At 39.6% G+C, this 144,179-nt stretch overlaps 1 protein-coding gene, 1 long non-coding RNA gene and 1 pseudogene across 3 annotated transcripts; all 3 read right to left on the bottom strand.

The window, feature by feature from the left end:
- Positions 1 to 9,566: 9,566 nt before the first annotated feature.
- LOC309607604 (large ribosomal subunit protein uL1-like) lies at positions 9,567 to 15,950 on the bottom strand (annotated as a pseudogene). The gene is made up of 2 exons: positions 15,642 to 15,950; positions 9,567 to 15,328 (listed from the first exon to the last, which is right to left on the bottom strand). The product of its transcript is annotated as a large ribosomal subunit protein uL1-like (transcript).
- Positions 15,951 to 27,037: 11,087 nt separating this feature from the next.
- Positions 27,038 to 78,322, bottom strand: TFAP2D (transcription factor AP-2 delta). The gene is made up of 7 exons (XM_082346308.1): positions 77,707 to 78,322; positions 74,177 to 74,237; positions 64,348 to 64,513; positions 64,052 to 64,170; positions 48,672 to 48,813; positions 42,678 to 42,791; positions 27,038 to 27,267 (listed from the first exon to the last, which is right to left on the bottom strand). Exons 1-7 carry the CDS (start codon positions 78,253 to 78,255, stop codon positions 27,048 to 27,050), a joined length of 1,371 nt encoding a protein of 456 aa, XP_082202434.1. The 5' UTR covers positions 78,256 to 78,322; the 3' UTR covers positions 27,038 to 27,047.
- Positions 78,323 to 84,481: 6,159 nt separating this feature from the next.
- Positions 84,482 to 114,751, bottom strand: LOC309607607. The gene is made up of 2 exons (XR_014232463.1): positions 114,721 to 114,751; positions 84,482 to 86,299 (listed from the first exon to the last, which is right to left on the bottom strand). It is a non-coding gene; the product is annotated as an uncharacterized lncRNA (long non-coding RNA).
- Positions 114,752 to 144,179: the final 29,428 nt, after the last annotated feature.

The following is a 144,179-nucleotide window of genomic DNA, read 5'->3' as shown; positions in this document are numbered from 1 at the left end:
GGTCTATGAAAAAGGTAATTCAGATAAGGAAACCAAGGCCCAAAGAGATTAAGCAACTTTGCCAAATTGTCACAGAACGAATAAATGTTGCAGAAAAAGGATCTGAGCCCAACCTTGACTTCAAAGCTGTCCCCTTAGCCTTATAGTCATTCTATGGGTGCTCATCAAGGCCCAGAGTCAGCTTCTCTCTGACCTCCTAGTGCCAGTGGTTTGGACAATGGAAAAGCTAAATCAGATGCAGTAGAGACAGAAAAAAGAAACAGAGAAGAATAAAAGGAAGAGAAAAAAAGAAATCAAATGGAGGAAAGGGAACAAAGATGAATAGGGACAGAAAGTTAGAAAATGGACAGAAAGGGAGGTAAACAGATACAGCCAGTGGTGGGCTGTTGACTTTCTGTCTAGGAAGTGGTCCTCAACGTGGAGATGATCTTAATCCCCCAAAGACATTTGGAAATGTCTGGAAACATTTTTTAATTGTCATGATTTGGCATGTAGGGGGTGATACTGGCATCCAGTGAGTAGAGACCAGGAATGCTGCTAAACATTAAACAATGCATAGGACAGCTTCCACAGCAAAGAATCATCAAAAGGTCAAAAGTGCTGAGGTTGAGAAACAGTAGTCTACGGTTTGCTGGTCCAACCATTAAGATGGGACATTTTGGAATGACTTTGTAATTTTCTAAGAGATTTAAAATCATAATCCTCAAAGAAGTCTAGGGCACATAAAAGAAAGAAGCCTTAGTACTGTCAATCTCTTTCTTTTTTTTTCCTACAGGATTTGAAAGAAAAAAATTCTGTAGTGTAGTTTTAGAGTGATGCAGTTTATATTTTTAATATAAATTGAAAATATGTATTATTCCATGTAAATTTCAATTCAACTAAATCTAGCCAGCTCTAAGGAAACAGCCCTGGGTTGAACAATTAGTTCTAACTGTTCTGTGTGAGGACTTTGGGAGGTCAGTATTAGAACTGAGAGGAACATAAAGAATCATTATGCCAGGCCCTTCATTTTACAGGGGAGCAAGTTAGGGCTCAGAAAGATGAAATGCCTTGCCTGAGATCTCAAGTGGCTGGGCTGCGACAAAACTCCAGTTCTTCCACCTTCTAATTCTCAGTTTTTCACCTTCACCTAATTTGCTTCTGTAGTTCATTACTAACCCTCACATGGAAATGACTTTTTAAGCATCTTTCTCTTTAATTCCGCGGGTCTACCGGTTAAAAGCATCTAAAGACAAAAGCACGTCCCCTAACACACACATTAGCATTGGCACGCTCTCTTAAAAGTTTTTTGATGATGGATACAATATTTGCTCTTTCTTCTGTGGAGAGAAATATAAGAATAATGAAGTACTGCAGTTGATAGAACCAGATTACAGTTTTGCCATGACTGTAGTTCATGAACTTTTATAACTCACAGTAACTGATGAAAATACTACTTGAATGTTTCTCTTCATTTAATGCAGTTTTCAAATGTGTCTGACTTCCGTATCAGTGTAACTTAACCACAGAAGAATGAGCTCAACAATTAAAATCAAATACATGAATGAACTGTGCATTAATATGTAAACATTTGTGAGATGCCTATTACTTGTTGTCAGCACTTAGGTGGTGATAAGGATGGCTAACACTTATTAGGTGCTTCTCTGTGTCAGGCAAAGCTCTAGGTGTATAGGTGTTATCCCATGTACTGCACTAGCCACTGGGTGATCTGGAAATGATAAGAAATAGAAGTAGGATTCCTTTGTCCTTTGGGAATATGTATTTAATTAGAGAAGCAATGCATATGAGACTGAAACCCACTTATATATGTAAATGCCTGACCCAGGGAAATGGGTAGGAGGGAAAGCTAGTACCAGTCAGAACATGATTGTATTCATAAAGAATTTCTAGGAGAATGTAGATGTGCAGCTAAAACTTAAGGGAAGCCAAAAACAAAACAAAACAAAACAAACACAAACAAACAAACATGAACAAAAAACAACTTAAGGGAAGCAGAGGAGAAGGAAAAACACAAAGAGAGGCGCAGGAGGAATGGGTGCCAGGCATTGTGAAAATATAAAGACACCCCCTCCCAATGGCAACTGAGAAATCCTGTGAATGATACTGGAACGTGCCCTTGATTGATCTTTTTCCATGGTTATATCTGAAGGTGGAGTTCTAAAGCTAATGAAATGATTTAAGATGGATCTAATTCAACTCGACACTCCTGAACTTGGGACCTGAAGCCTTTGTGTGTAAGCCAGAGGCAGCCAGAGCTGGGAGGGGCTCCAGCAGGGGGACTGAGCTCTTCTTGGATGCAGAAATGGATGTAGTTTGTTTCTTCATCCAGCTAACAATCTCACTCAGTGGGAGGAAAAAAGAAAAAAAAAATTATCTATTTTCCCGGTTGACCGGAAATGTGCATAGGATGGTGGATAATTGGCTTACTGATGTAGTCAAATATTTTTGTTCAGTGGTGTAACTCATTCAAACCTTATATATATGAGTTGATTTTTAAAAAGCAGCAATAATACCACCTTTGGTTTAATAACACTACTTAATTACTTTAAAATAATTTTAGAGACGTAACAAAATCCTAAAGCCTAGGTGTGAAATTTCATTACGTGGTTTATTAAAAATATGTTTAAAAAGAATGGTTTTGGTTAAAAAATATAGTCTACTAATTTACTATAATATTTTTGGGGAGAGCTACCTCCAGCTGAACTAATGCAAGAGAGGCCTGGTTATCTTTTTTGTTATGTAAGGAAATCAGGAGGAATGGCAAGGTTCAGGGACACTCCTGGGTCCATGCAGTGACTTGTATCATTAGGGAGTAGACTGTTCTGTTTGGAAAGCAAATCTGGCTCTACTTTTACTTACTGATTTATGTTTGCTTTTACCTCTTTGATTTTTTTCCCAGCAGTTCTCACGTGCCTATTCCCGGGATCATTACTTTTGAAATCTTTAAAAGAAAGTTATTATAAGCCTTTGACATTCCCTATCCACAAGATCTCAAGTTAGGAATGAATTATATTAAAAATCATATTTAGGCAGTCCAGTGGTTAAGACTCCACGCTTCCAATGCAGAGAGCACAGGTTTGATTCCTGATTGGGGAATTCAGATCCCACATGCCACGTGGCATGGCCAAAAAAAAAAGAAATCATATTTAAAAAGTTTTGTATAAAGGGGATTTGTCATTAAAATGAGACATTTCAGGGGCTTCCCTGGTGGCGCAGTGGTTGAGAATCTGCCTGCTAATGCAGGGGACACGGGTTCGCGCCCTGGTCTGGGAAGATCCCACATGCCGCGGACCAACTAGGCCCGTGAGCCACAACTACTGAGCCTGTGCGTCTGGAGCCTGTGCTCCGCAACAAGAGAGGCCGCGATTGTGAGAGGCCCGCGCACCGCGATGAAGAGTGGCCCCCGCTTGCCGCAACTACAGAAAGCCCTAGCACAGAAACGAAGACCCAACATAGCAATCAATCAATCAATCAATAAATAAATCTTTAAAAAAAAAAAAACATATATATTCAACAACAACAAAAATAAAAATGATTAAAAAAAAAAAATCAGACATTTCAGATTAATCCCTGATACAAAATGAAATAAATAAAATGAATGAAATGTGGTGAAGGAAGATAAATAGCAAATGCTGATAAAGAAAATATTTCTTTTCATTAGCATGTAGCTTGGGTTTCATGAGGAATGAAACTTCATATGGCTCTGAAGATTTGAACTTTGGCAGTTTGCTATTAGACAATGGGAAAAATATAGCTTTCAATTTCTACGCAAATAATAGCAATATTATACTTCGAGCATTCATGGGAAAAGAGAAAGAAAATTTATTTTAACAAATATTTTAAAAATATTTTGGGCCTTTTAATCCAAGTGAAAAAGTCTATACCAGCTTCAAGGAATCAGATAAAAAAATAACATAATAAGCAATCTTTTTTTTTTTTTTTTTCAAATTCTGGAACATTGGATAGGAACTAAATTTTCACTTCAACTCTCCAGATTATGGGTGTACATATTTACATACAGAGAAATAGTGAGAACATAATTGGTTAGATACAAAGGGTAGAGGAAACGATGGGAGCCTTGAAACCCAGATGTGATTACAAGCGAAAAAAATATACTTGGAGTTGTCTTTGTAGCACTCACCCTTTTCTTGCTCTCTAGATCATGAAGTAAATAAGGTGGTAGAACTCAGTCCTTGTGATCTAATGACACATGGTTTATCCTGCAATTATGACAGTTAGACAAGGGTAGAACGCAAGTAGAGACATTTTGCTTGAATGTTTTGGGCATATTACTAGACATAAAAGAACAAAATTAGATTCATGTTATGAATTTTGGGTAGGAATAGCACAGAAATTATGTGTTCTCATTGCATCCTATCAGGAGGCAAATGATGTCAGCCTGTGCCATGGTTGGTGCTATTAACGCTGATTGCTTGGCTCCAATGGTGTCTGCCACTTGTCTCTACTGTAAAATTACTCCTTTTCCCTTATGAGGAGGGAACACGGGGCACATGCAATTTGAGAGATATATGACAAAATAATTGCTCATATAATAAAAGAAAGATGGAGAAACTGTTCCATATTAAAGGAGATTAAAGAGATAGGACAACCGAATGCAGTGCATAATTTGATATTTTTTTTTCTTTAAAAGACCTTATTGGTATAATTAGCAAAATCTAAATAAGGTTGTAGATTATAAATAGTATCCTATCAATACTAAGTTCCTGACTTTGAAAGTTGTGTTGTGGCTATATAAGAGAATACCTTCACCTATTATATATAAAACAGATAACCTAATAAGAACTTACTGTATAGCACAGGGAACTCTACTCAATACTCTGTAATGACCTATATGGGAATAGAATCTAAAAAAGAGTGGATATACATATATGTATAACTGATTTGCTTTGCTGTACAGCAGAAACTAACACAACATTGTAAATCAACAATACTCCAATAAAAATTAATTTTAAAAAAAAAGAGAGAATACCTTTACACTTAGGAAACACACACTGAAGTACTCCAGGATGAAGCAGCATTATGCCTGCAGTTTGTTCTCAAATGGATATATAAAAAGCAAATGAGGTAGAATGTTAATATTTGTTCTTCTTTAGGTTTATAGCGGGAGGCTGAGTCAAGACTTTTGCTTCACCTTTGGATCTTCCCAAATAGTTGCAGGTGGAGGGCCTAGAGGTATAGTGATGACAGTTTTCTTCTGGTGCACAAGGGGTACATATATTTCTCCTCTTCTTCCAAGACTTCAGAAGTTCACTAGGTCTGGAAGAGGAAGGCTTCTGATCCCTGGGAGAGGCGGACAATGTCAGGACATGCCTATTTTTGAGGGAAACTTACAGCAGACTCAGTATCTAGCTTAGACCCTCCTAAGACAGCACTGTTGGCATCTCCCCTTCATGCTTGAGACTTCCACTCTATTGCATCAAACTCTCTGTCTGGACTTTAAGGCCTCCAAAATGTTTCTCCATGCCCTTCATAGGGCTTATTGTTTCTCTCAGTCCTTATCAAGCAATTTTCATAATTGTACATCATTACATAATTGTACATTTCATAACTGTTACATCATTCCAATCCCCATTAGTGACTTTTGTTACTCTCTTCCCAATTTCAATATTATTTAGGAACCAGTCCAAGTTTTACCTTCTCCTTGAATCATCCCCCTGTAGTTAGTGCTCCTTGATTTCTCCAGCTGCAGTTAAAGTCAGCAGCACGCAGTTTAGTGATTAATCATTATATATCTCATGGCACAGCCATCTCCTTGCACAAGATTAACTCTTCCTTGAGGGAAGACAATACAGCTTAGCCCTTAGTGTATCCCATAAATGCCTCCTCTATTCTTTTGTGTACGTGGCTTTCTGTATCCTTGCTGTTTTAAATTTCAAAACACTCAAATGAGGTGGATAAAAGGTATCTTAAAAAACAATTATTTAATAGGAAGGAAAGCCATAAGGCTAACAGAAGTGAAATGATCAATGGAGAATAAATTGGACAGTAAAGATTCAAACTCAAATCTTGTTTCCTAGATCTTCCATTAGGTAACACAAGTTAGAATGTAAGCTCCATGAGGGCAGGGACATCAGTTTGTTTTATTTGCTTAATATACCCCCAGTGCCTAGAAGAGTGTCTGGAACACAGTAGGTCCTCAGTAAACATTTACTGATTAACTGATGGGAGCTTTTGAGCCTAGATAATAATTTGGTCTTTATTTAAAAAGACCATATGGACAAATAAGTGTTGGTGAGGATGTTGAGGAAAGGGAACCCTCCTGCACTACTGGTGGGAATGCAAATTGGGGCAGCCACTATGGAAAACAGTTTCCTCCAAAAATTAAAAATAGAACTATCATATGATCCAGCAATTCCACTTCTGAGTATTTACATGAAGAAAATAAAAATACTGATTTGAAAACACATATGCACCCCCATGTTATTTATAGCATTATTTACAATAGCCAAGCTATGGAAGAAACCTAAGTGCTCATCAACAGATGAATGAATAAAGAAGATGTAGTATGTATATATGTATACACAATTGAATATTATTCAGCCTTAAAAAAGAATGAAATCTTGCCATTTGTGACAACATGGATGGACCTAGAGGGTATTATGAAAAAAGTCAGATGAGAAAGAAAAATACTGTATGATTTCATTTTAATGTGTGGAATCTAAAAAAATAAATAAATAAACAAAACAGAAACAGACTTATAGATGCATAGAGAAAACAGGTGGTTGCCAGAGAGCAGCAGATGGAGGGGGGAGGGTAAAATAGGTGAAGGGGATTAAGAGGCACAAACTTCCAGTTATAAAATAAGTCATGGGGTTATAATGTACAAGATAGGAAATATAGTCAATAATATTGTAATAATTTTAAATTACGGTAACTAGACTTATGGTGTGTATATAAATGTCAAATCACTATGTTGTACACCTGAAACTAATATAACATTTGTACTTCAAAAAAAAAAACAAAGACCGTGGACATATAAGCTATTTTCCCATATATTCAAGAAGGTGTCAGAAGAAGTTCAGTCTATTTAATGGCAGGAAGCAAATAAAAATACAAGGTATGTTTAAAACAAAGAAAAATATGCATAAATATATATGAAGCACCTATTTCTCTCACGTTCTTAATTAGCTGATAAAATGAGACTTCAAAAATCAGGTTAGTAAAATTGCTATTTTTTGTGTTTACAAAACAAAGCATATTTTTAAGACACTAAAAGATCATTTATAAAAAAGGAAACTGATAATATATTTTGAGAAGTGAAGAATTCTTAAATGTGACTTTACTGCCATATAAATTTGTATTATATTTACAGGAGTAGTTATTTAGAGTATTTTTTAAGAAATAAAGATACCACATGCAGTTGGAATGTACTGATTAGTACCATGGAAATTAACATGAAGTTAAGTGGAAATCCCCTCAAATTTTCCAACTTAGAGTCATAAAAGCCTGTTTCACCAGAGGGTTTATGAATGAACCATATAATTTCGTGGCTCACAAGTAAGGTGTGGTCATGGCACCGTCCCATCTGTTACTTACTTATGCAGGTTGGAGCCGCAGACACATGAGGAAAGATTTGAAGGATAACATTTTGATCCTTTGGAGGAACCACTTCTGCCGGTTAAGGCAACCAAGGAGTGTAAACATTCTGTACAGGGGAGGACGTTATGGAATGATTAATGGAGTAATCTGGGCTGAAGACATGCCTGCTGAAAGGAAACAAAACACATCTTTCCTGAAGCCATTAAACCTGCAGGGAGGACACCTCATTGCCCAAGAGACTCTGTGAGTCAAGAATGACAACCTAGTACATCTCTACTGTGGTCCCCGGATCTCACGTTGCTTCTAAATAATGACTCATGAGAATGGATTGGTTTTCACTTGTTCTATGCATTTGGGACATGTAGATTCTTATAATAAATATCAAGTTCAAATAGGGTGAGCTGGTCCAGGTCTCGGTAAGTCATGGGATTACTCCATTAGTTAAGATGTGAGTGCTGGAAGTAGGAAAACCTCACCTTCATAGCCGCTCTGGTTGCGAACACCATCTCAGTTAGGTCAGAGAAAGGGAAACCGTCTTACGGCTGGGTCTGACCAACCTGGTCACGAATAGATAAGGGGGAAAGAGCTGGGGAAGCAATAGCACATGTAAAAAGAAGGGTATTTCTCTCTCTCTTCCGATTCTCTACAGGGGCTCCAGTTTCTCCTAGCTGGTCACATGCTCTTGGGTCTGCACCCTCCAAATGGAGGGTCTAGGAAAGGTCATTTTTTGCTTTTCTTCTAACACTGAATTCTGCAGAAAGACTCTGCAGTGGCTTTATTGAGTGATTTACTGCTGTTGGAAACTGGATAAATGTCAGGTAGTCCATAAGGACCAAGCCATTAAGGGACAAAAATACCAGCAACAATTTTTTTCAGCACCTACTAGGTACGAGGATCTGTGCTTCACACTCTGTATACATTTTCCCTCATCCTGCCCCAAATCCAGCAAGCTGGGTCTCTTTACTCTCATTTTATAAATGAGGATAATATAATTCAGGGAAGAGACTGCATGACTTACTAACTCTGGGGCTCAAGTACGTGAAAGTTACTTAACACTTCCTGTGCCTTAGTTTCTTCATTGGTAAAATTGACACCTCTCTCCCGGGGCTCTTAAACACGGTGCATACTACACAAGTGTTTGCTCTAACAGTTATTCAATGTTTTGTTAGAGCCGAGATCAAATTCCAAGTTTATTTGAGTCTAAAATCCATGCCTGTTCCCTGATGATGGGATAACATCCTTGAGCCAGTGTTCCAGCCCAAACACGACCCCGGTGAGTCATGGACGGAGGCATCATTCAGAAGGGAGTGTCAGCAGTAACTGTCAAGGGAGGATACAGCATGTTCCCAAACTAAGACCTATCAAATTTTTAAGCCATTATATTTCACATAACCCTTCTGGAAACTTTGAGTTAAGTCTATGCTTCCGATAATACTATGACATTAAATATAGCATCCATATTTTAAGAAAATTTACACATAAGCACACACAGTTTATTTGTCACTCTCAGTGGGCTCAGAATGTTGGAGTAAAAACTTTAAAGGTGGGTGATCTAAGGCACAAAGCAATGCAGCTATTTATTAAATGTTGTATTAAGTGCTCTCATGGACTTCACATAAGTAAATGGAGATTTGACAACAATTTTCCTGTGTCTAACCTAGATCTTTCCCCTGTCCTGAGCATCTTAAGCTTATCAGTTATCTGTACATTGGTTAGGAGCATCTCTTTCCACATTCCCTACTTGTCAAGTGCTTACCATTTAAAAAGTGTTATCCTAGTTTTATTTTGCAGGTTCATAGAAGTTTGACTTAGATCGGAAAATAGATATAATATAGTGGCAGAATATACTCAGTCTTGTCTCTGAATAATAGTCTGTCTATCTATACACCTATCAATTATCTAGCATCTCTATCTATCTATCTATCTGTCTATCTATCATCTATCTATTATCCATGATCTATCATTCATCTAGTATCTATGTATCTATGTATCTATCTATCTATCTATCTATCTATCTATCTACATCTAGCAATCCATCGATCTATTCATCTATCGTCTGTCTATCTATATCTATATCCATCATCTACATTAGATGATATATTAGCTGGCTGGTGATAACTAGTAGTTGAAGGGATTATGGAGAGAGCAGCCATTTCCTCTCCAGTTGATGGGTGATAACTCCATCTTCCAGCAGAGGGCAGTAGAATACGCTCTCTTGCTTATCAAGGCCTTGGGAGCTATTGCTGATATTTGGAAAGGAAGTATACGTCTGAAGATAGAGTAATGGGAAAATTCTGGGTGCAAAAATTTAGAGGAACAGTAAGGGTTACATTAATTCCTGTTATGAGAATGAAAAATTATTTTTTATTGTAACTTTTTTCTTCTTCAGGGAATTGGTAATTGGTGCATGACACAAAAACATTCATCATGACATAACCCTGTACTTTTCCTGTATCTTTGTGAATTATCTTCTATACTTGAATAATATTTCATCTATTTTGTATTTCCTTGTGAAATGAGTTATAAGGAAAATAAATATAACCCCTATGGTTACTAGTTTATTTAGTAAGGTAAATCTGTGCCTTATAGTTCCTAAAAGATTTAGTAGTCAGATAAACCTGTGCCCTATAATTACTTGTTTGTTTACTAGTTATTCAAAAAACATTTAAAAATAACTTAAAAAAAGTTTTGGGGGCAGAAATCCTCTTCCAGAGCCCCGCCTCTATAGATTATTTTATCCTAAACCTTGTGTGTTTATGCCACTCCTGTAAGTGTGTGAAGATATGCAGGAAGTCCCCTCAGTTTTTTGATCTCACTGCCTGTTTGATCATATTTTCATTCCCTGTCACCTACATGTACACATCTCCACCATCCACAAATATCCCCACCGCCCTCATCCCTTCTTCCACTGCGGTGATCACTGTCGGTGCCAAGTTTCGATTAGGAAGACAAAGTGCAAGGAGTTAAGAAAATGGAACTGTTCCCCCAGATCACAGCTCCTTGAGGTCTCCTGGTGCTGGAGACACTCAGCTGCTTCTTAGCCATGATGAAGGTGAAACTAGAATTTGGGGAAACAATGTGGAGGAAAGGAGGATGGGCCACCATAGAAGAGATGGGAAGATTTGCTGAGCAAAGTCACAAAGTAACACAGTTCTTAGTAGCTGTTCTCGATAAGATTTAAAGTCTGTATCACCTCAAATACTGTATTCATTCTTATTTTTAGGACTAAGAGACTGAACTGTATTACACGTATGGTTCATTCCAACTCCAAATTATTTAATTAGCTGCTCTTACCTGAGAGTTTGTCTGAGTTGTTTGATGCAATATTTTCAACAAATTTTCCTGCTGTCCTAGGCAGTGTAGGAATAAGACAGATGAAGACCCTGCTCTCTCGTGGACTTTAGAGCTCATTAGAGCTCACTAGAGCTCACCAGTGAATAGATAAATCTAATCAAGAATTATAGTGTTGCCCCTGCATTTAGCCTTTGTTTATTTACTTAACTAACATGTATTGATGACCTACTCTGTGTCAGGTACCCCACTCCCATGGAGACATGAAACAAATTACTAAACAAATAAATAAGATACTTTCAAAGAGTGAGTGGTAAGTGCTATGAAAAAAGTAATCAGAGTAATACAATATGGAGTGGATGGGAGAAGCGTATGCTCTGATCGCATTGAACCTTGATTTGGGTGGTAGTTTTGGTGGTGGTGAGGGACATCAGAGAATGCTTCCCAAGGGATATAATATGTACATGAAGACCCAAAGGATTCACAGGTGTGAGAGGTAAAGGGGAAGGTGGTGGATGGAGAGTGTCTCAGCATGTGCAGGATCTAGATGGTATGACTTGCTCTTTCAGATTGTTGAAAATGTTCAGGATCTTCCCAGGATCTCTGAGTGAGTGTGGTGGGTGGTGGAATTGGAGAGGTTGACAGAGCAAAAGAATTGAAGGGTCCCTATGCCTAGTCAAGGTATTCGGACTTTGCCACAGAGTAGTGGAAAACTAATATTCACTTCAATAGAATTGCTTAAAGTTTTAAGAAATATTTTCTGGATGCACGTTGGTATTGGGTGCCATTTTCTACTTTGTGAATTCTTACTTTGGGGATGGCAGAAACAGTTTTTTGTAAGGACCCTGTATCAAATGTGTATTTTCCAAAGATTACTTTTCATTTCATTTATTCATCAATGTTTGAGTGAACACTTACATCAGTGAAAAAAACATTAAATTTTCCCACACATGGAAGTTCATTTGAAGGAATAAATTAGAAGAAACTTTCCCAGAGAATGGTTTTGTCAAGTACTTTGTAGAGTCTGAGATTTTTACCGTACTTGCAAGCCAACAAGTTAGCTTGGCTTGATTTCATATAAGCTGGCAGAAGACACGAGACTTCTGGGTCAGAGACAAAGGACTTTATTACTCATGGTAATAGCAGGAACTAGAATGTAAGCATTTGTTCCAGTTCCTACAGGTCAATGTGAAGAGGGTCCATTGATAACCTGTACATGCAGTGAGTTGTGTTATAAGAGAGGAAACCTGAGCTTATGGAACACATCATTTATAAAGGGCAGTAAACAGAAGCATGATTATCCCCTGCCCCAGAGGGAGACACTGTTTTATCTCCCACGAATGTTTACAATACAAGCAACCTCGAAGAGCTAGTTCAGACCAGAGTAGTCAGTGCAAAAGAGAGAAACACAGGAGACTCATGGAGAACAGGCTTCCAACAGATTTGTCTTTGTTTTAGTCAACTTAAAACCTGGGCCACAATATTATTACATGGCCAAAATAAGACTGAAGTTCATCTGTTCCTTTTATTAGAAACAGTATGTCTACACCTATCCTTAGTGGGTCTGTACAGGTGAGCTTTTGTGACTAGCTGGCCTCCGTACATTAGATCTGCAGAGTTTAGTCCTGCCTACAGACATGTTCTGAGGGGCTGGGAGGTTTGGGGTTTTATATACTCCCTTTTATGATTGTTGGAAGTTTGTTACACATTTTAGCAAACTTGAAGGCAGCATTTTCTGTTTATATGGCATTTATGTGTTTATATAAAAAGATAGGAACAAGGTAGGATAAAATATACCCAGAAATAAATTTCTCCTCAAAAATTAGTTAGTAAAATTGTCAGAGAGAATAGACTGGTGGTTGCCAAGGGGGTGGGGAGTAGGAGAGGGATGTATTCAGAGTTTGGGGTTAGCAGATGCAAACTGGTATATATAGAATGGGTAAACAACAAGGTCCTAGTGTATAGCACAGGGAACTGTATTCAATATCCTGTGATAAACCATAATGGAAAAGAATATGAAAAAGAATGTATATATGTATAACTGAATCACTTTGCTGTACAGCAGTAATTAACACAACACTGTAAATCAACTATACTTCAGTTTTTAAAAATTGTCAAGGTGGTAGATATTAAGGAATTGCCACAGAGAATTTTCTGGCCAAACTTTTAATAAGATATTTAAATTGGGCATCCTTTTTGATGGCTACTTTACTCTGCCAGTGCCTCTAAGTGGTTTTTAATCATATAAATAATATTTTAATTATTACTTTTAATTCTAGAACTCTAGTTAATTTGAAATTTAATGTTACAATATTTTCATACAACATATATTTCATTTCTTATGTGATAATTATTATGAATTTTAAAAATGAGAAATGATACACTTGTCAAACATACAAAACAGCCATTTTGGGGGGTTGCATGGATAAAAGTACTTTAAAATACCAAAGACGACAGGACCAATGGCTTAATTAGGTAGGCGTAGGATTTTTTTTTTTGGAAAAAACCTCACACTTGAAAGATTCATTTTGTTTAAAACCATTGATCAATCCAAAGCAACATTCAACTTCACATACTGATTTTACCCCAAGTCTCTGTCCTCTTTTTTTTAAATAAACAATTGTATGCTAAATCTAGATGACTCTTACCTATTTAAATAGGAGTGGCTTTTTCCCATTTTATCTCTAAAGAAGGTAAGGTGGGCATTTTTATACTAATGTCATCAATATTTATATTCCTTGATATCACAGGAACATTCATAGTTTTAAAAATTAACACAGCATGAACTGGAGTTCTTTAGGCTAGTCTCAGTATTTTTTGCTTATTTTGTGCATCAGTTTTGGGAACAATCTCATTCATGTGACAGTGTTAAACTTTACGGGAGCCCTGTGTTCTTGGGAAACAGCAATGGTTAAGAAATCCTCCCACTCTTCTATGTTCAGGGAAATGCCTTACTGCCAAGAAACATTCTTCCCCATATGACTTAGATAAGAGCCAGATGTCTCCTCGCTGACCTTTGGCAATGCCAGACACACACCCTCCACATTCTCATTCCTTGTCTCATAAATGATGGGTTGAACAGTTTGTACCCACTGACTAATCTGAACAAAATACCTGACTTGATCAAACTAGAGTGAAGCTGGTCTCCTTCCCCCAAGCCCTTGAACTCTGAGTTACTCTCATTCTGAGCCAGTGTACAAGCCTTCCTTAACCACTCTTCTGAGAATCAGCTGACCCAAAGGAAAGACATTCCTGGATTAACTGTCCTGCCACTCCACTTATTTCCCCACACCAGATTCCTTCTAGCCTTGTTTACTCCCCATCCTGTATTAAAGAAAAATCCTTTTCTGCTGGACCGTTGAGATCCGGCAGATCTTCCAGTTGGGGGGTTCTCCCTACTGCAAGAGGCCGCCTTCCCTTCCTCACCCTTTTGAATGACCCCTTTGAATGAAGCTTCTCCTTAACTAAGCCCAGATTAGGTTTTTTGTTTGTTTTTTTAAAATAAATTTATTTATTTTATTTATTTATTTTTGGCTGTGCTGGGTCTTCGTAGCTGCGCGGTCTTTCTCTAGTTGCGACGTGCAGGGGCTACTCTTCGTTGCGGTGCACGGTCTTCTTATTGCAGTGGCTTCTCTTGTTGCAGAGCATGTGCTCTAGGCACATGAGCTTCAGTAGTTGTGGCACGTGGGCTCAGTAGTTGTGACTCACGGGCTCCAGAGTGCAGGCTCAGTAGTTGTGGTGCACGGGCTTAGTTGCTCCGTGGCATGTGGGATCTTCCCGGACCAGGGCTTGAACCCTTATCCCCTGCATTGGCAAACGGATTCTTAACCACTGTGCCACCAGGGAAGCCCCCAGATCAGTTTTTATTTAACACATGTTTAGTGTCCAATACTGTTCTTTTCACCTCTCTGCAAGGAAATTGTCAACCTTGTTTACATGGAAAATTAAGTTCAGTTCACAGACATGTTCAAAACACTTGACTGTAGATGGTGATGGATGTTAACTAGGTTTATTGTGGTGCTCATTTCACAATACATACGAATATCCAATCATTATACTGTACACCTGAAACCAAGATAATGTTCTTTGGGTTTTGTTTTTAATGGTGGGAGTATGGTTTATTAAGCTGTGCCTTAGTACAGGCACTGGGGCTTGCCCATGGTCCTCTCAATGTACAAAGCCCGGACATTCTGCCAGTTTTCCTTGAGCAATGACACCAGGAAGTTGACAGCTAAGTGGATGTTGAACACAAGCTCATCGTGTGTCATCTTCAGGTGGCCAACAGCCACTGTCAGACACAGCACCTTCTTCACATGGAACTTGATTGTGGACTTCACTTCACCAACTTTGGCCACCATGTTCTCATTGTGGATCAGCAAGGAAGGGAACTTGCTGGCATTATTCAGGCCTGGGCCCAGGATTCGTGGGATCTGCTTGATCAGAGACTCTGAAGACAAAAAGGTATCATCGGGCTTTCCTGGTGGCGCAGTGGTTGAGAGTCTGCCTGCCAATGCAGGGGACACGGGTTCGAGCCCTGGTCTGGGAAGATCCCACATGCCACGGAGCAGCTGGGCCCATGCGCCACAATTACTGAGCCTGCGCGTCTGGAGCCTGTGCTCCGCAACAAGAGAGGCCGCGATAGTGAGAGGCCCGCACACCGCGATGAAGAGTGGCCCCCGCTTGCCGCAACTAGAGAAAGCCCTCGCACAGAAACGAAGACCCAACACAGCCAAAAATAAATAAATAAATAAATAATCCCAAAGTTTAAAAAAAAAAAGGCATCTTCTTGGCCAGCTTCTTGACCAGTTGCTTATCCTTGTTGAGTTTCTTCAGTGCCTCGATGTCCATATGCGGAATATGCACAGCCTTGGTCACATCACTACATTGCTGGTCCCCCAGAACACATACGGAGAACTTGGGGCGGGAGTGGATTTAAGCCGGACGGTGCCTGAGAGGCATTTGACCTTCTGAGGGTCATAGTTCTTCAGGCAGATCTGAAGCTACACCGTCTCCAAAAACTTCCAGCGCTTGAGCTTGTTCCCCTGCAGCACTTCCCGCACCACCTCGTAGACGGTGTCGCCGGAGACTTTGCTGCTCATGGTGCCTCGCGCTGCGATAACCAGAAAAGAGCAATATAATGCTATTTGTCAATTATATCTCAATTAAAAACAAAACAGAAACACACTTGACTATACTTTACAAAAATGCTTGGAATACATATAAAATGTCAAGTTCACTTCCTAAGGAAGCCATATACTAAAGATAAAACATGACGTGGCAAATACCCAAATATCAATTGACTGCCAGATCCACTATCAGCAAGCTCCTTCCGGGGAATTCGAAACCTCGACGTCAAAGAAAGTGGCTCTGATATGATCTTTATTTGGGTGTCTTCACTGAGGGCTTCAGCATCCCTGGTTTTTGAAAATGAAGATTATCATGCTCACACCTGTTTCTGAGGGTTAGGGGGCTGGGCAGATACTAGCGCCTCCCCCCTGGGATCTTGCCAACACTCCTTTTCCACCTGATCCTACGGACATGCACCTGCTTTTCTATCAATAATAAGATTTTAAAACACTTATTTCCAAGCTCCCAAAATCACTCACCTGTTTCCAACGGGAAAGGAGCCCTAAAAAGAAAGAAGGAGATAAGAGTTCTAAAGGGCAGATAGTAAGAGGCTTTGAGGACTGAAAACTCCAATTGGTTTCATCACTTTCTGGATTAAAAACCCTCACTGGCTCTCTATTGCACTTAATAATGAAACACAGGATCTTCAGTTGGACCGCAGGTCTGGAACATTCCTGCAGTCTCATCCCCACTCCCCCCCTGGCTCACCTGCTCCTAATTCACCCCATGGCAGCCACACTGACCTCTGACAGCTCCTACAGATGCCAAGCTCTGTCCCTCCTTGGGGACTCAGCACACGCAGTTTCTCCACCAGGAATGCTCTCCCCTCCTGCTTTGGACTGGGTAAATACCATCATCCTTCAGGTCATATTCTTTTCCATTCCTGGGGTTTGCCTTGTCTCTTCTTGTCGAAATTAAATCTTTGTCATTTTGTCTTCATAATCACACTTTACACAATTTGTCTATTTGTTAATTCATTTCAAAGGTGCCGAGGCTGAGAAACTCTAATCTGCTGAAAGAATGTCATTCGTAGTTCTTTTTCCAAAGATTCTTTTGAAAAACGTTTTTCCTCCCTTAATCTAAGTTTCAGAAATAGTTGTATTTCTGCTGACCAATTGCTTTGGCTTAGTCTTAGGCACAAATACAGTGAATTGAATAAATGCTCAATTTCCATTTTGCTATTAGAGAAAGCTCAGAGTTAAATTTGTTACTTACCTGTAGTATTGTAAATACTCATAACTCTATTTTGTTTTAGCCTTATTTCTGGCTCTATTTTATACCTTTATCATTAATTTGCCTTTGTATTTCTCGCTGTTCCTAAAATGTAGTATGTTATTATTTGTCTAAGTTTCTGAAAGCTGTATTAAATCTTATTTTTGAAGAATCTAGGGGTATACATGAATTAGTGCATAAAATAAAATACGGTATTTCTAGTCAAGGACTTACTAAAAAATAAGTACATAATAAGAATTGCTGTATAGCCAGGAAATGAGCATTAATCTCTCAGGTCTAGGACTAGAAATTAATATGAATCTTAAAGGAACAAGACGAATGAAAACAAAAAGTTGAATAAGATTTAAAGTTCTAGGGCTGAACTTATTCAGAATCTTCTATTAAATGTTTAGCATAGTGACCTGCATATACTAAGTTCTCAATAAATATTTGTTGAATGAATAAATAGATGAATAAATTTGATTAGTTTCCATTCTGATAATGACTGTGAGAGGATTTTATAAGAAAACTTTCTGGGTTCAAGAAAGTCTTTGTTATTCAGTATGATCTGTTGCTGATAATTAGAATTTTAGCTTGACCAATTTGTAACGAAATGTGGAATTCCCAAAGTTATTGTTATTTGTTCTAGGAGTTATATGTCCATGTAACAATTAAATACATGCCTTCATACTGGGTAACCAGGCATTAGAGGGAAAGCTTATATGCAGTATGCTCTGAGCATAATACTGTTCTAAGGCAGTCACAGGCAATCTTCTCCAAAACCCTTTCAATAAAACCATTATAACAGTCTTCTGTCTCAAAGCCTTTATAATAGCTTTATATCCTCTAGGATAAAAGACTATAATTTTCAGTGGAATTCTGTCATTCATTAAGAAAACAGAACTTATCTTCCACTGTAAAATGGAAGTTGACTAATTAGAGAAAACATTTAGGAAGCCAGAAAGGACATGCAGCTTCTCCATACCCTCTCCATTACCCCAGAAAAAAGAAAACATCTTAACTGCTAGTAAATAGGCTTTAAATAGATAATTAGGATAATGAGGAACAATAAGCATTTATACCCATTTCAGTGCTGTTTGGGGATATGATACTTTGTACCAAGAATGCTTTGCTGTCCATGAGACAATAAGTTGTCAGTTTTATTTTGCATTGCTCTTTTATTCAAAATCTTGGTTTTAGCAACATGCTTACAGGGTTTATATGTTGGAGAGTGAATATGACAATGACTTTCTGTGTTAATGCAGGAGATATTTTGCACTTATCACTTTTCTTTCTGGCACTGTGAATCTGAAAACACTTCTGGGGCTCCCAGTAATTTATGATTGTCTCTTTTCTTAGGAAGAACCTTACATATTTTCTCTATAGACCTTGGACAAGTCCTAGAATTTGCCTCATTTGCCCATCATTTGTGTCTTACCAGTCATATGCCGGGTAGGCGCTGGGCTAGTTGCTGAGAGTACAATAATAGGCAAGATACATGGATTCCCGCTTCAAAACCTAATGATGTTTAATACTAACAATTCCAATATTTGCAATAATATTAACAGCTAACATCATTTGGGCCCTTACTATGTCTCAGGCTCAGTTATTGAAATTTTCATTTAATCCTTATAACAACCTAATGATGTGAATGCTATAATTATCCTCATTTTACAGTTATGGAAACTGGGGATTATCTGTCTCATAGGAAAGATAATTGAGCAAATTATTATTAAAAAGTCTTTAATAAGTGACATGATAGGGATAAATGATGGTATGAGGGCACAAAGGAGAGAAAAGCAACTTGGTTTAGGGAATCAGAAAAGGCCTCTGTGGTAGGACCAGTTCTAAAGATGAACTCCCATGATTTCCCACCCTAATCCCCGGGGACTCTGAATATAATGTGATATCACATTCATAAGCATATTAACTTGGGTGATCAAGGAATTTTTCAGAAGTAATTAATGCCACTAATCAGTTGATGCTGAGTTAATCAAAAGGAAGATCACCTGGGTGGGCATAATCTAATCATGTGAGCCCTTTGAAAGCAGTTTTCTCCAGCTGGTAGCAGAAGGAAAAGTCAGAGAGATACTTGTGATTTGATGTGCTGTCACTGGCTTTGAACATGGAGGGAGGCATGTGATAAAGACCTGAGAGCAGACCCTGGGAGCTCTGAGTGACCCCTGGATGACAGCCGGCAAAGAGATGGGGACCTTAGTATGCTACAACCACAAGAAAATGAATTTGGCCAACCATCTGAATGAACTTGGAAGTGGATTCTTCCCAGCCTGGTTGCTTTCTTGAATTCAGCCTTCTGAGAGTCTAAGCAGAGAATCCAGTTAAGCCTGGCTGGCTTGTGATCTATAGAAATGTGCGCAAATAAATGGATGCTGTCTTAAGCCACTAAGTTTGTGGCAAAATGTTATGTAGCAATAGAAAACTCATAAAAGTTGCACCAAATTAGTGAATTCAAAGTTGATATCCCAAAGATAAACAAGAGCTGGCTTGTGAAGGAGGTTAGGTAGAACATAATGTTTCAAGCTAAGAGGACTAATAAGCTAAATCTTAGATCATGGAGAGTTTCAGGAATTTAAAAAAGGCTTATGTGGCTGGACCATGGAGTGTGTGTGTGGCTGGGGGGAGGAGGGAATGTGATGGGGGAAACAGAGATACTAGATAAAGCTGGAGGAGGCTGGAGAAGAGTGCAAACACTAGGTCAGAAGGATGTTGTAAATCTTCTAGAAGAGTTTGACTTTATTGTAAGGGCAACAGTAAGCCATGAAGTGTTTTATTTGCAATGTGCAAATCAGATTTGCTTTTCAGAATGATTCTCTGCGGTGTGGAGAATGGAATAAAAAAGAGCAAGGCCAGAGGCCGGAAAATCAGTGGAGATATGGATTTGGAATTCATCAGTACTGTGTTAGGGCAGGCTAACAAAAAGACCCTCCTGCCCTCCACGCCCACCTCCAATTTCAGTGGTTTAATGTAGTAGAAGTTTAGCTTGGAGTAATGTGCACTTCTCTTCCATATGGTCATTCAGGGATCCGGGTACTTTCCATCTTGTGTTTCTGGCAACTCTAAGACAGTGGTTCTTAGCTAGGAGTGATTTTCTACCCCTGGAGACATTTAACAATGTCTGGAGCCAATTTTGATTGTCACAATTAGGAGAGATGTTACTGGCATCTAGTACATAGAGGCCAAGGATCTGTTAAACATCCTACAACACACGGGACAGCCCCTCACAATGAAGGCCCAGTAGAGCCAAGGTTGAGAATTCTTGCCCCAGGGCCTCATTGTCATCTCATGCAGCAGGAAGAAGAGGACATAACATGAAGGAAAGTAAGTGCAGGGCTGCTTTTTATTGGTAAAATCTGGACATGGCAAATATCACTTCTATTCCTCCAATGGAGAGAACTTAATCATATAGCTACAAACAGCAAGAAATGCTGAGAAATTTAATCTAGGTTAGAGGTTAGCAAACTACAGGAATGCATGCACCAATCCATCCCAATGCCTATTTTTGTAAATAAAGATTTATTGGAACGGTCATGGCCATTTGCTTACATATTGTCTATGGCTACTTTCATGCTACAATGGCAGAGTAGTCGCAACAGAGATTATATGGCCTGTGTAGCCTAGAATATTTACTATCTGGCCCTTTACAGAGAAAGTTTGCCAACCCTCGGAATAGGTAAACACCCAGGACAAATGTCCAATGGACTTTCATCAGATGGCTATTGGTCTTTGCCATAAGAAAAGACATGATAGTTGAAATTATACAAGAAGATACTGCCCAGGGAGAATGGGTGTGGTAGGAAGATAATTGATACTAATATTTACGCATACAGTTAGCTTTTATTGACTACAACAACATCATGATTGAACTTGGAAGGAAGACTAAACACAAACTTAAATATCATCTTAGTGCTCTTTCTCCAAATAGCTCTTGACATGAAAGAAATAATTAGGGAAATACAATGTTAAAGAAAAATAGCTTTGAAAACTTACATTAGACTTTAACTGGGAATAACTCACTCACATGTCCATATTCCATGTTTATTTATTTTTATTTTTTTCTGCCTTTTATGGGGGGTTATTTCAAATTTTCTTAAGTGTCTTGGTCCTTTTGAATCCTCTGTGATGCACATGGGAAGTAGCTGAAATACAGTTTTTAAAAGTAGTAGGTATGAATGCCTTTGTGTCAATGTGGATATATGAGAAATGTCACTTTATTTTATATATATTTGAGCCTTCATTTTAAGCGTGGCAGAAATTTTATCTCAGTCCATTCAGGGTCCTCTTGGTTTCCATCTGTGTCCCAGAACTGGGTGGAGAGGGTTTATGTACCACCAAACTGTGTGGGGGACCACGTGGCCTGGATCGCCATCTGTGGATGCTGACAGCTGCAGAGGTGCCCACCTTTCTGTATTGCCTTTCTGAAACTATCTTTCTCATAACCCTTTGCCAGCAAGCTTCTAATTAGGTTCTGACAATGGGAGATACTGGTCAGAATTCGAAGGAAGAGGAGACAGAAAGATGCTCCACGTATTTCCGATTCCTGTCTCCATCCCTCCAGCAGAATAGGAAGGTTATGGCTCTAGCCTCCAGCTTCTTTGCAATCCCAGCATTAGCCAAACTCTACCCCCTCAGAGGTACCACCGGCATTAATCTCAGACATTCAAGCAACAACTATGGGGAGGGGGATGCCCTCCTCCAAGCTCCCAGATTCAGGTAACCTCACCTCTTTCCTTTTGTTCTCTCATCTATAGGGTAGTCACTACTTTTTCAAATTACTAGTATTTGGGTGATTCAGTGTCTCATTTTCTGCTCTTTCAACTTTCTAACACCTGTTTCACCTGTTATCTTTATTAAATCCTCTCTCTTTGAAATCCCTAAAAAGGTTTTTGTTCTCCTGACTGGACTCCAAGTGGTACATCTGAATATCCCCTCTGGTCTTTGATTGACATGTGTGTCATGTTCCTCCTGTGTGTACGTGGGTCCAACCTGCATTGCTTGCCCGCTACCTGGGTTGCTTCTGGGTGTGCCTGAAATAATACCCATTTTTTTGCTGCATCTCTATGGGTTGCAGGAGTAGCTGCTTCTTTGTTTTCTGCTCCCACACACATCATCCTGGTCTCTCCAGGCCATGTTGAGAGAATCTCCTTCGGAGAAACCCTGTGAGGTTGTCTGAGAACCATCTGCCTAGACACACCCCACATAGACAGCACCTCTGCTTCTGCATGATGCTGGGTGGTCTTCCTCTCTGGACCTTCCTCTGGGGTGAAGACATGGTTCCCTCTATCACCAAATGCACCCCCAGGATGTGGCCCCTTCTCAGAGAGATGCAACGATAGCTACCCTTTCTTCAATTCTTCTTTAATCCTCTCCTTCTTTCACCAAACTGAGAATTATTTTATGGGCTCCAATGTGTCTGTGTCTGTGTCTCCGTGTGTGTGTGTGTGTGTGTGTGTGTGTCTGTGGGGAGGAAGGAAAAAGGTCCGGACTGATATACTTTTAAACCTCAAGTCCTCCTTAAGGCCCAGGATTTTGAAACTGAAAACTTGTATAAAAGTTCAATTCCTTTGTTGCCTGCATTCCCTCGGGTCACGTTCCTTCCCTGAGGCAGTATGGACAAAATGTTAGGTGCCCTCGAAAATGGAGCGGAGGTATAGGAACAACCAGACATACAAATGGCATTGGTTAGTTTGCAAAATCGCATCCTGCCCCAAATATTTTTAATTCACCCAGAACTGTAAAGTCTCCTCTTCCTGGTTTCCACCTTTCCCTTCCCTTCCACCTTTACAACCCCTCCTTTGATTTCTCCCCCTCCCCTCTCCTCCCCTCAGTTCCCAGGACCTGGGTCTGGTTTGTGTTGGGATAACTTGTGCACATTTACATCAGGGCACTTACCATATTATAATGGCTGGGATCTTCATAGGAGACTGCAAGAAACTCATAAGAAAAATGCTTTATTCCTCGCTTTATCTTCAGTCTCTATGACAGAGCCTGACATATAGGAAGGATTCAATAAACTGAGGAGAAACTGATATCTAGATAAAAAATATGGTTTGTCCCAACTCTAAGTATTAACGACAATAGCTAACACTCACATGGCACTAACCACACCCCTATTCTGCTCTTAGCAATTTATATATATTAACTCTTTGATTCTGACAGTAGTTCTGTGAGTAGGTATCTATTATTATCCTTATTTTACAGATGGGGAAATGGAGACCCAGAGAGGTTCAGCAATTTGCCCAAGGCCACACAGAAGCAAACGAAAGATCCATGATTTGAACCCAGGTTATTTGGCTTTAGAGTCTACGCTCTTAGTCACTATGCCAGGCCACCTCTCATATATTGACTTGGCCTTTGCAGGGAGATGGCATATTCATTGTGTAAAGGATGCTGATACATTTTAACAATTGCACTGGTCAAAAATGCCTCCAAAGAAGCCCAAAAGGAAGAAAATATAGGGTAATGAAATTATATTGTTTTACTCATTTTAACAAGGATAATTCATTGACACATTTATTTTAAAAGCACCAGGTGACAAAAGGTCAAATTCTTATCACTGTCACACTAGTGTCAGGATGCTCATAAGCTAGAGGGTCATGTTCTGTCTTGGACAGTGATAAAAACACACCCTCAAAGAAGGGAAAGGAAAAAGGAACTGCAAAGCCAGAAAGGATTACCCATTTTTAAAGCATCGGAAAAGAAGGGTGCAGGAGAATAGACTAGGCATCTTCCCAGTAATCTGATCTTTCCAGAGAAGAAAATATAGAATAATTCAGAGTTTTCCTTTATTTTTCGAGAACCACCAAACTTAGGTCAAATGATAACTCTAGTGAAATAGCCATAGAAGTGGCATTTAAATTGGTTATTGAAACAGCCTTAAAACGAACATTTCTTTTCATAGGAGTTTGACTCAATTTTTCATAAGTTTAAGTATATTAATTTTGAGTAAGTATGAGAGGTTTGGACAAATTGTCTTGGCCAGTGATAGTTAATCTGGAAAGCTTTTTCATTGCTTTATTATTGACTGTAACACTGAAAATCAGATTGTGGTGACCTACCTTCCTTAACTATAAACTATGATACTGATAACAATTATAACTTTACTTTTGCTGAAATTCTGATACTCACCTAGTTGTTTTTATTGTTTTATATTAAATGCATCTAGTTGCAACTAATGTGATAGAGTGGAAATATTTCCCTATTCATTAAAATGTGTTATCCATAAATTACCATGGAAGAAGCCAGCCAGATTGAAGCAATGGGTATCAAAGAAAAAAAAAAATCAAAAGTAAAAAGTCCTTTGGCCCATTTTGGACAAAGAACACACACACATTCATTTACTCATTTATTTAAAAAGTGTTGAGTACCTTATATACAAGGCAAAAGTAGGTCTGTTAACAATGTCTATTAAATATGATAATAAATAATTACTCTAAACATGACCAGTCCATTAATTCACTTATGTCCTAATGGCTGGTTAAGTTAAATGATGGGTGCTGTCCATTTAAGGCTCTGAAGACACCCAAAATCCTGGTAAATAATATGCACTGTAGTTATACTTCTGTTTCCAAGGCTAATAAATAATAACACCCCATTGAGATGTTAAGAACCCCAAATAGTCACAACTATGGGTTGAGAAGTAAGCTGGTACACTAAGCCAGATCTAATTTTTTCTCTGATTATGGGTGAACATTTGACATGGTATATAACTACATTAAGTACGTAGCAGATATGCATATGAAAATGCCATATTAAATACATATGTATTGTTAATAATAAAAGGAATAAAAGTCAATGTGGAAATTTCATTAAGGAAATATTAGTAGCCCACATTATGTGTATATAGCTTTCCTACTACTTATTAAACTGAAATATTCATCATTTTTGTTTCACGTGTATATTTTACAGTATGAGAATTTTCATGTAAATGGAAACAATTTATTTTGTGATGAAATTTGGAACTGCAGCAGAATCTCAGCTTTATTCTATTTTATTTCAAAAAAATTTAAAGCCATGAATAATGGTAAAATTTAAAAAATGGAACTAGATAAACTCATGAAGTCACAATTCATTACTTTTAGATTTTCTTTATTTTAAATTCTTCTACTGTGTAACTATAAAACCCCTTTATTATAGAATTCCTTACTAGTGTCTTTTGTTAACTGAATTTAGTCTAGAAAATTTAGATATTCATTGATTATGTTCCTCTTTTCTGTATAAGATTGAAGATAAAAGTCGAATGATGTTAAGAATTATTGTTAGGTAAAAACATTTTTTGTGATCTCTTGATGAAAACTCTTAAGCAATTTTCTCTCAATTAAAAAAAAAAAATTCCCCATGGGGTTATAATGTGGCAGAGACATTCTGAAAGTAATTGATATATGTTAATGAGAGGAGAATATTTTCATGCTAAACAATGTCAGGAGTCCACATATTTTTTAAATGATATTTTTCATAGACGATGACCTACATCTTTATTTGCTTAGAACTTTGAAAACTGTTAACAGTAGAAAGGTTAGTACTATGTGGTACCAATCAGGTTTCTTGACACATTCAGGTTTTAATGGTCTGAACTTTCATTCAATTAGCCCTTGGCCTTGGCAGCCAGGAACCTCTTGTTTTCAGTATTTTAACTACAGGACAATAAAGCTTAAGAACAAACTATGAAAAAAGGAAGCATCTTAAAAGCAAAAGCCTTCTCTGATCATTCTGTTTTTGTTTTCTTTATTGAACACAACCTGAATGCTTCTGTGCCTCTAAAGGTTTAAAACACAGCTATCGGGCAGGTAGCAGAATCACAAAAGTAGAAAAAGAATAACGGCTGTCATTTTAACCATACAATCATTGGCCGCTGACACTTTGAGGGGCCTCCACTAGTTCCCTGGGCTCCTCTTCTGTCTCTGAGGGGCAGGGCTTCCTGGAAAGATCGCTGTTCCTATTCCCTTGCTTTTCCAGGCAAGACAATACCACAGCTTTCCATCAGGACCCCAAGTGGCAAAGCTACCCTTTCCTATATCCAGCCTGCCCTGACCCACTATATGCAGTCTGTTTCCTTGAACTGTTAGGTTGGGGAAGTGAGGAGAATGGATAGGAGAGGTCATCTCTTTTCTCTTCAATATTCTGCTGAGTCTCTTCTTTAAAACATGGACCTAGGGTGGGGTGGGAATAGTCACACAAAGAGGGGACAGAGTTTTCTGGAATTTTTAAATACCACCAAGGCACTGGTAGTTAAGTGGGCTAGCGGTGACCAAAATTTTTAAATTGCTGTCAATTCACAGGACAAAGATTCATGACTGCCCTTTTCAGTTCCCAAAGCATTTATTGATGGATTGATTTTCAGATTGGTCTATTTAATGGAAAGAGGCACTGTTTTGTTATAGGGAATTAAGTCAAGAAAGACTGGCGCTGTATGCGCTGGTGGTGGAGTCCAGTTTGGTCATGCTTTCTGATCCCTAACTACAGAGTTGGGTAAGAAAGTGCATCAGTTAGATGTGAAAAAGCATGTGCTGCCTCTCCAAAGTCCAGAAGTGCTTAAAGACTGTGATGTATATAATTCGGAACAATAAAGTACGTGCACAAAAGGAGTTTATCATAACATAAAATTAAAAAGTGACAATTTCATCACACAGTTACACTGCTCTTTTCCTTTTTTTTGTCTTTTTTTTTTTTTTTGGTTTTGTCCTTTTTTGTTTCATTTTTCATTTCCATTTTTGTTTTTTATGGAGGGTTGGGGGAGGGCAGAGATTTGGTCCACTGAAGATTAATCACCCTCAATGATATATGTATTAGAAAAAATATCAGCAGCAAGACTCTCTGGAAATAGATTCTGTTTGATGTAGCTAGTCTGTCTTTTCTGTTTTGCCCTCTTTCACAGCAGCCTCTGAAGTTTTCCGCAGGGGGGTTTTCTCCGAGGTGCCATGTCCTTGGCCAGAATCCGCCGCTCCGCCATTTTTGTGAGTAGTGTGCTTTTCCAAGTAGTTCAGCATTTCACTGAGGACTGTTTGGAAAGTGCTTAGGGCTGCGCATATTGCTGGGGTCCCAAAGCCATGAGTGATCAAACTGGAAATGAGAAGCGGTAGGAAAAAGAGATGAGCAATTTGCAGTATGATATGGGGCAACAAATCCCCCCATTTAATCCAGAACATTCCATTAAACAGGCATTTATTGTGATCCTAAACGGTGCCAAGCATTGTGGAAGGTAGACGCAAGTCAATGTATTGCTCTGAACCATAAGAAATTCAGGGACTATCTGGAAGAAAATGTCACTGATAGACTTGATAGGCACTAATTATTAGCAGGTCGGAGTGTTTCACACACGACTTGACTCTGAGTCTCATCTCGTTAAGAAAGCCAGAAAATACGACTTTCTATTGTGGGAATCATCTCGTTTTTAAGAATGGCACATATGCTTATATAAGCGTATATCACACAAGAAGAGATCAAAATTGGCTGAGTGTGCCTGATGCTTAGCTGCTCCTCTAACTTCATTCTTCTCTTCTTCAAGGTTATGGAGTTTTATCTGGGCACAAGGCCATCCCGCTGGAGACAACATTCCCAAGCTTCCCTTGCCGCTAAGTTTAGACACGGAACTAATCCTTCCACTATAGACCACAAGAGGAAGTGGTGTTTGCAATTCCCACCTGCTTAAAAGGAAAGGGTGTGCTTTCTATTTCCTCTCAAAATAGCTATGGAGCTGTACAGCTGAGGACAAAACAAGATGGCAGGAACCTACTCACCTCCAGTCTCCTAAATGAGAGAAAAATAAAATTCTATCTAATGGAAGCCACTCTTTTTGGGGGGTTTCAGCAGCTAACTAATTCATTAATAATCATAACTAGTGAGCCAGCATAGGGAGCGTTGTAGCAACCTCAGCATCGGTAGCCCTTCCAACCACAACAAATATCATCTCCAGCTGAACAAATACATAAGTGTAGATTCCCTCTTCCTGTGACCAAAACCCATCCAGATGGTTCATTTGCGTCCATTGTTTCTGGAGTGACACTGCCAGGTTCTCCCCATAACTCATATCTTGTAAAATACAGAAAAACATGACTGACATATATCATGCATATATTATTGTATCTATCTATCTACAAATAACATGGCATATATATTGTATATTCAATATATGAAGCCATTAATTGCTTACAAGCCCTAGGTTGTTACAGTTATTGTGATATTAGCAGTTTTAAAAATTAATTAATTAATTAATTTGTATTTATTTATTTTGGCTGCGTTGAGTCTTTGTTGCTGTGTGTGGGCTTTCTCTAGCTGTGGCGAGCGGGGGCTACTCTTTGTTGCAGTGCATGGGCTTCTCATTGTGGTGGCTTCTCTTGTTGTGGATCACAGGCTCTAGGCAAGCAGGCTTCAGCAGTTGTGGCACTTGGGTTCTAGGAGGAGTGGGCTCAGTAGTTGTGGCGCACAGGCTTAGTTGCTCCACGGCACGTGGGATCTTCCCGGACCAGGGATCAAACCCGTGTCCCCTGAATTGGCAGGCAGATTCTTGACCACTGTGCCACCAGGGAAGTCCCATTAGCAGTTTTAAAATCAGATAGTACCATCCTTCACAATCTGTTAACTAGCTAGTTATCCTTCTTAGGGTATGTAATTTTTAGGGGCAAAAATTACAAGATCTTAAAATATTGCAGATGAGGGATTTAGGATCTCAGGCAGCCTACTGATATGCCTCAGTGGTGATAATAATAAGATTAGCACATGGAGTTGTTGCTCTGTTAATACACACATAAGACTCAGGATGATGCCAGACTTTTAGGAAGTGCTCCAATAAATGGTAGCTATTGTTGGCTGTGGGATGTTCATGGTGAGAGTAAATTTTTCTGCATGTCCTTTATATTTTATAGGTTGACACCATCTTTCATCCAGACATTTTACAAAGCCTGCCCTATGCCTAAGTCATAATAAACATATGTTAAAAAGAAAAAAAGATTTCAGTCTCCAATTATTTAGAAAACAAGGCTGGTCAATGTTTTGCCAACTATGTATACCAAAGTTTGTAATATAAGGCATCATCATAGTTCAGGCGTATGCATATGTTGCATTGCTGAGCAAGAAAACTGACTTCAGCTCTATTTCTACAATCATATAAGTAGAGGGGAATCCAAATGTTTTAGGACTTAATCAGGGAGGAAGGACATAAATGGAATTAACTGATGTGGTAGAAGAACTAATCATGGCGGCACCCGCAAAAAAGAACCAAATGAAGCCATCTATTAGTGTCTAGATGCTTGGCCCTGGGCACAAACTGCCTCTTTTCTCTTGTTTTATTCCTGTTCAGGGCTCCTTGTACCATTAGATAATTTTTTTTTTCCTCTCTATTGCCATGTTCTCTCAGTTGTGACTCACCTTTTCATCTAGGCTGAATATACAGAATTTAGTTCCACTTGGGTAAATATTAAGGTTAATAGCCAATACTTGGGTCCTGACCATATGCCAGGCCCTGTTCTAAATGCTTTATTCTGTACCCCCTCACATAATCCTGGCAACAACTGTAAGAAGTAAGTATTATTATTTCTATTTTACAGGTGAAGAAACTGATACCCAGAAATGTTAAATAATCTGCCTGAGAAATTCCGTATTGCCTCTGTGCTTATTTATGTTCCTCTCAGGCTGTGGGTGAGTTTTACACCTTCACCATGAGAAATCACATTCTGTTGGCAGTTTTAGCTCAGCTTCTCTAACTTAACTTTGTTCTATGGGCAGACTTGTAGACCTGGAAGATCATTCTTACTCACCTTCCTGTCTAAGACCAGGGTTCTAAAAGGCCAGATACAAAGTAGATGGGTCTGTATAAATGTTTTACTTTTCCATGTTGAGAAGAGTGGTTGCCATAATGAAAAATTCTCAGGCTGGCATCCCTTCTTGACTGATGGCCTTCCTTACTTCTAAAATATATACCTGGTCTTTAGTAAACTGCACTGTCACCTTTGCCCCGGATTGAGACCTCCTTGCACAGAGTCTTCACACTGCCTTCAACCTTGGGCACTGTGTGATTTGTGGGAAGTTATGTAGCCTTGTAAGACGACAACAGTCTGATGAAAACATCTGCAAGTTTCTTTCTAGCACTAAGCTTCAGTTCACTGGTATAATGCTTATGGTGCACTTCTTAAAACCAAGGACATGACAGAAGGTTATAGATGTTGAAAAACCACTTATCTCAACAGATAAGTCTAAAACTGTGAAATAGTCAACATAAGAAAAGTAAGGACTCGCAGTGTTATCATTCAGCATAAAAAACATTATGTAAATGTTGTTAATGTCCTTGATCTCACATTACCTGCACATCAAAATTATGCATGGAACACCGCATAGGATGTTAAATGCAAGGTATAGCCTCTGTTCTAGTAGTTTTCAGTAAGGTTTATGAATCTAAATAATTAATCTAATATTATATGAGAACAACACAGAACAAAGTGAGAAATCACAGAATGATTAAAAGAATTTCTGGGAATGTCATGTTTTTCTTTTAGCCCCAGCCATTCCGGAAAAATAGGTATATATCTCATTCGCAGTGACATACAAAAAGGAGAAAAGGGATAATGTAGAGTCTACAGAAAAATATGAGAAAAACAGAAAGAAGAGGATGATTTTCAGTCCTAGACAGAAAATAAACTAAGGTCATCTATCTGTAAGGTAACACACTATAGTCAAATCTCTAAAATCTTTGATAAGGTCATTTTTTTGCCCTTAGAAAATATTATTTTTTAGCCACAGATTTAATCTTTAAGTTATATTTGGCATTTGCATCTATTTTCATCAGATTAATATCAGAGAGCATTTCACAAGTAAATATTACATGGGCTAAATAGCAGCCATGATGGTTTGAAGTAGGTTGTCAAAATATAGTCCTTCTAAATTTAAATTCATCTAAAAGTTTGTCCTCAAGTAGACAAGTTAGAGAGACAATCAGCATTGTTCTAGGTGTATCATCTTCATTCCATGTTTAAAACATTTTGCTGAACAGTGGCAGACAATACAAATGTTGTATCAGATTTCTTAGTGTATTTGCATTTTCCAGCTCTCCTTCCTTCACCCTTTATAATCATATGTTCTATTATTTTATTTTTGAAAGGCTTATCTCTTCTCTATCCTCAAACCTATGATGGTCATTCCTACTTGTGTACCTTTGTTTGTCCTCCCTCTTTTTTTTCAGCCAATCTAAAAACCACTCAACCTTCAAAGTTCCTTGGATGATATTGCAAAAAAAGGAGTTAGTTTCCTGTTCCCTTGATTAAGGTATTGAAAAAGATGTGCTCCTGCCAAAGGATAGAAACTTGCCAAAGTGATGAGAAAACTTAAATAGAATTCTGAGGAGAAAGGAGTAACATTCCCCACCAAAAATGTAAAACTAGAGCCCAGAGAAGACAATGGGAAGAAAATAAGTGAGGGCAAGATCTCATCATCAAAGTGGGAGCCATATGCAGCCATATCACTTAGAGCATAAGTGATCATTGAAGTATCCTAGATTTTAATATAAGTGGCAAATAAGATGTTATATGTATCTCCAACAATCTGTGGCTTGAGTTCTTACCCTAAACTGGTAATCAAAAGTTAGAGTCTTGGACTTCCCTGGTGGTGCAATGGTTAAGAATCCTCCTGCCGGGCCTTCCCTGGTGGCGCAGTGGTTGAGAATCTGCCTGCCAATGCAGGGGACACGGGTTCGAGCCCTGGTCTGGGAAGATCCCACATGCCGCGGAGCGACTAGGCCCGTGAGCCACAATTGCTGAGCCTGCGCGTCTGGAGCCTGTGCTCCGCAACAGGAGAGGTCGCGATAGTGAGAGATCCGTGCACTGCGATGAAGAGTGGCCCCCACTTGCCGCAACTAGAGAAAGCCCTCGCACAGAAACGAAGACCCATAAATAAATAAATAAATAAATAAATAAATAAATAAATGTTTAAAAAAAAAAAAAAAAAAGAATCCTCCTGCCAATGCGGGTGGCACGGGTTTGATCCCTGGTCCGGGAAGATCCCACATGCCACGGAGCAACTAAGCCCGTGCACCACAACTACTGAGCCTGTGCGCCCTAGAGCCCAAGTGCCACAACTACTGAGCCTGCGTGCTACAACTACTGAAGCCCGCGTGCTACAACTACTGAAGCCCGCGTGCCTGGAGCCCATGATCCACAACAAGAGAAGCCACCGCAGTGAGAAGCTGGCACACCGCATCAAAGAGCAGCCTCCACTCGCCGCAACTAGAGAAAAGCCCACGTGCAGCAACAAAGACCCAACACAGGCAAAAATAAAATATAAATAAATGAAATTAAATTTTTTTAAAAAGTTAGAGTCTAATCTTAAGAAAAGAAAAATATGAAGGGTTGTTACAAAATAAAACCAAACCACCAGGCAACAGCAACAACTAAAACAAACAGGACTGAGGTAGAGCACTACTGTCGTCAACCTACACTCTACCTGACATTGTCTGCTGCCAGCATCTGGGCATTTATCACTTCCAGGAGGCAGCAGCCTTGAGGAAGAAGAGGTGGGACTCCCGTGTATGGAATAATTGAGTTAGCAAAGACTAAAGTTTCCTCAGTTTCATTCAGGAGTCTCTGTTGCCCAGGCCTATAGGATTTAGTTTGAAGTTCTGTTCCAAGAATGAGGAAGAGGAACAATGCAGAGAGAGGCCTGGGGGAGAGAGTGCTACGTTAGCAAGTGAAAGATTAAATGGTAATTAAGAAACTTCGCTTTCTTTTCAAAGAGTTTAATGTTTAAAACTGGCAATGGTATTAATGGAACTGCAACTTTTTTTTCAAGTATAGGAAACTCCTATTTCAGGATAAAGAAAACATAGGCATGTGTTTCTGAGACACTTGAGTGGTTAGGTAACCTTTGAAAAATCATGGAAAATGGGGAGGAAGTAGTGAAATGGAACAGAGTAACGTGCCTTAATAATTAAAGCAGGAGAAAAGAGACAGATATTAGAAATTCTAGGTTATTAAATTATATTTAATTAGTCCTTAACGAATTTCTTAAAATGGGATATATTAAAAAATCAGGTATACCGACTTTAAGTTTACATACGATAATATTACCCCTTTTAGGTATATAGTTCATTGAATTTTGACAAACCCATACAGTTGTGTAATGACCACCATTACCCAAAACATTTTCTCGTGATCCCTTTCGGTCAATGCACTTTCCCCACCCCCAGATCTTGGGAATCAGTGTTCTAATTTCTATCTCTATAGTTTTTACTTTTTCCCCTGAATGTCGTATAAATTGAATCATGAAGTCTATAGACTTTTATGACTGTCTGTTTTCACTTTGCCTAATAATTTTGAGATTCATCCATGTTTTGGTGTTTATCAATAGATTATTTCTTTTTATTGCTGGTAGGTATTCCATTGAATGGGATTATTGCAATTTGTTCATGTAATGGGTTATTACTAATTTAAGGGCTAATATTTAAGAAATAGAAGTGATCGCTGAAGTGCTGCATGGCTTCAGAAATACTTGAGTTAACAAGGGCTAAAGGTGCCTCAGTTTCCAGTGGAGTGCTGCAAGACTTTCCCACTAATCCCACTCTGCTCCACATCTTAATTGACAATGTGATTGACAGCGTCATGGATTTGTAACTTAATGGCTAGTGTTAAAACAGAGAGAAAAATTCCTGCACTGGTTAGCAGAACCAAAGTGCTGAAATACCTTCATGTGGTAAAAAGCTTAGTTGGTGGGCTAAATCAATGATGGGAAATTTAGGAAAGATTAAGGAAAACATATCTGTTTGCAGTATATTGAGAGAGGGAGAGAGTTGACTCAAGCAATTCTTAGGGAAAAGGCACACCAAATCAGTAAGTCTAAACCATAAAAGGAGGATCAAAATGTGAGCTTCGGATCACAGCTAGTCAGGCTTACAACTCCATTTACCTTGAACTATTCTCTCTCTGTCTAAGCAGATTCCAGCTCATTGATTTAATTTTCCTATTACTAACTTAACCCTGAGGAGCAGGAAGGTTCTGACAGACACCTGTTGAGAAAATCCAGACTGTTGAAGTTTACGCACCTGATGTTCTAGAAAATGTAACTTATATTTAACAGTCATCTTCTTAATTTTATTCATGGTTTTAAAAACTCCTATTTTGCTAGACTTCCTTATTAACATTCTTTAGAGCATCTTTCTTCCACATAAACCATCTTTTCAAATTGGCTGTTTGTTGGATCCAGAGGTGAAGCTCTACTTTTGACTTTCCCCCTAAGTGTTAAAGTGTGTTCACATCTCAGCAACTGGAGAGATACCACAGGGTAGAACCACCCTTTCTAGGGAGACGGTGTTTGTTTGAGTGTGCATGCACATGTACATGCTGTTGGCTTACACTGTTTTTATTAACCTGAATACGTCCTATAGATATAGATTTTAACTTTTTAAAGGAAAATATATTGCAACAGTTCAAAATGTATTCTCTATCAGTGGGATTAAAAATGAAGAAATTGAGACAGAAATGAAAGAGGAAATAGAGGATGGTAGAAAAGAGATTGCTATTTGAAAAAGAATAAATTATAATCCTTTCTCCTTTTTCCCTGTGTAATTTTGCTAATAAGGTGTTATTAACAACCCATCTTTAACTCCAACAGTATTTATACTTACAAACTATTTGACTTTAATGATGAGGAGTTATCAGGAGGCTTCCATATAATAGAAATTTCACAAACTCCCTGTGATCTCTGGCTAAATGAATTTTTTTTGCTTGTGGACAAGGCCTTACGTATTTATCTTTAGACTCTCCAAAGCTTCAGTGCTTACTTGGAATATAGGTTAATATAGGATTCTGAATGAACATATACCAGAGGAACAAGAGCTGCTTAACTTTCCTTAATCTAAGTAAATATGGTTTACATTTCACCAGCTTTGTTGTCCGCTGGAGACATGGTACAAAGCTGTTTCCATATTGCTCTAATTGTCCTTCAGAAATGTTTTATCATTACTTTAATTGATTTGTCTAAATGAATTTAAATTAAACCACTAAGGCAATTTTCTAAAACATAGCCTAAAGCAAATTCCTATGGAATCTTCCCCTGAATTCTTCCTATCTTGGCAAGAGTTGGGCCTGGCACATGAAAAGATGCTCAACATCGCTAATTATTAGAGCAATTCAAATCAAAACAACAATGAGACATCACCTCCCACCTGTCAGAATGGCTATCATCAAAAAGTCTGCAAATAACAAATGCTGGTGGTGATGTGGAGAAAAGGAAACCCTTATACACTATCGATGGGAATGTAAATTGGTGGAAAGCCCTATGGAGGTTTCTCAAAAAACTAAAAATAGAGCTATCAATATGATCCAGCAATTCCACTCCTGGGTATATACCCAGAAAAAAAACGAAAGCACTAATGCAGAAAGATACATGTACCCCAATGTTCATAGCATCGTTATTTATAATTGCCAACATATGGAAGCAACCCAACTGCCCATCAACAGATAAATGGACAAAGAAGATGTGGTATGTATTAGCCACACACACAAAATTAAAGCCTGCCATTTGCAGCAATGTGGATGAACCTAGAGAATATCAAGCTTAGTGAGATAAGTTAGACAGAGAAAGACAAATACTGTATGAAGTCACTTATATGTGGAATCTAAAAAAGAATACAAACGAATGACTATAGCAAAACAGAAACAGACTCACAGATATAGAAAACAAACTAGTGGTTACCAGAGGGTACAGGGAAGGGGGGAGGGGCAAGTTAGGGTTATAGGATTAAGAGATAAAACTACTTTGTATAAAATAGATAAGCAACAAGGATATACTGTATAGCACAGGGAATTACAGTCATTATCTTATAATAACATTTAATAAAGTATAATCTGTAAAAATACTGAATCACTGTGCTGTACACCTGAAACTAATATAATATTGTAAGTCAACTATACTTCAATTTAAAAAAAAGAGTTGGGCCTGGGCTCAGACACATCCTTTCCACCTACTAAGGGAACACTGATTTAACAGGATTAAAAGGAAAATAAAAGTCTCATTCTTATTTGCCACTGAGGACTGCCTCACTCAGTTGTGTCTGACAACCAAGGACGGATTCTTCTAGCTTTCTTCTGGGATACAAAAAGCTGGAAGTAGTAGATACTTTTATGCTACAAGCTAGAAGACTGAAAATCAAGAGAAAATACTCTACCATCAGCATTTAGATAATTAGAGCAAAAGCTGATTTTTTTGGGTCAAATTTCAACTTTCTATCTGGAAAAGTTTTTGGTGTGTGTAAAGGTTGAAATTGTTTGGGCTATTGTTCCTATTATTTAGTTACGTTGCATCATTCCAATGGGTGTTTGGTCTCATGTATCTTTGATTTTCCGAATAGCATAGAGATGCCGCTGTCATCAACTTCAGTTCTGCTTTCCGGCCTCCGGGAGGCATGCAGGCAGCAAGATTTAAAGGGAAGACAAGCCTCCTTTTCCTTCTCTCCTGGATTATTCAGAGACTGCAGGTTTAGGTCCAACTGTAGCCTGAGGCTCAGTCTGTACTCCTCACTATTTTAGGTGGCAGATGGAAAAATGCCTTCTTCCACTCATGAGAACAGCCACGAGGGCAGGAGGCTGGGAGACAGACCCTGGAGAACACGAGCAAAGGATTGTGGGGCTTCTCTGCAAAACCTTAGTTCTTTTCAGAACCATGAGGGGAAGATGCTTCGTCTCTCTGGAGTGGCACAACTCCTGAATATAGGTCATGGGAAGAGACCTCAGCCTGAGGAAAGCAGCTGGGGCTTATGCACCCAGAACTTGATGGCATCTATCCTTTGTAGCCAAACTGGTTGAGGAAGCAGAGAAAAAGGAAACTGACTGATTGTGCTTATTTTCTACATAGATTATATTATCCCCTAGCCCCCAGGGCTTTTTTTTTTTTTTTGGCTGTGTTTTAGGTCTTCGTTTCTGTGCAAGGGCTTTCTCTAGTTGTGGCGGGCGGGGGCCACTCTTCATCGCAGTGCACGGGCCTCTCACTATCACGGCCTCTCTTGTAGTAGAGCACAGGCTCCAGACGCGCAGGCTCAGTAACTGTGGCTCACGGGCCCAGCCGCTCCGCGGCATGTGGGATCTTCCCAGACCAGGGCTCGAACCCGTGTCCCCTGCATTGGCAGGCAGATTCTCAACCACTGCGCCACCAGGGAAGCCCCCCACCAGGGCTTTTAAAATGGAGTTTTAACTGAGGTGCATAATTAAGGTATATGGTTCTCTGGTAGTGAGAAGCAACCCACTTGTTAGCAAGGCATTGTCAGCACCCACAAATGTTCTCTGGTTTCTTTAGCTGGTGGTTCTCAACCCTAGATACATGCAAGAATCACCCAGGGAGTTTATTTTAAAAAATGCCAACGTGCGGGTCCCACCCCAGAGATCCTGATTTAATTGGTTTGGGATGGGTCCAAAACATCAGTATTTTAGAAACAGTACTGAATAGTTTAAATGTAGCTAGGGAGTTAGGCGTGTTCCCTTAGAGCCAAGAAATGACACCTAAATACCGGGTTGGCTCTCTTCCCTGGGTAAAAGAGGAAGATGAACTTTTCCAGCATTTCCCCCAAGAACTTCTGCAGAACCTTAGTTCCATGGAATGTTAATAGGTATTCTGAGAAAAAAACAGTTTCTGTGACCAAGTTTTGGAGACAGGAAGCTAAGCATTCCTTCCATTCAAAAACAGTTTTGGGAGCTTATAATATGCCAATTGCACTGGCGTACCTCTAGAGGAGTATGGTAGTCAGTGTTTCTTGAGCCAAAAAAACACTTGACCATGACACACTTTCAGCTCATGGGACTATGAAACTCACTTTGGAGAAGTGCATTTATGACTGTCCTGAACCTCTGCCAGGTTGGGAGACGTGATTGCCTATCCACCCCTCTAAGGTCACATTTCTCCTGTTTTTCTCAGCCACTTACTCTGAGGTCCCAAAGGGATTGAGTCCCTGTGATTCCATTTTACTTCGCTCCATCTCATTAGCAAAGGAAGCTAAGGGTATAATCATTGCACACACATTAGGAGAGACTAACGTCAATCACATCCAAGTCAATTTTTTGAAGGTAAAGACATTTTTTTGGATATCTCCACTCTATTTTTTACATATGGAAATAGAGCTTTTGGGGATAAATTAACCATGTCCTTATATTTCTCCCTATCAGACAATTCATATTTTCTTTGTAGAATAGGGGAAGGAAAATGCTAAGCCGAGGACTCGTGCTCTCTTAGATGAATTTTAGTTAACTGTTGACTTTTGGGGAAATTTTTTTATTGAAGTAACCTTGGTTTATACCATTATGTAAGTTTCATGTGCACATTGTATTTCTACTTCTGTATACACTACAGTGTGCTCGCCACCAAATATATAGTTTCCATCAACTGTTGACTTTTTTAAATGAACAAGTTGCTAAAACATAAGGAGAGGAAATGAGATCACATGGAAACACAGCATAAATGATTGATTGAGCAGTAAATGGAGAATGGAATAAAGAAGCTTAGAAGGAGCCTTCAAGATCATCCAGCTTAACTGTTGTCAATTTACAGATGAACCTGCAGAGGCCAGACTGGTAAATGTCTTCTCTAAATCCACACTTCCAGCTGGAAACCGAGAGGAGATTGAGCTAGACGCCCTGACATCCATTCTGAGTATTTCCCATGATTTCGTGCTGTCTCTCCCCCAACCCACAGATCAACAAAGATAGAAATTATTTAAATACAAATTTACCAAATTATTCACATGTAATTTTTAGGGGACAATGTTTGCAAATTTTTATTAGAAACAGCTGCCTCTGGTTTCTCTTGTTCGAATTACTAGTCTCCTATGTGCTGAACCTAAAAATCCATTAAAATGTCATCAAATGACCTGCAGTAGATGTTTTTATGTTCATATCTCCTGCAGCATTTGGTTTGGGGCCACGCGCTTTGTGAAGTACAATAAATACTGGCAACTGATTTACACTTTAATTTCCCACTTAACGTTAAATAAAGGTAAGTAATTTAATGTAGATTCATGCAAGAAGGGCATCATGGTTCCACTTATCTGCTAAGGAAGTGAAAACTGTTGCCTGTTTTATTTTATAGTCTACATTTTTTTCTATTGAAAGTTTTAGTTCAAGGGAAAGAGGTTTTTTTCTCTCATGTAAATACAGGCTGTCCTTTTTTATTTAAGTAGTGAATAAGACCACTTACAGGTTTGTTTTTCTTTGCAGTTGAGAATGTAAGTGCACTTTTGGAGTCTAGGTTAAAGTTTTAAAGTTCAATTTCAGCCTTACATAAAGGAGCTTAAGTTTGGAAAACATAGGATTTTTTTTCCTTCACAGTTCAGGCCTATTATTTCCAACATTCTTAAATAAAATGGTCTTCGAAGTCCCCTTGAACTGGCAGAACATCCTGAAGGAGTCAATAATTCTCTAAGCCTAGTCATGTAATTTATTTTATGATGTTTTCTTTTGGGATTAGAGATTTAATTGAAATTTCTTTATTTCTCTTCTGACACTAAAAATGCTTTCACAAGATTAATAAAATCATCCACTCCTGATTACCTTCCCCACCATTTTCCCATCCCGAGAAAATGAAAAAATAAAAACAAAAACCAAAAACTATACACATCTTAGGCTCCTTGGAGAAGACGTGCTCACATTTAAGTAGAGACACACATCCTATCTTCAGTGTGTTGCCAAGCACATAGCACTCAGAAGATTCTAGTTGAGTTGACTGGAATGCATGTCATATGTAGAACACAAAGAGAAGGGGGATGAATAGCCCAGGAAGAGAAAATTCAAAGAGACATGAGCGCTACCTCTAGAAACTGGGAGGGAAACAGGATTAAACTGACTCTACAGGGACCCCCAAGGAGTGGGACGTTAGGGAGACAGATCTTGCCTCAACGGAGGGAAGGCATTTCTAATAGAGTTGTCAGAGATAGAAGGGATGCCGAGGCACGAAAAGAGCAGCCTATCATTGGAAGTTATCGAGCCTGGGATGGGTGACAACTTGACAGGGATATTGGAAGGAAGATCCAAATGTTGGAGGAGAGTGGGAAACTTAAGGGGTCTTCCAACACTGAGAATCAATGATGAAAATTTAATCACCAGCAAACACAGACATCTGGGACAGCCTATGCATTTCTTATTTCCAAAGTGTTATGGGAGTTGTAGGAGGGTCTATTTCTAAGAAGATGTGATGTCAGTATACTTTGTGACTCAAATAGAAGAATTTAAGCACATTGAACATTTCACTTCCCCAGCCCATGGTCCAATTAAAACACCAAGGCCCTGGGAATGAACCAGAGGAGAATATATCCAAGACATAACAGAGTTAGTATCGTATTCTACATTTAGTAACATATATATTTTGGACACATACTATGTGCTAAGTACTGTGGATAGACAGAGGAAATCCTACAAGGACCTACTGTATAACACAGGGAACTATACTCAATATTTTGCAATAATCTATAAGGGAAAAGAATCTGAAAAAAAAAGATACATATGTATGTAAAACTGAATCACTGTGCTGTACACCTGAAACTGACACAGTATCGTAAATCAACTATACTTCAATAAAAAAATATTTACAGTAAAAAAAAAAAAAGGAGGAAATCCTTTCCCAATTATCCCAGGTAATTACCTGCACTCTACTTAACACTCTTATAAACTCTCTGTGTTATATTTTAAGTCTTTGTATGTAACTGTCTTCCACTTCGGAAGTACTTAAAGATGGGACAATCCTTTAGCCATCTTTGCACCACCTGCCATTAGCACAGTAAAATACAAGAAACAGTAAAATATCAGGCTCCCAAGGTGGGTGTTGAGACAGAAAACATCCTCAATTTTCCAACAGGTTGTTTTCTCTGAACTGAGCATTAAAAATTGTCTAGCTTCCTCCCCTTATTTATGTTGTTCAACGTGCTTTTGCTTGACTTTAGATTCAAGGATATTATGAGAACATAAGACACAAAGAAGGGCAAAGTTATTAAGATTTCTTGAGATCTCAAAGAAGGGAATTCCTAACATTTCAGGAAATTAGGGCTCTGGTTTTATCTGAGCTAAGTCTGTTCTGTCCATGAAGCCCCACGCCACCTTGGTCTAATTGCCATCACCATTCTGGGGAACTGTGTCTGTGGGGACTTCCGCAGATTTCAATCAATCGTCTTCCCCTTTCCAGTAGACGCCGTGGTGTCTGCTCTGTTCTCTAAAGCGATATACACTTTGGATGGTACTCAGTAAATTATAAATAACGGATAAACCTGCCTCCTGTCATTTTCATAGAAACAAGCAGCTTTCCAGGCTGTGAGTCAATCACGAGAAGGGTCACTACTCTCCCCACAGTTTCCCAGAGCACCCTGATATGTCAGCTACCACAGAAAACTGGAAGTAGTTGTCTGGGCTTTACAAGGCCAGATCATTCCCTAGCTCTACCTAGACATATTCAATCTGCTGAAAGTAAGCCATGGTTCTCCAGGTACCAAATCAGCCACCCTGGAAGATGGAACTCAAGTGGTATGAACTGGGAAGGAGATTCTGACGAAATAAAATAGTAGCACAAGTTGATGCTACTAATTAGAGTTGTCTCTACGCTTATCCAGTCACACTCTCTCCTTACTTCTTTCCCAGCCAGCACTCAGCAAAAACAATGGAAAATCAGACTCTGCTAATGGACTGTTTTCAACGTCAGATGTGATATGTTTCCTTTCTAACACATTTTTCTCTTGAGCTGATGCTTCTATCAAATTAAAGTTACCACCGTCAGTAGGAAATTATGAAAGAGACACCTTCCATGCTAACACATTGTTACCCAGATTATTATCAGGATAATAGATGTAGAATCTCTTTAATTCATTACAGTATAAGACAGAACTTTACATAATTCTCAATGTCACTTTAAAAATGAATTAGAAATGGTTTTCTTCCCAGGGAAAAGAAGCTAATAGTCTAGGAATATCCTAGGACTGTGGTTCTTAAAGCTGTCTAATTATCAGAATCAACTTCAGATTTTGTAAATTATACAGATGCCTGAGTCCAATCCTAGACTTGAACTATTGAATCAGATCTTTAAAAGTGTACTTCAGGCCTCAAGATTTTTTTTTTTTGGCAACGCCATGCAGCTTGCAGGATCTTAGTTCCCCAACCAGGGATCGAACCTGTGCCCTCGTCAGTGAAAGCACAGAGTCCTAACCACTGGACAGCCAGGGAATTCCCTTGTGTCTTCTTTTTTTGGCTTTTTTTTTTTTTGGCCTCAAGACTTTTAAAAAGCTCTAAGGGAAATTCCACTATGAAGCCAGGTTTATACATTTTCTGATCTAAAGTGCTTCATGCTTTAGTTATTTTTACAATTTGATCTTAGGTGCTTGGAATTTCAAAAAATTCAGGCAGTCACCATATAAATATATGTTTTATCTCTAAATGGAACTGTGATAGGACTACAAACATGTCTGGGTTAATAAAGACGGTTTTAACAATTTAAAAGAGAGTCTGAACAAACTGAAAAACCAGTCTTACCTGAAATGTGTTAAGTGTCTCTGGATGTCAAGGTCTAGAATTGGAGTGGGTCTGGAGGATCCCAGCGGTGATCTATCTTGGCTCAAGAGGTCTTGAAATTCTTTACAAATTTGTCTAAAATAAAAGATTCAAAATTAAAGTTGAACTCTTGAAACGGGGCTTTAATTTCATCCCATGATATTTTTCCAAAGGCTTGTTTTCTCTTTTAAAAGAGGACTAGATAAATATCATAAAGCAACCTCTGAAGTTCCATCTACAACATACAGATGAGGTTACAATGAGTTACAATAGCAACTATGCTCTCAAGTTGGTCATGCTCTCAAGATGATCATGAAACCTTTCAAGTGAGTAACAGTCCATGACATTGACAAAACCAATGTTCATTTTTAGGTGAATATTCACAGATTAACCTCAGTATAAGGGAAAAATCTATACAACAAGATCACAATTAATAATTCCTTTTAAAAAAATTAAAATGTGATTCTGGGGGTGGGGTATCATGTCTGTAAACAAGTTTAAATCAAGCTATAGGCTTATTTCAGAGCCATGATTCAAGTAGACTTTGGGAAATTCCTTTCCCCAATATTTCATTATAATTCAGACTCTTGTGGACTTAAATTTGTATTTTTAATATTTGAAGTAGACAATCACCCAAATTTAGTCTACTAGCCTCATTTTGTCTCACAAAAATGATTACATTATGCTCCATGTAAGATAGTTCCTTGCAAAAAAGTATCAGCAAGGGCATTTTTCTGCTGCTTTTCTTAATTTAAATGATTATGATTTCTGATCATTGGTTTCAGTTTTAATTACCATATTACCATGATTGTTGGCTAACAGTAAAGCCCTTGTGATACATAGTCCAAAAGATATAATTCTGAAGAAGGAAACATATGAAGGAACTGTGTGTGTGTGTGTGTGTGTTTTAACAACAAAACACTAGATTAATGCAGAAACTGAAGAGTCAAGTAAAAGACTGCCGAGGAATTGCTCAAAAGAATCCATCAACTAAGTGAAACCACTCCATATTCAAGGCATAATACGATAGTGATTAGGCTTTTTGTCTGGATTTACAATGGGCAGTCACAAAATGTTAATAATGTAGCCCTGACTATAATTACCTATGGAGCCAAAGTCAAGGACAGAAGGGTCAAATTATTACAAGTGAAAGTCACTCCACGGGCCCAACCACTAAGTCCTCTCCAAAGCATTTGTGTCATTAAGCAAAAAACTACTACAAAGTGACAAAATGTCTTGAAGCCCAAATAATGTACCATTGAGTTAAAATCAGAGGAGCCTTGTTTATTATAAGGTACCCCATATTTATTGAATTCTTCTAGAGATCATTTGAGACTTCTTTCTTTTTTTTTACAAGCAATTAGTCTCAGTTTTAATGCCAGTGTTCAAATATTGTCATTTCACAGAATTTGCCTTACTCGTTTTGAACACAGGTGAAAGTAAAAGAGGGTCATAGGGAAAGGAAAAGCCAAACAACAAACAAATAAACAGATAAGTCTTTACCTGCTCTAAATCAAACAGGATCCTCCATACCCCCCCTGCTAATGTTTGGTTGAGTCCCAGATGTAGCATCTAAACGCATGTTTTAACAGTGCATGTGTGTACTTCCACTGAGAATATTTGATCTGAACTTCTCACTTTTTCTGTTCTGAGTTAGACTCAGTTGGCTGACTTTCAGGTGTATTGCCTATTTCTAATTAACGAGTAGCAACTTATTAAATGTTGATGTTATTTGTTGGCATCAAATGATGACATTTGGTGGGGCATCATTATCTGTTGTGCTTTATGTTATTTAATAGAGTTAGATATATTGTTATCTTTGTTTTTAGAAAATGTCTTACTAAATTTTAAAATACAGGCTCTTGCTATCATTTTTCAGACTAGCAATGTGAATTACTACGTGGTAGGGCATCAGTATGATGCATTATTACAAAGGAATATTGGAGTTGCTGAAAGACTGGTCTCTTAATTTTCTATCAGATTAAAATGTATTAAAAATTTAAATGGAGGTTAAGATATTGCTTTAGTTCGTGTGTTATATGGGAATTTCTCGGATAATTGAATAAACTAATTTATAAGTTGGCAAATCAACTTCTTTACTGTTTAAACAACAGAGCAAGTTACAATAAACTTAAAGTTGAGGAAGAAATGAGGAAAAGGCAAGTGTGGAAAAATTTAACTTATGCTAAGCAATTCAACTACTCCACACATGAAGCTGTATCAGGAGAAGTTTCAGAATTTTCAACCTTGATATTTGATTCTTCTGCTTAACTCAGTGACTTCGGACAGCCTCCAGACTTAAAAACAGATGACAATTTTGTAGATTTCCTTTAGGCAATTATCATCATCACATTATGACAGTTACAGAGTTATTATTTTTATGCTTAGTTTCATTCTTATTTAAATTTTTATTTATGAAGCTACAGTAAGAAATACCCTTATTTCTCCAAACAGAATGTCACATTATGAATTATGTAACACAAGATGATCTTCGATGAATCATAAATTCTAACTTTATCACTTACGTCATTGTCCTTAAGGATATAATTTTTTAGCTGATGTCTGAATTTAAAGTTCTGTTTCTCCTTTTGACTATTAATGTTATGGTAAAAATTAAAACTCACTAACTATTCCGCTTTACCCTAATGCAGATCAAGTGTTAATCATATTTAGTTCTAAATTCAATGAAGAGGTTTAAATGTGTTTTTCATAAATCAAATAAATGTTTTGTCCAGTACATTTTTAGATTTCAAAAACTGTCTAACTCAGTTTCTGTTCCTCCCCTTAAATAATTATCTTATTGCACGAAAATATTTGGTTAATCAACAAAGCACTGGGAATAAAGAGGAATTAGGAGGGTAGCGGCACTTAATCAATGAGCCTTTCTTACAATTGTATACTCGGCAATATAATTAAATACAACAGAATCTGTTATTCATAGAGGTAAAAAAGAAATATGTAAGCCATTGTGCAGATGCGGATCAGCAATTGGATCTCTCATCTAAAGAATTTTGAATTTTGTATATATTTTTTGATACAATTGTCACAGTCTTGTGAACAAAGGTGAACTGATCAGAATGTAACGAATATCCATGTAGATTACTTAATTTCAACACTGAGCATTTTAATCGAAAATAGCCAATGCTTTACCATTGGAAAATTTAGAAACTACTCAGAACACATGTTGGATCCATTAATATGTTGCAGAAAGGCATTTATTCCCACATACCCCTTAATTTATCTACTTATATTGATGACTACTTGTATTGAGTATGTTTGCTATGACTGCATAGTCTCCGATTCTTCAATTCTTGTTTCACATGATCTAATAAGAAGATGGAATGGATATAAATAACCACAAAAACAAAACATTTAGTCTGTCTCCTAATTTCTAGATGTTTATAGCCTATTTACTCTTACATAAAATAAGGTAATTGGAATTAGTGAATTCAATTCTTGCTTGACATTTAATGGTCTGCAAATGTCCAGCTATGGGCAAAGGGATCAAAGAGAATTACATGTTCTTGAAATATTTTATGAAATCAAAGTTCAAAATATCACCTAAAATAATATACATTACTTAGATCCCATGTAAAAGGGCAATACTAGTCCCTAGTTGAATCCACTACTATAAAATAGATGTCTCCATATAACTTTGACAAACATGAAAGTACTTCTCTTACTTCTCCCAAGTTCTTCTAACATTTACTTCTGTGAAAACAAAATCTCAACATCAGTTTGAACGCACTGACTCCTGAACACTTAAACAGAGTGATGGGAATTCCCAAGAAAATGGGAACTTATGTTTGGTAATTTAATGGTGGCCTTGCTGTGGGTGGTGGGAGTGAACAGTTCGAAAACCTGGAGGAAGGAAGACAAGAAGGATTTCTCTGGATCAGGGGATGAAAGTCTTAGAAAATGCATGATAAAACCACAACCGAGTAATTTTGAGGTAGAAAACATGAAGGTGTTTTCTCTTGGATAATTCGTATTTGGGGATAATAGTATCATTCAGAGGTATCACATGGGTATGCATGTTGGGAAATTTGTAAAATCCTACCAGCTAGAATGATATGCTTTGGGAACACCTAGGAGATACTGCCTAACTTCTAGCACTGTATATTTCTCCTGATCTGTAACAACTTGTTATAGTCTCCTGAGATTACATTAAGGATACAAACTAACGAACTACATGTACTTTCAGTTCCTTCTGGAAAAACTGAAATACAGCGGATGAAGACCCCTCTGGGTCAAAGACTGTTTGGAAGAGGGAAAAAGTAGAAGCAAAGTAGAAGTGAAGACCACCCCCACCCCGCCCCCCCACCCCCCAGGGAGATAAACTGCACAAAAAATCTAGGTTTAGGTCTTTCCAGTAGCAAGTGTTCAGCAGCTTCCCTAGCACAAAGCTCCTCTCAAAATTTAAAATCCAAGTGTTATATCCCTTATAATGTTCTTTCTCTAACTCTTGGCCTTACTTCTATCTTTCTGCTATTCTTTTCCCCTTTGTCTCCTTGTTTTGTCTTTTCTCTTCTTTTGCCACCACCTTTCATTTCCCTTCTGTTTGGGGCAAGATGAGAGAATGTATCTAGTACTCTCAGAAGAGCAATGAATAAATATATCTGAAACCCAAACAGTAACAGCCACAAGCAGCACAAACCCCAAATAAGGGACTTTACGTTTCTTGGGCAAGCCTGGTGGGTGGTAGGTATCCCATACAAAACCTTAAATTTGTAAGAAGATCTATGTTACTTTAGATGTAGTAGAAGGAGAAATATTTATTTTTGGTTTTGTGCATTCTGAGACATTTACATTTTAGCCAACATATCGTAAAGTCATTTAAAAAAATCAGTTTCTAAGAAGCAATGTTTCTAACACTATCTACCACATACTTTCTCTTTAAAAGTTTTCCCCAAATAAGAAACTAACTTATAAATGATAATTTAACCACCTGGGACTATTAGTTCTAAAATCTGAATATAGAGTTAGGAAATTAAATAAGATTATTCATGGTTTATCTGTAGCAATAACTTGTTTTAGTAAAGAGAAGAGAGCAAGAATTAGCTACCACTTGAAAGATTTTCATCTAAAGTTTTTTTTTTTTTTGTCCATGCAGCACAGCATGCAGGATCTTAGTTCCCCGACCAGGGATCGAACCCGCAACCCCTGCAGTGGAAGCGAGGAGTCCCAACATGCACTGGACCGCCAGGGAAGTCCTCTTCTAAAAATTTGAATGTGATTTGAGTAGTACTTAAGGTTCTGCTGGGTTTTCACACAGTAAATGGTAGTTCTTTCATTAATTATCAAAGAACTTTCAAGTTTGAGGGAGTTTGAAGTTATCTTATGAAAGCTTCCCCTTTTCCACATCATTTCCCTCATTATTTTAATTCACATTTTAATTGAACTTTTTACAATTTTCAGAAGCTTTCTCACACATTCTATCTTTTCTTTTTGACACTATCACTACAGGGGCTGGGGCAGTACAGGGATTATTTGCTTAATTATATACAAGAAAAAATGGGGGCACTGAAGCCAATCCTTGATCCCAGAGGTCTCTCTGTTACCTCTCATGCATCTGGGTCGTCAATTTTTCACACACTCCGAGTACTTATAGTGTTTTAAGATCTTTCTCCTCATTTATTAAGGCACAGTGATTGGCTTACACCGAATTGCATAGCAACCAACCAGCATATTTGCCTGGAATCTACATCTCCTAAACATGTTAGGCATTCCTACTATTCTGAAGAGGTTTTCTAAGAACTTTTGTCAGTGTCAGTGGTAGCGCCATCACTATACAGTTTGCAAATCTTGCTATGGGTGCAATGTTGGGGAAGTCCTTGTTTAATACATCTAGCTGCTGGTGTGTGAGACCCCCCTTAGAGACCAGGTGCTTTCTAGACTGTTTCCCTCATTCAAAGAAAATGAAAAAAAAAAAAAAAACAGGATGAACGCACACAGAGTCTTCCCCATTCTGCTTACTTGGTCGCTAGGATCATCTTTTTTCTTGCTGTCTGTTCTTTCTGTTCCATATGTTGTCTGGCAAGATGTTCTCCTACTGCTTTGGCTGGAAACTCTGTTTCACAAGTGTAGCCAAAATCTCGAGCCAAGTGTAACGCCTCCCCTGTTGGCAGACAATAAAAGTCAGTTTCTCACTAATTTCGTTGGCAGACAATAAAAGTCAGTTTCTCACTAATGTCCAAATTCAACAAGAGGAACACCTCCTCTTTCCTCAAGCCTCATTCCTGGCTGTGGTCATGTGGATCATTTTTCCTATTCATTCTAAATAATCCAAGGGAAAGGAGCTTTGGGGGTGGGGTGGGGTTAAGAAACATGGAGAAACAGAAGCTACTTACCCGGCAGGGGTATGTGGGAAATTGAGGGGGAAAATCAGAAGCGCAGTCTAGGAGTTTTGATTCCCCTGGAGGCTCTGACCATTAGACCAGCTGGACGTCTGAGATCTTACACATGAATGCCTTGGGGGAAAAGCTCTAGGGGCATGTCATTTTGTTGCTGCCCAACCTACAACCTATTCTCAATGTATCCGAAATATTCAGATATCTTTTCCACGAGACCTATCAAAACACTGGCAAAAGGTCCACATAATTTTTCAAAGAAGTTGGAACATTTTGGAAAGGGAAATAATTGAATTATATCAATTTCATAACATTATGTTGCTAAAGAGATTATACTGCCTAATTATAGTACTAGCGTTATCAGGCTTTATGGTGAGCCTCAGTACCTTTTAGTACTATGTATAGTACTTCTTCAGTACCTTATAAAAACTACAGTGCTTCTTAAGTACAGTATGATGATAAATAACTTTTGTTCTTTCACAAAATCTGAAAGAAATGGGGTAAAAATGACTTATTGGCAAGGTAAGATTTGGCCATGGACTCCAGTTTGGAAAACAACCATATTTTTAAAGCTCAATCAAGCCAATACTTACTTGACCATTAAAACTTTAAAAAAGCAAGCTCTCACTACATATGTATTGAGCACCTACTTCATTCAAGGCAAAGTGCTAGGGAGGAGTAAAGGCGGATATAAAAGGGCACCAAAGATTGTCCCTGTTTCTAGGAAGATGACAATCATATCAATGATAATAGTCACAACAACAACAAATCCAGAAACACCTTGGTAGCACTTTATAAGTTATATTGCATCTACATAAGCGTTATCTATAGTCTGCACATGTTCATTGACATTATATTGATATTATATATAATACAAGCTATTGTATTACAAGTATCAAATAAATGTTAGAGATAAAATGTTTGACACAAGTTCAAAAGAGGAGAAGGTGGTACTCATGGAGAGGTGATCCAACAGCTACATAGTCAATCAAATTTTGCCATGAAGAAATTAAAAAATTGTCAGGTTTGATGACCAAACCTCATGACACTTGTTTGGTGACTGGCCAAAGTAATGGATTTGATCCTGCTTTATATTCATAGAATAACAAAGTAGTCGATGAATTAATATTAGTAAGAAGTAAAAATGATTAATATTACTATAGAAAAGGAGGAAAAGTTTATAGATATACACAATAGGCTAGTTAATATCAATGAAACATTCCTTAGTAAAGATACTATTTTTTCTCTAAAAAAAAAAGAAATATTAATCTTCCAGATTGGGAAACTCATATTTATAAAAATGACCAAAAAATTACCTACAATGGAAAACAGGAAAACATTTTAGGACAGTATAGAGCTGAAAAAATATAATCCTAAGAGTGTTTTTCCCTTAAATTTTTCTTGGATATATGTTTTTCCCTTAGGATTTTTAGTTGTAAAAAATGTAAATAATGACGTTCAATATTTGTTTGTTTTTCTTTTTCCCTAAAAGCTTCTATCTCATAATGTTTCCCTTATATGTATTAAGGAGAAGAAGGAACAAGACTAAGGGCTCTTTAATGATGGTTTATTTATGTGATTTATGCCCACAGAGCTAATAGGTGGGGTTCTCACCCTTGTTTGTTTGACAGGAAGGCACATTTAGGCTATGGAAATCTCCACTGTGACTATGCAGATATTAGTTAACACCCTGATTTGAAGTTTCAGTGTGTACAAATATTAACCACACATTAAAATTAGACTCGAGTTTATACAAGTGTGTTTAATTTTTATTTATGTTACCATGAGACACGAACATTGTAATTCATCCTTTTCATGCATTCCCTGAGTCTTTAACAACATTTTTTCATTCACAAAATGTGAGAAGCCCTGTTCTAAGCCTTGGAAGAGTCCAATTTAATATAAAAATATGACAATGTGGTAAACGTATTAGATCAGATAATGTTTTGTGAACTATCCAATCATGATTTTCCCCTCAGTCTGTTTCAAAGCAGCAGCAGGTCTTTAGTTAAGATTTTTATATTCCTGTGGTAGAAAACATCATTTTTCCTCCATTTTAAACAGAAAGATGACAAAACTGGATGAAAAGGGTCTCTATATTGACTAGTCTAGGTAGTGCTAATTATTGGGGGGGGGGTCACATTTTTGGATAAACTGCAATGTACAAGCAATATTTTTAAAGTGCTTATTACCAGCAGTTTATCACCCTAACCAAAGAGGAAAGAAAATGTGTGCTTATTTGGCAGAAGAAAAGGCACGAAGATTTTTTTTAAAGAGACATTGTAATGCCATGTAGGATGGTTACTTTTGCTAAGAAAATGACAGAAGGGAGGTAATTCAATAAATTTCAAATTTGAGGTAAAAAGTCTTAAAGCTTGACCCATCAAAGAATGGCTACAGCACCTGACCAGAAGATAAACTCATGTGACCTTAGGACTCAGAAGAATTTTGCCCCTAACCCAATAGCACTGTTCATAATGTCATCCTTGTACAGCAAATCGAGTTATGTAAACTGATATATCTTCATATTGCAATATTGACACAGAAATAGATATTTAAATAAAAACTTAGATTATTTTACATATATACAATATATACAGGTCTCTCTCTATATATACAATATATACAAGTCTCTATATATAGAGACTATTTTATATATATATATATTTAAGAGACTATTTTATATGTATATATATATATATACACACACACATACACACATATGCATATATGTGTGTATATATATATATATATATTTTTTTCCCCTCTACTGTTTGTGCAATAGTAGGAGAAGTGAAACAGTGCAAACAGGAGGATGGCAGCATGCCTCTTAAATTTTGTGTTAAAACCTGATTCTTGAGGATCTGGCCCATTTTATGCAAACCTCTCACCGCGTGGTAGTTTTAAAAACAGTTTGAATGGAACAGCTGCTATTTACATTTACACTGACAGCCAGATCCTTCCTTCCCTTAGCTCTGTTTACTGCTTTCTCCTGCTTGCGACGTAACATTGTTACTGGATGTATAGCGATGCTACATCAAAAGAAGTGGCAAGTGAAGACACTCTGATGTGTAGTTAAAATGTGTAGACCATGCCACAAAAGCTTTGTGTGTGAGGACCCAAGAACGAATTAATTAATGGATCCATGAATTAAAAGACACATGATATTCAGGAACAATGACAAAGCTACAGTTCAATCCTGTACCACAGATATCTTAGAGTCAACAGGTTTAAGAAAAATAGAAATTTTTGGAGCAGAAAAGCATGTGAATAAGACTCTAGGGGATTTGACTGATTTGTGAAAATAAAGAACTACGAGCTTCTCTGTCTCTGTGGGGGGACAAAGTACCCACGTGAACAAGTAGGTGCAATAACCTGGGGTGACAGAGTGATCCCTGAAGGGCTAGATCCCATATAGCAAACATGGCGGCTGTTGTCTCATTTCTGTGCACGATAAGGTGGGATGCCCCGTGGTGGTTGTTTTCCAGAGAGTATTTAAGCTCTTCCTTTATTTCAATGCACTGTGCCACCTGACAAACCAGTACCGCCCCACCCCTGCTTTTTCACACCACTGAAGCAACACAGTAACTTTGGCAAATACGTCCATTGTATTTCATGTCATTCCAAAAATTACTGTTATAGAAGTAGGATACATGGGGGATAGTTTGAGAGCTTGGACAGAATATTCTAAGTGCAAGGCTTTAGGCTCTCTATGCCAAGTAGTGACACCCCCCCTTCCAAAAAAGGGGAAACCACTAAGCATTTTTCAATAGTAACAGCAGCAGTTAATGACTCATGTTGAGGACCTCTCTCTCAAAAAACCAACACAAGCAAAGTTACAGAATATGGGAAGAGCATAAAAAGAGAATTTGCTCTTTTTCGGGGCATTCATTTTTCACACTCAAAAGCAAAAAGTAAAAAACTAAGGGTAAATATTAGGGAACACTTTTATGGCAATTACTGTTGAAGCCCAGAAATGGAAAGTTAATGGAAAAAGTGTTTTCCAAGGAAAGTGGATTGATCATTTTACTGAGATTCTGGGTTCCCACATTATTTTACCTGAAGCAGGTCTAAATGCATTTTTAAAATAGAAAGAACACACCTAATTTCAACATTTTAGCCGGTCATTAAGGATTTTTTCTCCTTTTAGAATTATTGTATTTTAGAAGAAAATGTACTTTAGACAACTACAAATCAATATCTTAAACTAATTTGTACTAAAGGATACTTCTACACTGTTATTCACTAGACAATTCTCACCAACTGTCACTAAATTCATTGCCTTAGAAAGAATTTAGGTTTAACTTCTTATTGTAATACCCAATATTATTAAATGAAAGCAACAATTCATATGGGTTAAATTCCAGTCACATATCTGTGATTTCAATTTTAATTACATGTATGGAAAATAGCACATTCAAATCTATCTCTGGGATTATTCTGAGAAGCACCTATTAGATAGCAAATTTGAGAATATTTTCAAATCTGGATAAGATATTAAAAAAGTTATAAAAAAAATATCAAGCTTCAGTAAACCCTAGAGCTGAAGGACAGGTTTAATGTATCTGTTACAGGCTTCCAGAACGATTCTAAAAGGAGTGCACTCTGTAACACTATATATCATATAATCTACACTATAGGTAAGTGCCTTATAATGTGGTAGTTTCCCTATTTAACGAGGATTTTGTTTAAATACCAACACTTTGTTCTTCAAAGTGGTAGTTTTGTTCCCCATTCCATACTCTGTGCTTAGTACAGCACCCGATTCATAATAGGTACTTAGTAAACATTTGTTAAATGGAAAAGCTTTCAAATATTTTATTGGTTAATTATAACAATAATCTTGCGAGGCACCGCTTCCAAAGAATATAAGTGAAAAACTAGAGCAAAAGAGAATTGCTAGAAAGAATGAAATATATAAAAAACCCATTGAGTATATCATTGTATCAGTGGAGCCATTTAATAAAATAGATTATGCTTGAAGACAGTGTTTTTCAATCCTTGCTATTCCCATAACCTGGGAGTTTGTTTAATATGTGTGTATACACGCATGTGTGCATACACACACACACACACACTCACACACACACACACACACCAGGGTTTCACCCCCCGTCATTCAATATCTGGAGCCAGGGCATCTGCATTTTTTGAAAGCTCTTGACCTCATCTCAAGCCAGGGTTGTCCTAAGGTGAAGGGAAAGCATTATATGGGGTTGAAATATACACCTTCCTCCAAAACAAGGATTCTGTGGCTTATATCAATAAAAAAGAAAACAGTTACTATGGAGTTAATATTAAACTGTAAAGACCTCTGTGTATCTGTGTTCTTGCATACTGAGTTCTGCCTTATTTGGCTGATATAATACACACTCTAGAAACAAAAATGGCTATGTGGTGGGGTAAAGGAGAGACATTGTTAGGGGAACAAAGTCATCAGTCAATTAAAAAAGTATATTTGCTTCAGGAGATTTAGTGTAAGATGAAACTTGCTTTTCATAACAGTCGGGGAAAATGGATTATCAATAAAAGGTGTTGGGACAACTGGCTGGCCATCTGGGGAAAAAAAACAAGTAAAATTAGATCTATAGCATACATCCAACAACAACAAAAAGTCCAGATGGATCAAAGATTTAAACATAAAATATAGATCCACAAAGTAATTAGAAGGTAACATGGGAGAAATATTTTATAATCTTGGGATAAAAAAGGACTTTCAAAATATTACAATACAAATGAAAGGCCATGGAATAAAATATATGAGAAATATGATTATATCAATATAAAAAAGTTCTGCATGACATAGATCTGAACAAATAAGCAACCAAACAAAAAACTCATAATAGCAAACAGACAAACCAGAGCCAGGGGTGGAGAGGCTTTGCAACTCATATCAGAGGCACACAGCCCGTTTTCCTTATATACAATGAGCACTTACAAATGAATGAGAAAAATGTAAAAAATTACCCTATTGGTACAAAGTAAGTGAACAGACAAAAAAGCTCATAAAATTCTCCTAAGACTATACTCAACCTCCCTCATAATAGAGGTAGTCTATTTCTTTTTTCCACTCAAATTAGCAAAGATCAAAAAATTGATAGTACCCTGCTTGGGCTAGAGTATAGGGAAGTACTAGCATATCAATGCTTCTTACCCCCATCACTGATAGAATTATAAATTTACAACCACTGTAAAGAGAAATCTTCCAATAATCTTTTAAAATTACAAATGCAAATATCTTTTGACCCTGCAACACATTCTTAGGAATTTATTGAATAGATATACTTGCATATCTGAAGAATTATTTATGTAAGTGTGAGGTTGCTCATTGTAGCACTATTAGTAATAGCCAAAGATTAAAAACACCCATATGATATTTAGTAGGTCACTGGTTAAATAATGATGCACTCAAACAACGGAATACTGTGCATGTTTAAAAGAATGAACAACTTGTAAAAACTGAAAATAAAAAGAACACTAAGATAATGTGTGAAAAAATGTGTAGAACAGTGTGTATAGAATGCTATAATTTTAAAAATAAAAACCAAAACTATGCATACACATATATATCCTTGGAAGGAAATAGAGAAACCAGTAACATTTGTTTCTTCCAGGAGGAGATCTAAATGGGGAATAGAGTGAAAAGGAGACATTTCACTATATACCTTTTGTAACTTTTGAATTTTTACCATCTAACAAATTACCTACTTAAAATTATATTAATTAAAAAGCAAAACTACTCTCTGACTCAGTTCTTAGAAAGATTTCATCTAAACTCAAATATTTGTTGTAAATTAGAACCTAAGCAATTCCAAAACTTTCATTATTATTCAGTAGGAGTTAGACATCATTAGGAATAATTACAGTCTACAATTTTATTAGAATACCTACGAATTTTGACAAATGTAAACAACAGAAAAAAGCAGAAACGGAGTTTTGAAAAGCACATTAGTTGGCATGAACTTTGAAAGAGAGAATAGTAGAAAAAAGAAAAAACCTAGGAAAGTAATGCAGAGACGTGCTTCTAAGGAAGCTTCTTGATTTGCAGGAGTGAGTAGTATGCTGGATCAAAGGGGCAAAGGCAGGACTGAGCCAAACAGGCTTGGATACATCTGTTTTTTTGTGCCAGAATAGGAGTAGGAATCGAAGCACACCACAAGCACACAGTCAGACACAAGGGCATATGTGTAACAGCCTATTTCCTCTACCCCCTACACATAAACACCTTTCTCCCTGAAAATGAATGAAACCATAAGATGCAGGTCAGGGGAGTACTATTAGAAAGGAAGCAAATGATTTAAGAAGATTCCTCTGAGATGATGTCTATTTATCCATAATATTGTAGGATACTGAGATCAATTATTGAAAATTCTGATAGATATTAGTTCTCAGATATTAGACAACAATATCAAATTGTTACCTAATGATCAATTATCAAAGCAGGGTCTCTCGATAGAAACTATTCCATGACTTAGGATAAGAAATTTACAGATAATACCTATAAGTCTGAAAAAAAAAAAAGCCATTTTCCAAGAAAGACCTTAAAATGACTGACTAACATAGACTGCACTAGCATTTACTTATTGAGTCCAATTCCACTGGCAGCTCTGAAATGCAAAGCTGTCCCCGAGAAGACATTGTCAATGCTAGAGAGTTTGTGTGCAAAAGGGGACACCAGGGTCCCCTAGTGATTAGGCTCTTCCAGGTCATCGTGTGACTAAAGTGAGCACCAGTTAGAACTATTATAACAAGGGGTCAATGTATGACCCTTTTAATATCACATACAGCTTTAGAAGAAAGCTGGAAACCTTTATCCCAGAGGAGGGACTGAGGTGGAAATGTGATGTCTGGAATGGCTGGTGAAGGAGTTATGTTGGGATGATGGTCCTTTCAGACCTACAGCCATGCTGTGCGTCCTTGGAGATTAGCCCTAAGCTCCACACACCCAGAGAAACCCACTCTGGTACCTGTGTGAAGACAAGGGGAATAGCACCTTTGTCCTAAATTCCGTGAGAAGAGCAAATAATGCTGAGTGTGCCCTGTGCGTGTATTATCACTGATACTTGGCAAAAGGATTTTGGTGTTTGAATCCTACAAGCCTCAAGTAGTGAACAATACCTCTTCCTAAATTAAAAAGCCATGGACTAGGGCTTCCCTGGTGGCGCAGTGGTTGAGAGTCCGCCTGCCAATGCAGGGGACACGGGTTCGAGCCCTGGTCTGGGAAGATCCCACATGCCGCGGAGCAGCTGGGCCCGTGAGCCACAATTACTGAGCCTGCGCGTCTGGAGCCTGTGCTCTGCAACAAGAGAGGCCGCGATAGTGAGAGGCCCGCGCACTGCGATGAAGAGTGGCCCCCACTTGCCACAACTGGAGAAAGCCCTCGCACAGAAACAAAGACCCAACACAGCCATAAATAAATAAATAAATAAAATTTTAAAAGTAAATAAATAAATAAAGCTGAAAAAAAATTTATAAAAAAAAAAAAAGCCATGGACTAATCGTACGAAGAAAACTTGCTCCCTAATATCTCGTTTATAGGAAAGCGTTCATTGTCAAGTTGATCGTTCTTTTCCCTGGTTTCTTGGAAATGCAATCATATAGGCTCAGGATTAAAGACAAAGGGGAAATAGCACCAAGTGATTGCATTCCTGTCTCCTACCTTAGGTTGATTTGGCTGAAGTGGAAGGAAAAGGTTTTGTAGGATAGTCTCCTAACTAACTAACTAACTAGATGGGCACCCTTTTGAAAGTACAAGAGACACTATTGATAATTATTCCAGAAAAACAGAAAGAACCAAGATTTAATGTCATCCTAACTTTGGGGGATTAAGTGGCAGCAGATGGTGCATCAGGATGTTAAAAACAGCTTGTACTATTGGATGCAAAAAAGCCCAACAAGCTTGCCCAGGATTCCTAGCAGCACGGATGTCCAATCCATGGTGAAAAACAGGCTCAGGAACGGATAACTTCTTTCTATTCCTTAGTTATATCGTTATAACGGTTGTAACTCTAACTATAAATATATAGTCAAATTCAGAAGTAGTTCAGCAATGCAACTGTTCAGAATCCACGCCACTAACATAAATCCGAGTGGAAAACACATGGTGATGCCGCAAACCAGAAGACCTGGGTTCTCCTCCCTGCTGCTCCCATGATCCTGTGCAAAATGGTTAATCTCACTGTGCCTTAGTTTTCTCATCTAAGAATAAAGATAACTAAAAGTTATTGACACCAACTTTTTGCCGGGCACCCTATGAACTGCTTTACAAACATTCTGATTTCACTCCGACAACAACCTTATGAGGAGGGTACTATTATTAACACCCCTTTATAGGTAAGGACACTGATAAACAGAGAGGTTGTGAGTCTTTCCCTATAGCACACAGCTAGTAAGTGGTAGAAGTGGGTTCAAACAAGGTTATTTGGCTCCAGAAGCACACTCTTTAACCATGTGTGCTATGTCCCACTGCCTTAGACTACTCAATCTTCCGTTTCCCTCCAGGGTTAAAGTTTTATGATCCTGAGTAAATTCTGCTATTAAGTAACACTATTGTTTAGGGAGAAAGAGACAAGAGAACAGGTTCTAATTTTTATTAAGTGCCTCTTTGCCCCATGGTGTCAAGTATTTAATGTAGCGAATGTATTTAATTCTACAAAAGACACACAAGGCAGATGTGGCAGAAATGGGAGCTGGACCATCCAAGATTTGTCCTTTCTTTTATACTATAGAGTTGTTGCTGAGAAGATTCTGCCCAGCTAGACACTACATTTTCTGGTATATCTAATGCTTCTGGAATTAGGCATAGCCATGGGACTAGTTGTCATGGAATGTAGATGGTAGCAACGTGGGCCAATTCCTGGCCAAGTGGGTTGGAAGCTGTGTCCTTTCACCATCGTGTCTTTCTTTATTGTGAACTGAATGCATAGGGCTCCCAGGACCTAGAGGAGGGCATGGCTAGAGGCGGAAGCACTCTGGTCCCTGAATGAGACTAAGAGGAAGGAAGGGCCCGGGGGAGGAACACCCATGTCATCTGTGAAGAGTGAGAAATAAGCTTCTATTGTGTTAAGCCACTGAAAATTTGGAAATTAACTGTTATAACAGCTAGCATTACCCTAAACATCACAGATAGTGTGATCCTTATCTGTAAATTAGGAAAATGAAGCTCAGTCAGGTTAAGCAACCTGCCCAAAGTCAGCCAAATGTCAGAAGTGTTATTACTGGGGGCAGAGGTGGAGGTACTAGGCCAAGGGATGAGGTGAGATGTGCAGGACAGGGGCTGGGAGCTTACTTTAAAAAGAAAGGAAAGAAAGAAGGAAGGAAGGAAGGAAGGAAAGAAAGAAAGAAAGAAAGAAAGAAAGAAAGAAAGAAAGAAAGAAAGAAAGAAAGAAAGAAAGAAAGGAAGGAAGGAAGGAAGGAAGGAAGAAGGGAGGGTGGGAGGGAGGCAAGAAAGGAGGGAAGGAAGGAAGGAGGGAGGGAAAACTAAAGAAGGAGGCAAAAGGGACAAAAGGTTTAGATTTGAAAAGAGTGAATAGATATCACACACAATATTTGTAAATGGTCCCCTTTCTTTTGCTGATGCATATTTATACCCTTCACTGTCCCATACTGTTTTTTAAATATATATATAAACAGAATTTGATATCTGGTCATGACAAACTGAAAGCCAAGGCATTTATGTTTAAGGACTTAACTATGCTTTTGGAACTCCTGGTGTTGCCTGAGAATGCTATATGAGCTTTTGCAAATTGAGCAGAACTGTCCCAGGAAAGCACCCCACTCAAGTGAACAAAACTTCCCTCCAGCAACGCTCTGTAACTTTGGCCATCTTGGAAAACCTCAAGTGAGGTGGGAGTGATAGACAGGAATGACTCCTCATTCCTGCCATAATTGACTCCTTATACTTGTTTTAACAACCACCAACGCTGCAAAGATTGTTCTGGAATAAAATATAGAGGAAGCAGCTAATTGGTGATTCATAAATAATAAATATATAGCAAGAGTATTAGAACTAGAACAATAATATTGGCCAAACTCTTTGAATGTTTTCCAGATATAGAATTTCTCCCACTCTGGAAGAGTCTGGGATTATCCCAAGATCTCAGGAAGATCAATGAATCAGGTTAAGCAATTCTAATCTACTAAATTTTCCAGAAAATGACAACTCTCTAATGTTATAGATACCAGAGTGGACAAAGGAGAAGTCATGGCAATGTGATTAACAAGGGAAAATAAAAAGAACTCCAGGCTTATGATAAAGTGGGTACAAGAAGTTGTACCAACCATTAGTTATATATTTAAACCCCATTAAATGAAGACATATGGGTCAAAAAGGAATATGATCTAGTATTACATTCAGTGGACTCTGAATTCAAATACTCATATCTCATTGTAGGTCAAATATATCTGTGCTATGTGGACCAAAAAAAAAATCCCCACTCTAAGTATGTGCCTTACTAAAATGTTCACTTTTCAAACAACTTTATCTGGTGAAAAAAGTTAGTCAGTCTTGAGTTCTTCATCCCACTGGTTATTAGGTGCAACGCTATTTGTAACAGAAATGTTGTGAATAATTTAAATATTATAAATTTGCATGAAATAGCCCTCTCATAAATTCTTAAAATAGTCCCTAAAATAATGACTCTAATATGTTGATTTGACAATGATGCTAGAATGGCACTATTAGTAGAGTGACTCTATTTAAAAGAAATACAGGAGGAAATGATTATAAAATAATTAAAAACAAAATGATTGAAAACCCAAGGCAAACGTGGAAACCTAGGAATATCATGATGAAACCACTGTTAGGTTAGTGACAAGGGTAGTTTTTGAAAACCGTACCTTCATTTGCTAATTTCAATCCCTGTTATAAGGTACCTTACTGTTCACTGATTGAATCTTGACAAAGGGTAAATCATGTCTGCATGGAGAGTCTAGCAGCGTCCCCATACACTACTCTTTCTTTGGGATTTTTATCAAAATAGCATCAATGGCAAGGCTGTATTCCAAGCATCCCCAGAAAGTGGCAGAGACAAGTACTAAAAAGTCGCAGAAGGGTGACCTTAAGGAGCTGTATTTCTAAGTGTGGTCAATGAGGAATAAAGCCAATCAGAAGTATCTTGTTCTCAAGTGCTGTACCAAAATGGGGAAGGACTGAACCATTGCTGGACTGAACCCCAGCAATGTCTTGGGCCATCAGGAAGATAAAAATTTTCTAAATGATGAAAAAAATTAGTATTCTTTCCTACAGAACCTTAGGTTTATAAGAAAGCTGATCGACCATTTTTGACAGTTAGAAATCTCATTTTAGAATTTCTGGAAAAAATTAATCTAAAACGTCACTGGCTCCCACAAAAATGTTTGATTGAGGGGCAAAAATATTACCAAAGACATGGTCAATCCAAGGTCTATGAATACCAACCAGTAACCATGGTAAAGTTTTAATTTACCAGCTAAAATGGTATAAGCAAAACAAACTTGAAATAACTGAATCAAATCCATGTTAGCACAAAGAGGATGAAGGTCACAAAATATTAGGTTCTCCTCTTGTCCTAAAACCACTTGTAGTTTTTTAAACCGTGGGTCATGACCCATGACTCAACAGTGAGTCTTGAAATAAATTTAGTGGGCTTACATTCAGCATTTAAAAGTAGTGGGTTTACAATCAGCATTTTAAAAGAATACAAAAATATGGAATAGAATAAAAATACCATAGAACATAGTACATAGTAGTGAAACTTAAGTGTGTGAGACAGAGAGAGAATGCACACATCTGAGGGTCATAATGTAACATGCGGGGAGTTGAGGAATACAAAAGGTCCCTTTGCCCCTAAATCTCATTTCCTCAGTTCTATCAGAATGCCTGGAATTCGACCATAAAATATTTATTTCTCTACACCATGAATATTTGGGGGATTTCAAAAGCATCCAGTTAAAGTGGGATGTATCTGAGAAGGATAAAATCTTAAGTTCCATCAGCCAAGGCTGAAGTGACACGTCTGTGAGCAGAGGTGAACACAAGCCAAGCACCTTTGTGATAGGAGAGTTTTGCTGGAAGAGTAGATGGCAAGACCACGAGATTGTCCTGGGATTTCACGTTTTAACCTGTATCCTTTCTCTTAGCATCCGTCAATGATTCCCACACAGGGTGCTCTGGTGTTTTGGGCTAACATAAAAATCAATAAGAAGAATTTTGAATATACCCTTTTAGGGTTCTTCAGGTTTTACTGGACGGACATTCACAGACACCTTGGATAAAGGTCTCTCTTAGGGCCTTTACTTTTCACACCAGTTACATGAAAAGTATCTCAAGGAACATTTAAGTCAATGATCCCTAAACCTCATTATACATCAGGGGGTGTTTTTAAAAATGTAGATACCTGCGCCATACCCCCGGAGATTGCATTTCAAGTGGTTTGGGAATGGGGCCCAGGACCATGATTTTACTGTGGAATTGGGTTTGAGAACAAATCATGTTCTACGATTCATATGATTCTTGAATCCACTCTTATATTTTGAACATATCTTGTTCTTTTGTTAGATAGCTATAATTTTCATGATGTTTTCACTTAAATTAAGCAGGAATCTGTCTCTCTTTAGGATCAATCCATTAGTCATTTTTTTCTACTTTGCTCTTCTTTTAGTACGCCCAACCCCCATGGATGGATTATGGGTCAACTCCCTTTACCATATGCCAGCTCTTAGTATTAGCACACACAGGCAAACAGCACAAGACATATAACATAGTAACAGTTAACACTTATTAAGTGTTCATGACCAATAATATTATTGTGGTTGTTATCATTATTACAATTAGGGAGTAAAGCAAAGATAACTGTTAATAGCAAAATCAGGGACTTCCCTGGTGGCCCAGTGGGTAAGACTCCGTGCTCCCAATGCAGAGGGCCCGGGTTTGATCCCTGGTCAGGGAACTAGGTCCCACATACATGCTGCAACTAAAGATCCCATGTGTCACAACTAAGACCTGGTGCAGCCTAAATAAATAAAGTTTAAAAAAAAAATACCAAAATCACCAAAGCAATTTTGCCAAGACCAAGGTCAAGAACACACTACTTCACAGAGTTGTTCAGTAAATAGTGTGTGTTGATAATCTGGAAAAAGGCAAGATGTTTGTTTGTATGTTTCACTTACCTTTTACTTCCTACAGTGTCTTATGGTCAAGTGGGAAACCAGTGCAAGAAAAGTGTCATAGGTGTGTTCAGGTAAGGCTTGGCAAAAAGGCTTCTTCGTTCATATTTAAAACAATAGCATTCTAGGTTATGGAAGAACTCTCCTTTGAATTCAAAAGCTCCTCCACAAAGTTTAAAAGGTCTCCAATAATACCTCTTCTTAGAAGATTGAATGAGAATATGTAAAGTTTAGTTCTTACAGAAGAACCACAAGGGAAAAGGTAAATTGGGAAAAAAAAAACAAACTTCTGGGAGTATGCTTCCACGTCTGCGTCTACCCCACTGGCTAACCTTAACCTTTCTGTGAGTCAGCTTACCCACACATAAAGCCGTGGAACTCCACTGTACTTTAAGAGATGTCTATCGGATTAATACAATGTGCTCTCAGGCTTGGTGCCATGCCTTGACTCCTGTGAACTCTCTATAAAGGATTATTATTATCCTGTAGATCATGTTGCACTGAATAACAATGAGTTAAACCAGATTTATCTGAACGCTAAAATAAACAATAATAAAAATGGCAATTGCAGAGTTTTGTTGTTGCTGCTATGTGGGGAATACTTGTCTAAGTACCTAAATCTTCTATTGTTATCTTCTTTCCTATTACTGCCAAGATGAGTAAATCGGATGATAGTTTATGAATCAATACCTAAGCCTTATATTAAGTCTAATTTAATCATCATTATCATGATTAGTTGGGAAATTCACGTGTAACTATCTTAACAGTATAGACAAAAATGAAACAGCATAATCAAACAAACCTGAATTTCAAAGAATTGCTAACCTTCCATCATTACCTTGCGGAGCTAAAAAGTCATACCTTCAACTAAGGAAGTCAGGAGGGTGACGTTGGCTGCTTTCCGTCTTCCGGCTGGCAAGTTCAGGCCAAGCCTATCCAGTTTCTCCCTCAGGCAGCGACCCCCATTCTTGGATTTTGCTCTGTCCGAAAACAAACAAAAGCTAGGTTTTGAAAGTTGACATTCGGAGTAAAATGATGAGAAGACTTGACCACATGGGGTATTCAACATGGGACAGGAAACGTAAGGGCTGAGGGTTGAGGAGCGTGGTACCAGTACAGTTAGAAGACCACAGTGCCAGAAAACACCTTTTTCTTACCTTCTCAAAATGCCTCCCAAGAGTGAAGCGTTGAGGCATTCAGGTGGTGAGAGGCGTCTCTTCACCTCAGCAATGGTCACCTTGTATTTGGAAGTAGAACTGAGAAGGGACAAACGACCGGGGACAGAGCAAAACAAGTCTGTGGGGTTGACCACACAGGTGCCACCTTTGGAGGGAAAAGTATATTATATATTAGTGACTGTGTGAGCAGATAACAACATAAAACACATGAGATAAATTTACTGTCACTGCACTACATAGGATTTGGAAACACATGGCACAATTTTCCTGTACATATATCACCTGGATCATCTCAGAAAGCTGCTCTGAAGATGTCCTTTCAAATAACACTCAAGGTTTGTCTTTCAAATATCACACAGAAAATATTTGTGAGGGTATAAAAATTAAAATATTTTAGCCAAAATTAGCATCCTATGCAGTGTTGGCTGGCCCACCAAAGTTAATTTTGACATCATCCACATCAAGAAACACTTCAATTAGGTAAATACCTCAAACTCTACCAGTTAACCCACAAATGGTAGGTATTATATATCCATGGCTCTGTGTGTGTGTGGGTGTCTGTATGTGCACGCATATACAAAATGGATAGATTTTTTTTAATCCATGACTTACTATATAGACAAAAGTTTTGAAGCTCTTTTCTAAAATGTTTGAGAAGTGCCATCTCTCTCCCCTCGTCCATCTAACAACTATAGGCACCAGAGTCATTCAATCCCCAGGTACCACTAAAAATCATGTGCCCATTGCCAGAAACTCCCAACCCATGTGAGTGGATAATTGGTCAAATTTCTCTACATATGTCAGCCGTCAGGATCAACACACACAATCAAACACAGCATCAGACTTAGAACATAGTAACAGTAACACATTAAATGTTAATGGCCAATAATATTATTGTATTTGTTATTATCGTTATTACTAGTAGAGAACAAAGCAAAGTTAACTGCTGTTAGCAAAATCACTAAAGCAATTTCGCCCTGCTGGGGCTCCTGGAGCAGAAGCCTTCTGTTTCCAAGGTCCAGAAAGCCTCCTGGAGCTTCTCTCTCCTCCAGGAATAACAGAGAACATCCCCTAACCTCAGGCAGCTGAAGTAGACTTGAGGACCCAAAGCGATCATCAGTGGGGAGAGTTTCCTACTGCCGGATCCTCCCTTAACGCAAAAATCCTGAGCCAGTGTCCACGCTGCTAATACAGTGGCTGTACAGCCTCAGGATCCAAGGCTCCTCCTTGTGCACTGAACAGTCTGAGGGCAGAGCTTTGGAGGTTCAGTGGCAAGTTCAAATTCAAAGGTTGCTTTTCTGAGCATACATTGTATTTCTTCAGTTATGGGTAATCTTAAGACCCATCTCCAGAAAACGGTCAAGTTCTATGAGGGAAATGAGAAAAAGGTAGGTGGAGGAAGAAAAATGGTCAGGAGAGAGTTGTCCAATATTTTTACTCAAAGGGTAGTTCTCAACTGGCAGCATTGGCATCTCCTTGGCAGCTTGTTAGAAATGCAGACTCTCAGGCCCAACCGCAGAACTTCTGAGTCAGAATCTGCATTTGAACGAGTCCCTCGGGTGATTCATGTGCTCATTACGTTTTGAGAAGCACTGGTCTAGAACTCACCACCTGCCTTCCCTTCCTTGACTAAGCAGCTCAGATGGAGTGTTATGTCGATCAGGTCTGTGGCATTCAGATTCAGGTGTGTTTTCTAGGCACGAGGGCTAAGGAATCTGGGAGGATGTTTAAAAGGGCAAAGGGGCCCTGGACCTGGGTGCAGAGAACAGGCTAACTTTGCCCCACTCTTAAAGTGTTTCTACCCCTGTGCTTTCTGGAATTCCTCCTGCTGTCCTACAGTTATCCAAGATTCCCCTGAAAGTGCTAGGACCCGGGTCTTTCTCCCTAAGCGTTCTGAGGCTGGAGATCACCCTGAATGCCCCCTACCCCAAAACACAGGACAGGATCCAAGCAGCCAGCTCTCTACAGACTGGAAGACGAGTCCTGTACACTTGGCTGAACTCCCAATGCAAGTGTCTGGAAACCTGCCCTCAGTTTGAAGCCTGAAAGGTCATAGTCTCAATGATCGAATTGAAATCTTCTTGGCAGTTAAACTTGTGGCCAACATAGTGAAAAAACATACAAATGCCTGCCTCAGGAGCTGGAAAAACAAATTCAACTGTGCTTCCCCACCTCACATTCTCAGAGAGAATTTTAAAACAAATAATAATAAAAATAATAATAATTTCTGCAGATTTCTGGTCTAGAAACTACCACTATACTTTCACTGATACTCTCACTTTCTACCTCTAGATGCAAAATGTATTTTAAAAGTAAACTCAAGTGACCTGTCAAAAGTGGAGATGAACAGGAAAGTAAGCTAGATATCAGTGAATCTGGGTTTTATTGTCATGTTGTAAGAATCATAACCCTGTTAGCTTTAGGACTTAGGCAATAGTGAGGTCATCTGAAGCAAAAATATTAAGAAAATAAGGGAGTTCCCTGGTGGTCCAGTGGTTAGGACTCTGAGCATCCACTGCTGGGGGCCCGGCTTCAACTCCTGGTCAGGGAACTAAGTTCCCACAAGCCACACGCACGGGCCAAAAAAAAAAAAAAAAAAAAAGAAAGGAAATAAATAATAATGTTTTTACTCAAAATTCACACATTTTCTCCTGAAAATGGGCTTTCAACCACGGTCACTATGAATCATCAGCAAATTTATATTCTTACATAAATCTTCCTCTCTTGCATGCTAGCCTGTATACAATGGAGAACACAAGAAACTCACCCAACCGGTCTCAAGTTTATTATGAGTGTATGTGTTGTTTTCCAGGAAAGGAAAGGGCACAATTTTAGAACTTTCCTATCTTTGTTAATCTGCGGTAGGTTAAAAATCAAATTTAGGGAGTTGCAGCAGATTATAATTTTTGTAAAAGAAGGAGTTATATTGGGGTTTCTCCAACTGGAAAACTGCCCGCTTTGGGCAAAGTGAACTCCCTGTGCTGAAAGCCAGCTGCTCTCAGGGAAGTCACTGAGTCTGCCAGCTAGCCAAGGGCTCTCTGGGCCCTGGGTCTTCTCTCCTGCATCCAGGTTAGCCTTCTGGCTTATGCTCAAATAAGCATTTATTAGGTAAGTCACACAGGCTGCATATTAAGAATATGCTTTATGCACACACAAATTGCCTGGAGGATTTATTTTGTATTCAGGATTAGCCGTCAACTCTAGAGTCTTTTATTTTTTATGATGTCACAGCATCTTTAAAGGGAATTTCTGTTACTTTGATACTTGGCATTGCTGCAGCCTTGGGGAACTCTCTTGTCCTGGTTAAAGATTTGGCAACTTGTAGAGTTTACAGCAGCATGTGGGGAACCTGATATCTTTCTTCCCAGTGGTTTATTTTGTAAGGAGAAAGAAAAGAGTAATAGGTCAACATAACCAGAGTTTTGCATTTGGAATGAAGGTGGGACATCTCTAAGGGGCTCCAGACTACAGATGGCAATGATGAGATTTCAAAGAAGGAAAGTCAATGAAAGCGTCACCTGCGTCAAGCCATTTAGAGTGTTCTTCCCCAGTGTCACTAGCTGAAGTTCCTCTTGGTGCCTGTGTTGCATGTCAGCTCTTATTGAAATCATGCAATATTCCTTCTAGACCCAGCACTCCAGTTAGGGGTGTCTCTGATGCCATAGCTAGGGTCCTCATGCCGAACTTCTCTAGAGTACATCCCTTTTCCATTCGTAGTGCACAGACGCAATACTTCCATGGGATTTACTATTTTAAAAATCGACATTTGGAGATAGAGTTTCCTACTTCCAGTGATGCTGCAAACTCAGATGGGTAGCTATAGTAACAGCATAAGAAATCATCTACTCAAGGTCACTTGTTAGGACGTGGCTATCATAAAAGGGATAACTTTGCCACAATTACAGTGAAAAGTCAACCAAAGCCTGTGTGGGGAACAAAACCAGCACAAAATACAGAGATGCAGATCCTCCAGCGGCCAGACTTTGTCAGATCCCGTGAGGCCAAAAAAGCACGGGGATGGGGCTGCACCCTCCTTGGCGTGCTGGGGACGATGTGGGGGAGGGAAAGAGGTAAAAGGTTGGCCAACTAGTGACCCATGCGACCTTAGGCGAGTAGTTCTGGGCCTCAGTCTGCCCATCTCAAAAATGGGGACGCTCACACCTGCTCCATTTATTTCCCTTATTTATTGTGAGGAGGTACAACGGAAAACGGACGCACGCGTGCTCGGTAACCCGAGTTAAGGCCACTCAACCCTACCATTGTGTCGAGCAACTGCCGCGGCGCTGGGCGCAAGCTACGGAGCGCGACGAGACCCGCCCACTTTTTGCGCAGCTACGGAATCGGAAAGCCAGGCGCCTATACCTGGGTCCGCTTTTCCTCTTCTCCTTCCAGGCAATTAGGGCAGAGGAAAGAGTCCGGGCCCTCTCCCAGGAACTGCGGCTCCCCTGGAACCCCTAAAGCTGCCTCTAAGCTACTCTTCCCCTCTGGGTGCCTTCCCGCCTCGGAGCAGAGCTGAGGACGGCTAGAGGCCCCGCGCGCTCCGCAGGTGCGATCAATACTTCCCGGCGGGCTTCCGGGCGCGGGCCCGTGCGCGCAGCCTCTCCAAAGCCGCAGCGCCGCCCCACTCGCCGCCGCCTCGGTGTTGACATAATTAGACCAAGTCTGGAGAGCAAAATAAATGTTCTGTTCGCCTTACAGCCAAACAGATGTTTACAATTCAAATGAAAGAAATACAAATGGCAGGGATTTTTTTTTTTCTCCCCTTCTTCATCTCCAGTCATCGCTCGTTTTTTTGACACATTAAAAAATGTGTAAGTGATTACAGGGATTTCCTGTCCCTGTTTGTTCTGCGGCTGCATTTCTGTGAGGTGCGCGTTTAAATGGGGTGGGGTAGGAGCATTCTCGGCTGCTTTCTCTCTAGCCTCTCGCCCTTCTCAGTCCCAATTACCACCCACCCCCCCGCCTCGCCCCACGTAATCCCCTCCCTCCACGCAAAGCAGATGTTAATTGTAATCAAACAGTAAAGGGATAAGGGGCCTAACTGCAATCAAATAGGCCTCGGATGCCGTATCCGCAGCTAGTTGCACTGTTTGGGGGAAGGATATGTCGTTACAGGTATTACTGGGTTACCAAGTCTGAATGCGCTTATCCAGGTTGAGATTCCACGCAGAACAAAAGAAAGGGAGGTCTGCACAGAGAGACCTACTGGTTTAAGGTAGTGGTGGGTGTGTAACGTGTGTGCAGAGAGTTATTTGGCTTTTGGTGATGTTCAAAGCAATAAAGAAATTAGAGAGACAGCAGTAGGCTATGGAAAAGTAGCTCCCCCTCCCCCTAAAATAGATTTCCAACAAACCATGCCTCTAGATCCTTTGGTACATGCATTTTATACTTCATATAAAGGAGACTGAATTCTGCATCTGCAGTATCTGTGTTTGGGGACTAAGACGGCAGGCGAAGCCCCAGGTGTATTTCTGACAATATTTTCACAGTGGATGAGCCACAGAGATGAGTTTTGGTGATTTGAGTAAAAAGAGATTCCAGGGGCTCTGACAAAAGAAGAGGAACAGGGCTTCTCACCCCTCCTCCCCCCCCCACCCCTTTAATCTTACTCCTTCCAGGAGCTGCTGAAAGAGTCAAAGTCTCTCTCTAACTCCAGTTCCAAAGCCCAGGGCCCTCGCGAAACCCGAAAAAACAAAGGAAATCTCATGCTTCTGCTCAAGCCGCCTGTGGGCAGCCGTGAAGGCTGCAGACGGGAAGAGTGGTCGGGTCCATCCACCCGGTTAATGGAAGACTGGGAGACTGATGGTAAGCCACCTTTCACGGAAGCATTCTTTTTTTTTTTTTTTTTTGAAATTAAATCAGATCTGACAGTGTTTGCACCGCAGCGTAAATGCCTCCGCTGGCGTGCCAGTCACCTCTAAGCGATCTGACGCACTCCAGCTGTCTTAAAACGTGCAGAGTTCAGATCATATTAATTCCCCCAAAATGTTTTGATTCAAAGTAGTTTGTATTTTGTGTAGCCACGGGCAATCCAGTAAGCGCTCCTGCCTGCCCGTGGCCGGGTCCGCTCCCTCTCCGCGTGGCCCAGAGGCTATGGCGGTATTTAAGCTTCTGAAATTAGCCTGGGGCTGCAAGGCAGAGTGATCACAAAGCGAAACAAGGGCGCTTCCCCTCTTCACTTTTTTCTTTTTTTTCTTCCTTTTTTTTTTGAGTTTGCCATCCCGATCTCACAAAAAAAGACCAGGGCCAAAATGTCACTTTCCACCCAAATATGAAAAAGCTGGGTCTTCTCATCTCATCTCCAGCCTCTTCTGAAAGCCATGGGCCAACTGAACCCCTACTCCTGCATTTCCAACCTGGATCCTCTCATTATTAGTTTCATCATCATCATCGTCGTCATCAACATTGTTCTCCTACTGTTAAATTCTCAGAGCGAGAAATGAAAGGGACGAGCATCTGACAAAGGGGAAGGGGCCATAAGGGAGCCTCAGAAGATTCAAGGGGGAAAGAAGAGTGGGTTTTCCTTTCTTTTTCTTCTTCTTCTCCTTCTTTTTTTTTTTTTTTTAATGATTAAAAACACAGACGACTCCTGTAAATAGAAGCCTCATTTCTTCAAGAGATGCCTTTTGAAACCCAGTATCTGAATATTCAACGAAGGCAAAGCTCCACTCTGTACGTACAACATTAATATGATCTCTGCAGAATTTGCTACTCAGAAATATTAACATATCAAAGCCAGTGCCGGAGGCGAGAGAAGCTATCGATACGCGAGCACAGGGTAAAGTAAAGATTATTGGTTCTGATGGTTGGAGTGGCGGAGCTGCGGGCAAAATCGCGCACACCATTAACCGAGAGTGAGCGCTCGGGGAGCTGCACCTCCGACGCGGTGGCAAATATTTTATCTAGGTGGTAATTACCTCGCCGCTGCCCCTCTTCCGCGTTCTTTGGCTATAGGGCTTCATTATAGGCAAAAACAGTGTAACTGCCACTTACCAGAGTGAGTCAGGGAAATGGTATTTTGTTCTTTGCAAACAGAAGTGGCCAAATTTAAAGAACTGAGACACACACCTCCCCCCGACAAGCACACATACCACACTGCAAACAGGACAGCCTCTCCCTGGTGAATTCGTGTAGGGCATTTAGGGCACTGTCTTTTTTTCTAAAAGAGCATCCAGGGGTCTTGAGAAGTGAAATCTATGTTTTTCCTCCCACAGTAAATTCTGGAAATCATTAGAAATGTAAGTTCATCCGAGAGCTCAGCAGGAGAGGAAAAATGGCAAAAAGTTTTGCTTTTCAAGAAATCATGTTTCCTATGGTGAGTCACCTGTAAAGCATGGATTAGAAGAGAAACAGACTTTTCCATCTGAGCTATTGCACAATATGGCGACATAGCAGAGCGCCTGAGTTAAAGCCCTCCCGATTTTTGATGAACAAAGGTGACTCGAGCTCTTGATGTTAGAATCCTGTGTGCTACCAGTGACAATAGAGAGAAGGGACTTCCTTAGCATTTCTTCAAAAACGGGGAGTCCTGAGATGAAGGAGCTGGGCAGGGGGCAGGACAAACATCACCTTTTAATGCAAGACTTCCTTGCTATCCATTTGCAAATTGCCATGAACATTGATCCTTTCAGAGTAAACGGACACACAGAGACACACACCCAGGTCTCCGAGGCTCAACTAAATTAATTGGCCTTTCTCTAAGACACGTGGAGATGGAAAAAACTCAGCAGCTAAATTCTGAATTCCTTTGCATGGAGGGGGGAAGGATTAGGCTCTAGTCAAACAATACAGACGTAAACCCCAAGTTACCTCCCCTCTCTCCTTGGAGCCACGCTGTTCTTCTAAAAGATCAATGTTTGGTTTAAAATAAATTCGGCTCCTATTTTTAGGTGAATGACACCGAATTCTACAAGAGCAATCAAACGTCACCTAAGAAAGACCATTTCCGTGGCCCTGAGAGGATAGGAACGCAGTTCCCGTCGTGTAGTGACTGGAGAGCGTTGGCCTTTCTTGGGCGGGTGGTGAGGGCTATCCCCTAAATCTCTTTCCGAAAATTCAACTGATTGCACAGCCGCCTCCCTTCCAGCTCTCCGCCTCTGCCTCAAATAATTCTCACCCCCTGCCAGCTATTGTACGATCGGAGGTAATTGCCAAGCCTTTGAGAAGGTGATGTTGGAGCAAGTGCGGAACTGAACGCAGAAACGCAGTAGCGCGAGCCGGGCTCTGGGAGTAGGCGGCTCCGGGCTCTAATTAGTGGCGCTGTCCTTCAGCACCACGGACATCTCCGCGCGCCCTGAGTGCTTGGCCTCACCTTTAGTGTGACCACCCCAACGGACCCAGATCAGCACGTCACCTGGTCCCTCTTTCATTGTGTATTTTAATCCCTCTCTCCAATAATATGTATATTTTATTTCAATTTTCACTAGTCTGGGCCTATTTCATGTCATTTCAAAATGGCTGAGTATTGGCCTGGCTGACAAGCTTAATACGGCTCATTTAAAAAAATATCTGTGGAACAACACTAGCAGTTTAAAAAATAATAATTTTCAAATCGCCATAGGGTGAAACAACAGATTTAAATAGCCATTTCCCATTTAATGGAAGTTCCAAATATCCACTCTGACGATAGTCAGTTTCCCAAAGGAAAACACTCTGCTTTCTTCCCACCTCAATTTAAATGGAGTTTCACATTGGACACTGGGTTGTAAAACCTGCAGTTTAACCATGAAATAATCCATTGCTTCCTATAGATGCCTTTCTTTCTTTGGAAAAGCACTGGAGTCTTTTAACAAGCTTTGAAAGGTATGGAGAGGGACAGAAGGACATTTATTTGGTGCCATCAGAAGTGACTCAGTTTTTAGTGGTTCGGTTACTAGAGACAACTGCGGCCCTGGAGCTGGAATTAGTCCTAGTGAATAGGCCACATCTTATTAATTCGTATGAAGTTGGGATAACAGCTGGTCCGCCTTGCCTTGTGTGCTCCTCGGGTTACTCAGCTTGCTAGGAAAATAAGCTTCAGAGGCTCTGGGTACAGTGAAGTGGGGAAGCCAGCAAAATTGGCACTGCCTTGAGGCCCTTAAAATGTCATAGTTCAAAACCTTTTGTCAAAATGGAATATTTGAGATGCAGCCCCCCATCAGTGTCTGAGCCAAAATCAACAGCTCTCCACTCTTGCTTGCCTTCCCCCCACCTTCCAGTTCCATGGGTAACTCTGGATTCAGATGTTTCCCTCAACAGATGGGAACAAGAAAGCTTTATCCGGTACAGTTAACACCACCTCCTCCCCTCACCCTCCCTTAAAGAAAGAAATGTTCTGGACACTTAGAAAAATGAGGGCAGCTACAGTATTGGTGTTTCATTAGCCTTCCCTGAAGCCCAATGAATTTAACCTTTCAAAGCCTCAAGCTAACACCATTACCTCAAACACCCAGGCTGTGGCTGGCACATTTAGGGCTAAAAGAGATCAGAAATTCTGCTCGAGGATGTGGTGATGGGGAAAGGGAATGTGAGAAGGATTTTTTCCCTTTTTTTTTTTTTTTTTGCCTCTAACTTTAGTTCTGTCACTGCTCCATTGAGGAAGAGCAAATCTCTTCTATCACGGTCTTTTGGACACGGGCTGGTTCAAGCCTCAGTGGAGGAAGGGAAGCTTTTTAATGTGGTATGCCTGTGTGGGACAAGAGTAATTGACCAAGAGTCATTGTTTTCTTTATCATCAGATGGGGCTCTGATGTTTAAAAGCATCACTGGACTTTCAAGACAAAGTAACAGATGAGAGAAGAATGTTTAGTTTTAATATGTTGTTACTTACCTCTTCTTATCACTCCACCTTGGCCATTGAGAACGAGCCCACACTGGGCTTCCACAGAGCCCTTGATAAAACAAAAAGAAAGAAAATCACTCATACAGATACTAATAGATACATTAGTTAAGTCTTTCAACCTGTCCCACCCCGAACCCCATCTCCCCATAACCCCATAGTAGACATTTAAATGCAACCATTGAGCTGAAGCAAGTTTGGTAGCACACACAATTTTAAGGGGGAAAAGTGCCAGAAAAACCACAATCTAAAAGTTGTATAAATTTTAAGGTATGCATTTTACAGCACCATACAATATTACACTTCAAAGCACAGGAGTGCCTTTTATCTTGGCATAAGAGAATGAGAAACCCTTTGAGTCCCCATCAAGGCACATAGCATATATATAGACAGTTTCCACGGCACTTTCTGTGCGGAGCAAATTACACCAGAAGTGTCAAGTCTGGCACTGTGGGTTTCTTGGGACCTCATAGGAGCTATTTCAAGTGCAGGATGCAAGATATCTTAGGAGGGTTCTGTTTTACCCCAGATGTAGCAGCATCCTATCATGCTACCCAAAGTGTGTCTTATGGAGGAAACACCTTCAGGGTCACTCACTGTAGATCTTCAGCCTCCTAATGGATTGAGGGATCATTTGAGCTGGGAAGGAGGAAAAGGTCTGCTGATTTTTGATTAAGAAAAAGAAAAATTTCTCTCTCTCTGTCTTCTTTCTTTTTTCTGAGTCGAAATGTGTTAAAGGCTCATTTTCCTTTACAAACAAACGAGGTATTGGACTTGAAAGAGGCCTTGAAGGGTGTTAACCTACCCAACAGCCCGTGAAGAGTTAAGTAAATGCGGAGAGAGTCGGTGCATAATAAAAACCCACTTTACAAAACAACCTTTACAGCCCTGGCTCCCTTTCGCTTCCCCATTTTCACCATATTGAGGCAGGCCTGTAAGACCCCCCTTTTCAACCTACTCACGAGTTCTTTCTTATTTTAACTGTTCTGCCTTAAAGTGATTATCAAATCAATATGAAAAAAAAAAAGTTGGAGACTGAGCATAAATTAAAGCGGTGATGGGAAAAGGTGTGACAGTTTCCTTTGTTGGCCATAGCAAATCTTTTTAGGGGACTCAAAGATGGAACTGAAGCCACAAGACTGTTTGCATCTGTTAGGCAGACTTAGACCGCCCTCCAAACCATTGGACTTTCACTTAAAATTCTGTGCAGGGAAAAGTATATTTACATTTGTTGCATTTGAAATGAGGCATATGCTGATGAATGTTTTAAAAAGGAAGAAATAAAAGGAGAGAGACGGGTTTCTCCCACACACCCCCTCCCCATTTCTCTTTTTAAAAGTAGCTATGACTCTTTTTCTTTTTCTTTTTCATTCTGACAACTAAGTCCAGGAGGAGTGGAAGAAAATAACTTGCCAGACTTACAACTTGCTTCTATATCTATATCAAAAATGTATATACACACTTCTGTAGACAGAGATACATAAATATATCATATACCATTCTCCTCTATTTCTTCTAGTGTCTTGGAGTGTTTCTCTCATGATGAATTTTCCCTCAGTATGAGCAAAAAATGGCAAAAAGGAGGTTAAGAATGTTAAAAGACATAGGACGAAAGTAAAGTTTTCAAAATATCTGAAATGGAAAAGGTAGAGGCCGGAAGTTCTCCAAGGAAGTGAATCACTTTCCCTCCCGGTCTCTGGCGCACCGTTAAGATGTTTATTTTCTTAGAGGAAATGAATCTTTGTCTCTTCACTTAACAAACTTTTCCCCCTCATAAGTAAAACATGTTGTTTGGTCGGATGACATTGCATAAATGACCAGTTGAATGGCACTAAGTCGAAAATTGGATAAACTACGGTGTTCTTTTGCATGGGATTCGCTCTTTGTCTCGTGCTTGCAAATGTTCTAATCCCCTCTTTTGAAAAATGCCCGGCTTTGTGCCTAGCACAGAAAAAAAATTTGTACAGATACAAAAAAATCAGCGGCAGACGTGGCTATTAAAAGGAGTAAATAGGTTTTAGTTGAGCTAAGCATTGAATGGCAGATTTTTTTCCTCTTGAGACATAAGGAGATCCTTGTGAAAAATGTAAAAATGCCCTGAGCGTATAAAATCATTTTGTGAATGTAAATGTAGAAAGTCAAGGTTTATGGAGCCAAATCTTTTTTCTCGTACACCGATTTTGTGGCTTGGGCTCTTTGTTGGGACTGTAAGGGCTTTCACTTTAATTTTAAAATAATCCCTTGCTCAGAGGTAAGTGAGGGGGAAAGATTTTCTGTGCGCAACGGGGGATCTCTTATGTCTCCAACTTGTGCTCTTCCAGTATCTCTCCTTTCATTTTGGGGACCTTGGAGAAAGTGGCCAGCTTCGTGTGGACTCGCAGGCAGAGCTGTACTTTCAGCCAAAAGAATCCACAAATTCGTGTCTTCTGGGTTCTGTTTGGGACATGTGTGGACTTATTTGTTTGAAATGTGGCTGTGACAGTATGTCTGCATAATCATATATTCTATTGTTGGCAAACAATGTGCAAAAATACATTAGGAGAGAAAGTGGGAGAGATCATTTGATTGAGTCATGGCCTTCACCATATCTGAATCCCTTCCTTCCTTCCTTCTTTCCTTCCTTCCTTCCTTCCTCTCTTTCTCCCTTTATTACTTTCTCCCTCCCTACCTTTTCTCCTTTCTTCCTCCCTTCCTATTCATTTTCTCTCCCCTCCCTCTCTTCCCTTGTTTCCTTTCCTTCTTTTTAAGGAGTTGCATCTTTTGTAAAAATTAATGGCCTGGAGAGTAAAAACAAAGTTGTGAATCGTTCAGCCAGGTGACGGGATTGGGTGCTCCTCAGGCAGCGGGAATCAGGCTCAAGCCCACACCCCGGCCAAGTGCGTTGTGCAGAGCCTTTCTTTGGGGTAAATTTTTGAGGCTTACATTTGCGATTCTTCACTCTCCACAACAATCTAGGATATTTGGTGAAATTTTCGCTGGCGCTCAGGGTCCCCCAAATGTTCTGAGAACAAACCAGCCCCCCCCAATTCATAGTAAGCGCCCCACAAGCTCAGTCTGGGACAAATGCCTGGAACACGCGGGTAGACGCAGCAAAGCGCCGAGACTGAGGGTGCGATGGGTCATCAACTTATCGAGTCTTACTCTGAGTCCAGTTGGCTCAACCCCAGCCTACGTGATCTCCCCCATCCCGTGCCTCCGGGACAGAAACGTGGATTCACAAAAGACCTCAGCGCAGACCGCCGGGAAAGTGGTGGTGGGGGGGGCCCGCAGCTAGCTGGACTCCCGAGCGTCCAGGTGAAATGCCTGCTCCAATGAGAGGGACAGAGTGGCACGCGCCTCCTTTAATTGTTTTGATAACTTTCCCTAAGTGGTGTGTGTGTGTGCGTGTGCGTGTGTGTGTGTGAGAGAGAGAGAGAGAGAGAGGTGGTGGCGCGGGGAGACGGCTTACAGTCGGATTATTAACGGCGCGGGAGGGGGAGGGAGAGGAGGGGAGGGCGCAGATCCGCCGCATGCTTATTTACCTGCAAGTCGTCGGCTCCCGCGGCGGCCAGCCCCAGGCTGGGCCCGGGCAGGAGTCTTTGATCTGGGTGCATTCCATACTGAGAGCCATGGCTCATGAGAGACAGGTCGTGGCGGCGGTAGGCATCGAGGCAGCCCAGCTCCCGCCTCTGTTCATCCAGGCAGGACGACTTGAGCGCCCGCGCATTGTGCAGGTTAATAAAGTCGGTGGGCTCCCCGTGGTGGATCTGCTGGTAGTACTGCTGCGAGTGGTGGAGCGAGTTCAGAGAGTAGGCGTCGGGAGTGACGGCCGGGTGGCTGTGCTGAAACTCGTAATGGAAGGACTGGTGGTGGAGCGGGGTGTACTGGTGGTTAGTGGAGAAGTAGGGGGACGCAAACTCGGTGCCGGTGGTGGAGTAAGTTAGAGGGGAGGAGGAGGAATAGGCGACAGTGGAATTGGCTACGGACTCCAGACAGCCGAGCTGCATCAAACGGTAGCTGTTTGATCCGTCGTGACGTATCTGGAAGGAAGAGGGGGAAAAGGGAGAGCAGAAAAACTTGAGGTTTGTCATTTTGCAACCGAGGCGCGGCTCTCTCGGAGCCGGGAGCTTTCTCTGGCTCTCCGAGGGGCGCGGGCGCGCAGGGCTCGTGCCGAGCCGCAGCCGGGCTGCGCGCCTTCGCCAGGGAGCCTGGGCGAGCAGGCGGACTGGGGGTGGGCGGCCTTGTCCTCACAGTCGAGAGCTCGGAAAAAACATCCCCCACCCTATATAGGTGCGGGTGACACACACACACACGCGCGCGCACACACACACGCACACAGCCCCTGCCCAACTTGCGCAGGGAGCCGGGCCCCGGGAGCCAGGTTTGCCACTGACTCCGGGGCGGCGGGGAGCAGACCGAGGGCGTCCAGACGCGCAGCGCCTCGACACTCCAGCCCGCTGCCAACGACTAGATGCCGCGGCTGTCCACGCTGGGATGTTCTGCCAGAGCTGCCCAAAATCTTTATCTATATATTTTTTTAAAAATCCAGTCTGTGCAAATCGCCCAACTTGCTCATTTTCTTAACCATTTGGGGCAGGGAATCCGACCCCCCCTTTCTGCTTTAGTCTCCTAGAATAAGCCCATTCCAAAAGGGGTGCGTGTTCCCCACCCCATCAATCTCTTTGCGTTTCCAAGTATCTTTTTTCCCATCTCTATCTCTTTCTCCTCACCCCCTCCTCCCTTTCTTTATTATTAGGATTATGTTTTTCCCCCTCATTATGCCAAATGTTTCTTAACGTGGCAGAGAGTTGCCCTTCCTGGCGACAGATGTCATAACGAACTTTCTCCCTTTTCCTTCCTTAACTTCCCCCGAAAGCCAGATTATAATTAAACGTAACGGTCCGATATAAATTAGAGACAGGGGAAGCTGCCACCGCCGCCGCCACGCCGCCGCCGCCACACACACGCGCGCTCAAAAAAAAAAAAAAGTAATAATACCTCGGCATCGTGGACTAGTCCCGGAAAGGTAGTTGACATGTTGGGTTTCTCCGAAAGCTTACGATGCAGTTTCCCCCTCCAAAAAAAGAATCGGGAAAAAAAAAATCCAAACTTCTTGTATTTTCCAATTTTTTTTTAAAGGAAAAAAAAATGTTCTATAGATAGAGATCTAAATTGCAATGGCTTTGCCCGGATCAGATAGCTCCTTGCCTCGTACCCACTTAAAAACCTGTAGGAACAAAATTTTCCCTCTGCACAAAAGCAGCTCCCTGGAACAGATTTTGTACTTGCTGAGTATTTCTTTGGCTGATGTCGTAGGTCCCTTGGTAATATAGAAGTTTTGAAAATTAAGCATCAGCACTGAGAACTGGGAGGACAATGGGCAGAAGAGATTTATCCCAGGAGACAAGGAATAAATATTGTATCTTCGCCTAATAAGGAACTGGAGGTTCTTTCAACATTTTTATCCATTTTTTCCAACCTTTATCATGCTTTTCTATACCGACTGAGGTGGGGACTTGTCTCTGCAGAGAGCATTTGCACACATTTTATTGTGAAGATAAAGATCTAGCCCCGATGTGTGTATATTAGAGATAGAAATATATATTAATGAAAGCTTCCTTTTACACAAGTAAGTGTTCATGCCTATTGGTTCCACTCTCTGGATGCTGAAAGCTGCTTTTTCCAACGAGCACCCAAATCAGTTTCACCCAGACTTGGGGTATCTGCCTTTTGCCCAAGTGGGAACAATACTCCTCTTTCCATATTTCCATGAATTTGGGTTCTTTTCCCTTTTTTGAAAGGCAACACCTGGCAGTAGCTTACACTTTCAGCAGCTTTAAAACAAATAGCCATGATGGACAGTCCCAAGTTTCCATCATAAAGAAATAGTGTAACTGGCACTATATTTAAGAAAAATATAAGAGAATAAAGACTTGTGACAAGATTCTACATTTAGGTGAAATGTTGTCTTCCACTCCTCAACCCAACCCATTTTCCCCCTCTTTTTGTGTTTTCCTACTTCCTTTTCGAAAAAACTGCTGAATGGGGGGCGGTGGGGGGGGGTGTTGTATGGACCATTTAGCAGGGGCGCCAGGTATTTGAATACCATTACCCCCCCAAACCCTTAAATGTTTGAAAGTAATATTTTACAAAGAGAGAGCATGGAGGAGGCAGTGCACACTTATCTCTGTCTCCTCGGTGGATTTCTCGACTTCCAAACAGTATTTGAGCTTTACTTCATTCAAAATTCATCTTCCCGCATCAAGTGGTCTAGCGCCTAGAGCGGGTAGCAGTGGCTACAGGCCCGCAATACTGAGGCTCTGCTGAGTCCGCTCACCAACCCTGCCTACCTCCTAAGAACCGGCTGGCCCCAGACTCATCTCAGAGATAGAAGGGGTAATTTCGTCTTAATTGCCATTTCATTTGGTTAGCTTTTAAGTGTTTAAGCTGAGAAGGTGTCTTAATAATAAGCCGCAGGCAAACAGGCAGGCATGTGGCTTTTTTTTTCTTCTTCTTCTTTTTTTTTAGGTCGGGGTTTGGGAGGGTTTATTAGGATCTGCTCATGCAGGCTAACTGGGGCTGTCACTCAGCGCTCTTTGCTTTATATAAATGGACAAAGGCACACGACAAGAATTGAAATGCACTGTCTGAAATGGAGATCCGTGATGCTTCAGTCCTGCGCAAAGATCAGCTGCCAACACTTGCTCCCCTTTTAAGGGTGCGCAAGTGCCCCCCTCCCAACTTCTTGAAATTCCATATTTTGGTCTAATGAAGTCAGCCCAACGAAGATGAAAAGGAAGAATGACCAACTTGATCTTTTAAGTAGGAGGGGTAGGATAAAGGCCATTGCCACTGAGAGGCTGACTCCCAAAATGCTTGCAGTGGAATCTTTTGTTTGGCAGGACTGAGAGAGGCCTCTATATTCTACCCACAGACAAAATACGCGTCCGTGGCAGCCGGAGCCTGCCCCCAAGACCTTACCCCAGGAACGCCCGCCCCTGCGGAGGTACAAACCTCCCCCCAGAAGAATGTGCAGGGCCCGCAGGTTATCTGGGGGATAACGGCCAGACGCGCTTTTCCTGGTGGCTCTTGTTGGTTTCCCAGTAAATCCCAGCTCAAATGGGAAAGGACGGCCCCTTCTCAGACAAGCCGCAAACCCCTCCCCCAACTCCCCTACTGTCAGATACATCTTCATTGAAGGCGAAGGGACCTTCTTTCCCCGGCTTAGGTCCAGGCAGCAGACGCAAAACCCTCTCCCTCGGGAATGACCAGGAGGCTCAGGACGTCTTGGCCGCCTGCTCTGACTGCTGTCCCAGCGCGTTCGGCCTCTGCGTTTGTCCCTGTCGGGGCGAAGGTCCACACGCAGCCCCCGCACTTCCGGTACTCCCGGTAATGAGCTCTGGCCTGGAGCTGAGTACATCCACAGAATGACCTCCATTTGTCCCGGCCGTCTGAATCCTTCTGGACATCACCGAAGAACTGGCGGACGTACCTCTCCCTTCCATTCCCTAACCCCACCCGGTTTTCCCGAGTGACTTCTAGGTACCAAGACAAAAGGCGTCCAGGCTTCATTTACTGTGCTTCTTGACCGCCCCCCCCACCCCCCGTGGTATTAGAGGAAACTAAAGATCACGCTGGATGAGAAAAAAACTTGTATTTAAAGGAGATGAAACGGGGAGGGTGAAGAGCATCTCCTTTAGCTTAGGCGTCTACTTTGCCAGGGCCTGTGGCTTCTTTGGAAAGCTCTCCTCCCATCCCAGTGCCCCAGCTTCCCACACCAACGTCTAAACTGTAGGGAAACCCCATTTGGCCAACTGCTCCCTCTCCCCTCATCCCAACTTAAAAAAAAAAAAAAGGAAAAGAAAAAAAGCTGTTTGTCCGTGAAAGAGAAGTTGGGGAAATCATCAGCGCCATATGCACATACTGGTCAGCAGCTCCCTTCCATCTGCTCTGGGGTTGCTCGGCGCGCCCCTTTTCTAAAGAAACTCATTGAGGCAGGTGTGCGCTGTGCTTGGTGTCTGTGTGTGTGTGATGAGTGCACGCGCGGGATTTGCTTCTGTCAGACAGTCCCCCCCCCCACCATCTTCCCTTCCCATCCAATTAATAGTCTTGAGCAATTAATAAGTGCCATCCTGCTTGACCCAAAGGCTGGGCTTTTCAGCAAAGCTAATTCCCCTTTCTCTGCTTTGGCCCTTTCCGGGAGAGCGAGTGGCCACACATTCTCCAGCGGGCGGCGTAATTGAATTAACTGGCCACGGTGAGTTGGCGACACGGTGACAATCGCCTGGGGCTCCCTCCCTGGGGAAACCGGTAGTGAGCATCCCAGCCTGAGCCCGAGGCCGGGGCCCGCTCCCGCGCACTCCAGATAGCTCATAAAAGCACAGAGCAACCCTGCCAGCCCGGCACCCTCGAAGCTGGAGAGGGTCCCTCTTAGCACCCAGCGCTTCTGCTCTGCCTTCTGAGTCCACGCTCCACTCCAGGAGGGCTTGTTCCACCTCAGTCACTTTAGGAATCAGCAGAGAAATCTTTATGTCTAATGCGTTTGTTTTGGTTAGGATCCAGAGCTAGAGAAGAGAGTTTCTGGATGGTTTCCTACAGTTCAGACTCTGGTGTAGAGAGCTCAGGTCCCTTCCTGGGCTTCTAGGCTGGTACCATACTGGTCACCCCAGCTTTCAGCCAATCCCAAGCACCTCCATGGAAAGGATCTGCCACTCAGTGCGTGTTTGAGTTTTGCGGGCAAGTAGCAACAAGCAAGTGCCTATCCCTAGTTTCATTAAACATGTGCTTCTCCTCCTCCTCCTTCTTCTTATTCCTACTTGGGATTTCTTTTGCTCCTCCAAATGGATTTTATATGGACTTTGTTCTCCTGTTGCTTGAACAGACTTTTTCTACGAAATTGCTTGCATAATTCTAAGTGAAGTAGAGTGGCTAAGGACTGTAATTATTTGGGCATTTTCAACCAAAAATACTTCCTTGGATATACACATACATCAACCAGAGTATCTTCTTTCCTCCCTCTGTTTTTCCTCATTTCTTTTCTTTCTTCCTTCCTCTTTAGAGGAAGGTAGAGATGAGATTGAATCCATTAAACTTATGCCTTAAGAGAGCATGTGTGTACATTGTCTAAGAATGAAATTTAGTGTGTTCTGCTCCAGTGGGGCACACAGTTCCAGAGCCCAGACATGAGCTGGCACAATAGGAGACAATTTTCATGATCACGAAGACCCTGGCTTCGGAAGGGTACTTGTACAGGAGGACAGTGGAACGCTGAAAACTCCACTATGTTCTTTCCACAAAGTGACCAAGAGGTGTAGATCTGTTCATCAGTACTTCTCTTAACTCTTCCAAGCCTCCAAGCCCCTTTCACTCCTTATTCTGGATGCACATAAAGAGCAGAGGTGACTTTAGAGATTCAAAAAAAAAAAAAAAAGCGAACAACTGCTGTGTCCTATCTTAGTGGTGTTTATTCTGGTTCTATCTGCCCTCACTTCTTTGTGAATCTCCTGCCTTCTGAGCACTTCCACCCTGATAGTCTTCTAAGACAAACTCAGCCTGGGGTTTCCAAGAGAGCCAACCACACAGGGAGCCCTCAGGGCCCTCTCTCAAGGAGCCCCAGTTTCACAGTGACTCAAGCTTTTAATGACTTGGCAACATCTTCTTTTTCAAGGACCTACTCTCCTTGGTGTGATTCTCCTAGCATCTACCATTAGTAACCGTGGGAGGGTGGCTGGGTGGTGTCAATCCTTCAGGTGGTGGGAAGGGAAACATGTTGGGTCCACCAGGCAGTATCCTAATCCCTGGTTCATTCAGTTTTCCTGATTAGGTGGACAGAGAAGAGTGTTCCAAATCAGGCAAATTCTGGGCAGGAGGCAGAAATCGAAAACTTGACCCAGTTACAGGACCAGGATATTAAGGGAGAAAAGTCATGGCAACGTGGGTATGTAGGTGCTGGGGGTCAGACTCCGCCTCCCCCCCCCCCAGCCCAAAATGAATAACTTGCCTTTCTTACTTCAGTTAGCCTCAGCTGGTGCCAACTCTGGGTGTCTTCCTAAAGGTCCCTCCCCTTTCCTTTCCAGTTAGGATTTGCTAACTCTTCTTCCTCTTGGTATTCCCCACCCGCACCCACATTCTTCCTTCAACAACAGAAGGGTCGCTTTTTGAAAAACGTTACCTTAATTGCAAACGAGAAATGGCAGACCATTCTCAAAAAGAGCTGTGGGATATTTAGGGGAAATTAACATTTCTGATAGACTCCCCAGTCATTTCAGTTTAAGGGTTGTCATTGATTTTTTTAAAACTCCGTTTTCTTTTTCTTTCTTTCTTGTTTTTTTTTTTCCCCCTTGGTAAAACCTCCTCCGGCAGGACCCTACCGCCCCGCCCTCTGGGCTGATTGTCAAAAGCCTAATGCGGATCTGTATTCCGCCTTAGCCTTGCAGCCCACAGGCAACATGGATTCCGTAATCGTACAGAGAAAATGCATTTGCAAGCAATTAAAAAGCCTCGCGAACGTATTAGTCGAAAATTAAACAGAAGAACTCTCTCGTCTGAAGTCTTCCCTTTGATAACAGTGAAACTTGGAGCGGAGGCCCTCATCCGAGAGGGCGGACTCCTCGTCCTTCTGCAGCAGCTGCCTAGTTGGACCGGGGCGCCCACCCTCTCCCCGCAGCGCAGCCGGGGCGCCCGCAGCGCCTGCCTTGTCGTCTCCGCGTGGTCTGGGGGCGCTCACCCCCAGGCAGCGGGGCGAGCCCGGGAGGGCGCGGCGCCTGGAGGCCTCTGGGCTGGCTGTGCTCTTTGTGACAGGAAGCTGAGGCCTAGCGCTCCCAAGGGAAACTTGCCTCTTTTAGCCAAGAGATGCATGAGTTCGGAAAGGGCCGCGCTGCGTGCTCTACCCTCCCTCGGTGGTTTAACCTTGCAGCGCACTAGGGGTTTGGGGAAGTCGGCCGGCCGCCGTTTCAGTAAATGGAGCCTTCGTTTACGAAGCACTTTTACAAGTGTTGACTCCTCTGATGCCGAGAACACTCCCTCTCTCCACTACTTTCTTTTTATAGAGCAAAGAATAACAGTAAAGTGACAGCAACAGCTAACACTGAGCACTTAAACGCGTCAGCTCCCTTCGGAGCTCTTTACGAGCATGGCGTCATTGTATCCTTACAGCATCCCTGTGAGTTAAGTATTCTGGGGTAGGTAGAGTGTGTATTAGTGTCAGTATGAGGTAGGTATGAGTGCAAATGGGGACCCTGAAGCCCTGGACCCTCCCTCGCCCAGCAGGTAGGCAAGGGTTGAAAGTGAGGGTCAAAGAGGTTTCAGTGATAGCCTAGGTCACACGAGCTTTTAACTCAGTGAATTTGGGCATCAAATCCAGATTTTTTTCCCCCCTACTACATCTTCTGGCTTCTACTGCATCTAAACTTTTCCAGGTTTTAATTTCCTCCTTTTATCCCACATCTCCATTCCTTTCTAGATGCCTAAGAGAACGTACCCACATTGTACCCACATTGAGGCCCGGCCCAGGTTTCTTTTGCAGCAAGGGAGGGTCATCTTGACGCCTCTGGCCGCAAATCCAGGCTCCCTGATCTGACCCCTCCGTTTCCTGGTGACGGACTGTGTGCGGGGCTTCCAGAGTCTGCCCGCCCTACCCAGGCAGGTGGGGTTCTGGCTCTACCCCCGGTAGGCAGCGACACAGTCCGGCCGGCCCCGCATGGATGCTCTGAGGCTTCGGCGGCGCGCACCCGGAGCCAGGCCACAGGGGCGGCCGGCGGTACCCGCCAGGCTCCTCTCACACGCGCTTGCCAGTCCCGCGGCGGCTGTGGCTCTGTGGATCCACTGCTGGCCTCCGGGACCCCCTCGTAACCTAGATGGCTAATTGTGCGGCGATAGGACTGTTGGATTTGGAACCACAGAACCTGAGCTTCAATCCCGGATTCTACCTGGGCAAGTTACTTAATTTTCTCACTTGTAAAATGGAAAAAAAAAAAAAAAAAAGTTACTAGCACTTAGCTCCTCTGGCTGTTGTGAGGCTTAAGTGGAAAAATTGCCTATCTATCTATCTATCTATCTATCTATCTATCTATCTATCTATCATCTATCATCTATCTATCTATCTATCATCTATCTATCATCTACCTATCTGTCTATCTGTCATCTCTTTGATTAGTCTGGACTGAGGGGAGCATTTAATAAATGTTGGGTATTATTATTTGGAAGGAGGGGGATTGTTAAGAAGGCCCCAGAAGAGAGCCTTTATTAGTAGGACATCCTTGCTTCCCTAGGGTCCATTTTTGCAGGCCTTGGACAGATGGCACCAAAGACAACCCGGCTGAGAGGGACTTCAGAGGTCACAGGATCCTACCCTTTGCTGACATATGATGTATAAAGTCACACAACTAAGCAAGTGACAAGGCCAGAGCCAGAGCTAGAACTCAGACGCTTGCATCCACTCAGTCCAAAGCCTCTCATTCAGGATCCAGGGAATGGACCACTCGCTACCCACCCCTCCCCCTTCTTTTATGGCTAATTTGTATTTCCTCCTGACAATTAACATTTTGGTCTTTAAATTTTTTTGAATTTTATTTCTTCTCTTTCTTCTCACTTTCTCTCTCCCCCCTCTTCATCCTCCCCTTCCTCCTCCTCTCCCCCCACTTTTGCTCCAGGGTCCCCATATGCCTTCCTAGGATTCTGCTGTTTTAGCTCCCTCCCTTCTAATCTTCAAAGGCTTCTGTCTCACCTTTGGCTCAATATCCTGGGCATCTTCTCAGTGACATGGTTGGGGGAGGGGGAGCGTGTGTGCTTCTCCATCTGCAATACTTTGAGTCCTGGTCACCCTAGCACATATCACATCACCTACCTTCTAACCAACCCCTGTGGGTCCTCCTGGTTGCTGACCCCAAGCCCCTGCCTCTGCTTCTTCTCCCTCCTAGTAGCCTTGGGGAGCTTTGTGGCTACCAGGCAACCAAGGCCTCCTCTTTTTTTTTTAAAACTAAAAGAGCTTTGTCTTCCTCTTCTGTCAGTTACCCCAGCAGCCTCTCAGAGGTCCCATTTATTTTTCCATTGACCTTTTCTTCCTTATGTACTGGAACAATGCCTTATTATTTTATTTATCTTAATCTCTGGTGCAATCGCCCTTTTGTTCTTCAACTTGGCTGTGCTAGTGTTTGCCTTTACACTTTCTCGACTTCATTATGTAATCTTGCCGAATCTCCACGCTCTGTGCATGCTGTTTAAACCTCATGTCTGTCTTTAACTTACCCTTGAATAGTTTTGTTTTGAAACTCCTGGTCCACCCATATTTACCGTATTCCTTTTTTTCCACCTAACTCTCTGCTGCCTGGAATATCCAGGGATATTATCCAGAAATTTGTACCAGTTCTGCTTTATTGCACATCTTACCCAACAAGACGTTCCGTTAAAAAAAATTTTTTTTTCTACTTTGGCCCTGCCATTTTTGGTGGCCTGTGGTTATGCCCCTTCCTCCAAAGTCATTTCTGGTTATAGGGTTCATGTGGTCCTTAGACAATTACTAAGATAAATTTCTCTCTTTTGATTTCCCTTTGAGCAAGTAGAGGTTGATGAAGAATGCATAGATCATGCCACTGATTAGCTCTGTGACTTCAGAAAAGTTACTTAGCCATTTAGCTCTCTCTCACAACCAGGTTATATTAAATGCGGGTACAGGTATACGAAACAACTTTGTAACTGATAGTGTGCTTTAAAATGATTGATTATGATTTATTTCTGCAAATAACCTTCTTGCTGGTAGGTCAAGTTGCCTCATTAGGTTTGTATCAACCCTAATCTTGGTGAGGAGTACTGTTCCTCTTCCATGACCCATCCTTTCCAACACTAAATTCTGGTTTGTCTGTCTTCACAGAAATGTCTACATTGCTACTAATTTCCATGTCAGAAGACTGTGTTCTAGAAGTCTAGAATCAGAAGGGGACACTTCTCCATTCTGGATTCACAGAAAGCCTTGAGGGAACCTATAGACACACTTTAAATCTTCTCTGTCTCTTAATGTTTTCTGCAAAGGATGGAGATTGCCATCCCAGAAACAGCCTATCGCCATTCCTGCCCTTTGGTAATCCTCTCTCCATCAATTTCCTTTCCTTCTCTCAACCACTCACTCCTTTTCTCTCTCTCTGTCTTCAGGTAGAGAGTCTTAACTGAAGGAAGAAATTAGCGCAGAAAAGAAGACAACCCACTTGGAGCTTTTTCCCCTGAGGGGTATCCTGCTAACCTGGCTGGGAGTAGATCATGTCACGGAATGTCCATTTTAAGAAGTTCAGTGAAGTGGGACAGTATGGGTTAATGTTTTGTGATCTTCAGATGTGAAAATGACACCTCTCAAGCCTTCCCTTTTGGAGGAATTAGAGATTAAACCTAGCATTGAGATTTCTCTCTGGTACAAGACCCTGGAAGCACGTATAGACTGTGATGTATTAAATATGTGCCATATATTAGAAATATCTGTAATGAATGCAGACATTCTGATAAATAATACAGTGTAAGGTTCTTTGTATGATTGAACACTATCTACTTCTCATATATTTATGTGCCAGCAGTTAAAGAGAACAGGTTTCTTTCCCTAGTTAAATACGTTGAAACAGCATTAGTCTTTTAGGAGTGTGTTCCAATTTGAATGCTAAGATTTAGATGGTGACAAAACTAAGCACATGTAGTTTCTCTGCTTTGGTACATTCAGTTTTGACTTAGAGGAAGAAGCTCTTCCATTAATTATCTGGACTCTGGTGGTAGAGGAGGTGTAGTAATGCAGAACGTTAGAGAGACATCATTTTAATGGACTTTTCATTGACGAGGTCAAGTGTATCTCAGATACAGCTGGCAGCAAAATTCAAAATTCTTGAGATGAAGAAATTGTATACCTTGACCATATGCTTGTTTACCATTGTTGTATAGATTATGGTGACCAAAATAACCCAAGCTTTAAAGAAGTCTAGGATTTCAAATTATTCATGCTAACACTTTTTTCTCCCTTTACAAAATTAGCAAACCAAAGATAACTCCAAAATCTGTGTTTTTTCCAGAGAACATGGACCCTAATTCATACTTCCACAGATAAATAAGACTACTGGCTTAGTAGGAAATAAGTGTAGAAAGGTAATCTTATCTCTTCCCAAGATGGTATATCTAACATGAGACAGAGGCTGTGTTATGACTCTTACTTGGTTGGAAAGAATGGCAGTAGGGTGACTTGAAATGACAGAGTTAGGGTTTTATGACACCATAAAATCTATTTTTAAGAAGTGATTCATTGACTGGGCATTAAGAAATACTAAAAAGCAGAAAGATGTTTCACCCATTTTATTTAACTGCTCATGCAACTCCACACCAATGCAGAAAATTGGGCCATCTTCACACCTGATTACAGAACTCTTTACCATGAAGTCAGTACATTACATTATAGGGGAAAAAAACATAATGAAAAAGAAAGACCAAAGAAAATCCAGAGCTCCTTTACTAGCAGTGAAATTTGCAAAATCTTTTTGATTCTACTGGGAAATATCTCCAGTCAGTGTGACTCCAGCAAATAGACACAATCAATTTCAGATTGTCTGAAATAATTGTGCTGTCTTATGCAGTAATAACTAGCCACATGTGGCTATTGTGCACTGTTATGGACTGAATTGTGTCCCCAAAATTCATATATTGAAGACTTAACCCCCGACGTGACTATATTTGAAGATGGCACCTTTAAGGAGGTAATTCAGGTTGGGACTTCCCTGGTGGTCCAGTGGTTAAGACTCCAAGTTTCTGCTGCAGGGGGCCTGGGGTTCAATCTCTGGTCAGGGAACTAGATCCCACATGCCACAACTAAGACCCAGCACAGCCAAGTAAAAAAATAAATATTAAAAAAAAAAAAAGGTTAAATGAGGTCATAAGAATGGAGCCCTAATCCAATATGACTCATGTCCTTATAAGAAGAGGGAGAGACACCAGAAATGTGTACCTGCAAAGAAAAGGCCGTGTAAGGACATGATAAGAACTCAGCCATCTGTATGCCAAGGAGAGAGGCTCCTGGATAAACCAAACCTGCTGACACCTTGACCTTGGGACTTCCAGCCTCCAGAACTGTAAGAAAATTAATTTCTGTTCTTTAAGCCACTCAGTCACTGACATTTTGTTGTGGCAGACTTGACAGACTAACACAGGCACTCTGAGAAAAAACAAAACAAAACAAAAAAACAAAATGACCCCCCACCCCCGCCCAATGTCCAAGAGTTGGACTAGTATTATCATTTAGGCCCTGGTGTTGCTACAGGCTGGCCTGACACTCACAGTCAGATCTTGGTGTTTGGTTGAACACAAACCATCTCACAGAACATCAACATCAGACAGGGCCACTCTGTGACCATGATGGATCAAGATGGAAACAAGACTACTCTATAAACATGTCCAAACACAGAACACAAAAGTACTCGACATACACCTCTCTTGGTTAATATTGGTGACTGATGCTTCTTCACCAATACAGCTTTATCTTTGGTTTTTCCTCTCTATAAAAAGTTTATTGATACACCCAATCATAAAGTTCTCCCTCTTTCTGAGAGCACTTAATCTAGTGTGAACCTCTGCTCCCTTGGACCATCCCTGAAATCACCCAACCAAGACCCAAATCCTATAAGATCTTTCTAACACACTTTATTGGGTGTTCCGTGATTCCTCGTGATGTGTGTCCTCCCTTACTACAACATGTTATAAACCCAGTTTCTTCAACTACAGACATGTGTTTGGTGGTTTTTGACTAGAAGGCACTGGCAATTTGAAATGAAGCTAGTCCAAATTGAGATGTGCTGTAAGTGTAAAATACATACCTGATTTTCAAATACTTAGTATGAAAAAGATAATGTAAAATATCTCAATTTTTGTACTAATTATAAAGATAATATTTTGGATATATTGATAAATATATTATTAACAGTAATTTTACTTGTTTCTTTTTCTTTTTAAAATGTAGCTACTAAATATTTAAAATTACTTATGTGGCTTGCATTTTATTTCTTTTGAAGAGCGTTGGTTTATAATGTCCCAAGAAATGTCAATCATTGACAATTCTGACCATGGGCAGCTTACTGTTTTTTTTTTTTTTCTTTTAGAGGAGCTTATTAGTCAAATTACAACATGCTTCAATGTGGTAACAAACAACTCCAAAATCTCTGTGGTTTAACACAACAAAAGTTTATTTCTCTCAAGCACACAATCCATGGTGTGTTTGGAGACCTCACCAGGGCTGCTATCCTCCATTTCCATAGCCTCAGGGATCTAGTGAGATCTTTATCTCTGCATTACCACAAGGTGAAGGTTGGGGAGGGCTCTGCAGGTTCTGGCACAAGTACATTATCCTTTGTTCCAGAAATACCTTGGCCAGATCTAGTCACGTGGCTCTGGTTAACTATAGGGCAGGGAGAGTGTAATCTTCCCATTTGCCCAGAAGAAGGGGAGAATTGAAAATGAGAAACAATAGTAATTAATACCTGCCGTAAGGGGAGAAATGTAAATAGAAATACAAGTTCCAGGTCTTAGTTTAACACAAACTTGTGACATATTTGATATATACTTAAAATAGTTTATTTAGGAGACCTAGACTCAGAGGACATCAGCAATGATGTTGAACACACAGTCAGAAAAATCCTTAAATTTTCCAGCTCACATTTCTGTGATAACATTTTAATGTTTCAAGGTCCTTAAATGAACACAACGTGTGATTACCAATAGTTCACAGTTCCTTACATCTTTTTTCTTATACCTAGATGAGCCTTATATATATATTTTTTCTAGATGAACCTTAAAGCAAAGTTCAAACTTTGTTTGAAAGCAGTATATAATTGAATTAAATTAAAAAGGAGAAGCTTTTCAAGATCATTGATATTTTTAATTTCATGGTTTAGGCTCTGTGTCTGTATCCATCTATATTTATATCTACTCTATTTCCCTGTCTCTCTCTCTATATACTTACAGATATATACACACACACTCATATATATACACATATATTCACACACACACTCCACTCGCATGTATTACTTTATTCAACAAGTTTTCATAACATTAAAAACAAATGTGATCCTGGAGATTTCATTAGTTAGAATCTTCCCATCTGCAGGAGGGATTCCTAAAATGCAGGCGAACTTGCCTTTCTTATCTTCAAAGGTCTCCTCCCAGCATTAGAAAAGTTGTTTGTAGTAAGCCCAGGGGAGGGAGGAGGGTCTAACAAGCTTTCTCCTCCCCTTTTGTGGCTGAACTGAGCAGGCTTCTAGTATGACTAATTTTACCAATATAGATCAGTAGGTTAATTTCTAGAGGAAGCAAGCCTATGGCTGTGTGGAACATGGGCGGGGGGAGTCAGCACTCGATCTCACTCTCCCGCCCCTTCCTCCTCTTCTCTCTCCTGGGTCTGCCACTGCCCTCCTACACTGCTAGCCCCCAGCACACAGCCTAAGAGAAAGGAGCTGTCCGTTCAGTACCAGGGCCACGTGCAACCTGCCCGCCAAAACACAAAGAACTGAAATATTAATTAAAAAAAGCCAATCTGCTCAATCCTCCGCCCGCAGGCAGGCTCTAACGGAAAACCGCATATGCTTTCCCTTTCTCCTCAATAAATCTTCATCTGGGCATTAAAATACCTAAAAGGATTAGTCATTAAATGCTTGTACATTTGGCTTAATTCACAAGAAACTGTGTGTCACAGGGTTACATCAGAACTGCAGTTTAATCTAATTTGCAGTATTTGCGTAAATGCTTTATTTCTTCTGCTGATTGTTACAGAGGATAATATTAATATCCCAAGTGTCCAGAGGGAGAAGGTTAACACACCAGCACGGAAATGAGCTGGATGCTGACTGATGTATAAAAATATCAAAGCTTCTTTTAAGGTAAAACACAAAAAAGAATAAATGGGAGTGTGGCTTTTCCTCCTCAAGCTGCATTTATTATTATTATTTATTATTTGATCCTCAGGTAATAAGGAAAAGGCGTTTTTTGAAAAGGAGTTTTGCACTTCAGTTGGGTATGCTGTCCTACAACAACGCATTCAAAAGCTGTCTGTATGGAAACAGTGAAACAACTCTTCAAAGGATTTAATTGCAGAATCATTCTTATTTTTTTCTGAGGAGTTTCTGTTGTAACAACAACATCCAGTCCAGTTATGTGAGTCACCCCTTCCTCCCACCCCCCGCCAAGCATTTCTCCTTCCACTGAACTACTGGAGCATGTATTGTCTGTTTTATGCATCTACATCTGGCCCTGATAATTTACTTTTTGGTGCTCTTACTTATTTTTGTGCAAGGTTTTTATAATTTTTCTGGACAGTAAGTCCACAGGCAAAAAGGGATAAAGCTCTATCACTAGCTAGAAGAAAATAGTCTTATTTATTAAATGCATTTATTGATTACCTACTCTGTGTGAGCACTCTGATGATTTTTACTCATGATATATTTTCCAAACTTCTTAAAATTTTATTATTTTTTAAATTTAATTTAATTTTTTATTTTTTGACATCTTTATTGGAGTATAATTGCTTTACAAAACATTGTGTTAGTTTCTGCTGTATAACAAAGTGAATCAGCTATACGTATACATATGTCCCCATATCCCCTCCCTCTTGCGTCTACCTCCCACCCTCCCTCTAGCTGGTCACAAAGCACAGAACTGATCTCCCAGTGCGATGCAGCTGCTTCCCACTAGCTATCTATTTTACATTTGGTAGTGTATATACGTCGATGCTACTCTCTCATTTTGTCCCAGCTCACCCTTCCACCTCCCCGTGTCTTCAAGTCCATTCTGCATGTCTGCATCTTTATTCCTGTCCTGCCCCTAGGTTCATCAGAAGCATTTTTTCTTTTATAGATTCCATATATATGTGTTAGCATACGATATTTGTTTTTCTCTGACTTACTTCACTCTGTATGACAGACTCTATGTCCATCCACCTCACTACAGATAACTCAATTTCGTTTCTTTTTATGGCTGAGTAATATTCCATTGTATATATGTCCCACATCTTCTTTATCCATCCGTCTGTTGATGGACACTTAGGTTGCTTCCATGTCCTGCTTGTGGTAAATAGTGCTGCAATGAACGTTGTGGTACATGACTCTTTTTGAATTATGGTTTTCTCAGGGTATATGCCCAGTAGTAGGATTCTGGGGTCATATGGTAGTTCTATTTTTAGTTTTTTAAGGAACCTCCATACTGTTCTCCATAGTGGCTGTATCAATTTACATTCCCACCAACAGTGCAAGAGGGTTCCCTTTTCTCCACACCCTCTCCAGCATTCATTGCCAAACTTATTTTTTGATTACATATTTTGGACATATCTTAAATTAATGAAAGAAGCCCTTCATTGGGGTTAATGCTTGCTTTCTTTTGCCAGAATGCTCATGGAATACAAGCTAATGTATTAAAATATGCATTTAATAATTAAATTTTACATTAATTTTTAGTGGAATTAGTTTTTAAGAATATAATGAGAGATTTGAATACGAAGTTAACACCTGATTGCCCAAACTTTATTTATTGGCAATAAGTAGTCTCAGACTGGTAAAGAGTCCATTTCAATCCAGGTTTTTTCTTTGTCCATGTTGTGCTAGATGACATAAACAGGTATGTTTCCTCTACCAACTTGGAAGGTTAGCAGTAAATACTCTATTGACATATTGTACAGGTGGTGAAAAAAGATGATAAATGGACAATTTGAGACATTCCTTGGAAAAGAAGAAGTTTTTAGGTGATTCAAAACAACAGCATTTACAATTAAGCCAATGTGCATTACTATTCATGATAGATGAGTGAATATCTGTATATTGTGCTAAAAAGACCACTTACAGAGAGTTTTTTCTGTTCTTGGTTTAGTCACCAATTTTTACATGTATAGCAAATCTCTTGATCTCTGATAACTCACCTCTGATGTCAGGCTGGTATATTAGGCATTTTTAAGATTTCTTCATGCTCTGACCTTCTATGAGTCTAACTGAACATCTTCAACTCCTGAAATTTTCATTCCACGTCCCATCATGACATTCTTATCTAAGTTAAAAATTGTCTTCTTTGAGTCACTCTTTTTAGTTTGTTTTTAATAAAGAGATAACTAAATGGCGATTCTAATTAACAAAGCTGAATCACCAGAATTATTTCAGCTTTCACTTATTTTCTGACAATTTACTGTTTGTTTGTTATTTTTTTACTCCTTTAGCTTGTATTATTGTTGAATAATTAATTGTTTGTCAAAACATAAATGATAATTATTGATTTCCTAATAGTCAATCAGGGTCATGACTTGATGTTTTTATCATCAAAGTTTTGTTTTATTTTGAAGAGATTAGTTATATAAAATTAAACCGATTCTGATATTCATTGCTATTTTTGACTCTATTTAGATGCAAGTTTAACATGTTACTTCTCAATAATTTAATTAAATTCAAATAAAAAAACAATTACATAATTAGCAAGGGCCCATTATATTTATAGCCAATACTTTATTAAATAGTGAGGAAGGCATTAAGAAGTGTATACAAATAATTTTTAGTGTTTGGGGAATTTACGATCTAGTTGGGGAAACAGTATTCATATAAAAAAGTTAATTAAGAGTACAAAACCATATATAATGAAAGGCAAATGTGGTAACAACATGTGACATCATGAAGTGGGACAGAGAATGGTGTAGGTTAGTTTTCTGGGACTTGATGAAGAGGGACATTCTTAAACAACATGGTCACAGCCCAGGCTTTGATTCATGGCATTAAAAATCAAGTTACAGAATCATAATAATTTATTCACATTTTGAACCTCTAACTCTTCTTTGACAGATAAAAATTTTCTCCCAGTTTTATATTAGAACATGGCTATCATTTTGTCCTTCAGATAAAGCCTTTCTTCCCCCAAGAAACTCTCATGTTTTCTTTGCTCTGAGGAAGGAAATGATACTCACATTCAAAGCATAAACCTGAACTTCCCATGGGACTGCTTGGATGATAATTAGATAAGAGAATTACATTAGGGCAGAAGTGCAGGTCATATCGTATCAAACCAAAAGCATGAGGCGAGAGTCAAGTTTAGTGAATTTTGTTTGTAGCTGATCATTTTTAGGCCAGCTCTACAATTTGTCTTCCCTAAATAAGGATAATATACTTGTCAATGAATATTAAATTGAGTTTCTTTTAAAGCAATGAACTAGCAGAGTGTCACAGACTCAGACATTAGACTTGATCCGGAACAAATTGCGATGAATAATTCCTAATTAAAATAATGACAAAAGGGCTTCCCTGGTGGCACAGTGGTTAAGAACCCACCTGCCAATGCAGGGGACACGGGTTTGAGCCCTGGTCCGGGAAGATCCCACATGCCACGGAGCAACTAAGCCTGTGTGCCATAACTACTGAGCCTGCACTCTAGAGCCTGCAAGCCACAGCTACTGAGCCCACGTGTCACATCTATTGAAGTCTGCGTGTCTAGAACCCATGCTCCGCAACAAGAGAAGCCACCGCAATGAGGAGCCCGTGCACTGCAACGAAGAGTAGCCCCCGCTCACTGCAACTAGAGAAAGCCCGCGCGCAGCAACGAAGACACAACACAGCCAAAAATAAAAATAAATAAAATAAATAAATTTATTAAAAAAAAATGACAAAATATGTGAACCATAGACTTGATTATACGAACTTTTAAGCTAAGGACATCACTTTTTAACAAATGCATCATTTCTAATGCACTGGTAATCCTAGGGAGGGAAGTTTGCGGGAAACTTATCTACAAGACTATTTAATATCATCTGTTGCCTACAAAAATACATAGCATTTACATCTAATTTGTATTTTTAACAATTATTTTGAGAAAGTTCCCGCTATGACAAACGCTTTTTGCTAATATATTCTGTCTGTTACATTTGCCACGTATTTCCAAACTCTGAAAAGAGAATTTAGGGTAACTAAAAGATGCCTTAATTAAAAATATCTACTACATGCTATATAATAGTTTTGTTTAAATAATGTTTGAGCTATAGTCTTAGATCTCAAAATATGTGGTATGTTCAGTAACCCAGACCCAGAATACATATGTAAAAACCTAGAACCTGAGTCAAAAATATAATAAATAATATATCATATGGAGTTTTAAAAGCTTGTCTTCAAAATTTTTTACACTCTTTCCATCAAGAAGTGTTTGTGTGTGTGTGTGTGTGTGTTTTGCTTATTTTTGAATATAGGCTGACTTTAGTGATTCTTTTTAACTAATAGAATGCTGTGGGAGTGATACTGCATGACTTTCGAAACTGGGAAAGCATTCACTCTGTGGGCTAGGACACTTGTTTTGGGACTTTTTATTAATATTTTCTTGTTCAGGCCAATAATTCCTACTGTATCCCCAAAATGTTAAAGCTGGGAAGAATGATTGCTAGAATTTTGTAATATTCTCCAGGCAACATTCTAAAGTGGTTTAAGACGATCATTTCTCTTCTGTTTCTTCCTATTGTTATATATTTGTGTCTCTGCCTTTCCTTATTGTTTTATTTTTTATTTTTTTGGCTGTGCCTCAAGGCATGCGTGATCCTAGTTCCCTGACAAGGGATTGAACCCGTGCCCCTTGCAGTGGAAACGCGGAGTCCTAACCACCAGGGAATTCCCATCTCTGCCTTTCCTTTAATACCCTCCACTAGATATATTAAGGTCCTTATGTCACCCTTGGTCTAGGTGAAGGTGAACAAAAGAAATGGCTGTCTCCATGAGGTTAAATACTAGTTTAACTGACTCAGGCCAATGGCTGACCATGGTGGTGCCTACCACGGTGTCCCACTCCAACCGTCATGCTTGGGAAATAAACAGACATATCTTCGCCTTACTCAGACCCCACAGAAATGTATTTCTTTTCTTTTCTTTTTAAAAATATTATTATTTTGGCCACGCCTGCCGCGAGGCATGCAGGATCTTAGCTCCCCAACCAGGGATCCAACCGGAACCCCCTGCAGTGTAAGCGTGAAGTCTTAACCACGGGACCACCAGGGAAGAGCCTGTATTTCTTTTTTTTTTTTATATAAGATTAGTTTATTTTTTTTAATTTTTATTTATTTATTTATTTATTTTTATTTATTTATTTTTGGCTGTGTTGGGTCTTCGTTTCTGTGCGAGGGCTTTCTCTAGTTGCGGCAAGTGGGGGGCCACTCTTCATCGCGGTGCGTGGGCCTCTCAGTATCGTGGCCTCTCTTGTTGCAGAGCACAGGCTCCAGACACGCAGGCTCAGTAGTTGTGGCTCACGGGCCTACTTGCTCCGCGGCATGTGGGATCTTCCCAGACCAGGGCTCGAACCCGTGTCCCCTGCATTGGCAGGCAGACTCTCAGCCACTGCGCCACCAGGGAAGTCCTGTATTTCTTTTCTTTTTTTAAAATTTTTATTTATTTATTCATTCATTTATGGCTGTGTTGGGTCTTCGTTTCTGTGTGAGGGCTTTCTCTAGTTGCGGCAAGTTGAGGCCACTCTTCATCGCAGTGCGCGGGCCTCTCACTGTAGCGGCCTCTCTTGTTGCGGAGCACAGGCTCCAGACACGCAGGCTCAGTAGTTGTGGCTCACGGGCCTAGTTGCTCCGTGGCATGTGGGATCTTCCCAGACCAGGGCTCGAACCTGTGTCCCCTGCAATGGCAGGCAGATTCTCAACCACTGCGCCACCAAGGAAGCCCCCTGTATTTCTTAATAATGATTGATTTGGCACATACTATGTGCCAGATACTACGCTAACTACATATGTTGTCTTTTATATTTATCACCAAAATTCTAGGAAGTATTCATTATTGTTGTCCACAATCTATAGATGAGGAAACTGGCTTAAAGAAGTTAAGTCACTTGCCCAAGGTGACCCATATTAGTCAGGGCAGGAGCCCTTACCATCCCAGTGAGGGCAAGACTGCTTCTGCTTGTGGAACACTGGAGTCTATCTTGAACCTCTGTTACCACCTCCAACATGGATCCTCCACCACTCTTGAGTTTTGTTCTGTTAGCTCAGGGAATCAAACCCGCGGCAGCTATGGCTGATTGACCAATCCCAGTTCATGTGTACTGCTTAGCTGTAACAGAGGCCAAATAAACAAGTATCTAGATGTTTAATTCCCCCACCCTGTCCCTGCTCCCCACCCTGGGAGACAGGTTTTTCCTTCTACCAAAACCCATTCAGTGAGGAATTCTCAAAATAAAGCCAAATCTGGCCTCTGTACCCCGACACAGAATTAAATCTCGGAGACAGAGTTTTGGGTGAAGTAGAAAAGAGTAGCTTTGCTGCTTTGTCAGGCTAAGAGGACCACAGAGGGCTAATGCCCTCAAAACTGTGTCCCAACCTGGCGAGGTGTGGGAGGGATGGGGGGGTACCTGTGAGGAGCCTTATAGTCCAGGGACGTGTTGCAGATAAGGATCAGGGTGCCATGCAGGGCCCGCATCCCTTCAATCCAGAGATCATCTGGCGTCAGGTGATGATGGGCAAACTGTGACCTCTGGAATGAAGAATGCTTCATCAAGTAGCTAACCTCTTCCATTTGGTGGGGTTTTAGTTCTGCAGAAGAGCTCAAAGATAACATTATGTGTATCCCTTGAGGCAGAGCCAGGACCCTGCCCCAAGGCTGCACTATTGTTTCTTGACTGCCCCTCCCTTGTCTTTGCATCCCCTCCCTTCCCTGGTTCACAGCTGTTTGAACTTGCCCTTTGGAACTCAGAGAAGGGGACACTGAAAGGCTTTTGTGCCCAGGAGCCCCACAGGGTCCTGCTCGGTTTCAGAAACATGGGAATGTGATTCAAATACTGGGAGTCATACATGTTAACTTCACATGGGTATCCATTTTCATCTATATCATATACATAAAATGTCCAGGTGATACAAAAAAAAATGCTGTATCTTAGGGAAATTACTGACTGATGTTCTCCCAGCTCTAAACCTAATACTGATCTTCAATAACAAGATAAATTTTAAGAAGACCAAAAACATAATACTGGTGTAGAGTAAATGAAATCACTTAATACTTACACGAGCATCAAGATCCAAGCAAAAAGAGAAATATAAATCATGCATCCCAAGTCTTCCTTAGGTGGTCCGCACATGGTTAATAAAGCTTTATACATTTCATCTTAAATCTCCAAATCATGGATTTAACCAACTGTGTAGCTTTAGTTTTAGATAATACACACTATGTATCTTATACTGTTTAAAGGCACATTTCGACAGCTATGCCTCTTGAAAGGGCCTAATTATCAGTACAACAGCAAATTTTTGTTTCCCAACTGAAAATAATTTATGAAAATGTAGTTTTCCCTATGTTATCTTATAGATTTGGGACTGAAGCTGAAACCATGCACCTCAGATGGGGACTTGAACCTGGTCAAAACCCACAGTCTTCCAACTGAGATCACACACCTGGTTTCAGGACTTAATGAAGCTCATGTTCTAGATGTCTCATCGCAGAAAGAATTCAGTGAGAGACAAAGTGATAGCTAAGAAGTGGATTTATTTAGAGAGAAACACGCTCCACAGACAGAGTGTGGGCCATCTTAGAAGGTGAGAAAAGGCCCCAGGGTATGGGGTTGTCAGTTTTTATACGAGTGGGTAATTTCATAGTCTAATGAGTGGGAGGAGTATTTCAGCTATTTTAGGAAGGGTCCGGGATTTCCAGGAATTGGGTCACCACCCACTTTTGATCCTTTCCTTCAGCCTTTGAACTGTCACGGCGCCTGTGGGTGTGTCATTTAGCTTGCTGATGTGTTACAGTGAGGGTATACTGAGGCTTAAGGTCTAGTGGAAGTCGACTTGTCCGCCATCTTGGGCTCGTTTGTTCTAATCAGTTTATGTCATGTCCTCGGGCTATGTCATTCTTTCAAAAGTTGTGCCCTGCCTCCTTCCCTCCTGTTTCAAAACCAAGGACTTGGACTCCAGTTTGATGCTCATTTTCCTTTTGGTCTGCTTGAGGGGAAATTATCAGTACTATTTTTTTCTATCTGAAGAAAGCAAAACTTGAATTATATCCCCCAACTCCTTGCAATCTTGGCTATGATCTCACAATACTAAGAAAAGCTGGTTTCTTTCAAATAAGGTAGACAATGCTGAGATTTTTAAATTTTATTTTGAGCCAACTCTGAAATATACAGAGAGAAGCTTAGATGTGGACATGATATGTCAGAAAAATTTCATGTTTAATTTTTATGTGGAGTAACAAGAATCTCTGCTTTTGAATAATGACTCAGGAGTGATTTGCTGGTTGGAGAGACAATATGCTTCAAACACATGTTATTCAAGATTGGAACAATTTTCAGAGTCCAGTCTTAAATAATTTCTGAGAATGTCCTGTGGAAGGAAAATGAATTAGAAAGGATCTGATAAGGAAATTCATTTGCATCCCATGTACAGCAGAGAACGTGTTGAATGACATTTAAAAGAGGATTAAAGCTGATTTCTTACAAGCTCTGGGATAATCAGATTTCTAAGCTACAGCAGAATGAGAACTTCCAATTCACTTACAAAGTAACTGATGTCCTTGACCAGAACCCTCGCAGTGCATTTGCTTCTGGACATACGGTCCCAGCATCTTTTTATCTCCTTCAGGACTTTGCTTCTTTCTCATATTTTTTCGTAACATAGGGCTAAAGATGTATTGTTGTTTTGTGTTGCTTCTGTTATTGATATGCAAATTCTAACAAGGTATTTTATAGTTAAGACAAATGAGGCCATACCATGGTTCCACGGGCTCCATGACATTTCTTGAACAACATAGATCCTTCCGTTAAGAAATATTAATTGAAAGACATAAGCACACTGTTGAATGGAGCATATTTCTTGAGTGAGTAATGATGTTACCATTTTCATGTTGTCAATGCATTGAGTACTTTTGAGATCATGCCACTCTCCTTCTGGAAGCTCTGGAGGCTGGGGTCTATTGGATTTCCTAGGGAATAGCCTGATGTTCCCATTATATTTTCCCTCTGTATTTGTCAAATTTGACTCTGTTCATTTTAAAGTGAAAAATGCATCTTGAGTGTGATTTCTGGCTATCTGCTTTACAATGAGGATCTTTCCCCACATTCCATTTTTTTCTTATTTTTAATTGAGATATAACTGAAATATAACATTGTTTAAGTTTAAGGCGTGCGATTGATACTGAGCAGGACCTTGTGGGGCTCCTGGGCACAAAAGCCTTCCTGTGTCCCCTATTTTTTTTTTTTTTAATTAATTAATTAATTAATTTTTGGCTGCGTTGGGTTTTCGTTGCTGTGCACGGACTTTCTCTAGTTGCGGCAAGTGGAGGCTACTCTTCCTTGTGGTACGTGGGCTTCTCATTGTGGTGGCTTCTCTTGTTGCAGAGCATGGGCTCTATAGGCATGTGGGCTTCAGTAGTTGTGGCTCACGGGCTCTAGAGCTCAGGCTCAGTAGTTGTGGCGCACGGGCTTAGTTGCCCCGCGGCATGTGTCCCTTGCATTGGCAGGCGGATTCTTTACCACTGCGCCACCAGGGAAGTCCCCTCTCCTATTTCTTGATGACAGGAAATAGGCTTCCTTCAGCCTCCGTGACCTTCCCTGAGTTTCAATGGGCAGGTTCAAACAGTTGCTAATTAGGGAAGGGAGGGGATGCAGAGGCAAGGGAGGAACAGTCAAAAGAAACAATAGCGCAGCCTTGGGCAGGGTCCTGATTCCCCCTCAAGAGATATACATAACAATATCTCAGCTGTTTTGCAGATACTGAAACCCCTAGCAGGTGGGAGAAATTAACAGTATGCTGCCCACAGGCTGGAACCAGAAGGTTGATGATGCTGACTCCCGCCTACCTCTTCACATGGACAATCAGTAGGGTGTCCACGAGCTGATCACACCCTCTTTGAACCATTGCTATAAAACTCCTCACCACTCCCTCCAGGTTGGGACACACAGTTTTGAGAGCATTAGCCCTCTGTGGCCCTCTTTGCCTGGCAAAGCAGTAAAGCTATTCTTTTCTACTTCACCCCAAACCCTGTCTCTGAGATTTAATTTAACGTCCGGTACAGAGGCTGGATTCGGCTTCACAATCTGTTGGTTCGATACTTTGATATATTGGAATATGATGACCGCGATAGCGTTAGCTGACGCCTCTATCACATCACCTAATTATCATCCTCTTTTGTGGTGAGGGCACTTAAGGTCTAGTCTCTCGGCAGCTTTGAAGTGTCTAATAATATTGTTGGTTATAATCACTGTGCTGTGCTTTGGATCTTCAGAACTTATTTATCTACTAGTTGCCAGTTTGCACCCTTAAACAACAGCTCCCTAATTCTCCAACCCCTGCCCCCCACAGCCTCTGGTAACCACCACGCCACCCTTTTTTTCAACTTTGGCTTTTTTAGATTCCATGGATAAATGTTTGTCTTTGTCTGACTTATCTCCCTTAACATAATGCCCTCGAGGTCCATCCGTGTTGTCACAAATGGCAGGATTTCCTCCCCACACTCTTCTTTCTTTTTTTTTAAATTTTTATTTATTTATATTTATTTTTGGCTGTGTTGGGTCCTCGTTTCTGTGAGAGGGCTTTCTCTAGTTGCGGCAAGCGGGGGCCACTCTTCATCGCGGTGCGCGGGCCTCTCACTGTCGCGGCCTCTCTTGCTGCGGAGCACAGGCTCCAGATGCGCAGGCTCAGCAATTGTGGCTCACGGGCCCAGTTGCTCCGCGGCATGTGGGATCCTCCCAGACCAGGGCTCGAACCCGTGTCCCCTGCATTGGCAGGCAGACTCTCAACCGCTGCGCCACCAGGGAAGCCCACGTTCTCTATCAGTTGGCGCGATAGGATTTTTGTTCAGCACACATTCACTCCCTTCTCCTCTCACTGAGGGTAGAGGATGCTTTACTGCCCCGTTTAATATCGGCTTTGGCCATGTGACTTGCTTTGGCCCATAGAGTGTTCTAGAAGTCTAAAATACACTTTCACAGTTTTGCTTTGCTCCTGCACTTCTGCCATGGCCATGAGAATCTGTCCCAGTGGCTGCTGGCCCTCAGTCTGACCCCAGAATCAGACCCACGGAACAGGTCTGAACTAGCTCTTGCCCTAGACCCAAGCCCAGCTGAGTCTGGCTGAGATCAGCAAAACTTGAACTCCCATGAACAAGAAAAATAACTATTTGTTGATATAAGACACCAAGAGTATGAGATTATTTGTTATGCAGTGTTTTTGTGGCAATAGCTGATTATACAGATGGGTAAATTCATTGATTTAACATTTTGTGATAGATACATTAAGACAAGGAAAAAGGATTCCCAGAGCATAGGTGAATCGTTAAGACACTGGGCCTATCACTTTATTTTTTTGATAGTAAATGGCTTATTTTATTTATTATGGATGATATTTAAAACTAATTGAGCACTTGCTATATATCCTGCACTGTGCTAGATGCTTTACGTGGAGTATCTTATTTAATCTTCACAATAACTCTGAGAGGTGGGCCAGGTCATCACTATTTTAGAACTAAGGAAATGAAGGCATAGAGAGGTTCAATAACTTTACCACAATCATTAGCTGGTAAGTGGTGGATCCAGGATTCCAACCGGCAAGTGGGCGTAAGACCATACTCTTGACATTAACATAATAAGGAAACATCTCTTTAGATGAGACAAACAGTCCACTGTGTCCAGTGCTGACAGACTAATAGGAACATAAAATGGTGTTTTGTGTGAAAGCATCATGGTCTTCATTTACTTTTACTTAAAACAAAACAAAAGCAAAGCAAGCAAACAAACAAAAAACCTCAGAGACATATAACCTGATTTCCTTTCTCTATAGGTTTATCATTTTGATCTCTTTCCAACATATATAACTTCTAGTTCATGCCACTCCTTGATGAAATCTGTATCATAAATTTACTACTCACAAAGGTGATTGGTTTATCCTAATAACATCTCCTTCAAATTTCATGGCTTAGGTCCTGGTTTTGAAATTCTTTGATTTGGTGACGAAGTCTAATTGACCTTATTCATAGCTTTTATATAAATTACAAACCTTGACAACTTTTCAAATTTTACTTTCCTGAGAGTCTCCCATCTCTCTAGTTACTTCAGTTACTTGTATTAAATTTCCTCCAGACCCTTTCTTCAGGGAGTAGTCCTTGTTTTGCACCAGCGTTAACTACCACTTTCACTCTTGTTTCCCACTATCTTCTGGAAGATCTCCAGAATGATTCTAAACTTTCAGGCCTTGGCCTTCTCATCTTTAGGAATGTGTACTTTTTAGACCTTCCAGAACACTCAGCAGCACTTGGGCCACATTTCACCAATGATACTTTACTTTTCCTAAAATAAGTTTTCTGTCGAGTTATAGTGAGTCAAGTTTGAGGTTCTCTTTCTGGTAAGGATGCCCAGATTGTATGGTTTGTTGGCTGGATAATGCAAATATTGTGGGAGTATTCGTACATATTATAGCTACTTTTGAAACACCTCTGACAAATGCCATGTCATAAGAAGACTGTAAGCATGTCCTCGCCAGAGTATATGTTTGGTGGGGGCAGCGAGTTGTAGAGTGAAAGTGAAAAGTGTGTTGTGTTTCTACTTGGCTATGATCTTTCAGCCACAGCAGAGACAAGGGAGGACACACAAATATCATGCCAGTAGGCAGGTGGGATTCCTGTTTACTCAGGCCAATGAAAGCAATGACGTATAATCTACAGCAGAGCAAAATCCAGCATAGAGATTGGGTTGAGGCTGGGATTTGGTTCAGGATAGAATCTGTTAATTATGATGTATTTGGTTTCCCATTGCTTCAAGTGGGAATGTATTGCATAGTTTACATAGGGATGAAGTAGGCCTTCCAAGGTGTATCAGTAGAAAGTAGCAAGATACACACAGACACATACATACTCACACATGTGCATATACATACCTGGCTTGTGTTCCCTGCCAACTACACTACTAATATAGATGTTTATTCCCTTTGGCTAACTTTTCACAAGCTTGTGATTTGGGGTCTGAGAGCTCAAGACTAGTCATGTGGCAATATCATCACTCTAGGTAGCTTTTATTTTCACCTCTTTTCTTGGCTTATTACAAGTACAAGCAGAACAGACTAATAAGTTTGAAAAATCGGTTTTCATCCATCTTAATGGCTAATATAATGTTTACATTTGATATCTTATAATCTTAAGAAAGGCTGATGGCCTTATATGAAAATACAGGGGGATGTGACTGCCATTATATGGCAATTTGCCATGGAATGGAGGCTAGTACAATAGTTCAAGGTTTTTACCTCATCCACCAGTGGAAATGCACAGGGATATAACCAAAAGAAAGAAAGGAGAAATTATATGCCTTCTATCCAAAAAAGGAAGGGCTGCAGAGGTTGGAGAAATGATTCTCAGCATGATTTTTAGGACTGTTGTCACTTTAATTGGCAGTGGTTTTGGGTGGAGCTAGAAGTTGCACACATATAATGATGGTTTCTGTGCAAGATTATGTAAAAGCATTCTTAAACAGGTTTCTTTTTCTAGGAGCAGCAAGGGCCTTGGATCATCTTTTCTCTGTCACTCAGGTTTATGACTAACTAGAGAGGAAAACTCTGTAGGAACTGAAGGGACATTCTTCTCCCTGCCCCAACTCTCCAGGGAGATGTTCAAAGAGAAGAAAGTCAAAACCACTGGATATCTACTACTTATTTTTATAACTGTAGCTAATTTCTGCCTGTGACCATCGACCTTATATCCTTCCTTTCATCTTCCTGTATGCACCCCTGGACAATACTCTGAAAAGAAGGGCAGAGGGTGCTTTGATGGGTACATGAAAACCGTCCACTAAACAATAGACTCAGCAGCAGGTTTGAAAGAAAGTAATATAATGTCCGGAGGAAGGGTAAATCACTAACAAACAGAAGTAGCAAGTCACTTCCTCAAAATTTCAATCAGCAACCCCCATTTTTGAGCAGCTTGACTGCAGTTCAAGAGCTCATTTGAAACCAGAAGAGCCTGGCCCTCTGGATTAAGAACTAATTTAATAGTTCTTCTTTTTTTAAACCCTCTTTCTTTGTTTTCCTAAATCTCTCCAGACTTTGCTGAACTTCAATTCTCCACTGTCATTCTAGCAGCTTATATTCAGAAGCTTCCCTCCAGGCTAAGAAATCATCAGAAGGTGGCCAAACATCTTCTTCCCTCAAAAAAATAATGATTGTATTTCTTTTCATTTAATGTTCACTTACATTATATGATAAGAAGTTACTAACCAAGTTACCACCCTTTTACCCTTTAATATCCAGGGTGAAGTATAAAATTTAAATTCAACTGTGTTCATGACTTTTATTTTTCAATATCTGAAATATTTACAATAGTAAATATTTGAAATATCTGCAATAGTAATTAAATAAGGTAATTCACGAAGGCAATGCCAAAGTAGTAATGTCTTTCCTTAAAAAAATAGTAAAATAAGCAAAAAAGAAAGTCTTAAGTTTTATTCTACTTAGTGGCCAAATCTCTTTCTTGCAGAAAGCTATATAATTGGGATAGATATATTTTTTAAAATATATACATTTATTTATTTATGGCTGCGTTGGGTCTTAGTTGCGGCACACGGGATCTTTTGTTGTGGCGCACAGGCTTCTCTAGTTGTGGCACGAGGGCTCCAGAGCATGCGAGCTTTCTAGTTGTGGTGCATGATCTTAGTTGCCCCGTGGCATGTGGGATCCTAGTTCCCTGACCAGGGACCGAACCCACATCCCCTGCATTGGAAGGCGGATTCTTAACCACTGGACCACCAGGGAAGTCCCAGGGATAGATTTTTTTTAATTAATTAATTAGTTTATTTATTTTTGGCTGCATTGGGTCTTCCTTGCTGCGCATGGGCTTTCTCTAGTTGTGGCGAGCGAGGGCTGCTCTTTGTTGCAGTGCATGGGCTTCTCACTGCGGTGGCTTCTCTTGTGGAGCACCGGCTCTAGGCGTGCGGTTTCAGTAGTTGTGGCACACAGGCTCAGTAGTTGTGGCACATGGGCTCTAGAGCTCAGGCTCAGTAGTTGTGGCACGCAGGATTAGTTGCTCCACAGCATGTGGGATCTTCCTGGACCAGGGCTTGAACCCGTGTCTCCTGTATTGGCAGGCGGATTCTTAACCACTGCCCCACCAGGGAAGTTCCCCAGGGATAGATATTTTAAATTGCTTTGGAAAATACTGTGGTTATGATATGACAAATGGTTTCCATGGTAAATTATGAAAATACTTTACAAAATAATAATATATATAATGTACTAGAGGAAGGGAATTTCCATGTGCTATTTCCCTACTGTGTATGTACTAGGTAGGTACTGTATATTTTGGTGTGTTATCTAATTTTTTTTCTTTAGTGGTTGAAGATCTAATTCAAGTTACATTTAAATTTTGTCCTCCTCTTTCTAGGTCTTTTTTTTTAAAATTAATTAATTAATTTATTTATTTTTGGTTGTGTTGGGTCTTCATTTCTGTGCGAGGGCTTTCTCCAGCTGCGGCAAGCGGGGGCCACTCTTCATAGCGGTGCGCGGGCCTCTCGCTATCGCGGCCTCTCTTGTTGCGGAGCACAGGCTCCAGACGCGCAGGCTCAGTAGTTGTGGCTCACAGGCCCAGTTGCTCCGTGGCATGTGGGATCTTCCCAGATCAGGGCTCGAACCCGTGTCCCCTGCATTGGCAGGCGGATTCTCAACCACTGCACCACCAGGAAAGCCCTCTAGGTCTTCTTAGAGGGAAAAAAAAAAAAGTGAATTCCAGCGTAAGTCTGTAGCAAGGATGAACTATCATTATTTCTGGGTAATTTTCACCTGTTAATATTTCTCATTCACAAGGAATATTTTCTTCAAACTATCTTTCAAACTATTTTAAGTAAGATGTTAACCTTTGGAAACTAATTGTTTCCAAAAGGTTTATATGCTAATTACAAATAGCTCCTATGTATTAATGCTAGAAAGACTTTAGAGGACTTTCTTAGGCAATGCTTCATGAATCTGAGACATTTGATAAAATGAAAAAGTATCTAGTACAGACTTTTTGTTGCTTACTTTCTTTTGGTTCACTCATTAAATATATATTTAACAGGCTCTTACTATGTTCCAGGATAGTGCAGAAAAGGGGGTTAGAGACTGCTGAAGGCTGGTGAGGAGGGGTTGAAATGTTAGATAGGGAAGGCTGAGGGACTTCCCTGGTGGTCCAGTGGTTAAGGCTCTGTGTTTCCACTGCAGGGGGCATGGGTTCGATCCCTGTTCAGGGAACTAAGATCCCGCAAAAAATGCAGCCAAAAAAAAAAAAAAAAAAAAAAAGGGAGGATTGAGACAATTTCATTGAGTTGACATTTGAGTAAGACCTGAAGGGAGTGAGGGAGCAAGCCACCTGGGAGAGGAATGTTGTGGGCAGAGGAAACAGCAAGAAAAAGATCTGAATAGGAGTGTACCTGGAGTGTCCAAGGGACAGCAAGGGGACCACTGTGGTGGGGAGATAGCAAGGGGGAACGGAGGAGATCAGAGAAGTTATAAGGGGCTTGATAATTTTGATGAGGCTCCGCGTCCACCCCCCCCCCCTACTCCCCCCCCGCCCCTTGTGCTTTTACTTTGAGTGAGGTATGAAAAGATTGCAGAATTCTGACCTCTTTGACATAGTAGAATCACTCTGGCTGCTGGGCCGAGCATTTTCTCAAGGAAAGCACACCAAAAGAAGTGAGCTATTGTAATGATTCAAGTGAGTGATGATGGTGTCTTCAGCCAGAATGGTGAAAGTGGTAAAAAACGATGTAGTTGAGGATATATTTTAAAGCTGTATCTCACAGGATTTGATAACAGATTGTGATGTGAGAGAAAGGAGAAGTCAAGAATGACTCCGAAGTTTTGGGCTTGAGCTACTGGAATTGCTGAGTGATAATTATGACGGAAAGCTTGAGAGAGAAACAGATTGAGGGAGAAGTTTATGACTTTGATTTGAGGAATGACTGGGTTTGAGAAGCCTATCAGACTTCAGAGGGGAGGTGTTAAGGAGGCAACTGGATATACAGGTTTGGGTATTAGAAGGTAAGTTGGTCCTCAAGGTATACATTTGATATAAATTTTGGAGTGGTCAACATTTTAATAATTTTAAAACCCATGGGCATGGCTCTGATAAATACAAAGACAGACAAAAAGAAGGTCAAAGCTTGCACCTTGGTGTCCACCGTTTGGGAAAATGAGGGGAAACCAGCAAAGGAGGTTGAGAAGGAATGCAGTGAGCCACTAGGAGAACCAGTGGAGTATGTGTCTTGGAAGATAAATAAGTAAAGTGTTTTAAGGAAGCCCCTTGCTGCTGACAGATTCAGTAGGATGAGTACTGAGAATTGCCAAGGTCATTGGTGACTTTGATAAGTGCAGATTCAGTAAAAAAAAAAAAAAGTGAGAGGTCTGATTGGATTCCAAAATGAAATAGAGCAGCAGGAAGAGGCAGAAGTGGAGTCAAGTGAGAGTTTTCTTTTCAGGATGAGAGATATAATAACATGTTTGTACACTGATGGAAAAGATCCAGTAGAGAGGGAGAACATGATGATTCTATAGAGAGTGAGGAAAATTACTGAAGGAATGATTATCCTTGCGTTGGTGTGACAGGATGGAATCTATTGTACACATGGGTGGGTTGACTTGCTCAGGAGCATGGACAGTTCATCCTTAATAGTAGCAGGGAGACATATCATATGGGTACAGGTGCTGATAGGAAGCATATGGGAGCTTGTGGCTGTTTACTTTTGAAGCAAGCATGAAGCAGGGGGTGTTGGAGGATTGAGGATAGAACATGAAATCTGAAATAACATCTACAAGTGTTGGTTGAACGAACCAGGAAAATACAGTATGATTGCCAGGCAGCTTTGAGGACCCTCTAGAGGTTCATGGTCATACATTAGAAGTGAGATCAAGTCAGCATGCTTTTCTCCAGCCTGGATAAACCGTCCAGGTCAATTATTAAAAATGTTAATATTTTTTCATGCTAAATGTCATGCACTGGTGATATAAAAATGACTAGGGAAGAGTACCTGCCCTGAAGGAGCTCACAGTCTACTGAATTTGAAGGACCTTTAAACTAATAGCAGAAAAAAAGTATTGTGACAATTTCTGTAGTAGTTGTACAAAATGTGCTCATGACTTACTTTACACTGAATGGAACTCAGCCGTTTACGTACCAATCGGTCATAGCAAAGTGAGTAACAAAAGATCTTCAGGGAATACTTATTCACTTTGATATTTGGCATGTCTGTGTGAAATGTACCCGTGGTATTTGTAAATGGTCGCCAAATACATGCCTTAGGGAAATTGTTAGAATTACAAAAAATCAGAGCTGGAATGCAACATATGATTCAGTCTCTTATATTTGCAAATGAAGAAGCTGGGTCTCAGAGAGGGAAGGCAAACTGGTTAAAAGGACAAGCCTGGTGACTCTCAACCCAGAGTTCTTTCTGTTTCACCACCCACTACCTCTGGACCAGGACTTCACTCAACCCAAGACTCTAAGATAGTTTTTACTTGTTATTCTAACTGGACCTGGTACTGGACTTTTCTATTTTGCAAGACTTTCCACCCTTCCGTAGTTTGAGAACAGAAATTGCTCTGGTTTATTTCAGAAGTTAAACTTGAAATCATGAAAGCAACCCAGAAGTGAAAAAGAGACAAAAGAGAAAGTAGGAAACTCTTCAGGACAGAGTCACTACAAGGGATTTAAATTTTCTCTAAATTTCTGTTCTTCCTTAACATAACACATATTATTTGAGGGTTTATTATTTATCAACAGGCATTGTGAGCATATAGAAAAATATAGAAGAAGATCCTCACGTTTGAGAAAATTAAAATCCATGGGCTCAGTGAGAAAACCTGTTTATCTCTCCATTCCATCCCCCTTCCTTTTGTAGACTCCTCCATTCATAGTCCAGACTTACAGACACTCCTAAGTGAAAGGAAGCATTATCTATAGTGAACCCAGTAACTTTCTCCTTAAATCTCCAAAAATATCAGCTAGGTTTAGGTTAACAATACATCGCAGAAGAGAGGAAAGTCTTTCTTTTTACCTAAAGGTCATAGTAAAGACACATAGTCCAGCCAGCCCAATTACTCAATTAGTTAATTATTAAACAATTAAATCAACATATGTTTAACAATTAAATCAACACTTGAGTGTCCATTACATGCTCTCAACTGTTTTAGAAGCTAAACGATATGTATCAATTATCCATGCATAATGTGTAATATATAAAACATGAAAACTGATGGTTGATAGAGTCTAAGTTAATAAAGAATATTTCTTAAAATTTTCTGTTTCTATACTTAAATAAGAATATTTGATTTCTATTTTTGAGTCATAATAAAATGAACTCAAGTTGGAAATATATATGTGTGTATATATATATATAGATGTACACACACACACACACACACACACACACACACACACACACGGCAAAGGAGTAGTGACAATGCAGTCGATGACTTCGTTGGTGTTTGGGGGTGGAGGCTGCTGGAAATTAAAGGGACAAGTCCAGAATGAAGTACACGAAAATCCCTTCTGAATGATCATAAACAGCTGAATGTGATGTTTACTATTATTTTTATTATTATTAATTTTAGGTTTGTGTTTCCCTAGTTACAGACAAAACAAGAAAATTGGAAAACCACATCCATATTGCACCATTAGTCTTGCTTTTCCTACTGGTGAACAATCTTCCCTAGTTCTCCATCCTTTAATTGGTCCTTAGAGAGTCCTCTCAAACCTTTACAATGACATTCAGTGAACATTTCTGAGTCGTGCCAAGCCAGAATCTCTGTGATAGCTCACAAATTACAGATTGAACTAAAGCTGTATTACTTCCTTTTGCGATGTTTAATGCATGAGTTTTCTTATTTGGTATGGCTAAGCTGATGACATACAATCTTTTCTTCTTAAAGCTTCATGAATTTCTGGGAATATGGTTTAATATATGTTCTTTAAAAATGATTACATGACTAACCTTTCCTTCTATTGTTTCCTCTGCACATGCTTTAAAGCCAAATGATTACACATGAATGGTATATTTCTGAAAAAGTAGAAAGAGTCTGTACAGGTGGATTTAAAATACTTAAAAGTCACTGATTCTGCTTTGACAGTCCTACACAAAGAAAAGTGAATTTTGGAATATTTGCAGATTTCTTCACCATCTCATAAAATGAAAGAAAAGGTATATTTTGGTGGTTATTTTACATCAGCTTGAAAATATTTTCAGTATTGACTAGATAAGCTTCAGATGTAGGAGAAAACTTTAATAACTTTTTTGATAAAGAAGAAGGAAACAAATTTTCAAAAGTTACTCATAGGTGATTATTATTTCCTATCTGAGCGTCTCTGTATTCCAAAATTATGGAACATACTGTGCATAAAGATCTAATAAATGTTATTTTGAAAACAATTATGGACTTATTAAATAATGTACTTTCATCGCCCTTACATTTCTTGGTTTTTTTAGCATTTATGATGTTTGGACATATTTTATATGCATTAATTTTTGTGTTTCTGACTTTCTCTAATGGCTAGAATGAGAGGTCCTAGAGGCCAGGGATTTGGTCTATTTTGTTGACCGCTGTATCTGAACAATACATAGAACAGAGGCCTGGGAGGAGGTGAGGTTGGCCCTGTCTGAACAATACATAATAGATTATCCATTGGACAAGAGGAATTTTTCCAGGAGGTAAGAGTTGCTAGACAGAAAAAATAACAGTCTACTGTATTTGACTTATGGTTTCCTAACCCCTCGTGTTGGGACACACATACAGTAGCACATGTGTGTTTTTGTTCCCGTTTATGATTTTAAGAACAGTATCAGTTGCAACTAGAAAATCACTCACTCCTCCCCAGTGGGAGACATGCATTTTCACTTCTAGCTACTGCATCTAGTGCCCATTCCAGATGATATGTTTTCCTTGAGGTTCGGTCCAGGTATGGCTCCATGTGGTTCGACAATGAATAAATTACACAGTTAACTGTCCCTAACACCCTCCTGGGCAGGAAGAACAAGGAATCTCTGTCTTGGCAGGGGAGATGGCTTCTTGGTTAGCTCAACAGAAGACTCTGCCTGGCTTTTTGTTTCCCAGGACCACAGCGGAAGGAGATAGAGAGGGATTTCTCTTATAGGAGCTGTACCACTTTAGCCTCTCACCTCTATCAGGAGTTTTTTGTTGGGGGGTGGTGTAACAGGTAGAGCATGAGTTACCTAAGCCCAGGGAATAAGCAATGAAGGACAAGCCTCTGTTTGTCAGACTTGGACTTTTTTTTTTTTGGCAATGCAAATGCTGTAACGGTCTAATCAACTGCTACTTTATTAAAAGTCTTCTCCACATTGCCAGCTATTCAGGATGTTCTTATCTAGTCAGGGTCCTTGAATACAGACTGCTATCAAAATCCTCACCCTTGCCTCCCTTTGTAATTCCTGCTCCTTAGCAATTGGCTTCAGAACTCTGCCCATTTCTCTCATCCTCCTAACACTGGCTTTAGTCTTTGCTTGCTCCTTAGATCAACAGGAAAGGACAAGTTTCCCCCAGGTTTGTTGCATGTGGATGGTGGTGTTTAATCTATCTATCTATCTATCCATCTATCTATCACCTATCTATCATCTATCTATCTATCTATCTATCTATCTATCTATCTATCTATCTATCTATCATCTATCTATCATCTATCTACCTATCTATATCTATTATCTATCTATCTATCATCTATTTATCTATCAAAATGAAATATGTTTAAAATATAACACTGTGTAAATTTAAGGTGTATAGTGTGTTGATTTGATACATTTATATGTTGTAATATGATTGCCATTGTAGCAATAGCAACTCTATCACGTCACATAATGATCATTTCTTTTCTGTGGAAATAATAGTTGGTTGGAAAAATTAATATCTAGACTCTTAGCAAGTGTGATGATTGTAATAGAATATTGTTGTCTATATTCACTATATTGTGCATTGGATCTCTAGGACCTCCTTATCTGCTAGTGATGCCGAAAACTCCAGCTTTGTGCACCGGTGCTGAATTGAATCTTGGACACAGAGTTTTGGATGAAGTAGAAAATAATAGTTTTATTGCTTTGCCAGGCAAAGGGGGACACAGGAGGCTCTTGCGCTCAAAACTGTGTGTCCCAACCTGGGGGGAATTTGGTGAGGAGTTTTATAGCAATGGTTCAAGGGCGGGATTGCTGATAGGGATCACAGTGTGTGCAGGGTCTGCACTCCTTTAATCTGGCCTCGGGAGGTCTCCTGATGAGCTTCTGCAGTTCTTGAGGTTATCAAACAGTGACCTTCTCTTTGGAATGAAGAATGCTTCATCAGGTAGTTAACATCTTCTATTTGTTGGGGGTTTTAGTTCTGTAGAAGAGCTCAAAGATACTGTTACGTGTATCCCTTGAGGCAGAACCAGGACCCTGTCCCACTCTTGTTTCTTGACTGCTCTTCCCTTGTCTCTGCATCCCCTCCCTTCCCTGATTAGCAACTGTTTGAACCTGCCCTTTGGAACTTGGGGAAGGTCATGGAGGCTGAAGCTTATTTTCAAACAAGAAACGGGGAACACAGAAAGGCTTCCATGCCCAGGAGCCCCACAGGGTCCTGCTCGGCTTCGCTAGGTGCCAAGTTTGTACCCTTAAACAACATCTCTCCTATTCCTAGCCTCCTGTCCCTACCCTCACCCCTGGTAACCACCATTTTACTCTCTGTTTTTATGAATTTGGCTTTTTAGAATTCCACATATAAGTGATATCATGCAATAGTTTTTTTTTTGTCCATGTGGATGGTGTTTATAATGTAGATAATTATTACTTTTTTTTTAAACTTCCCAATAGCGAAATTATTTTATTTCTTGACAGTTAATATGGAGTGGTTATTTTTTTTATTGGAGTATAGTTGCTTTACAATGTTGTGTTAGTTTCTGCTGTACAATGAAGTGAATCAGCTATACGTATACATATATCCCCTCGCTCTTGGACCTCCCTCCCACCCTCCATCCCACCCATCTAGGTCATCACAGAACACTGAGATGAGCTCCCTGTGCTATACAGCAGGTTCCCACTAGCTATCTCTTTTACACATGGTAGTGCATATATGTCTATCCTAATCTCACAATTCCTCCCACTCTCCCCCCACCCTTACCTCCCCCACCCACATGTACACATGTCCATTCTCTACATCTGCATCTCTATTTTGTCAGGCTGGAGCACATTGCAGGAGGGATTTTGGGGAGGCCTGTCAGATCATGCTCCCCCTTTCTCTAGCTCTTCCCATATCACAACTCAATTTTCCCCAAGTTCTACCCTCCCACACCTAATTTTTACTTATACTTTATTTGACTCGAATCTCCCTAATGGGCTTTTGCAAATTCTGAAAAATGCATGATTAATATAACCCTTAGCAGTCGTAGGTTTCTTGCTCCTGGCAAAAAAAGATCTCTTGCAACAAAGACTCTTGCTGTTACCCTCTTTCTTTTCAAGGAATATATCAGTCTGAAGAGCCTCCCTTCAAATATATATTTGTAACACCTCACTGAAGTAGCCAGCAAAATCTAATTTTATGATATTTTTTTATCATATCTCTCAAATTTCCAGTCTAGGTATGAGTTGCAAGGTACAAAATTCTACAAAATAGGCAAAGATAAGGTTATCATGAAGCTAATTATACTTTTTTTCTGGGCATAGTAAAAGAAGAAAAACTTCCTAATTCTTATGATGAAACAAGTATAAATTGGTATAAAAACCTGAAAAAATTATACCAAAAAGAAAACTATAGCTTATCAATGCCAAACTTGTAAATCAGATATTAGCAAACAGATTACAAGGGCACTTAAAAATTCATTATGACCCAGTGGGGTTTACTTCAGGATTGTATGGGTAGTTCAACAAGAGGAAAACCATTAATATAATTCAAAATATTAATAGAGCTAAGGAGAATAAATATATTATCATTTGATAAGAAAAAAGGCATTTGACAAAATTCAATAGTTAATAGTATTAAAAGTACACAATCAATTACATTTAGGTTTATAAGCCTTCTCAGACTGAGTTTTGTGCATAATGTGAATTAGAGATCAAAATTTGGACTTAGCTGGCATTAACTGGTTAAGACTCTGAGTTTCCACTTCAGGGGGTGAGGGTTCGATCCCTGGTAGGGGAAGTAAAATCCTACATGCCATGTGGCACGGCCAAAAAATTAAAAAAAAAAAAAAGAGAGAGAGGGTAGGATTCACTTTTTTTTCCCATATAGATACCCACGTCTCAGTGCCATGTATTGAAAAGATCATCCTTTCCTTACAGAACTGAAACAATCTCCTAATTGGTTTTCTTGCTACCAGTTTTGCTTCCTCTAGAGTCTGTTCTCCAGGTAGCAATCAGGGTGATTTTTTAAAAATTGTGCATTGTACAATATGATTTCCATGCTCAAAACTCTCCGATAGCTTCCTATCACACTTTAAATAAAATTAAAGAATCTCATGACCCCCAAGAATCCACAGTATCCGGTTTATACATAACCTGACTCCACCTTTGACCTGAAGTTCTGCCAATCTTTCCATCACTCATTCTGCTGTAGCCCCACACACACTGGACCCTTGCTGTCCCTTAACCTCTTTGAATATGTTCTAGTCTAATAGTGTTTCCCTCTACTCAGAGTGTCCATCTCTAGGTATTTGCATAGCTCACTCTACTGCAGCACCTCCAATGTCATTTCCCCAGAGAGGCGTCTTTTGAAAGATTGTTGTAAATGGTCTATAGTAGAACCATTTCTCTATTCCTATGCTGCTTTATTTTTCTTCATGGCACATTTCACTACCTGACATTATTATTTTAAAAATTTTATTTATTTATTTTTATTTTTTAATATTTTGTTCACGCCATGCGGCTTGCAGGATCTTTGTTCCCCGACCAGGGATTGAACCCGGGCCCCCAGCAGTGAAGGTGCTGGGTCCTAACCACTGGACCGCCAGGGAATTCCCACTACCTGACATTATAGTTGTTTATTTGTTTATTGTCTGTCCAATTTCCACATTAGAATGTAAACTCCATAAGGGCAAGGACTTTGTTTTATTTACCTCTGCCTCCCAACACTAAAATAGCACCAGATATGATTAGGGATTCAATCAATATTTGTTAAGTGAATTATTAAATAAATGGAAAAATAGAAATTGATGTTAATGATGTTGAAACTCATGAAGATGCAGAGAGAAGAGGGCTGAAATTACACTTCTCTTTTTCCTTTGAATTATTTTGTACTGTGATACTGCTGCTTCCTACATGTGCTTTTGTTGTTCTTCATATAGCAAAGTACAGAGAGATTTGAGTTCAAATATTGACTTCTATGTACAATTTCTGTGATCTTTGAGACTCTCTGACCTCAATTTCCTATAAAATGGGAATAAAAAATGCCAGCCTTACTGTGTCGTTATTGTTAGTATTATAAATAACTCATGTAAAGCATCTTCCCAAAGATGTATATAGAGGCTTGCAAAAACTATAACAATTTTTATTATTATATTGTTTCCTATTTATAAATTAAATGGAATATCACTGATTTTTTAAAAAATCTCTTTACCTCCTGCAAAGTTGCTAGTAGGATTTTTGCATATATTAAGAGTACAACAAATGCTTGCTGAATAAATGAATAGATGCAGACAGGCTCTTAAGAACTAAAATTACAGCAGGAGTCTGCCTACTTCTTTCTCTGTGTGTCTCATGTTGATTTATTGATTAATAATGGAATTAATGTGTCGTTGGGCTAAGTAGAAAAATCTCTAGACAGAAAAAACAATCCCCATTTTACACGAACTCTTAGTCCTTACAAAATATCTTTGACTTCTTGTTTCTTTTCTAACTTTAGAGCCAGACCTTTTGATTCCTCAGTATGCACAATTGTATATTTCAGTTATTTTTTCAATAGGCAAAATACTTCTCCCCCTTCCCTTTTCACTTCTAAAACCTCCCAAGCTGTTAAAATGTCCATCCCTTCTGCTCCATTTCCTCACCAAAATCCTATCACATACCATATGAATTTTTAACCCTAACACCTGTCTACCCACATGGTTCCAGAGGGGTAAATTAAAAAAAAAAAAAAAATTAAAAAAAAAAAAAAACCCTATGCAACTAGCCCACAAAGTCTACAAAAGATAGTTTGTCAACACGGATTGTCTACTGTGAATGTAACCACAGGGACCAGAAGAACACAAATGTTATGTATAAAAACATCACAATTTTTCCACTTTTCTTGGTTCCTGACCAATGATTTTGCTACTCTTCAATTTGTATAGCTTCAAAAACCTTGGGTTTAAGGCTTTTGCCTCATTATCCAGGTGCCAAGCTGTCCTCCAGGCTGCAGAGAAAGCTGTTCTGTGAGATCTGCTTCTGCCTTAGGGTGTGGTGTATAACAGAAAAGAACAAGAAGGAAGTGTGTTATTGCCAATTTTAATCTGATTCGTTAATTACACAAATGCTTGATGTTATAATTTTCTTATTTGTGTATTGGGAGTGAGTAGGAAAACCTTTAAAGAAACCTTCTGTGTGAAGCTCTTAACTCTGTGAATATTTGAATTTCTATATACTGGGAATCAGTTAACCCTTCTGTAGCGGCACCTGGAATGATTGACAAGCTTCTCCTCCAAGCAGCATTTACTGTCCCATACTTCTCCACATTAACCTCATTTTCTTTTTTGCATCTGATGATCCAGTTGGGAACCAAAGGGAAATGATATGTGAGAGTAGCCCACTCTGGCAGGGAGGAGTATGACTGACATTGTTCAAAATCTGGTACATGGTGATCAAAAAAAAGCAGATCAACTTTTAGTTGGTTTTATCATTGTTTTAAGATTTTCTATAGACAACATAATCTCTCATTGCTGGCACCCAGGTGGACCTCTCATACTTCCTACTCTTCCTTGACACGCTACTGATAGCTTGACACAGTGGATTTCTCAAGAGATATTGAAATATATCATTGGGAGGTCAATTCCATAATGAGAAGATGACTATTTTGATAAGAAGAAGAGAAAAACCTCTCAATAGCACTCCATGTTATGTATGTATATTATTTAGGGAATTGCATTCAGCTGTTCCCCCCCCACCTTGGCTCATTCTTTTTTTTTCCCCAAAATTTCATGGTTAAGGGGCTTGTTGGTAAAGAAAGAAAAAAATGATGCGAATTATATATGATACAATGGTTTTTTATTACTAAGATGCTGACAGGACTTCCCTGGTGGCACAGTGGTAAAGAATCCACCTGTCAATGCAGGGGACACGGGTTCGAGCCCTGGTCCGGGAAGATCCCACATGCCACAGAGCAACTAAGCCTGTGTGCCACAACTACTGAAGCCTGTGCGCCTAGATCCTGTGCTCCACAACAAGAGAAGTCACTGCAATGAGAAGCCCGTGCACCACAATGAAGAGTAGCCCCGCTTGCCACAACTAGAGAAAGCCCCCATGCAGCAATGAAGACCCAAAGCAGCCAAAAATAAATGAATAAATAAACAAATAAATAACAGAAAAATATTATGTGACTTTAAAAGAAAGAAAATTCTGATTTTCTACGTATGGAAGATAGGTTTTGATATCTGTTTAGACATAAAATTTATATTTTATCACACTTGGATATGCATATAAAAGTATATAGATAAAATGAATTGTTCAAGATATTTATAAAGTTTTTTCCACACTCAGAGTCTAGTCTACTTGGGATCACTTAAACTTAGGTTTTTCAATGTCAGTATTTTTCTAAACAATACTGTTCTTTGTGTCATCAAGAGTTTTGATGACTTAATAACCTGTGCAATGACAGCCTACCTGAGTTCAGTTTCCCTGCAGGTAAAGTGAGGATAATAACACCTCATTCTAGTTACAAAAATTCAGTGAGATACCGTATGTTACAGTACTCATGTGACTCTTAGGAAACAGGAAGTGCTCAGTAAATGGTTGCGAAGATAATGGGGATCATGATTTGATATGTAAGAGCAATATTTGTAATAGAAAAATCATCAATCAATCTTAGCATTATAGACAAAAAAATCATGAAGGAACTCTTACAAAGTTACATTTGAGAATATTGTATTATTCAGAGTATCTGAATATATCAAACACACAAAAGTTGAACAATTCATCACCAATAGATACTCACAATATTGTAGCAAGTTCTTTTTTTTTTTTTTTTTTGGCTGAGTGGTATGTGGTATGTCAGTGCCCTGACCAGGGACAGAACTCGTGCATGCCCCCTGCAGTGGAAGCACAGAGTCCTAACCACTGGACCGCCAGTGAAGTCCCTGTAGCAAGTTCTTTAGGTAGAAGAGAAATGATATCAAATGGAAATATGGATCTACATAAAGGGATGAAGAAATGGTAACAATACAGATAAACACAATTTTTTTTCTCTTGTTATTCAAATCATTTTAAAAGATAACTGGCTATTTAAACATAAATAATCACAATGTTGTGATTATAACGTGCTATGACAGCAGTAGCATAAGAGTTGGGAGTGGATAAATGGAAATATGATATCCTAAAGTTCTTATATTACATATGGTATACTCTCACCTGAGAGTAGATTGTGATAAATTAAAGATTTATAAAGCTGTAACAAGTTAAAGATGTAAATACTTAAAGTAACCTATAAAATGATTAAAATGACGTTGTAGCCAATAAACCAAGAAAGAAGATAAAATAGAATTATTTTAAAAAAATCACATAATCCAGAAAAAGAGAAATAAATGGGAGAAAAACAGATTGTGCACCCTCCTCTACTTTAAACAATGTGCCTCTACTATTATATATCATACATAGTGAGTAATATTTCATCTTAAAAGTCTCACTTGGCTTTACAAATAGAAAACAAAAACCGAACTTATCCAACCATCTCACTCAAGGATGAAACATAAACGGAACATGAGAATGTTTACTGTATCAATCAGTATAGGTTTGGTTATGCTGTAACAGCAAACAAATCCCAATCTCAATGGTTTAACATAGTGAAGATTTGTTTTTTGCTCATGCTTGTTGCTCTTCTAGATTAGCAGGAATGATATTTTAAAAATTACTACTCAAGAACCAAAGTTAATTGAAGCTTTATCCTAACACACACTTTTAGGATTTATTTGGCAGAGGAAGGAAATGTGGTAAATCACAGGCAGTCTCTTAAAGCATTTTTGTCATCTTTGCTCACATCTCATTGGTTAAAGTACGTCACATGGGCTTGCCTCACTTCAAAGGGAGCAGGAAAGTAAAATCTTATCCCGTACCCAGAAAGAGTTGGTATATTTATGATAAGCCCTAAAAACTGTCACAGTTAAGAAACTTGACCAAGCTCACTCAACAGTCCTGGTCTTATATAAATGTCTATGTTCCCTCTCTGCTCTTCCCACTATACAATAGTTGAATATTGAGTCTGGAATAAACTATGAAGTTCTTTGTGGGTTTACAGGAGAACAAGAGCAATAAAAACTAAACAAGGCAAGAGAGGTTTTCCTTGATTATCCCTCTTCTCCCGAACATCATCAGTCCAGATCTCTGCTTGATTCTCCTTGGTCTACAGATAAGCACTATTTGCTCTCTATTCAAAGAAAACTATGCTCTGTCCTCTTGCCTCCACTAACTAAAGTCTTATTATTATTTTTGCTTCCATTCTCCCCTTGTATTGGAAAGAAGAAAAACTAAAATAAACAAAAAAGAACAAGGAAGACATTCCAGGGATGAGTCAAGGGCCAAAAAAGTCTGTGCATATAGAATTTAATTTCACAACAAATTAATCTATCATAGTAAACTGTTCTTTGAGGAGAATGGTGAAATTATGGCAGAAGACATAATTTGAGAGCTTTGCTCTCCTATTTTCTTAAACTTCTAACCTTTCCTTCTCCCGTTGTACTTTGTACTACTCTTCTAAGTGCCGCCAAATGGATACGCTTTAAAGCCAATTTATTAGTCCACAATGACTCTCTTTCTAAGATGGAAAGAATAGTGAAATTAAGTTTAAATCCTAGGTCTAGCATCTACTAGTGTGAAAATTTGAATGTGTTAGTTCACGTCGCTAAGCTTACTTTTACTTAGTAAAAATGGTGTTATTACTCATAACATTTTAAGGGGGATTAAATGTGAATGAAGCTGGTGAATAATAGGTACTACCTAAATGCCTTTTTCCTTTTTTCATTCTCCGTTTCATTTCTCAAACTCCCTTCTTCAGACCTTATTTCCTTTTGCCAAAATTACTGCAATTGTCTCCAAACTGACTTCTCTGTTTTAAGTCATTCTAGTTTAATTCATTGAAACAGTTCTACTAGACTATTCTGCATATGATTAAAAAAATATTTCTTGAGTAAAAAAATAATATTATGAGATGTACTTTAGAAAATTTAAAGTTCAAATCCAGTCAGTCTGTCAGTTAAAATGGCCCCAATAGGGTCTCAAATTATGTCTACACATAATTTGGGGGATGAGGGGGAGGTGAAATACAAATGGAAGAATAACTGGAAATTTGACAGAGGAAAAAGTTTTATGGAAAGCAATGAATACCAGGCAAGGAATATAGACTCAATGCTATTGACTATAAAACGATTCAATCAATGAGTGCAGAGTGATGGTGAGAACATTACTGAAGAAAGTTGAAGCTGTGCGCCTGATGCATTGGAGTGGGGAAAAGCTTTGAATCAGGGAGGCCTGGGAGAAGGCTACTGAAGATGTATTGAGGTCAAGTCAGGCTATTTAAAATATGTATTACGAGGCAGAAAGGGAAAGGTGCTGTTTTACTAACCTGCTATCTCCCTCTCTTAAACTTTGCTGCTCCTCTTTTCTAAACAAAGGCATTATTTTTTTTTTACATGGTATGCAACAGACTTCTGTTTGTTTATTCTTCACATGCAAATTGCCTCTTGTTTTCCAGCCGGTCTGCTCATTTCAAAGCCGACACAGGATAGGTGGGAGGCTTATGGCATTACACCCTCAAATAACAAGGAAATGCTAAAGTTTCTTCATCTTTAGAAAAACTCCATGTGGTGTGCCATGAAGTCAAGCTGTGACTGTTTGGTGTCAGTCTCTTTTGTCACACCAATTGTTTCAGAAACTTTCTCCCTCTGAAGAGGGTAGTGGAAGTCCATATACCTGAGAAAGGAGCCACCATGGGGTCTGGGGATGCCCATGTGGGTTGGCGGGAGTGTCAGTAACAGTCATGGGTACTTGGGTGTTAACCCATCTGCATTGTTTTAAAAGGAGTTGTTATCTTTTATCGTTTGGTGATGTCTAGAGAGGAGGCAGTGGAAAATCTGCCCACTAACTTAACAGTGGCAACAATGTGTGTATATGCATGTGTGTGTGTATGTGTGCGTGCGCGCGGGTCCACATGCATGTGTGTGCACTTTAATAAAGGATTTTCCACACTCCATAGTCATTTTGGTTAAGGCCAAGTCGTTTGAAGTGCTCATGGATGTGGACTGAATGTATAACTGTTTTTTGCTATATTGTGATTAGATAACCCTATGTCAAAGCATCCAAATAAGCTTTATGTTTTATGTCTTTTTTGTCATTGAAATATACACTTTAATACTCTGCTTTTAAATAGCACTTTCTACTGTTATAAACATTGTGGCATCTACCGTGTCATTTGATCTCTGTATCCATTCTTCGAGGTAAAGAAAATGTAATTATTCCCATTTAACAGGCTAAATAAATGAGGATCCAAACAGGAAAAGTGGTTTACTCTGGTTTATACTACGTAATTGGTGGTAGAGCTGAGACTGTGGGTATATATGTTCTTGCTTCATTTTTAGAGGCAGACAAGAGGAAGCAGGTGTAGTCGAGTCTTAATTGGAATGTGGAAGAATTGCTTCAGAGCCATCTGGGATGTTTGTTTAAAATTCAGGTTTCTTAGCTCAAAGAAGATCTACTGAGGCACAATCCTCAGAAGTAGTGCCTGAGCATCTGTCTGTAGCAACCGTCCCGGGTGATTTTATGCATACCTAAGTTTGAGAACCACTGGAAAGCAGAGTGTAATTAAGCCTTGGAATTTAGTAGTTCTAGATGTGGATTGTAACAGTTCTACTAAGCTGTTTGACACTGAGCTTCAGTTTTCTTGTATTTAAAAGAGGAGTAATATCACATACAACTACAGAATGACGTACAAGAATTGCAGTGGAAAAATGACTTCTGAAAAAAATGGTGAATATATCAATAGCTTTATGCCAAATGTGGGTTTGCCCTATTGCTGACGGATATAAACAAATTCAAATCTTTTTATGTTACCTACATGAGACTAAAGAAAGAAAAGAAAAATTAGTAAAAATCAATAAAGAAACATAAAAGAATAAACTTGGCTCTAGGTCATGCAAAATTATTTGGGTAACTTAAGCCATTTGAAAACCATGGGCTCCAAGTTTAGAAAGAAACATAAAATTGAACTTTGGAATTTAGGTTGTCTCTAGCATAATATAACTCTGATCTCTTGCTTGGTTAATTTTTTTTAAAAAAATTCAATTCCCCTGGCAATCCTAGAAGCAGGGCATGAATAACTTCCAAAGGAAAAAAAATCTTTGTTGTTTAATCTTTGTATAGCTTTCCATTCAGTTGGAAAAATTACTAAAATTTCCCTTGAAAAACAGTGACTGAAATGTTCTAAAAAAAATTCAAAGAACTTTTTTGAAAATATCAGCTTCAAAACAAAATTTCTCAAGGTTTTCATAAAACCAGAATACCAAAACCCTGATGGATGCTCTCTTATCTCTGGCCCTTATGTTGTCAGCTAATCTGATACTCTGAATATTTGGGGGAAAGGAATTTTATGTATCACGGAACCAGATTTCCCAGTGCTTCAGCTTAATGCTGGGATTGGGCCAAACACTAATGGCAACTTTTTTATATCTGCCAGGCAGAGAAGTTAATAAGAATAATAAAATTTTTAGAACCTGTGGTTTGGGCCAGACACTGTACCAAGCACTTAGAAAACATGAGATGAATAAAATGAGGTTCCTACCCTGTAAACACTGACAGTTTCATATTTACAGGCTGTAGAAAGGAAATTGAGTTGCTGGGGAATCTATCAGCATCTCTTATTACTTTAGAATTCTTTAAGTGCTCTAAGCGTGGAACTGTCAACTTGTTTTGGGGGAACTTCAGGAATGAAAGATTTCCTGTAATATCCATTATGCAAAGAGATTTTGGTGAGTGGCTTAGATCTGGTCACCTGGAGAATCAAGAATTGAGGATAGTTTTTAGTTCTGACTTTGACAACCTGTGTCAGCAAAGACCAATCTTTATAGCTACTTTATTTATTTATTTATCTATTTTTAGCTGTGTTGGGTCTTCGGTTCGTGCGAGGGCTTTCTCCAGTTACGGCAAGTGGGGGCCACTCTTCATCGCGGTGCGGGGACCGCTCTTCATCGCGGTGCGGGGACCGCTCTTCATCGCGTTGCGCGGGCCTTTCACCATCGCGGCCCCTCCCGTTGCGGGGCACAGGCTCCAGACGCGCAGGCTCAGCAGTTGTGGCTCACGGGCCCAGCCGCTCCGCGGCACGTGGGATCCTCCCAGACCAGGGCCCGAACCCGTGTCCCCTGCATTAGCAGGCAGATTCTCAACCACTGCGCCACCAGGGAAGCCCAGCAAAGACCAATCTTTTCGACATTTCACCCAAACTTTAGAAAAAGAAATTATGTAGAAAACACTTAAATCATGTTGAGATGCATTTTTGCTGAATCTGCTGGCTAGTGCAATACTCAAGAAAGGGAAACCATTTTAATTGATTGATCGTGTGATTTATGAAAGTTGAGAAGGTGTATTTAGAAAACGAAGTACACGTAAGTGGGAGAAATATTACTTTGCATATTCTGGATGAGACACCACCTCATTTGAAGAAGATTCTAATGGAAGCTTCTGGGTTGATCACTATCATAACTGGTTCTGCCTGTGGAAAAAAAAATTTAAGTATATATTTAATTCTTCAAATTTGCATTTCAGTTCTGTCATCATGGTTTCTTTTATACTACACTTGATAAGGGAAGAGAATAAACATTTGCTCAGCTGATAACAGACAAACCCATCTCAAAAATAAATCATGCAACCTGGCCTCTAAATCAAGAAATAGAACTGAGCCGTGACTTGTGCATAAGATGTCACATCTCTGGTCCTTCTGCTTCTAATGGACACGTGTGCCATGACTGTTTCACAGGAATACTGGAGGGGCTTAAACAAATGAAGGAAAGTTCTTTGAAAACTGTTAAAGTAGCATGCAAACTTTGCCTGTATTTGTAAAGTTCTTAAAAGTTGGCATAAAGTTGTATAGTTGCATATCATAGCTCTGTTTGAAGGGAAAATATCGCCAACAATGGAATCAAATGAACTAAAACATTGAAAAAAAATTGACCTCCCACAAAGCCAAATTTCATGATCCCATGAAGAATTGCTTGCTGATTGTTTTTCAGACCTGAGGTGGTCTAAGCAGGTTCCATGAAGCATTATTTCCCCTAGTTACTCTGGGTTAAAGGGTCAAAATGGCATACTTCCCTTCAAAATTCACAATGAACATAAAAATATTATTGATTCTGATAAGTCCTGCAAAGAGAAAAACCATTGTGTTTATTTTTGTTTAGCCTAACACTTCTTAAACTTATTTGGTGAGAGAACCCCCCTGACCTCTTTTTTGGCAAAGGTTAGTATCTATTCATATCTGGTTCTTTTGTTTATCTGTTTGCTTGGGGTTTTGTTTTTTTTTGTTTTGTTTTGTTTTTTCTTTTAGCTTGGATATAGGTTCATCCAAGGAGTTTTGAAAAGTTAGTTAATTTAGGTGGAATAATTTAAGCTTGGGAATTACTTAACAGGCAATCCTGTATGGATGTCTTTTTTTCAAGTTACACCTATTACCATCCTACAGGATTTATGCTATACAGAGCGCACCCCAAGAAATACTGGTCTCTGGGAATGGTAATCCCTCTCCATTCCAGAAATCAGGCATGCTGAAGGTCGTTGAGATCCTTACTGATGACTTGCTTTTAATTTAGAGGTATTATCTGTTACCAGAAGAAGCTTCTGCCCAAAACCCTCTCAATCATCCTGACATTATCAATCACCTGTTGAATCAATGCTGACCACATCGAAAGGCACAACAATGGGCAGAATGTTCATTCCTTTCATTATTAAAGTCTTTGTACAAGTGACATTCTGTTTACTTTCCCCTCTCCATTAGTTTTTGTCTACCAGATCCTTTTTAAGCCTTGTTATCTTGTCTTTCATTCCTGCAATAGATATTTGAGCACCTACTTTATGCTTGAAACCCTGCTAGGCCCTGGAAGGCCTGTGGACACAGCAGTGAATAAGAATAATGTTTTCTTTGCTCTCAAGAAGCTTCTTGTCTGCTTTTAGCCTTCTGGTTCTTTTGCCTGGCTTCTACCCCAGTGCAAGCTCTAACACTGATATTTTATCCAGTCCTCAACTATGATTTACATAATTGATTTCTGGCTTTCAGCCCCTTCATACTACACACTTGGTTACCCAGCTTGGCATAGACAACTAATTTCTCAGACCTTCTCTAGACCCAGCGTCCTCTCAAGCAGGCCTATTGAGGACCCTAGCTTTGCCTCAAGCCTTTGAATTTGTCCTGGCTATTCAACCACAAGGGGAATGATGAAGTGATTGAAGGCTGTATAACTTCATCAAACAAGTTTTTGGAATCTACTTCTGATCTTTTCAAATGGGCAGAATATCTAAGATGATCTAGGAGTACTAATAGGAGATTTTTGGTGGTTTTAAAGCAGTTTTTGCGCACAGAAAAGATTCTGTTTCCTTAGTCTTTTAAATTGCTACTAAGTCTATGAAAGCATTAAACTCAAAATCTTGTTTTTCTTAAGCTTTTTGATATTCATTTATATTTTATATGTATTTTCATATGAATTTTAGTAATCATTTTTAAGGGGGCTTTTGATCAATGTTCAATCAACTTAGAAAGAATAAACAAGTTTAATAATCAGTCCATTTTCACAGTTCATTGGTTTAATTTCCTTAAACCTTTAAAACTGTATTCATGCGACTAAAGATTAACATACTAAGTGAATTAAGTCAGAAAGAGAAAGACAAATACCATATGATATCACTTATATGTGGAATCTAAAATATGGCACAAATGAACCTATCTACAAAACAGAAACAGACTCACAGACATAGAGATCAGACTTGTGGTTGCCAAGGGGGGAGAAGGGGAAGGAGAGGGATGGACTGGGAGTTTGGGGCTGGTAGATACAAACTATTACATTTAGAATAGAAAAACAACAAGGTCCTACTGTATAGCACAGGGAACTATATCCAATCTCCTGAGATAAACCATAATGGAAAAGAATACAAAAAAAGAATGTATACATGTGTATAACTGAGTCACTTTGCTGTACAGCAGAAATTAGCACATTATAAATCAACTATACTTCAATTAAAAAATAGAGAAAAAACTGTATAAATTCAATATATTCAACTTTCATTTATAAATACTTCAAATATTTAACCTAACAAGTAAAACTTTCCAAGTACTGAACTCTGATCTATCCAACAACTAAAATTTATAGATATATTGAACCACATACTCTTAATCATTTCAAGAATGTTTACAACTGTAATTAGATGATCCTATACCTTTCAATTTGAAATTAGAAAGCTGAAGGCAATTAATTCAATTACATATTTTGCATATTTAATTATATATCCACAATTACATATTCAATCACAAGGCTGAATCTTAAAAGATATTTATCTAATTTTACAAATAGTTTAAATATCAAATCTGCAGATTAAGGTTTGCACAAAATTATTAACAAGGTTGGGATTTACTTAATTAATGTACTTAACTAAAACAAGATCTCTCAGAGTTAAAAGACACTTATCCACTAGTGAACAATTTTATTTTTCATGAAAGTTGTGGCTATCAACATAGAACCAGAGAATTCTGGCCAGGACACAAAACCTAGGATTATAGAGCTACAGGGTAATTCTTATTACAATACTGACAGATGTGTTGAGTCCTTGTTTGTGGTTTCCATGACAATAGAAGCTTCATGTGCTACAAAGGGGTTAGTCCTATAGTCTGTAATCCTGGGTACAAGTCATCCTATTAATTGATTTTCTGCCTGAATTGAATAAAGAGAAGTCTATAATTTCTTCCACTGCTGGTTTGAACTTGAACCCTTATAAGACAAATCTGGCTCCAAAGACACCCTACTGTTATTCCATTGGATAGTTCACACCCTTGTATAAATTTTTTAAAACATGCTTTAATTTAAAAAAATTTTGTAAAATACACAGAACATAAAATTTAACATTTTATCATTTTTAAGTGCACAGATCAGTGGTATTCACATTGTTGTGCTACCATAGCCACCATCCATCTCCAGAACTCTTCATCTTGCAAAACTGAAACTCCGTACCTGTTTAACAATAAATCCCCATTCTCCCCTTTCCCCAGCCGCTGGCAACTACCATTCTATCTTCTGTCTCCACGAGTTTGGCTACCTAGATACCTCACCCAAGTGGAATCATACAGTATTTGTTCTTTTGTGACTGTCTTATTTCACTTAGCATAATATCCTCAAAGTTCATCCATGTTGGAGCAGATGTCATTTTGTTTACCCATTTATCTGTCAGTAGATACCTAAGTTGCTTTCATCCTTTGGCTATTGTGAATAGTACTGCTATGAACATAGATGTATAAATATCTCCTTGAGTCTCTGCTTTCAGTTTTTGGGGGGTATATATCCTGAATTGGAATTGCTGAATCATATAGTAATTCAATTTTTAAGTGTTTAACAAATGTTTTTTACTGTTTTTTGGTTTTTGTTTTTAAGTATTTGTTTATTTATTTATTTATGGCTGTGTTGGGTCTTCGTTTCTGTGCGAGGGCTTTCTCTAGTTGTGGCAAGTGGGGGCCACTCTTCATCGCGGTGCGCGGGCCTCTCACTATCATGGCCTCTCTTGTTGCAGAGCACAGGCTCCAGACGCGCAGGCAGGCTCAGTAATTGTGGCTCACGGGCCCAGCTGCTCTGCGGCACATGGGATCTTCCCAGACTAGGGCTCGAACCCGTGTACCCTGCATTGGCAGGCAGATTCTCAACCACTGCGCCACCAGGGAAGCCCGGCCTTACTGTTTTAACCTCTTTTAATTTTATGTCCTGATTAGGTAAAGAGAACGCTGCTCACCTCTTGCACCCCAACAAAGTTTCTGCTAACTTTTTAAGCCTTTTTTTTGTGGCCGTGCCCCGCAGCGGGATCTTAGTTCCACGACCAGGGATTGAACCCTGGCCACAGCAGTGAAAGCTCTGAGTCCTAACCACTGGACCACCAGGGAACTCCATCTGCTAACTTTTTAAAAAACTAATTCTTGTACTGACTGACCGAACTCTTTCAATAGTGTTTACTGAGTATAGATCCGTATTGACTGGGTCCTGTACATTCCTCATGCTTTGCTTTCATTTAGAACTGGGAAAAAAGCTTGAGCCTTGCTGCTTGCAGTGTGGCTTATGGACCAAAAGCATGGATATTAGCTGAGAGAGTTCTAGAAATGCAGAGTCTCAGGCCCCACCCCAGAGCTAATGAATCAGAATCTGCATTTTAACCAGACCCCCAGGTGATCGTTATACACATTAAAGTACTGGAGTAGCACTGACTTAGATGATTTCTCTTGCCCACCCCCCCTTTTCTAAAAAAAATTTGTAGACTTAGGGTGATCTCAGATATTATTATCTACTGCTTGTTGAGCATTTTTTCCTCTTTTATTGGGTGGTTGCCAGAGCTCAATGGATTAAGACTAAAAGAAAAATCTTTCGATCACAAGTCATAGCAATGGTGAGGTCTGAAACATTCTAAGATTCAGGATGTCTGGGAAATCAATTATTTAGACGCTATTAGGCACAGGGTCAGAGTAAAAAAATTACCAAAATACAATAAACTTTTCAAGGGTAGAAATCACGTCTTACATCCTCAATCTAGTACTATATGTGGCATATAATAGATGTTGAATAAATGTTTGTTGAATCCAGTTTTTGCAGAACTAATAAAAACCAAGTCTGAGCTCTAGGCATGGGGGTCTGTAGTCATAACAGTTGACTGGAACAGTTATCGAGTGTCATAAGCAGTACCATTAACCCTTCTGGAGACTGAGACCATTTTGAGGGTAGATCTGGGCATTTATATCTAGCTGTACTTTGACCTAAAGCAGCTCTGCCATTGGAGTCTGGAGAATTTTAAGTTCTGACAGTGAAGCTGGACTCTAAATAGAAAAAGGTAGTCTTTGGTCTTTAGGAAATCACTTTTTAAAACAGAGCAAATGGTTGCAGAGAAAGGTGACCTAGCTTTGAGAAAACCCAATACATAAATATCAGAACTGGCAAAAGAGATCAATGTTACTGTCATGAAACTGCCTTAAATTTCCATCCCCAAACCTTATTTTAAAATAGTTTTATTTTAAAATGTTCTCTTCTTTAGGAAGAACATAAACTCTTTCAGGAAACAGCTCTGGGAACTCTGTACTAGGACAGGTTGGGAACTCAAGTTATTACTAGAGTGTTTCTGAAAGAAGATCTATTGCACATACAATTCAAGGTCGTCTAGCTACTAATTCTAATAAAAGAGAACATAGTTAGGGTTTGTAATGTTTCCTTTGAATAAGGAAAAAAGAGTAGTGTTTTTCTTAAAGGTTCTGATGTTAGACGTTAAAACGAAGCTTATACAGTAAGCAGAGATTCATGGGCAAAGAGGGAGCTAGGACTGGAAAAGAAGAGTCTCTTTAAGTGATTCAAGTAGTGGGTAAGATAGAAGAGAATCCAATTTTTTATTAACCTGGAAAGAGGTTGATGATTTGCCTCAACAGTAGGGCTGAGTATCTCAAGGAAGAGTTGATACTTCAAGGAATATTGATTCCAACCACCCAAAGTTTAACGATGTGGTACTTCAATGACTTTTAAACTATCATGTAGGAAATTTGACTTCAAGTTAGAATTCGGGATAAATCATAAAGAAAAGTTAAAAATCAAAAAAAGGTAATAGTTATAGGAAATTTCCTTTTAATTTTTTTCTCTAAAATATGATATTGAAATGCATTAATTCAACTAATAGTCACTGAATACCCAAAAAACTGTTCTAAGGGCTATGGGAGATTAAAATAGAGGATTAATGTTCAAAACCTATAACTTAAAGTAGTGTATAAGAGCTACAGTTGTGCTAAAAACAGAGCACTACCTGAGTATGGCAGAGGGGAGATCACTTCCTGCTGGGATAATGATGGAAGAGGTGACATCGAAATTGAGCTTTCATTGAAGGATTTTTGTAGCTAGATAGAGGAGGTGGTAAAGCCTTTTAGATAAAAGGATTGGATGAGCAAAGGCTTACAGTAAGCATTTATTTAGCCCCTACTAGTACCAGGCTCTATACTCTGACACTGTTTTTTTTTTTTAAAAGATGAATATGATACAGAAGTGTAATGAGAAAAAACATATGTGAGAAGCAGTGAACAGACCAGATTTGACATAGCAAATGTTTCTTGTACAGGGGAAGTATGGGAGATAGACCTGAGAAAGAAATTGAGGACTGGTGATAGATATCCTTGAATACCTGGCTAAATCTGACTGTTGAAATAGCTAAATATAAAGAACAGAGGAAGTTATATTCTGGAGAGTTAAATGGAAAATCATTCCTAGTTTTAATTTGAACCTCAAAGCACATATTGGAGGGACCACCACCTGGTGGCAGAGTACTTACATTGCATCATCTGTTATTAAGAGATGAATAAAGATTCTGAATGCTGAAACTGCAAGAACATGACTAAAAGATGAGATGATTATTGTACAGAAGTCATCTCTACCAGATTCCTTTCTAAATAGAAAAATCCCTGGGAGCATCTAAAATGATTTTTTCCTACAAATCCTGATATATTTTTAAGTAGAAAAATGATGAGAATAATCCCTATTTATTTGTCCAAATTATTTTGACAACTAACAATTATAATTCCACCAACTGTCTAATGACAACATTAGGAAAAAGATTTAACAACTTTATTTTGGGGACATTTTAATCTTAAAACATTATTTGGCTCTATCCTTTAGCTGTATCTTGATTTGGTGGTAGTTACACATGTGATAAAATTGCATAGAACTACACACACACACACACACACACACACACACACACACACACACACACACACAACTGGAGAAATCTGACTATCTGAAATAGCTAAGATCTGAATAGGGTCTGTGGATTGTATCAGTGTACAATCAATTCCTGGTTTTGATATTGGGGTATAGCTATTTAAGATATTACCATTGGGAGAAACTGGATGAATGGTTCATGGGACTTTTCTTTATGATTTTTCTGTAACTTCCTGTGTATCCATAATTATTTAAAAATAAAAAGTTAATTATAAATATTTAGCTCAACTTCTACAAACTTCAACTGCAGAAATAAAGTATAAAACGGTTTAGTACTTAATGAACATTTGTAACTTTTTATAAATTCTATCAAAGAAAGAATGTATCTTGGAAATTAAAGGGACATTAGGTATGAACATTATACCCATTTTCTTTCTTAATTAAAAGCATACTCATCCAGACTGATGCATTTTGTTCTCACTTATTACTTACAGGTTTCTTTTTTTCTCTTTGAAATAAGTTTATACACTGAATGACATAGTATCATTGCAGAAAAATCAGAATAAATCAGACAATTAAGAGAAGTATATGGAAGTATTATCACTCGGGCCCACTCAAATGGTATTGTTTTTTTCATCCATCCACCCACCATCCACCCATTCAACAATTATGAGCAAGTCTCTGCTCTGGATGCTATTTGATAATATAGATTAGTGAATGGTATAGCCTGTTGTGCCTTTTCTAATTTGCACAAGGACTCCCTGAAGGTTAATGTTGGCTCAGAAGATAGATATATACAAGGAACTTACTTTAGTGACTACTTCAAAATATTGTATTAAATGAATTTTTCTATATGTCTGACATATAAAAAACACTATGGAAATATTAGCTATTATTATTATTATCATCATCAACTGCTAGAATTTCTTATAAGTATTTGACCCAAAGGAAAGTAGCAGGGCATGATGATCACAGAATATAGAATTATAAAACCTTTGTTTTTCATTCAACAAACAATTTTGAGTGCCTTTGACATGCCAGGCACTGTTCTTGGGAATGGGACTGGGAAAAAAACAGACGCTCCCCACAATCCTTGCCCTCATACAGCTTACATGTATGAGTATTTTGGAAAAAAAATCACCAAGATGAACTAATGAAATCTATTTTCATTTAATGGTTTTTAACTAGGTTCATTGTGCTAGATGGCAATGGAGAGGGTGGGAGATAAGACAGACAAGGAAGTTTAAGGCTATCTCTGTTCTCAAGAGTCTGTGGTATTAATAAAGAAGACATACTTTCACAAAAAAATAGCAGGACAAGATAATAAAGTGTCAAAATACATTGTACAGATAAAACATTTAGAGGGGGAAGAAATTGTTGAGGCCTGTGGTAATCAAGCAGATTTTTCTGGAATAAAGAGGACCTGAACTGGGGCTTCAAGAATGTATACATTCATATGCTGCTGTGAAATGACTTTTTGGATATGTCTTTGCAAGGCAAAGACTGGTTAGCTGCTCTCCAAATCTGCTTTCTCTTCCTTTTGAAAATACAGCAAAAGTTACATATAACACTTCCAGGCTTGGTCTCTGGAAACTCTATTGATATTCCATTTGCCTTCTTTCCTCCAAATGCTGGTGATAACTTAGGGCAACCGTGGGAAGCCACATGCTGAAGTCTGCAGAGACCCCATGAACCTGCATCCCTAAACGACTACATGGAACCATCCCACCCCCCTCTCCACATCAACTGCTGTTCTTTACTTGAAGGAAAAATCGTCTTTCTCACCTGTTTATAGGTTTGCCTGTTACAGCAGTTGGCTTTAATATACTATATACCATGATCAGATTGACTTTGATTTTTTTTTTTTTAGCACGTTTGACAGTGTGTCAATCCATAAAATACAACATGCAAAGTGGATCAGCTGACAATAGTCAATCTACGGTGAGGTTATGGTGGGGTTGCGGTGGAGCTCCTGTCTGATCATTAACCGATTCTGATAAATTCAGAACTGGAGATTCTGGGCATGAACCTTTGCTGAGATATGGATACAAACGAGAGAAAAGGAGGTATTAAATGACTTGCCTAGTATCTTACTGGGGTATATGGGTGTGGTTGTGAGCCTGCAGGAGAGCATGCACAACTCCTAACACCTAGGTTGCTTCACTTTCCTTGTTGAATTTAGTCTAAATTCTCTTTTCAATCATGTGCCCGTGGCACAAACAGAAAAGCAATTTAGTTGTCATCATTTTAAAATGACTATATTTAAAACATAGTTTTCCCCTCTACTTTATCTTCCCAGATTACAATCCAGCCTCCATTCAATTCCTTGATGAAATTTGTCAAATAAAGCTTACCAGTAGATAAATACAAATGTTTGTTAAGTTTTCCTTTTGGTGTGAGTCTAGTTCTGTCATTGACTTTATAGACTTCAGGTGGTCATGTGAATTTTTTTCACACACCATAGCTCATGACATGGCTGAATAAAGAGCATTTCATGGAAGATGGGCTATCGTGTGGATTCACAGGCAGGTGCCAGGTGACCATAACTGGGCAGGTTGTCACAGCCGGAACACAAGCGAACAGATGAGAACAGTGGCAACAGAAGTCTAGACTCAGGACTTTAAATTAGACTCCTTATGTTTCCATTGCCTACTATCAATACTGATTCTTGACCTTTGGAAGACACTGAGCCTAGGGCAAGGGGAAGAGTAGTCTGAATGTTGGGTAGAGAAATGTGGGGGAGAAAGAGGTAAGTTCCAGCACATGTCTTGGTCTTTGAGTTAATTTTATATGATTGACCCCACTTCGTCTGGAGGTGCTTCTTTGTTTAGACATAGACCCAGTGTCTTCTGTTTTAAAATGATTCAGGCAATTCTTTCCCCCCAGATATCAGCAAAGTTAAGGAGAGATTCTAATATCACTTGAGCCCTTGTCAATATCCTCGGGAATATCTGAGAAGTCTTTATAATAATTAAAGAAACTATGACGGAAACGTTCTTTAGAGATTATTTGCAACTACAGATGCTAACTAAGAAGGTTTAGTTTTTGAATTCTGCTAGGAATGCAGTGGAAAGTAATATGAACTTAGGCTATGGAAGCATTTGTGTTTTGGATGTCAGATGGGTTCCTAAGACAGAGTTCCAGGTCTTGCTGCCTTTCAGTGTGTCACCTAGAGAGTTGATGTACAGACAGATGCACCGTATTCCTCATGTTTTTGTTCTGAGAAAAAGTATTGCCAAAACCACATCCTGTTACAATCCTGCGTCTAAAGGATGCCTGGCACCAAAGCATTAATTAGGAAGTGCCCCTTCCAGTAGCCAGACCCCTCACTTGCTGTGATAATGCTGTTAGATCTAGCCAAGGATCTAGCTCTGCCAGGTGGACCACAAAAGGAGGGATGCTTTTTTTTCACCCAAATAGAAAAGATGCCTGTGCTAAGCTCCTTCATGCTAGAAATTCACTCTTGCACATCTAGTATCTCTCAATGATTCCTCCAAGGATTTAATTTCTTTAGACCTTAAGAGATCTTTGAGGAGATAAAGAGTGCCGATTATCAGGCAGTCACTTGAAAAACAATAGACAAAGGCAGAGGCGTCAGAACACGAACCAGTGCCTTGCATACATCAATGGCTTTGTTATGATAGCAGATCACAGTAATTTTCAAATGTTATAATTTGGTAAATTGGATCTTCAAATAGGTGAGGAAGTTCACCTTAAAAAAACAATACTTTCACACAAAGACTGATTGCTCTTTTTTGTAGTTTCTCTTCTCGGAGTGTTTGTTGTGTGTGTTTAATGCTCTGCCCTTTGTTTTCCCAGCCCCATAGAAAGTGTGCTACTTTCTTCTGGTTTCTTAGGATAGCTCTGCTCACTGAGGCAGAGCCGCCCCTGGAACTGTTCAATACATCTGACAGGCAGCTATCCTCAAGTGTACCTGCAAGACCCCCAGACATACTCCCTCCTCCTTATTTCTAAGACATGGCTGGAGTTAATGAAAATTTATTAATTTTTACTTGTTTCAATTTTATATCATCAAAGGCAATCATATTTTTCTGAAACATAGAACTATTTTTCTTCCTTCATTAGCAAAATTAAACAATCGACTTATAACTAATTTATTTGCTAAATCCTTTTAAGATTTTCACCTTTAACTTTTAAATAAAGGTATACATGTGTGCTATATTTTCAAGACAAATAGGTAATATTAATTTCATCACAAATTCTAATAAAATATATAGTTGGGACTGCGGTGTGTGACTTGCCTCGGTTAAGCTGATCTGCATAATTTATTTAACAGAAACAAATTGTCATATTTAGTGATGAACCAAAGATAACCTGAAATCATTCACTTATCTTTTTTTTTTTTTTTTTTAATTCTTTTTTTAATTTTATTTATTTATTTATTTATGGCTGCGTTGGGTCTTCGTTTCTGTGCGAGGGCTTTCTCCAGTTGCGGCAAGCGGGGGCCACTCTTCATCGCGGTGCGCGGGCCTCTCACTGTCGCGGCCTCTCTTGTTGCGGAGCACAGGCTCCAGACGCGCAGGCTCAGCAGTTGTGGCTCACGGTCCCAGTTGCTCCGCGGCATGTGGGATCTTCCCAGACCAGGGCTCGAACCCGTGTCCCCTGCATCGGCAGGCAGATTCTCAACCACTGTGCCACCAGGGAAGCCCTCACTTATCTTTTATAATATCAAAAAAACATCAAATCCTATGTGTGTCTAATCAAAGGGCTTGCTAATACTAATCATTCAGCAGGCTATGGTTGGGTTTATTCCCATAACGCTCTGAACTTCCTTGTTCTTTCTCTCCTTCCTTCAATGCTCAATGCGACTATTGTGCCTTCTAGAACTATCACTCCATACCCAGCCAACTCTCTTACCTACTCAGCCTCATCCTTCAGACCTTTCTCCCTATCCTTCTTCAGCTGAACTCCCATCCAGGCACCAGGTCCTCTGAAGTCCTTCCAGGCAGGGACTTTTTATTAAGAGTGGGTGTGCTTGGTGTCTATTGGTCCCACAGTCTCTTTTAGACATTACCTCTCCCCCATCTTATACAATACCTGGATTCTTGAGGTATATTTCATCCCCTTCTCAGTGCAGTCACTCTACTTCATTTATTTATTTATTTACTTTTTTCACATCTTTATTGGAGTATAATTGCTTTACAATGGTGTGTAAAGATGCTGTAATGTAGCTGCAGATCACTCTCACAAAGGATCTGGCTTTCATCCTGGGGATCCAATGTCCTTTGATGGCTTATCCAATACCGTGTCCTCTCAATTCCTCAAGCTCCCCATCTCCAACAATCTTCACTTCTTCATTAGCTCACACTTGGACCTTATCAACAGAGACAAATTCTCCCCCTTCAAAATCACGATTTTAGCTCTCTGATCATAGTGTTTTCTCCTTTCTGTTGCTTGTTCGATACCTGTACCTCATCAGAACCTGTAGTCTACTGATCACTCTATTATTGCCCTATTCATCAGTTTTCTTTTGTCACTTCCCTCCATTTTCAGCTTATATTCAGATGGATTGTCATCTCAAAACCCTCTAACTGATGTTAAATAATTACTTGATCCTCTCTTTTTTTGTTCTATTCTTCTGGAAGAATTGCAGCCTTCTTCTTCTTGGAAAATTCTGTACACCTATTTTTAGAAGCTAAGAGCTGTTGAAGAAAACCCCACCACAGGGGTAAAATGGTTTCACTTAAACTCATAATCAATTTCAAATGATTGTCAACACTGACCAATAATACTAGAGCAACTCACTTTCCCACTGATCATAATGCCTATTTCAAGTCTTTTCTGGGCTCCTTAAATCTGTGATTCTGGTCTTTACCCTCCTCTCTTCACTTATCTCTAGTTTTATAGAGAAAATACTCACCATCTTTAGGGAGTTTCCTCATTTCCCCATATGAAGCACCAAAACCTATTAGCATCTGCCGTTACTCCATCCTCTTCATTTCTGTTACATTAGAGCACTGTCCCTCTTTTTTTTTTTTTTGGCCATGCCATGTGGCTTTTGGGATCTTAGTTCCCAGACCAGGGATTGAATCCAGGCCTGAGCAGTGAAAGTGCCGAGTCTTAACCACTGGACTGCCAGGGATCTCCCACTCTCCCTCTTCTTAAGGTTAATCTGTCCTTGGATTTGAGCCCATCTCTTCCTCTGAAACTACTCTGTTTTTTCCTTGCTTATATTTCAACCTCTCTAATTCTGATGGATCCTTCTGGCTGTCTTTGAAAATCTTCATTTTTCCCACTAAAAATAAGTTACTGAGCCCTTCATTTCTTTCCTTTAGTGGCCAACCTACCTCTTTCTCTTCAAATATCAACTTCACATAGTGTTGTCTACATTGTTTCTTTTTTAACGAATCCATTCATCGAACAAATATTTATTTAATAGCTACTGTATACCATGTACTGTTCTAAAACTGATTTGAGATTTATGATCATTGATAAAGTATAAATAATTCAAAATGATTTTGGGGGGTGAAACTTAATTCAAGTTTCTTCATCCAAACTATCATATGCCAATAACATAACTACAAGTGCTGTCAGTAGGACTTTTTCCTGACTCTCATCTTTGTTTGGCATATCCCTATTTTTCTTTTTTGTTTTATTGTGGTAATCAGCCCTTGTTTACTGTGACAGCCAACTCAATCTGTGTCTGTGTCAACATTATACTTTATTGTTTTTCATTTATGTTACATAATCTATTAGGTCACTTGAACCACACAACAGATGCTGAGATATGCTGCTCTTTGGCGGAAATAGATTTGCATGGGGTGTGAAGAATATGATTCCCTCATTTCTGCAGGGAGAGAAGTTCTCTGTGAAGTGTTTAGATGACATCTCTAAAGAGTTACTGAGAGCACTGTATTGATATTGGCATGTGGGTTACTTATATGGTTTCTCACTCTAACTTCCACGAGCCCTTTGCACACCTGGAGGTACTGTGGGCACAACATAATAAAAATATGGACAGAAAGTAGTTTTATACTGAAGTTCAACCCATGCCAAAATATAGGTTCTCTGCCTTTACATTAAGAAATGCAGCTTTTGTCAGTGTCTGGGGAGTTTAGGATGAATATCCAACACCAGTTTAGATAGTAATAGTTATTCCTGGCAAATGTTAGAGCTCTGTAACTCCCATTTTCAGTATCCAGATGCTTTAATGCAACTCTGGGGCTGCTTAGAACCCCTTTGCTATGTATCCCTTATGGGGAAGAGCTCTTCCATCATTCTGACCTTATTCCTTCTGTAAAATAAATACATCCTAGGGTCTTTTCCTTCAAGACTCTACCTTGATCCATGGCTCAGGACACTAATGAGTGATTGATATCTGATGACATTTCAGGAAATGTAATTGCTTTAAGCAAGATCAGTTTAGAAGGTCTTATTGGTGGGATACAGAGGATATGACAAACTAAAGTGGGAGATTTAAAAAATTTGATGAGGGATATTTTATGCCCTTGAAAGTATAACTCATAAATCAACTATGCATGTGCTGGACTTGCTAGAACATTAGGTACTACAAAAACACAAAATAATAGACAAACACAGCCCTCAAACGTAAGCCTGTTGATAATATTGTTTCTCTAGACCCATATATCCATGCATTCTTATTTTCTTGCACACATAACAATCCAATTCCAGTGTTCCTGATTGATGTGTGGGTTTCCTCCATGTGGTGATTCAGGGATCCAGTCTCCTATGGGCTTGTGACTATACTATCCCCTGGGGCACCAGTCTTCTTCATTCAATGGACAGATGGGAAGAATGAGGATAGAGAATGTATATTCACTCAATCATCTGCAGCAGCATACCATTTCTGCTATTACGTTGTGAAGAATGAGTCATACAGCTCCTTTACATACGAAGAATCTGAGAAACAATTCCCCCTCAACAATTCTTATGACTACTCTACACTATGGAAAGGGGTGCAGAAATTTTTGGTGAATGAAGGAGTCATTTGCTGTAATGTTATTACAGAAAGCTTCCAGAATATAAACTAATATATCTGAAGAAGTGAACATGTATTTGTATTCACTTACATAGCTGAGTCTCATTTAACATTGTTGTGTAATTGTATCAGTCCTCTAACTTGGAGTTTTAAATGCTGCAGGGACTGGATTGTTAGTACCATTTCATGAAGTACCACCTACTCTAGTTGGATCAGCGGCTAAGATATTTTAAGGATCTATGTTGTTCTTTGATGTTTCACTGAATCTTTTTTCATGTTAGGAAGCCTGCTGGTAAGCTCATGGCTACTAAATACATAGGCTTAGGGTTTGACTGGAGAGAAGAATCAATTTATTTTTGTTAAAGTTCAGCTTTGGTCATCTATGTCATTAGACCAGACTCCCAGAAGCACATCTCTATCTGTGTTTCCTCTAGGCTAGATTATACAAATCCCTTCTTGCTGGCCACTGAATAAATTGCTCTTTGAATTTGCTTCTTTTTTTTTTAATGTTCATCTGCTATTCTTTCTTATGTAGAGGAACCATATTTTGCTACCATCACTCCATATCATTATTACTACTATATGCTAAACTCTGAGTGAATATCATAATTTGAAGTTTTTAATGTCAGAATCATATGCATACTCACTCAAAGAAATAAAATATTTTAAGAAAAAAATGGCAATAAAATGAATTCCAGAATTCATGTTTTATTTCTCATTCAATGAATAACCCAGGCTGAATTATTTCCTGGGTTTAAGGCACATACTTGTTTGAGATCTTTCTTAATTTCCTTATATAGATGTTCTACCAAATATGATGCATTCTCAATAATTCTTCAAAAGGACAAGCCATAGTTTAAACATAAGGATTTTTAAAAATCCACCTTAACTTAAGGAATAATGTCTTCATAATGCAATAAGGAATTAACGTCTTTATTAAGTCATAACCTGTACTCACTCTCAAATTATTTTTTAATGCATTTTTCCTGCTTCCCAATTTTGAAGATTTTTTCCCCATCACATACTCTCATCTATGTGAGAGAAGAGTTGCTGTGATGCCTTGGAAATAGTTGAATAGTTCTCTGGATAAATTCTGAGTTAAAAACAAAAAAAGCATGTGTAAGTTTGAGGAAGATCAGGTATGTAAAACTAGAGTAGGGGCTTCCCTGGTGGCGCAGTGGTTGAGAGTCTGCCTGCCAATGCAGGGGACGCGGGTTCGAGCCCTGGTCTGGGAAGATCCCACATGCCGCGGAGCGGCTGGGCCCGTGAGCCACAACTGCTGAGCCTGCGCGTCTGGAGCCTGTGCTCCGCAGCAGGAGAGGCCGCGATGGTGAGAGGCCCGCGCACCGCCGTGGGGAGTGGACCCCGCTCGCCGCGACTGGAGAAAGCCCTCGCACAGAGACGAAGACCCAGCACAGCCAAGAATAAATAAATGAACTTATAAAAAACAAACAAACAAACAAAAAAACTAGGGTAGATAATTTATGAAATTTTTAAGACTAAATACCACTGATTTTCTTCATATGTTCATTATCTCTAAAGTAAATCGATTCCAATATATTAAAATAAGATAGTCTGTAGACTCCATTTTTTTAAAATTTGCAACTCTGTAACCAGTGCCTGCCACATAGTAGTAGCTCAATACATATTTCACGAATAACGGCATAGATAGTTGTAAACATAATTTTCATTTGTAATTTAAATTATTTTGGTTCTGAAACGTCCACTATTTGTAGTCCTTTTTCAAGCTCCATGTGAACAGGATCAAGTACACTAAATCATAACAGCAATTTCACATTTTTTTTCCAGATTAGGCAGTGGTGGCCTTAGTGTTTTCATTTATCCTTTTATTCTTTCAGAAATACAATTAGCTTTGTTGCCAGAAGTACCTGTTTTGAAGTAGTCTTACTCCAAATTGAAATATATAGAAATAGCCCATTTATTTAATCTCTGAGGATATAATTGGTTTTGAGCTCTTTTCATTCTTGGA

Source organism: Balaenoptera borealis (assembly GCF_965194805.1).
Source record: "Balaenoptera borealis genome assembly, chromosome: 12".
NCBI lineage: Eukaryota > Metazoa > Chordata > Mammalia > Artiodactyla > Balaenopteridae > Balaenoptera > Balaenoptera borealis.
The sequence above is the reverse complement of the archived record's forward strand: the minus strand, read 5'-3'. Positions and strand labels throughout refer to the sequence as shown.

Excerpts from the sequence above, each read along its gene's own strand:
- TFAP2D (XM_082346308.1), bottom strand. The coding sequence starts at position 78,255 with ATGACAAACCTCAAGTTTTTCTGCTCTCCCTTTTCCCCCTCTTCCTTC. Across the intron at positions 74,238-77,706 it reads CGGGAGCCGACGACTTGCAG|GGCTCTGTGGAAGCCCAGTG; the intron begins GTAAATAAGCAT and ends TGTTTTATCAAG. Across the intron at positions 64,171-64,347 it reads TTGGGAGGCATTTTGAGAAG|AGCAAAATCCAAGAATGGGG; the intron begins GTAAGAAAAAGG and ends GTTTTCGGACAG.